The sequence below is a fragment of the Typha latifolia genome, chromosome 15 (assembly GCF_019914945.1).
Source record: "Typha latifolia isolate L0001 chromosome 15, TyphaL0001v2, whole genome shotgun sequence".
Lineage (NCBI taxonomy): Eukaryota > Viridiplantae > Streptophyta > Magnoliopsida > Poales > Typhaceae > Typha > Typha latifolia.
Genome location: NC_133100.1, coordinates 2,801,941 through 2,946,119, shown reverse-complemented (window position 1 = coordinate 2,946,119; position 144,179 = coordinate 2,801,941). Strand labels below are relative to the sequence as shown.

Here is a 144,179-nt window from a genome sequence, read left to right as displayed (position 1 = left end):
TCTCTCTCTCTATTTCTTGCCTCGGGCTTGGGCTCGCCGGAGTCGAGCCGTCGGCGAGAGGCTGGCCGCTGGATGGCCACCAACGGCCAGTGCCCTCCCCGCCGGCCCGGGTCCGCAAACCCCCTCCCTCACCTCCTCTCTTTCTTCTCTTCTTCTCTTCTCTTCTTCTTCTACTTTTCTTTCTTTCTTCTTCTTCTTCTTTCTTCTTCTTCTTCTTTCTTCTTCTTCTCCTTCCTCAGCTGTTCCCCCTTTCTACAATAGTGCTGGGCTCGGCCCAACACTGTAGTAGACAATGCCGAGCCCAGCACTGTGACAAGGGATTGCTCCCTTTTGATTTGTTTATATTAATTATATGATTTAGTTTCTAAAGTTTAGGTAAATCAATTTATCTAGATGGTAGATTATTTTGATAATTTACACTCACCAGTATAAGTATTAGCTAAGTATTTTTAGTATAATAATTTATTAATTATAGTTATAAATACTTGCATATGATTATATATAGTTTAGCCATTGTTGATTAGATTAATACATGTAATCATATTGATAATAATTTTATATTTTATGTAGTTAGTTTTATCAAAAATAATTAAATTATATAAGTTTCTATTAATGTTTATGTATGCTTAAACATGCATATATTTAATATATTTGAATATACAATGTGTTTCTAGCACCGTATTATTATTATATATTATTTTCTATGCAATAAAATGCTAAGCCCAGATAATTGTTTTTATATTTATGGATAATGATTATTATATGTATGATTAGTAACTAGTTAAATAAAAGTAGTAATTGTCAAATAATTGAATTATAGTTAGTTATTTTATGTACATATATTTTAATTATCTGATTCTTTTATGCTTAAAGAGATTAATTTTTTTTTGTTGTTACATTTTCCTTCCCCCCTTATAAAAATTTATCGTTCTAGCCATCACATCATATCATATCACATTACATCACATACGCATGTACTTTTATGATTTCCTATACATGATAAATCATATGCATATATCCAATACGACAACAGATCATGCAACTCAGGAATTTAGATGGTAAAGAAGCCGAGAGAAAAATGATGCAATGCCGACTCTAACTATATATCTAACACATGTATACTTTTGCTAGTCTATCACACGCATACTCATGATAGAGATCATCCCGACATAAAACCATAACAGTATAATCATTTCTATATATCACCAATGTACTCATATCTCAGATCAGCCTAATCAAATGCATGATAAGATATGCTCGACTGTAATCATCAATAGATAAAATTATATAATCATGCTGGAGACCAAAATATGCATGTACATACTGTAGTCCAGCATGGTGAATGATATTCAGAGTTGAAATGGATGATTATAATAGTGGGAGATATGTAGATTATATCTAGCTCTAACATATACGATTATCTAGTGGTTAGCATGCATCATGCATCATCATTGATGTGACTAGTATCATCGGATCGTGATTGTTATACATCATATGTTGTTATATTCGGTAATGTTATATTGTAATTTCATCATGAGATATATTCTTAGTTGAGAATATAATATGCTCATTCATGAGAATTGATTTCATTTATATATGTCATTGATGATACATATATACATGCTCATACATGGCATCATGTTGCTTTTTGATTTATATTATCCAGTACATGATTTACTCTCTATTTGGCATCACTGATTCGGGTTAAGGTATATTCACTAAGCATTTTGCTCATGACTCTCTTTATTTCTTTTCTAACCCCTACAGATATTATGGTACGTAATACCAACTTGAGATATCCTGATGAGATATTTTAGAGCAAAGTTGAGGTGAGCTATAGACGTGAGGTGGTATAGGAGCTAGTTTAACCAGATATTGAGTTCTATCGTTGTTTGTTATATTTGTACATTATTGTATTAGACGATGATTTGTATAGTACATGTCAGAGTATAGTTCACTCATGTATCAATTGTTTAGTTGTACATTGATGGTTTATTGTGGCCTATGTGTGTCCTGCCAGATTAGGTAGTTGTCTAGTGTATATTATTGTGGACTTGGATATTCATATGTTAACAGATTTATTTGGTTGATAATATGATTCATTTGCTATTGGATTATCTGAGCATGACTATGTTAGCGGGTATTATTTGATGATGTCATAATTATATGTGCACGGGAGTATATTTGTGTGTGACGGGCCCCACCCGTCTTGTCTCATGCACTGCGCGTGCCGTGCGGGCGTTAATGTGCCCGTGCTGGGCAGGGGCGTTACAGCTTGCGAAGTCTGTCAAAGGGCTAAGGCAACCACATTGAAACCGGTCGGATTACTATAGCCTTTATCTATACCGAATTGTGTTTGGGAAGATGTTACGATCACACCTCTGGCTATGGAGCTCTAATACCAGCTTGATACGATCTTCTCTTTGGGGCTAAGGCTCTGATACCAGCTTGATACGATCACGCCTTTTTGGTAAAGGGTCGATCTCTTCCAATTCTTGATCTGGACTAGATCTGGCACGGAACTTTGAAATAAGATCCCAAAATATTCCGCCGTTGGATCGATGTGAAATTTTGATATGTTGTCGCCCTAGAAAAGAGCTTTCAACAAATCAAGTTTCAGGCGAATCGGAGATGTGGATCTCGAGATACCGTCCGATTAGTGGACGAACATCAGGATGCTCTGTTTTGGATTCGTGGATGGAGGCACGAGATCCTAGGTAATGATGGTTGGTGGAGGACCGGCGTTAATGTGGTGGCACCGGTGAAAAGTGATGGTGGAAGGGTTGTGGTTGATGGAAGGATTAGGGCAAGTATGGGATAGATTGGACGAAGGGGGAGAAGCCACCCCTAAGGGACTAGGGTGATTAGCCGGACGAGGGAGGTTAGAAGCGGCGTCGCCGCGGATTGAGAGAACGGGAGTGAAGAAGACGAAGGAGGCAAGGCAAAACTCAATCTCAATAATCAATAATAATTTTGGTTGCCATACACATCCTTTTATAGGCTAACCAACAACTCACATTAACCCTAAAACACAATTTTTGCTGACCGCGTTCGAACTCACTCCACCCACGTTCGAACGCGACTTACAGAAAACTTATTTTAATGAAAATTAAACACTAAAACATGAAGCAAAAACACTCCTAAAATGAATCCATGCTCGAGACAACGTCGGTGAAGTCTGAATCGTATTAGAAGATATTTCTATGGATTTCACATAGGGTTTTCCACTGGTACGTGGTTATTCCGTTATTTTTGTGGTGGTTGACAAATTGAGCAAGTATACGTATATTTCGGTATTGTCACATCTATTTTCAGCCAAGTTAGTGACTGAAATTTTTGTGAAAGATGTAGCTCGATTACATGGCATGCCATGTTCGATTGTCTCGGATCGTGATCGTGTATTTATGAGTGATTTTTGGATGGAGTTTTTTAGATTACAGAGGACTCAATTGAACTTCAGTTTGGCCTACCATCCATAGACGGACGGCCAAACCGAGGTGGTCAATCGAGGCATTAAGCAGTACTTGAGGTACTTTGTTGGAGAGATGCTGAGACAATGGTTGGAGTTCTTATTGTGGGCGAAGTGGTCTTACAATACCGCCTACCACAGTAGTATTGGCATGACTCTATTCAAGGTGGTATATGGGCACACGGCTCCGAGATTATGCGCTTATGATCCAGTGGCATCTGCAGATCGGACGGAGGTGGACTTAGTATTGATGGATAGAGACACCACGTTGAAAAGGTTGCATGCCCATCTTAAACTTGCTCAAAACTGTATGAAGCAAGTTTATGATCGTAGCTATCAGGAGCAGGAGTTCGACATCGGCAATTGGGTGTTTGTGATAGAACAATCATATTGACAGGTGATCTTGTGTCCGATGCGTAACCAAAAGTTAGCACATCGCTACTTTGGTTTGTTTCGGGTGTTAAAGGGTATCGGTCTAGTTGCATATCATTTGGAGCTGCCGAAGGGGTCAAGAGTGCATCCTATCTTCCATGTTTTATTGCTGAGGGAGCGGATTGGTGATCATGAGGTCGTTGGATCAGCTATATCAGAGCCATTGGAGGAGAAAGAGATCGTAGAGCTAGTTCACGTACTTGCTAGGTGCCAACGACATTAGAGATGGAGATTCTAGTTGAGTGGGTTGGCAAGCCATCCGATAAGGCTACGTGGGAGTTAGAGACGGACATCTTGGAGCGTTTTCCCGGCTTTACATCTTGAGGGCAATATAGGGGAAGCGTGGTGGGCTATACACTTTGTTAGATTCTTTCCTTATTGCTTTAGTTGTTTATTTTCATTAAAATAAAATTCCTATAGGTCACATTCAAATGTGGAAAGGGTCGCGTTCGAACACCCTTACGAACGCCTGCATCAGGTTCACAAAAATAGAGAACGTGAAATGCGCGTTTGAATGCGATCGGCAGGATTCCACTAGGATTAGGGTTAATTATTATTATTAGAACTTGTTGGCTAGTCTCTATAAATGTGTGGATGGCAGCTAAAATTATTATATGCTATTGGAATATTAGTTTCTTGCCTCTCTATCTTCTCTCTACCCTAACCTCCCTCCTCCCTCTTCACCAACTCGTCACCTCTACTGTTGGCAAGGTCTCTCATAACTTCTAATCTCCCTCGTCTGTCGAGTCCTCCCTCTTCCTTGGGATCTCGACCACTTCTTCCCCTTCGTCTTTATCCCTTAAACAACATCACCCATCCACCCTCATCTCCATTATCATCCATAACCCTAACTTCCACTCCACCCATCACCACCACCTTCATCTACATTATATCATATTTTCGTCCTAATTATAGTTCGAATCTGCGAAGGGCATACATACAAAAAATGTAGATCAGGGAGTTACGGATCGATTCCACTTAGTTTTGTAAGTTTCTGACTATGGAAGAATATTTGTTGAATATTTTTCCTCGGTTGTGCGAACTGCTTCCTACAATAAATTCATATCTTAAAGGAATTGTTTCGTAACCTATCATATTACAGCTTGATTGCCACAATTTAAAATAATTGAAGAGTCAGATATTTCATAAAAATAATTACCACATAGAAAACATCTCAACCAAATCAATTCTCTATTGGCTTGTGACATAATATATATTCAGCTTTCGTAAGAGAAGCAATGCATGATTGTTTTTTAGAAGACCATGTAATTAGGCCTCCACCTAAAGTAAATATAAAATCACTAACCAATCTAGAACTAGTTTTATCGGAAGCCCAACTAGTATCACTATAATATTCAAGAACAAAATTATTACATCTATAATATAAACCATAATGCATTGTATGATTGAGATATCTCATAACTCTAATAAGTTCTATCCAATATTAATTATTAGAATTATTAGTAAATGTATATAACTTACCAATAACATAAGTAATATCCAATCTACAATTCATAACATGCATCAAACTATCAATAATTTTTGCATATTTTCTTATCTAATTGTCTTATCTTTATTAGATTTTAGTTTATTATTACTAATTGGTATGACACTTGGTTTACAATCAAAGAAATCAAAATTTTTCTTAACATTCTCTCAATATAATGTGATTGTGTCAAAATATAAGCATTATATTGTTTAATCATTTTTATGCCCAAAATAACATCTACTTGACCAAGATCTTTCATCTCAAATGATCTAGTAAAAAATACTTTAGTTCCGTTTATACTAATCCTATTTCCAATTCTATGTCTTTTACTTCATCTTTATTCAAGTTCTACATGAATGCTATCATCCTTATCACTAGCATTTTTATTTGAACTATTTTATTCCAATTGTCTTAAATAATTAGCCAAATCCTTCTCTAATTCTAAAGAACTAGCATCTTAATAGTTAAATGCTAAAATATTCTACATGAATAACTTCAAAAACACTATTAAAATCAAGACAAAGAAGTTTACAAGCTTTACTATTGTTAGCATACCCTAAGAATATTTATAGCTTTACTTCTTAGTCTCTTTTATGAACGATCTAAGACATAAACTATGAAACTCCAAATCTTAAAATCAAGACTAAGGAGTATCAGCCCGACTTCCCGCACTAGAAAAGATTGCCTAAGGTGGATAGCTTCTAGAAATGGCTCTTCTCCATAAGATCAACTTTCTCTTCTTTCGTGAAGAAATCTGGGCAACTTCCTCATCGAGTGCATCTTGAGAAACAAAGACTCTATCCCGAGGATCAGAACCTTCATTTGGAGATGCTTGGCAGAAGCCATGCATCCCGGTTAGAGCAGTCTCTTATCCTGCACCTTCTCCCCTACCGTGTAGTTCATCGACAAGCCTGGGCTTGGAACGGAGACTTTGAATATTAATCTCTCATCTTGCGTTTTATCTGCAAGCTCCTATCTCAACAAAAAAAAAAATATCTTCCTCATATTATCTATCCTTGTAAAAAAGCTAGCCTATGCCTTCACCACCTTTTGGATTATTTGGAAATCCCAAAATGTTGCCATATTCAATAATAATTCTATCTCTCCAACTGCGGCCATTCATTCCATCTCAAGCCTTACATCCATAGATTTTGATGTGGGACCTAATGAAATCATTACGTGTTTCCTCTCTTAATTCGTCTTCTTGCACGTATAAAGGCTCCTTTTGCTGGGTGGATTGCTCGGAAAGGCAGTAACATTGGGGGCGCTGGAGATTAGTTATAAAATAATATTGTCAATTACTCCTTATACATGGCTTTCTTCTTAGAATATTGTGATGATGCTCTCTCATGAGAACTGTTAGCTTTACTCCTCGGCCTCAAAGAGCTCTTCTTCAAGGATCCTACTGCTAGCTACTGGATCTTTAATAACAACACCACTCTAACACCATTAATCAGCAAGGGGTGGAAGTCCCCTGGAAGATCTCACCTATTATTCATGACTGCATTTGGTGGACATCTTTGGGTAAACAATGCTACATGGCACAACCTTGCTAAGTCTGTCTCTCCAATACAAACTTTGTAAGGAATAGATTGATCCATAATGGAATCAAACATGTAACACCTTTGATTAATGATCGGTCTAACAAACTTTCTTTAGAAAAAAAAAAGAAAGAGAAAAAGCAATAACGCTCCGCCACATCATGCAATTTTATATTTATCTTGAGAACCAAATCTAAGAGGATTTTATTTGGATAGAATTGAATTGATTTCATTCGAAAACATTGAATTGGAATTGAATTTCTCCGCTCTTATTTGGTAAGAAGTAGGAATTTCTTTAAGTAAGAAATGAAGTCCCAACCAAGACATTACGACCATTTATTAAATCCATCTAAAATCCACTCCACCGGGTTACCAAACAGGGTGTTACGAGTTTAGACAAACAGGAAAGTGCCACGTCACCCCATCACGGCTCTACTTCCACACTATACACGAGCAGATACCCCGCCGTTCCTCGAATCCGCTCCTCGTCTTTATTTCCATTCCTTCCTTCTCCAGATCGGCATCTTTCGTGCCGCTGCAATGGGGAAGGCCGACGCCGCCGTCGATGCTGACGCTTCCATGGATGCCGTCCAGAAGCGCCTCATGTTCGAGGATGAGTGAGTTTTCCCTTTTCCTATCACTCGGATCGTCTCTATGTCGGGTAAAGTAGGTTGACTGTTAGGTGTTCTACTGCTGTATTTTTTGTTGTTTTTTGGGAGGGGAGTAATTTTTAATTATAAAGTGTGGACAACTGATGGGAGATGAGGACTTTTAGTGGAATGTAAAGTTGCAAATTAGTCAATGGTTGGTTGTCTTGAATTATTGTTGCGATTGAGACATTGAGCTTAGGAGGGTTTGGAAACATTGGAAAATATGGGTTGACGGCAGATGCGTTTTTGCACAAAAGAAAGTCACCAATTTTAAGTCTTATTATACACTGGAATGGTTTATGCATATTATTGAATTACTCATTTTTTGTCGAACTTTCAAATTCTCGCCGCCTTTTAATATTTGTTGTTCTATCTAATTTTCGATTCATTTTTGTTATCAAATAGTCTAATATTAACTTTTTTGCTTTTGGAGGAATTGGTGGGTTGCTTAGAACTTATTTGACTTTTTAACTTCTGTAATTATCAGCATTGCTTCTTTGGATGCGCAATTTTAGTTTCTATTACTTGCAGAATAAGTTTTGTGGGCTGTGATTAGAAACAGTTTCATACTTTTTAATATATATGGGTTTATTACACATAGACCCCCTAAAGTATTGCTGATTTTCATGAAAACCTTTAAGCTTTTTCTTGTTACAATGTCACCCCAAAATTATGGGCTTATTATAAATACCCCCTTCCATTAGTATGCCATCTTCTATCTTGGCAAATTTTATGTGAACCTACATAAGATATGTATGTACTGAAAGACCCTCCTCTGGAGGGAATCAGTCTAAGACCATTTTATTCCAACAGTAATGGACTAGAATGCTCTTACTCAATCTCACCTTCTCTCCTAAACTCTTTTTGTCTTTTCCTAGTTTTAATTAATGTAGTCTAGAGCATGATGAGGTGGCATATTTATATCGGTGCATATTATTAATTAGGCCTATTCTGTCAATGCAGTTACAAGTTTCACTTAAACCAATAGTTTAGAGGTGATATTGTAATGGAAAAAAGTTTAGGAGTGTTTGTGAAACCCAGCAATAGTTCGTATATGTGTGTGCACGCACATGCGCTCTATTGATTTCTGTACAAACAAAGGACATGTAGCAAGGTGATTGGGGAGGTCTTTATTGTTTTTACTTTTCGCTGCTGTTATTTCTCTTGGTTCACTTCTTATTTCGTAATATGTTAGCTTTCAGCATCATGACATGATTGTTGACATGCTCTTACAGTTCCTCTCAATAGGGAAATAAAACTATATCATTCTTCTTCAAGACTACGATTTGAATTAGATTAATAATCTATATCTTATGCTCTGGTCTTCTGAAGTTGTAATCTGTACACTCAAATCTATAGTTAGTTTACTTCTTTGTGATTTTTGATGTCAAGATTGTTAAGAAACATAAAAGTTAACTTTTATTTCATATCTTGCAGATGTATTTTGGTGGATGAGCATGACAATGTTGTTGGACATCAATCAAAGTACAACTGTAAGTGTTGGCTCTTTAAACTTTTGATGCGGACATCAATGACATATTACACAGACTCAGTGCAATTCCTCCTTCAAGAAATTAGTTTAAGTCAATTATTTTTATTATACATTTGCTATTTATAATGATTAGGGTTATATTTGCTTTTTCGCAATTGTTTAGGGTGTTATTTGCTTATTGTCATTTGTAAGGTTTATATATAGGCCAACTTTTTACTCAATCGGAGTTAATAAAGAAATGAAATTTTTTTTTGAGATCTCTAATATGAGTTTTGGGTGTAAAACCCTAATTGAGAATGGAAGTGTGAAACCTCTTTCTTTTTCTCTTTCTTTTACCATCATCGTTCCTAGAATCCTAACGATCCATTTGTTTCACATCAACTTTCTTATGTTCAAGCATTTGTACTAATCTTATATCCTTCAAAAAAATCAAACCTTCTTACTTCTTGAGAGTTTCTTTTCAATCCTTTATATGTTTTTATATACCATGGTATGTGCTTTGAGCATCTTCAATTTATTGATGAAAATATGGATGCTTCAAGTTTGGGAAAAAGATATTTAATATGTTGTCTGCAATCTGATAGAACATGAACCTATAGACTAGTCATAAGCTATACGAAGGATTAGCTCTCCCTGAGATAGTGCTCCAATGAAAAATCTACTTAGTATCAACTCCAACATCCACCAAATGAATCGAATCTATTACCTCTGTCATGGGTTGGTTGGACTCAACCACTAAGTTACATTGGTGGCCTATGTTGCGTGAGATTTCCTCTAGGTTTATTGGCATGAGAGAGCTTCAATAAGGGAAGTCTCATTTACTTTTGAGGATAGTCGTCATTGTGTAATCTTCTCCAATCATCAAGTAGTTTGAAGCTTATCTTTCATTGCTTGCGTGTTATTAGTCCTATCACCACTCACCACTCACCACTCACCACTCACCACTCACCACTCACCACTCACCACTCACCACTCACCACTCATCACTTATCATCTACTCATCTTTTGCCACCTACTAGTTTTAACACTTAACTATGAATCATGGTAATTTGCTAAAGATGAAGAGTTTATCTATGGTTGTTAAGAACTATGATACATAAAGTTTACTCACTATTTCATTTTATCGTCAATAAATGGCCCTTGTGGCTGCCAGATTTATCTATGGTTGGAAACATTATTTGCTTAACCTATTAATGTTGGACCGCATCATGACGTCCCATGATGTCATTTTGTTAGTGAAGCTAGATTGTATTAAAACTAGAAGTAGAAAAAGTAATGAGTTAAGCTCTGTTTGACAAAACGAGCAACATGTTTGATTGCTTCCAACAAGGCCACAACTAAGCATGAACCTTAATCTTCAGACAATAAACTAATAAAGCATAATGCACTGGTCTATGTTTGTTTGCTAAACATTAACTCCCATCATAATATCCTTGAACCTGCGATATTCATATAAATATCAGTAAATACCAATATTTATTGGTATGTGCTCGTACCAATCTGAAACTGGAGCCGAAACCAATTTTCCCTTCGTTGCAGCTCAATAACAACTGTATTGGCCGTAAAAACAAAATCCTGATTATTTTTCTTTTATGCAAACTATATGTGGAACACATCATAAGTTGCATCTAACTTGAATGCTATTAGAGACATCAATCTTTTCCTTTTTGTTGCTATTTTTTCTTCCTTCACTCCATCCTCTTTTAGTTTTTCTTTTAACACCCCTATGCTCACATCTATAGTAAAGGTGGTTGTTAACCTCATCTACAAGAGGTTTCGTGGAGGTAATGATGATAAACACATGTATTTACTAAAAATGCATCTAGAATTCTATATTGTTCTTAATATATTTACTCTTTGTGTTGGGTTGGCTTGTTGCTATGTTATGCGAGTAATCTAAATTTCAATATCTTTCTTTTCCTCAATTTCTAATATTTTTCTATATTTTATATCATTTTTAGAATTTAAGTAATTAAAAAGTATTCCAAAGACGAAATGACCGAAATAGTGACCAAAACGACTGATATAACTGAAAATTATCTTTTTCTCCGATGACTGATACTTAAATTTAGAGCATTGTTTCTTAAAGTTTAATTATCATTAAGGGACAGCATTGTGCTTCACAGCAAGTATATTTGAATCAACAAGAACAGCAAAGGAGTAGATCATTACATCAGTGAACTTAACTTTGATCATTTGATTGAATTGAGAGATACATTTCTACAAACATCTCTTCATAGTTTCCCTATCATTTATCAATAAAGAAATTTCCCAATTGTTGCTTACGTTTTGGCATTAACAGCACATACCTCAGTCATGTCATGATCTGGTTTGCCATTTGATTTCCATTTGATGACTTGATGCATATTTCTTGAACAACTCTTTGATATGTAGATGCTTTTCAGTTGGCACTTAGGGAACCTATTGAAAGCTTATACTGAAAATGCAGTTGGTATTATAATTTCCTGATACATATAATTTGAATGTAGTTCGGTCAATTTAAATCATTTTTGGTAGATGTAAAATCTATATCCAAACAGTTCAAGTCTCTCCAAGGCATAACTTATGGCATCAGTGCAAGCACTATGTATAGCAGTTGACAGTGTAATAGGTGAAAGAACAGCATCAGCTGAAAGATGTGGTACAAAATGCGGGGCATATAATGGGTAAGTGGACTTTTTGAGGATAAAGAAAGATGGATTTAAGGCAAACGATCTTCTATATGCATTGCCATAGAAAGAAACTGGAATGCCCTAATTATCTAGAAGCTATTTTAACCTGTATAAGGTTTAAACGTTAATGGTTACTTTAGGTATTAGAAAACGGTTCTCAAGATTTACAAGGCTTTGAGGTCCTTCATCATGTCCCGATAAGTAGCTACCACACAGTTATTATTGCAGTGCCTGCAGAACTCAACAGATTCTTGTAGTTCTTACACAGTACTAAGTGTGCTACTGAGAAAATATGTCAGTTATATTTAGTATTTCATTGCTAGGCATATACACAATGGCTTAATAAAATTCACTTGCATAAAGTAACTTGTGATTAATCACTTATTATTATTCTCATGTTTATCAGTTATTCTAGTGGATGTTCCATAATTATATGATACTTGGACTGATCAATGTCTCTTGTTATAATGTTTAGGCCATCTGATGGAAAAGATTGAAGCTGAGAATCTGCTCCATAGGGCTTTTAGTGTCTTTCTTTTCAACTCAAAATATGAGTTGCTACTTCAGGTATGTACACTGCAAATGTTTTTGCTGACTGTTGAAGAGTTCCATACATTTACTCTAAGATAACAATTTTAAATGTGTGTGTGAGAACATTAGTTATGGTAGCTATCCTTAATCTTGGAGTTCTCTTGCAAGTGCTCTTAGGTAACATATCTCTTTTCTAGTTTTCTTTAGGAACAATATATAATGTTATGTGTCAGATTCTGATTTGAATTCGGAAAAGACTTTTATGTATTATCAGTAGGAAAAGGTCATTGAATGGAAATATGGAACCCTTTATTGAGAAGCAAGATCATGTAATTATTTTCCTCCTTTTTATATGTTTTCAATATTGGTTCCTATCTTTGGGACAACCAGTAAGGGTTAATGATTTTAGCAATAAGAATGTCTCTTAAAAGAAAAGGTTAAAGGGTCTAAACATGCTGAGATCATGGAACAATTGATCCAAATAAAATTCCTATGCTCCCTGTCAATTGTGGATGGTTTTGTCCCTAATTTTTATTTCTTTCCCTAGAAGAGAGATTCTTTGTGGAATTGCAGCACTGGCCAAAGGATCAACGTTGGTCTTGGTAGTGTCTCCCTTAGTTTTACCAGATGTCTATTCTCTTATGAAGTAATAATGCATACTCTAGATAGACCTTTTGAGGTGGTTATATCCTTGTCCTACCTTTTTATTGGAATTGCAGCCTTCTACTCTTCTAAGTTTAGGTTATTGTTTGAAACTCATTTAATTAACACTTTTAAATGCTTACTAATTTTTGTCAATCTTGTGAGTACAAGGATAAACTACTTGAGGGTCACAATGTTTGACCTGATTAGAAAATCCAACATAACCTGATTCCTCTAAATTGGTTTGGGCTTACCATAAGTGGGTTCATGCAAATGAATTGATTTATAATACATGAATATCAGATGGTTAAATCAGTAGAAGTTAAACGCCTATCATTGGGATTAGACCTTGCACATTTGACTGCAAGACAACTATCAGGTTCGATATTCACAGTATTAAATTACTAGCTCCTCCTAAATATAGCTCCCATATATTCCACGGGTTTAATGAATAACCTATTTAACATGCATGTCTCGTTTTCCTTTTATATGCCTAGGGGTGGCAATATGGTCAAGTAAGTTGGGTTTGTGTCAGGTTGATTATATGGTACTAAGTCTGAACTATCTGATATGCAAACCCAAACACATCCCATCTAATAAATGAGTTGGATTTTAAACATGAACATAGCCCATTTATTACACAAGTTGCATAATTAAATTGCTTTACTTGCATAGCTCATAGACATTTATTACCTGTATAACCATGTTGTATTTTAAAATATTGTCTCATATACAACTTGAATATGACTGATCATCACCCAAATATGACACGGGCATGATACAGACTTGACATGAACAAAAACTATTGAACTTATAAGGGTTGAACTGGGTTAAGATGGTTGATAATAGAAACATGAAAACTTGATCATTGATCTAGCATGTCTTGGCCAATAGCTCTGAATTCTGAATATCTTTGACAAACCCCACTTTCATTAAATTAAGATGTGGTAGAGGTACTGACACCAATTCTCCTTTTATACTCTAGAGGAGAAAGTCTTGGATCAGGAAAGAAAGAGATATTTGACTTGAGGTAGAATCTAAACCTCCAAAAGCCTTGTAGTGGAAAAGAAAGTTCTAAAGGGAGGTGAGGGAAGACTAAGTGTGTCACTGACCCTAAAGATCCTAACTCTTGAGGGACTGATAATGGGTCTACTAGAAATGGGAGGACGATTACTTGACTGCCTTTAACTATGGTACACCTCTAACTTACCATGAGGATAGCCTTAGCTCATCAGAAAGGTTCAAATTTTCTCCATGTAAGGTTATTTAAGTGAAACCTGATCATTTTAGGTTTTGTTTCGTTTGAGGCTAAACGAACGTCATAAGTTAGCCTCATTTTTTAGTCTTGATTTAGGTACCTTAAAATAGACTAAGAAATATGGTATTTAATTGTGAACTAGGCTAAAATGTAATTATTACTTTTGATGTGATGTGAGAAAGTAAAAAATGTATTAGTTTGAAAGGATATAAATGATAAATAAATTTAACGGATTAAAATGCTCTTTTAATCTAATGATAAAATTTAAAAATATAATTTTTTTAACTAATTATAATCTTTTAAATATTGATTTGCGGGCTCACATTTAAGGTTACTTTTCTTATTATCAATATTTTCTATATTATTTTTCTATGATTTTCTAATTTTTAATAATTTTGTAATATTTTTTAAGAAGTCATTGCAAATTTTTATTAATAAAAAAGTATGTTATTACGGGATTAAAAGCTTACAAGCCTACAACCACTCTACAATTTATTGTAGACTTAATAAAGTTAAAAAGAAATGTATTTATTTTGGAGGAAAATTATAAATAGATGAGAGAAGATTTGAAATAGGGGTGTAATTATTATTTTAATGTGACATAAAAGTGAAAGATATTTATTCTTTTAGGAAAATTGAGTATGTCATGCAAATAATACTAAAATATTATTATTAAATTTACAAAATATAAATGTAAGCTAGCCATTTTAAACTCATATTTGACCTATTAGTAAATTATTTTAAATAATAATTTTTTAGTTTTTTTTAGTTTTTTTTAGTGTTATTTTTTTGTGAGCCATGGTGAAAGAGAAGCTCTTTTATAATAAGAAAAACTATATATTTTTTGGAAGAGAGAAGAGAGAAAAGAGAAGAAAAAAGATTAACAAGACATGAAATTAATAGATTTAAGTTATGTCAAGAGTAAAATGGGAATCAATTTAAAAGAATATTAAAATTTATAAATTTTAATTATTTTTTATTGAGGACTAAACTTGATTAGGAAAAAAAAGTTAAAAAGGTATTTGATTATTGAACTAAGTTAGGGGTCCCTAACCAAGTTTAGGGACCCCCCCTGAACTCAAAACAAACAAGGCCTTAGGGATAAAAAATAGGTCTAATTATACTAACATCCCTTTTAACCAAGGTTCCAAAAATCGGTATTGGGATCGGGATCGGTCGTCCGAAAAAACGATATGTATCAACCGCCTGTATCGGATCAAACTATTTTAATTAAATAAAATTCTAAATATTATTAAAGATATTGAGAAATTTTTTAAACATTTAGAAAAAATTATAAGAAAATAAGAAATAATAATTACTCACATATAAAGCCTAAAAAGTAAAAATCTCTCTTTCTCTCTCTCTTTTTTCCTATCCCTCTAACTGTTAGTCTGAAGTATCCATTCTTTCTTACACTTTCTTTTTTTTTCTATCTTTCTCTCTCTCTCTCATCATCTTTTTTTTTTATCTTTTCCTCTGCCTCACTCTCTCTTCCTTTTTCCTTTCCTCTCCCTCTCTCTCACCCTCTTTTTTTTAATCTTTCCCTCTCCCCCTCTTCCTTTTTCCCTCTCTCTCTCTCTCTCTCTCTCTCTCTCTCCCTTTCTCTCCCTCACTTTCTCTTCCTCTTTTCCTCTCTCTCCCTCTCTCTCTCTAGCTGACAGCTGCCTGCTGCTGCTGCTGCAGGTGGCTGTACAGGCCGAAACCAGCCAAACTAGCTGGTTTCAGCTTGGAGCCGATCCCAATCCGTTTCGGTCGATCCCAAACTGGAAACTATGCTTTTAACCATGGTATAATATCACACACCCCTAGAAGAAGAAAGAAAAGCAATAACAAGACACTAACTATGCAGCGGTGAGATAGTGTAGGCATCACTAGAATATTAATGCCTATGGCCTTTTTATAGGTGTGTCCTATCATTTAATTTTATTTGACCATGGGCTAATTATAACCCAAAGTAGGCACAAATGCCATATAACATTGATCAGCTATTTGAATATCTTGAAGCTCTATGATTATGGCACTTGACATCATTCAATCCATTTGCATGGGTTTTAAACAATATGACATAGGCCAATATGTCCCATTTTTGAATAAACCTCTTTTATTCTGAAATCAGTGTCAAATAGGGGGATATAAGGTTTTGGAATAGGAAATTGGAATAAGTCTCATGTTTTGGAATATCTCTATTCCATGTTTTAATTGGAATAAAAGCATTAGGATAACTCACCCACTTATTCCAAAACCCAAATGACCCATGTTCCCTCTTGCTAATATTTAGAATATGATGAATTGATGATATATTGTATTAAATTCAGGCTGAATAATGTAATATGACTATAATATTTTTTGGTAATATATTAGATTATATTTGTATTGAAAAATGTTTTAATATGGGATGTCCATTTGTGATGCTATTTATAATGCTTTTTATATTGAGTAAATTATTGTGAATTAAGTTAAATTACTTTTTGGCTAAGAATTATAAAAATAACCATAAGAAGATAATATAGAAGTTGTAAAATAAATTTAAAATTTATATTTAGTTCTAAAACTATTTTTTATCTTCCTCAAATAAAAAAAGAAGAAGAAATAACAAATGTCTATTTAAATTCAACTAGGAAAAGGGCAATAATTTCAATTTGTTCATTTTTCTTTATTCTAACTATCATAACTAAACACCATCTTAACCCGTACTTTTATTTCGACATTTATCCCTCTCTTCACAACCAAAAAACAATTGAAATTGTATTAAAAATTCTTTATTCCAAAATAAGTCCTTATTTTATTCTAAATAATCTTTTCTTATTCTGCAACCAAATGGGCTCACAAGGAAAGCAAGCCACTTGTTGATATTTTATTAGTATAGCATACGAATACAATAAGACACTACATGTCTTTACAAGAAATTTAAAGTTTCAATATTCTTTTTATTGGTAAGAGAACAAGAGATTTTGGATGCTCTCAGTTTAGTCAACAAGTATTGTACTGTCAAATGGAAAATTAAATCTGTGTTATAAACTTATAATACAGAGTGTTATCAACTTTGAAAGAAAGTGAAGCTTAACTCCATTTTTTGCATCAGATCAGAATCACCTATGGCCGATCCTAATCCTGCCCCGATCCCAGTCAAGTGGCTGGTTTTGAGGTGGAATTGGCTGATCCTATCCCATATCAGGATGTTTCGACTGTTTTAGTCGATCTGGCAACAAAGGGCAAAAGTTTCAATGTGGAGGAAGCTATTGTAGTGGCCAAGGGGTGGAAAAGTTGGATCCCTAAATGTGGAGGAAATAGATTGTCATGGTGGAGGGCTTGGGGAGCTCAATCGTTTAAGCAAAAAGATGATCTACTCAAGTGGATCTTTTGAACTTCGACCCATTAATAGGTTATTAAATAGACCATAACCATCTAATGAGTTGGATCCAATAAGAGGATCTAACTTAAAGCTCCAATTCTTCTTCCTCCTCGTCACCTAGGGCACACCAGCAATATATGAGGATCAACGACGATGACTTGAAACCTAGCTCCTATCTCTCTTTCTCTTTCTTATTTTCTCTCCCTTTCTTTTTGTTTTCCCATCTTTGGGATTTTCTTAGTGTTGGCATGGTGTGAGGGTTTTGAACGTTCATGGTGGTGATGGAGATCTAAGATTACGGTTTTGAAGAAGGGATTGGGTTTTAAGTTATTATAGTAGATTTGGGGAAGGAGTAAGAATTTTACCCGGATAGTTGAGAAATTAGGAAATTGATGATTGAGCAATGGACTGTTGACATGAAGGGTATATGATGGGATCTTTTAGCTGGATGTAAAGAGATAGGAGAGTAGAGAGGAAATCTCAAATGAAAACAAGAGAAGAGAGTAACTAATGGGAAATTGCCAAAGGTAATTTGTAAAGAATAATATTTGGGATATCCTTTAAAAATTGTATCATATAGAATTTCAATATTAAAAATAAGATATTGATTTAGTTTTTATGTTTGACATGTCAGTAATTTTTATTTTCTTATATTTCGTTCATTTTCTAAATTTTAATTTTTTTTTGAATTTGTAAATAATTTTTAAATTTTACGTAATTAAAAAATAATTTGATACTATATCAGCCGATATTATCGATACGACCATATAAGTCGTCTTCTTGGACAGTCGATCTTGATCCTAATTTCAATACTAGGAGCCTTGTCAGAAATGCCACCCAACATCTAGACTTGACCTGATCTATAGGGAAAGCAATCGATTGTCAATTGTTGGGCAACATTTCCGAACATGAGATGTTAATAGAACTCTTACATTTTCCAATCAAATAGATTAATTGGAAGAGAAAACATTTCATGGATAATATATGTCCAGCTTTAGCGACTCAGAATAAATGGTAAATTTAAGTTCTTTCATGTAGTTACATATTTAAGGATTGTGTCCTGATGCATAATGGTATTTTGTTTGCATTTGATCTCTCACGCTCATGTACATTGATAATCAATTTCCTGGCCGATATTCGTCAGAACAACCTTGCATGTTTGCCATGAGTGGTCTTGCTCAGTTGGTATCTGGCTTTTCATCATACTGCCAAGAGTTATTTTGTACTTTTAGTACTTCATCACATAACATTATAAAGTTTGTCTGGCTTGTTAATTCTTCTTTCATGGTTCTTTTGACTATCTTCTACTAGGTTTGTGATTGCTTGACATGTTGTATACTTGTATGAGTTTGTTTCCTGATTGATTTACAGGTTTAGTTGTTGAATGTTGTTTATTTGTACTTGATAGTTCTATATGCTTCTTTCAGCAAAGGTCTGCAACAAAAGTAACATTTCCTCTAGTTTGGACAAATACTTGTTGCAGTCACCCTCTGTACCGCGAATCTGAGCTTATTGAGGAGAATTTCCTTGGTATGTCTTGGCAGTAAACCATCATTTCATAGCTTCCTTATTGACACTCAGAAGTATATGTTTGATGTGCAGGAGTTAGGAATGCTGCACAGAGGAAGCTGTTTGATGAATTAGGCATATCTGCTGATGATTTACCTATCGATCAATTTATTCCTCTTAGTCGGATGCTGTACAAGGCCCCATCTGATGGAAAGTGGGGAGAGCATGAGGGTAAGTCCTTCCGCTTCACATATAAGCAGGCACAATAATTTTTGTTTTTATGCTCTAATGATGTTTCCTTTTCTTTTCTTTTTTTTTTCGTTTTAGTTGATTACCTGCTTTTCATTGTCCGTGACGTGAAGTTGCTCCCAAATCCTGAAGAGGTTACTGATGTACAGTATGTTAACCGGGATCAGTTGAAGGAATTACTAAGGAAAGCAGATGCAGGGGAAGATGGTGTGAAGCTCTCTCCTTGGTTCAGGCTGGTTGTTGATAACTTTCTGATGAAATGGTGGAACCATGTGGAGAAAGGGACTCTTCAGGAGGCTGCAGACATGGAGACAATTCATAAACTGTAGTAGAAGCACATGTCATCTATAAGACTTGGTTTTCTAAGAAACAAGATGCTGGAGAGTATTTTGTCAAAAACATAAGATACAAGTACCTTCTTGCAGGATATTGGGAGAGAAACGCATCATGCAAAACTCTTATATTGACAGATTTTTCTTTCGGTTATATTAAATTGGATTGAACTTTATTTTCTTTGCTATGCTATTTAGTGCTGTGATATAATAATTGTAACACCATCAAGGACAGAATATGGTGCTCAATTAATAAGATAGAGAGCAGTGAGAAGGGCCTCAACCTAGTAAGAACAAGTACCAGAAGCCTCAAGGAGGAGAGCATGAGTGGTCTCAAGGAGATGACGAAGCTTTCGTTTGGCAACTCCATTCTAAGCAAGGGTATAGGGACATAACTGCTGAGATAGGGTGCCAACAAAAGCATAGATAGAACGAAACTCAGATGAAAGATACTTACGAGCACTATCAGATCAAAAAATCTTAATAGATCGATCGAACTGAGTACGAACTATAGAAAAGAAATCACGATAAATTTGACATACCTCAGAACGTTGATGCATAAAGTAAACCCAAGTAAAACGAGAGAAATCATCAATAAAACAAACATAATAAAGAAAACAAAGACTCAAAGAGAGTGGAGCAAGACCATAAATATCAGAGTGCACAAGATGAAAAAGGAGAATTAGAGATATTCTCAGTAAGAGCAAAAGGAAGGGCCCGATGTTTTGCCAACTTGCAGCCAATACAAGGAGATAGATGAAAAAAATGACTATTGCCTAAACACCCAAACCAAGACAAGGTCTCTCAATACATTACCTAAATGTCGATGCCATACATCTAAAATAGAGAGAAGAGTGACTGGACAAGCACTATGATGAGGTGATGGAAGGTGAAGTTGATCCAAGTAGTAAAGCCTATGAATCCCACTACCGATCCCAATCCTCTGGCTTGTAGATGGGTCCTACACAACATAAGAAGTAGACGAGAAGAATATAATGTAACCAGAGTTAGAAAGCTGAGTAATAAAAATAAAACTTTTGGTTAGGCCGAAAACAAGCTAGACATCAGATAAGGTAAGATGACCAATAAGATCCGTGGATGGGGTGATGTGGCTAATGTAAGAGATAGGATAATGGGTCCCATCAACTGTGTAAACATAAGGAAAAGTGAGTGGGGGGGCTAGTAAAAATAGAGAAGTCACTACTCATATGGTGTGAAGCACCTGAGTCAAAAATCTAAGGTTTAGTCATACTAGAGATAGTAAAGGCAAAAGTGGAGGTGCTAGTGAAGCTGAAAGCTCCATGAATGAACTACTGAAGCTATGCACTACTAAAGGTGGGATCAATGGAATGAAGAGATGGATCGGTGCTTGGACCAACAGTCGAGGAAAACATGTGACGACTTTTGTACTTACTTGATCTCCCTTGCTAGAACGGGGAACAAGCTCAAGATGAAGTCAATAGCAACAAGGGACAAGATAACCAGGACAACCACAATGAGTGTATATAGTCGCGATGAGTGATGCTCTCGTCCTAACACATGGGTGACACAAGCAATAGTAGAAATGTCAGGCTAAACTAATATAGGGGCAAGTGTAGCACCAAGCACACTTTCTATGGTGACAGAAGGTTGTGTAAGTGTAATCTGCTGAGAGAGCAAGAGATGCTGCTTAAGCTTTTCAAACTGTAGCTCAGTTGTGGCATTGTCTAGGCTGAGGAGAGTGGAGCAGTGCAACAAATGAGTGGTGAGATTCCTAAATTCCAAACGAAGGGCAGAGAGGAGCTCTATCAAGTAATCCTCATCATGATGGCACTGAGTAGCCACTGAGCCATTAGAGTAGAAAGTAGGCTCTATTTGACGTGAGCTCACACCAAATGTCAATCATGCAGCTATACAAATCTTGGATAGTGAGCCTATTTGGCCTTGTGAGCATTGCGATGGAGTTGAACGCGATGCATTAGACTCGATTAAATGAATTAATGACTGAGATGGGTCCAGATGGCCTGAGTAGAAGCCAAGGTCTAGAGCCGAGGGAAACGATTGATCAACCTGTAGAATGAGGTAGGTGTAGACCTCCATGTCACGCAAGGCCCACTCATCATATTTTGGAGACGGAACCTCCGACTGAACAATTTTGATGATAGTGTGAGGGGGAGCACACCCCGTAGAGATGCCGTCAATATGCCCAAGAAGATGTCGCCCGCGAAGGACAATCTCAATGGAAGAGGCCCATGTGATCCAGTCTTGTTGAGTGACAAGAAGAAATTTAATTAGTAATACACTCTCATGACCAACTAGGACATAAGATGCCATTGGAAGGGATGACCTATCAAACACCTTGAGGTGGTGTTTCAAAACTTGCTGACTTAGGTTTTTTGGAAATATTAAACAGTGCTGCAAAAAAAAGGAGGGTTGCAGACACTGTGGACTTTTGTCGAATAGTTGGTGGGCACTCGCTGCTGCTGCTGTGGATCGACGATCACTAATTGAGCTGCAGTGGCAATCAAATACAATGACTGTCGCCTATTGCTGTTGCTACTGTTGAAAAGTGAGAGTCCTCGTCAAAGAGAACTTTCGTCGAGCATTTGATGGGCACTTGATGCTGTTGTTGCTATGCAGTCATGAAGTGAACTGCTGCTGCTGTGGAGTCGATGAACACCAATTGATACAATGAACTTTCGTCGAACAATTGGTAGGCATTCGTTGTTGCTGTTGATGTGGGGTCAACGAGCACCAATTGAGTTGTAGTGGCGATTGAAGACCATGACTACAACATGTTGCTGCGGCTGCTGCTGAAAAATAGAAGTTCTCATCATAGAGAACTTTTGTCGAGCAATTGATGGGCACTCGATGCTGAAGGTGTTATAGAGTCAATGAAGAGGGTCGCTGCTGCTAGAACTTGAGGCTGAAGAAGAAGATGATGAGGATGTGACTAAGGTTGAGCTAAGAAGAAACAATTTGCTCCTTCGGTGAGTGGTGGAGCCGAAGGAGGAGGGATGCTCGAGAATGACAACGAGGAGCTCAGATTGAACTAGAGCTGTCTAACAAAACAATGAAAATAGTGAAGGGGAAGGAAGAGATGGCTTGAGCTAAATCTCTAGAGATCGGAAAGCTCTGGTACCATGTGACAATAGAAGATCCAAACCTAGGATGGGTTTGGAGAGAAGAGAGGAGAGAAGAAGATTTTGATGAATGTGTTTTTCATGTTGTGAAAGAGAGGGCTCAGCCCTATTTATACAAGATCACAATAAAATAAGATAAATTAAATGATATATATTCTAATAACTCTAATAATAACAATTGGTTTTTCTATATGTTATCAAAAAATGTGAAGGTCTAAGTTGTTGAGAAGGAAATTTGATGGTAGGATGAGTAATATAATCACCATGAAAAACTTCAATATTGAGACTAGCTCTGATGTGGGAGCCTTTCTCATAAAAAATTGGTGCTTTCTTTCGCTATGGATTATCTTGCTTTTATAATAAGATTAGTGCTTTCTTTCTCATAACAGGATTGTAATGCCTTTCCAAATATAGTTGTGATTATCTATAGTAAGTTGCGTCAATTTTAGACTGATTAATACTATGTTTTTTGCATTTTGCTTATTTCATGTTTCTCTACTAAGTTTCTTATTTTAATTTCCTACTACTTGTTGTAGCAATTATGTATGTTCAAATCCTTATGTTTAAGAAAGATGGTAAATTTTCAAGCTATATAATTATGTAAGACAGACAATTATTGAAGTCAAATAAATTAATGTTAACAATACACAAAGTTATTAGTCTTTTTAAGATAACGCATTATAGGCTTTGCACTTATCTCAACTTAGTGGGTATACTTAAATTTACTAATAACTCATAAAAGCGACCCTAGCTTTTATACCTACAAAGATAGTCTCATCAAGATTGTCCACAACCATTTTGTATAACTCTACTAATACTTAAGTTGTGAATTAAGGTGGACTAATTTAGATATTAAAACTTTGGATTAAATATTGGAGATTTCATGGCTTTTAAGAGCCAATATATTATATGCGAATCACTTTCAGCCTTTTTGTTGCCTGGTTTGGTCTCTTTGAGTGAAAATATCATATCTTGCAATAATACAGTATGGTGACATCTTCATTATTATAAAGTAATATGCATTCAAAATATGATATGCACATCAATATGTTAATGATTAAGTCCTTTGAACTCTAAAATATAGACTAGAAAGTAACAGCTACTAAAACATAGACTTATAAGCCATGTTGATTACAAACAATTAGTCTTGGTACAAGAAATCCATCTCCAATAATCATTTGTACCTCATTACAAGGTGCTTGTAATAGTAGAGCAAAGGTTGCATTTAATAAAAGAAGCATGACAATCATATAAGCATAAAGTTATTAATTTACATTATTTTAATTTGCATAATGTTTTAAATTTCTCATTATCATTTTTATTTACGCATACACTTGCATACTTGATTTTTATCTTTTTATTTAATTTGTAAACTCAATTCACCCCATCTCTTGAATTGTCTAGTCGGGTCAACAATTGGTATTAGAGCAAACTCTCTCTTTGTAGACTTAACTGTCTTTGAGTAGATCATAACAACTATAATAAGAACCTTTCTTGCCGAAGGTAAATTAATCAATATCACCCTTATTTAGTGGGTCTAATAATAATTATTGGAAGATTAGAATGGTAACATATATTCAAACCATGAATTATGCATTATAGAATGCCATTTTAAATGGTCCTAGAATACTAACTATAGTTGTAGATTGAAATGTAACTACCAAGTCCAAAAATAAAATGGAAGAAATTGATGTAAAAAATATTCAAATGAATGTTAAAGCCATGAACTTATTGCATTGTGCATTAGATCCTAATGAGTTCAATAGAATCTCTACACGTGAATCGACTAAAAGAATATGGAATAGATTACATGTTACTTATGAAGGTACTAGTCAAGTTAAAGAGCAAAAACTCAGTATATTTATTCATAGTCATGAACTAAATATGTATATCGAAGAATCTATTTCTAATATGTTTGCTTGATTTACCAATATTACTAATGTTTTGAAATCTCTTAATAAATAATTTATTAATATTGAAATAGTGTGAAAGATTCTTAGGTTTTTGTCAAAAAGTTGGAAACCAAAAGTTACTGCAATAGAAAAGACAAAAGATCTACCAAAACATAGTTTGGATGAGCTTTTGGGTTCTCTCATGGCCTATAAACTAATCTATGAAGCTAGAAGATGGTGATAGCAAAAAAACAAAAAGAAAGGCCTAGCTCTTCAATCATCCATCAGTAATGAATTAAGTGAAGAAGATAAGGATTTTTCTTTACTTATACGAAATTCAAAATATTTCTAAGTAAAAGAAAGCAAAGTGTATAAAGATCACAAAGCAAGATACAATCAAAAGTAAAATTATTTGCTATCAGTGCAAGAAGCTGGGTCACATTAAATACGATTGTCCTCAACTAAAGAAGTCAAGAAAAGAAGGACAAGAAGAATGTCATGGTAACAGTATGGAGTAGAAATGATTTAAATAGCTTTGCCAATGAAAATAACAGTGAGCTTGCAAATTTTTATTTTATGACAAAAGAAGATAATAAGGTATGCGAATCAATTGGTGAATATTTCTCACATGATAAATTATAAAATGCTTTTGAGGAAATGCATGATGAATTCAAAAAAATTGAAATAAAAAATATTGCTCTTAAAAAGATTATTTCTTTTCTTTCTCATGAAAATAAAATCTTAAAAATTGAAAATGAGGTTTTAAAAAAGAAAGTCAAAAAAATATCTTCAAAAATAGAAATTTCTTCTTCAAATGATTTCAAGCATGATAGTATATTTTTGAAAAGAATAATTTAAGATTTAACTTCTACACTTTCCAAGTTTATGCAAGGAAAATAAAATTTAAATATTTTTTAAAAAATAACCATGCTCCCTTAACAAAATTGGCATTAATTATAATCATTTATAAAATAAAACGTTGCACAAAAAAAAACCTTTTACTAAGGTAATGGCTTCAAGTTACCCTAATAATATTTGTTATTATTATATGAACAATGGTTATATTTTATTCATGTTCTATTAGAATTATAAGTTATGTTGGAAATAAAAATGTTTGAATTCCTAAGAACCTTACTTATGGGGTGATTTGCAGTAGAAAACCCCTCAATTTTCCAATTGCAATTCATCGGAAAAATATGCTTCCGATGAATTGCAATTGGGTACATTTTTTTAGTAATTTAGCCTTAATAAATCTAAAAAAGACTATCGTGTCCTAAACTAAGCATAACTAATACCCGCTAAATTATCTCATTACCTCATTTACTTTTTTAGGCTTAACAAACTAAAAGAAACTTCATTGTCATTCTTCTTGGGGTGATTTCCTAAATACATACTCTCTTCCATCTTCTTTTTCTTTTTTCTTCCATATTTTTTCTCTCATTCTTCTTCTTCCATCTTCTATTTTCATCAATAACAATTTAAATGCTCTTTCTCCTCTAAAATTGTCTCATTTAGTAATCCTAGAAGATAATCATTTTATTCAACATCTTTCTCAGCTTATCCACTGTTCAGTTTATTTATCTTGTTCTTCGGTGATTGAAGTAATTTGAAAAATAATCTAGAGATTACATGCAATGTAAGAACATAAATTTTAAAGGTCTTTGATGTATATTTATAAAAATATGCGTAGATTATAAAGGTAGATGATGCACATATATAATGCATACTATGTTGTGTCTATGTGAGGTATAAATTTAAAAAATACCCTTATTATTAGTAATAGAAAGTTTGGGGTCTTAAAAATAAATGTATTTATTTTATATACTAGATGCATATCATTTTGTAATAAAATACGCATAAATTACTAAAAAATGCGTAGAAGGGCTCGTTATTGATGTTTAAAAAATTAGAGAGTTGTCGTGCAAATAACTCGTCTATTTCCTATAATGGCAGAGGCATATTTTCTTATAATGAAATACATACAATTTATTAGAATTTGTGCGCATCTCTTCTGTAAATAGTGTACATATTGTCATAAAAAGTGTATATCTAGTATAAAAAAAAATAAATGCATTTAGTTTCAAAAACCTAATCTTGATTTTTATATTTTATCGTTGATGCTAGGACATTCTTTTTAAATAAGTAATGATGCATATTATTATTTCGGATCTAACATTTTAAAACAAAATTTAGAAAAAATAAGAGATATTTAATTATCTCTTGCAAATATGTATGTCCTTATAGATGAGGAAATCGATAATTATAGAATAGTAGAAGACATTGTTTGTGAATGTGGACGACCCCTAGAGATGACAAAATTGAAAATTACAACGTGATAGAAGATTGTTTTTGAAGATGGATCACTTATTTCAATACATATTAAGTTGATCATAGACTTTAAAGAACGGGTGCGTACAACTGTACCAAATGCATTTTTCAAAGAAATATTTGAGAAATTTTTTGATGAACTTATTATTGACTTCAACACTCACGAAGTAGAAAGTGATATTTACATATCTATCTCAAAATTATACATTGGACAACACTTTCCTAGGATAACTAATTTGAAGCATGCTCTCGAAGTCTATACAGTCACTCATCAATTTAAATTTCAGCTCATAAAATGTAACCACTTTAAAGTAAAGGCTCGATATAGCTCTTTAAATTGTCCATGGATGATAATAACAAAAAAATTAAACGGAGTTGTGGCTTTAGAGATAAAATAGTTTATTGATAAGCACACATATAATAAACCGATAATTGAATAAGGTCATAGAAAGGTGACAACTAATTTTATTTTTAATAAAATTTAAGAGCAAGTTGTTAGAAATAAAGATTTTAGGCCAAAGTCAATCCAATCAAAGAATAACATGTGTATATCCTTTTGGAAAGTATATCGTTCATGAGTAAAGGCAACCCAGGAATTCCATAAAAACTTTGACGAGTCGTATAGTTTACTAATTCTATATATGAGGGAGTTAACATTGAGGGATCTAATAAACATAGATGACTAAAATATGAGTTAGATGGACACTTTTATAAATTTTTTAATGTTTTTGGAGTATGTTTGAGGACATTCAAGGCTAACATGCATCTATTTATTTGCTATTGATAGCATATTTCTCACGGACAAATATTTTAAGTCAAGACACCTAAGGATATCTCTAGATTATCTTTCTAATCCTTGTAATTAGAACGCGTCAGCGTCGAAATGTTATTGATGTTGGTTGTAAGATCAATACTTTTTGCTAAAAAATATTCACAAAGAATGAATCAAATGACCGAATAAATAAAAATCAAAGTAAGACATGTTCTATCAACTAAGTATCCTCAACTAATAAGTGCTCTTTGGAGTCAATTATTATTCTAAGATAAATAGGTGTAGCAATTGAATGTAATTGTCCATGTGATGTAAATTAGTCAACATTCCTTTGGGCCTATTAATTAATTACACCCAAAACTTAATTACTATTACCCATTCGTTACCACAAGTATATACATACAATACTAAACTACTATATATCTTCTTTGTATAAATTGACAAATGATCAATGCCGGTATGAGAGCTTACTTTGGTAAAATAATACATTTATCAAATATTTTCCAAAATATATCTTAATGTGAAGCATTCATAATGACTTGATATTACGAAGCAAAATTTTATTAGAGTTTGGCTTATCCTTTGGCCTAACCAAAAATCAAATATAGTAAGCAAAAGTTTACTTAAATCGAATAATTAAATTATTGGCCTAATCGGATGATGTCTTTTGGCTTAATAGATTTGTATATGATGGCTTGATCAGATAATCAAATTATGATATCTTCTTGGTGTGGTTCCAAAATAAATCTAGTGGAATGCGAAAATTAGTTGAATAAAAAAATTGCACCATCAACATCCCACATATAATTAAATGCCATGAATCAAAAAATAATTATGGTATTAATTCAAATGAGAAATGGACCGCAACATGAATAACAATCCATTTAGGTAATTAATTATCTTAATCTTATAATACGATTTATAAGATACAAATCAATGACTTTAGACATGCAATGATGCAGATTCCTTATAGGTACTGTTGATTCTTGGGAATATAAATCAAAAGTCATTAATTTCCTATACAATGATACAAATTCTAAAATCTATATTAAGATATGGATATTAAAGCACATATAATTTAAGTAAGTTAATGGCAAATCTAAAAAAATTTCTAAACAGAAATCTAAATTTTCATGTTATTATTACACAAATAGAAATCTAAATTTCCAAACCAAAATCAAGGAAGTTCATACATGACAAAGTTAGAGTTTTAAAAACAAATCAAAAAGATACAAAAGAAAGCAACCTAGTTCAGCCATTATTAGAGAATAAAGGAAGTTCATACATGACAAGTTTTTCTCTCTTTTCTTTCTTTTTTTAGTTAGATTTATTTCTAAATCAAACTCCTTTAAGATTTATTATATACCTTGTGTGTGTTTATAGTTTTGATTTGATATTTTAATTTAATTAGTGAAAAAGATGGAAAAAAAACCTTGGTGGTTTGTGGGTGAGAGATTGGATAGATCTTTTGGAAGCAATCGGTGGGTTTTCTTGACTCAAAACAAATGTTATTTTGTGAAGAGATTTTGGGAGTTAAATCTCTTGCGTAAATATTGCTAGCATCTTGGTAATCTAGTGGTGTATATCTTTTAGTGCATAGTAAATTCTCAAAAAAAAAAAGAATCTTAAAGAGTGAATATAGGCATTGTTTGAATCACTATAAATCTTAGTATTGTATTCCCTCTCACTTTTCTTTACTTATCTCATTTAAATTTTCATGGCATAATCATACAAATAAGTTCTCATTATCATTACAATTCGCATATACCTGTATACTTGGTTTTTTATCTTTTTATCTAGTTTGTAAACTTAATTCACCCCTATTTTGGGTTGCTTTGTCGGGTCAATAATGGACATCTATCTCTACAAATTAGAAGAGTCCATACTTAACAAATTACATTATAGGGGAAGAGGGTCTCTAGCCACCATACAAGATTTTGAGAGACAAACCTATCATAATTAGCTTCATAGTAAGTCACCTGATTTTCTTCCCTAGAAGTGTGACAAATTCAAATATTGTTAACTCTCTGAATACTGACCAAACAATCATTTATCAATTCCTTATATGCCAAGGACATGAGCTTTCCCCTTCTTAGTATTACAGCAAGCTCTAATAAATCTATCTCTACTATAACACTAGTATAACCGTTTTAGCAGTGAGTCCCATCCTCATGGCCTAGGCTTGTGCCAAGATTGTGTACTCACGCGATGTTGGTTCCCATGCCATTGCAGCAGGGACTAGAAACATCACATAGAACTTCACTTGATCTACCTTAATTAGTTTTCAAGATGAAAGTATTATCAATTTGCAATTTAATCCAACCCGATCCATGACTAGTCAATTTTGTCTGCCCTCTTCTATCAAATCTAGACACCGATTTGCTTTTACCAACATACTTCCTAGCTAGCTAAATTCAACTCATATTTTTCCAAAAAAGAAAAAAGACAATATTATTTGCAATCATTAAGGTGATCATCGAGCATGCCAGACTAGGCTTATTAGGGCAATCGGGCTTAAGCATTTGTTTATAACCTAGCCACCAATCATTCAAACCTAGCCTAGTTTGAATTGAGCTAAAATATTAGCCCATTACTACCCCTCCTCTCCGGCTTAGGCATGATGAGGCAGTGAGGATGATGGGGAAGGAGAGAATGAAGGAGATATAGATAATTTAGGTATTTTATAAATCATTAAGTATATTATGATGGGTAGAAGATATTGGGCCTCCATGAAAATATTTTAGTTAATTTTCACATGAACATACATTTATAGTGGTATTCAATTTACTAGATATCCGTTGTGGGACTAAAAAACCAAAGGAATAGTTTGACGTAACGGGCTAGGACGTGGGCGAGCATAGTAGGTCAAGCATTCAGCTCGGGCCAAAGGGTAAAGGCCAACCCATGCCGCTCATTATCATCTTGCTTTTCTATCAATTTCTAATTCCTATCTTCCTCCCCAATATGATATTATAGTGCTTGTATAAACAAAAATTCCATTATGGTCCAATTCTGAACGGTAGTAAATACTGGGACTTTGCAATATTTGATTGATCACAATTCTGTATATTCCATTTACTATAGAGGTTCCCAGGGAATTCATTAGAGGAATGTTTCCAATAAAAATGGTTTGTTCTTGCATATCTCTACCGGTTTTCCAAATTAATCCCGTGGGTACATATAATTCTGAAGAATATATGAGTGATTCATACACAACATCTCTTTCTTTTATCAAATGTTCTACCAATTGATATCTTTTCACAAATAAAGAGCTAATCATCCCTAGATATAGAGGCATTTAAGCCCTATCAAGCTTTTAGCCAATATAATAAGTTGCTTAGCCTAGGTTTCAAGTCATGTGCATTGCTTAACAATTACTCTGAACCAAATACCGCTGAGACCTACTCCAGACCATCACACTGCCTAGCTGTTCTTCCAAGCCAACCACAAGCTACCAAACTACCAAATAATTTCTCTACAATATTACATGGGGTTGAAATTAAACCTATAACCTCTTTGCTGATAAGGAAAGTACCTACTAACTCTACTAGAGTTAGTTGATCCTAGCTAGCTTAGGCTAGTGTAGAACCCTACTCAGATGCTACCTTTGAGGAGTTGGATCATATAAAAGCAACTCCAACCGGGCTCTAAATTTAGAATTTGGGGCTCTAAAACTAGCTCCAAATTTGGAGCTAGGAATAGTGGGGCTCCAAATTTGGAGCCCCACCATGAAAATGGAGCCCGGCTCTATTTATCATTTCAACCTTTTGAAAATAACAAAATTATCTAATAATTATTATATTCAATAATTTTAATTCTATCTGTATCATTTATTAAATAATTTAGTTAAGTAAACTGAGTATATAATTAGTTTTACTAATCGGTTTTTAACAAAAATAATACCATTGGAAATGTCTCATCGAGATCTTTAAAATGAGTCTAATATTAAATTATTTTTGAGTTATTTTAAAATTTAAATTTTTTATTATTTATAAAAATGAGTCTAATAAATTATGTGTCCTAAAATATAATTACGCAAAATTATTCCCAATGTAAATATTAAAAATTAAAATATATTAGCTATGACTACGGAACCGGAACGGGTGGCTACGAAGATGACTTACCAGAATATTAAACATCTATTGCTTTTATTATGTTTGGTTAATTTTTGCTTATTTTATATAATTTAATTTTGATATTTTTAGTTAATGACATGTAATGTTTATTTCGATGTTTATTTCGTATAATGTAATTTCGATGTGTTTAATTAAAAAATTAGTAATTTAAAATTACTTCTGAAACTATTGAATATTAGTTCGATGAGAGTTTTCTAATCATATATTTTTTATTAAAAAATAATAATACTAAGATGACCTATTAAATAATTTAAAATAGTTAATATAATAATATATATTATAATATTATTTTAATATATATGGAGCTCGGTGAGTTGGCTCTTGCTCCATTTTTTGTTCCATATTTGGGAGTTATGGTATGGACGATGTGCATCTGAAACCAAAAGATCGTTATAACTTATAAATAGCGACAATGGTTGTTGATTTAGAAGAGTTAAGAAAATGTTCGACCCCCACAACCGCAACAACTACGCCCATAAAGGGGATAAAATTCAAAGAGAGAGAAAAGGATAGCCCCCTTAATACTCATGCCGGCTTCCTTCCCGTTGATCCACGCCGCTCCATCAGTCCTCTTCTCTTCTGCGATCAAATTTAGATTCACGAATCGAGCAACCACTCGATTACTAATCCCTCGTATCCTCGCCTCCTCCCCTTTATCCCGCTCCTTCCTCCCCTTCTCCAGACCGACATCTTCTTCTGCGACCTTTCACGCCCCTGCGATGGGGAAAGCCGGCGCTGCCGTCGGCGTCGATGCCGATTCCGGCATGGATGCCGTCCAGAAGCGTCTCATGTTCGAGGATGAGTGAGCCTTCCCTCTCCTTATCGTCTATTAGGTGTTGGGCTGTTGGTCTCTGCTTTTTTCTTTTTCTTTTTCTTTTTATTGGAGGGGAGTAGCTTTTCAATTGTAAAGTTTGAGCTTGAACTGATGGGAGATGAAGGCTGTTAGTGAATGGTAAAGTTGCGAACTACTCTAAGGTTGGTTTCTTCGAGATATTGTGTTAAGGAGGGTATTGTTTTGGACGACTGAATTCTTCAAGCTTTAAATTGTATGTGCTCTCTATCGATTTGTAGCTGTAAGGCTGTAACAGGCTACTGGAGAGGACATGATAACCCTTGGATTAGCAAAATACGTGGGCCTAAGTGCTAATTAGAAAGAATGCTTCTTTTATTAACCAAAATTCTTGGGATTTGGTTCTTTAGTGTGTTTGCCTTTTACTGCTATTATTTTTCTTTTATTGGTTCACTTCTTATCTGGTGACGTGTTATGATGTGGTCATTACATGATTGTCGATCTACTCTTATATTTTCCAACGATAAGAAAATTTTAAATATTCTGTTCTTCAGCAAGCCTACAGTTTGAGCTATATTAATAATCCATATGTTATTTTCTGGTCTTCTGGAGTAGCAATCTCTCTCCATCTAAATCTACAAATTGTTAACTTCTTTGTCATTTTCAATATCAAACTTGTTAAGAGATATAAAAGCTTACTTTCACTTCATATCTTGCAGATGTATTTTAGTGGACGAGCATGACAATGTTGTCGGACATGATTCCAAGTACAACTGTAAGTTGTTGGTTCTTTAAACCTTTATACATCCAAGTATTCCCCATTTCAAACTAAATTATTGATATTATATTCTGAAGACCACATAAACCTTCTCACATTTTGGGAGTTTCTTTTCAACCCTCTGTTTGTTTTCTATGCACCATGTTCTATTCTTTTGAGCATCTTCAGTCTTATTGATGAACATTACTTATAGATACTTCAAGATGTTAAAGTTTTCAATAGTTGTTAGAGACTCTAGGTTAACTGGCACGAGAGAGCTCCAATAAAGTCTCTTCTGCTTCCTGGGTTTCATTAATAATTCGTAGTTTTTTTGCATTGATCCAGTTACATTTGAGGCTTGTGCTGCTTATCTTTCACTGCTTGCAACATTATTAGTCTTGTCACCATTAACTCCCACCACATAATTCTTGAACTTGTGATATTCAGAATGTCACCTGGAAGCTTGATCCACTACTAAATTGCCTGTATATCATGAGACATACAAGACTTTTTACCTATAAACAATTAAATATTTATCACTGTTTCTTAAAAATTAGTGATCATTAAGGTATATAAATTCTTCTTCGGAGCATCTCTGAATCAGCAAGACCAGCAGAAGAGTAAATCATTACATCATTGAAGTTAACTTGTTTGATCGAGAGTTGAGATGTTACTTCTACAACTCATTTTTTCTGTCCGTTCATTTATCAACACGAGAGAAATTTTCTAGTTGTTGCTACTTGCATTTTGGTATTAGTTTCACATATATCATGATTGGATTTCCCATTTTGTGATCTTGTTCATAATTCTTGCATTTTGGTATTAGTTTCACATATATGTGGATGCTTTTCAGTTGGCACTTAGAGAACCCATTGGAAGCTTATACTGAAAATGCAGTTGATTGGTACATGTACTTTGAGTCTATCTTCAATCAATTCAAATCCTTCTTGGTAGATGTAATCCGTATCCAAACAGTTCAAGTCTTTCTCAGACATAAAATGTGGCATCAGTACAAGAACTATATAGCAATTGACAAAATAGTAGATAAAAAGATAGCATCAGTTGAAAAATATACAAAACAAGGGTGACTTATAATGGGTAAGTAGAGCCTTCAAGGTTAAGCAAAGTTGGATTTAGGGCGAAAGATCTTCTTTATGTCCTGCTATTAGAAAGAAAAAAATTGAAATGGACTAATAATATAGAAGCAATATAAAGCTGTATAAGGTTTAGGTTGCTTTGGATATTAGAAAATAGATTTCATGGTTTAGAGGGCGTTGCGGGGTTTCATTATCCTAATAAGCAGTTTTCATAGTTATCTTGCCAATTTCTGCAGAAATCAACAAATACCTGCAGTTCTTACAAGTAACACAATGTGCTACTGAGAGTGAATATATGTCAGCTATATTTGATATTTCATTGCTAGGTACCTCGGCATATTGTATTCACAGTCGCTTTATAGAATTTGACTTGCAAACCTTGTGGTTATTATTTTATTTTTGTTAGTCATTCTAATTGATGTTCCATAATTTATTGATACTTCCACCGATCAATGTGTCTTGTGTGATGTTTAGGTCATCTGATGGAAAAGATTGAATCTGAGAATTTGCTCCATAGGGCTTTCAGTGTCTTCCTTTTCAACTCTAAATATGAGTTGCTTCTTCAGGTATGTACTTTTTCAAATACTTTTTCTGCCTATTAGAGAGTTAGTTTGTTTGTGGACATTAGTTGCTGCATCCTTGTTCCTGGAGTTCTCTTGCAAGTGCTTTTGAGTAAAATATTACTCATTTATCTAGGAATGATATATAATTTTATTTGTCTGTCATTTGAGTTCCAAAGGACTTCATCTTTTTATGTATTATAAGTAAGAAAAGGTCATTGGACGGAAATATGGAACCCTTTATTGTGAATTAGAGATGGTTTAACTCTTTTTTTCTTTCTTCCTTTGGTTTCATTATTGATTTGCATTTTGGAATATATAATTGAATAATGTACTTCTTTCTTTTTTTGGGTTTTTTGTAGGACAACAATTAAGGTTAATAGTTTTCTGAAAAGCAAGGAAAAAGAATTCATTGTTTTGGGCATAAGTATCCTAAAAGAAAATATTAAAGGGTCTAAACATGTTTCACACCATTGAACAATTAATCAAAGTAAACATCTTATATTCCCTACCATTCATGGATGGTTCATTACTTCTCAGTTCTTTCCCTACAAGGCTACAAGAGAAAATCTTTGTCGACAATTGTAGCTAACACACAGATTAACCATTGGGTCTTGGTCGTGTCTCCTTTAGTCCCACTGTCTTTTCTCTTAAGAAGTTATAACTGATACTCTGCGTAGTCCCTACGAGCATGAGCCTTATCTAGGCAACTGCTGTTGGTGGTTATGTCCTTGTCCTATCCTTTTATTGGGCTTGGGGCCTTCTATTCTTCAAGCCTAGGCATGAAGTTTATGCAGTCTAGCGGTTTCCCATCCTTATTTTTGTCAATCTTGTAAGTACAAGGATGGACTACTCAAATGTCAGAATTTAACTTTGTATGACAATCCAACATTACCTGAGTCCTTTAAATTGGTTTGCATTTTTTGTATAAGTGGGTGTATGCAAATGAGTTGATCCACTATACATGAATACTAAGTAGGTTGTGCTTGTGTTTGTATTCTCAACCTGCTTAACTTGGCTCAGTCAGCAGTAGTTGAACAGGTCCTATTCAGATAGTGTGTTATACTAAGTAGGTTGATACATTTAAGTGCAAGACGAGTCAGGTCAAACATTCACATTATAGACGTACTAGTGTGAGCTAAAGCCAGGTATACCAGATAAAACAACCTGCATTACCCATGTAATGAACGAGATATGCATGTTAAATAGGTTATTCATGAAACCCATTTAATATATAAGTCGTGTTTAGGGGGGATAATCTGGTCAGCTTAGTTGGGATTGTGTCAGGTTGATGACATAGTATTAAGTCTGGCAAACAAATCTAGGCATGACTCTTTTGATAACAGGATCGATTTTTAAATACAAATACTGCCTGTTTATTACACTAGTTGCATAACTCCATTATTACCTGTATAACCATATTGTCTTTTAAATATACATGAACCAGTTTATACTAAATACAAACCTCTTTAAATGCCTAGGGTTCATGTCAGGTTAACATGTTGGATTGAAAGTTGCTGTCTGTAGTGGGTTAAGAAAAAACAACCTGATTATTAATCATGTCATGTTTGGGGTCATGTTTTAGACCTAATATTCATGTACTCAACCCAAACCACTAACCTTTGTAACCCATTGCCACTCTCACCTATAAGACTACTTTTACCCCTTCTTTAGTTTCCTAGATTTATGAATAAAGTAATATCCTAATATTCAATGTCATAAGGACCTCTTCCGTTATAAGTCTTAGATGGCCTAGAGAGCATCTTCAACCTTCTAAGTACTAGGATTCTTATAAGTTCTAGATAGAGCTTCATGCACCTCCTAAGCATGAGGATTACTGCCTATTCTTTTGGCTTCATGAAATAAAACTGCAAACAACCAGGTTTTCTTGGTCCCTGTCACCCTGTTATCCAAAGCAAGCGGCCAAAGATAAGTAAGCGAGCATAACTAAAGAAAAAAGCGTGAGTGAAGGAGAGGCAAGTGCTGTTTGGTAAGTAGGATTAGCAGCTGAACTTGGTCACCTCCTCAGGGAAATAGCATTTAGTTTCGTTGAATCACCCTGTTTCTTGGCACTTGAGTGCAATAAAGAGGAACTATCACACCTTGCCATGCATTATGTAAAGCGCATAAGCAAAGTATAAATGAGATCACCACATGGATGGCATGCAAGACAATAACATCCCAATCAACAGAAAGGGGAAAGAAGCAAAGTTCAATCATGATAAGTTTTAGTTTAATTTTACTCCCGTACTTGAAAGATAAAAATTTTGTTCACGAGAAATTTTTTGTCCAATCTGATTGCTAGTTAATTCTTTTATACCAAATTTTGATTTAGAATTACTGGATAAAGTTTATCACCCGCACCCATATAGTATAAACTACATGAGAATGGATAAGATAGTTTGGACATGTCTAAAAGAGAACATGTAGTTGATCTGTAGCAACTAGGAAAGAGGACATTGTGCAGTTTCTCTGCCCTTGTCAATTCTGCTTGCTTGGTTTTCTTGACCATAAGCCACTAAGTTTGTGAATGCCTGAGTTGTATGAGTCAGTTTCCAGATTGGTTTCTTCAATTTCATGATATTTCTTTGTATTTGATAGCTCTTTATTCTTCTTTCAGCAAAGGTCTGCAACAAAAGTAACCTTTCCTTTAGTTTGGACAAATACTTGCTGCAGCCACCCTCTCTACCGTGAATCAGAGCTTATACAGGAGAATTATCTTGGTACGTTTGCTTAGCAGCAAACCTCCATTTCATTTCTTCCTTATTGACAGTAGCAAGCATATGTTTCATTTGCAGGAGTTAGGAATGCTGCACAGCGGAAGCTGTTCGATGAATTAGGCATATCTGCTGATGATTTACCTATCGATCAATTTATTCCTCTTGGACGGATGCTTTACAAGGCCCCATCTGATGGAAAATGGGGGGAGCATGAGCGTAAATCCTTCAACCTCACATGTAACTTTTTCCTTTTTCTTCTTGTGCTAATGATGCTGTCTTTTTATTTTCCCCTTCAATTTAGTTGATTATCTTCTTTTCATCGTCCGTGAGGTGAAGTTGCTTCCAAATCCTGAAGAGGTTGCTGACGTCAAGTATGTCAACCGGGATCAGTTGAAGGAGTTGCTAAGGAAAGCAGATGCAGGGGAAGGTGTGAAGCTCTCTCCTTGGTTCAGGCTGGTTGTTGATAACTTTCTGATGAAATGGTGGGACCACGTTGAGAATGGGACTCTTCAGGAGGTTGCAGACATGAAGACAATTCATAAACTGTAGTAGAAGCACATGTATTCTATCTATACCACTTGGTTTTTCCAAGAAACAATATGATTAAATCTATTTTGTGACAATAAGACACTCGTGCCATTTTGTAGGATACGGTGAGCTAAGCACCAGTTCACTTGTGCTTATTCTGAAATAAGACTCCTTTTTATGGTGTAATTAAACATCTTATATTATTTTAGTATATTAATTCAATATTCTCTCACATCTTATTCCGTACCATTTTTTAAAAACTATTTATTAGTTACTCAAGATTATAATTTTACCCATTTGAAATAATAATACATAACCTAGTGTACCCGGTGCGAGGTATTACCTCGCATACCTAAGTGCCAAGTTACCTAGCACCCACACATACCTAATTGCCTGGTTACCTCGAGTACCCGCAGGTGCATGATGCTTTATGTGGGGAAATTTTATTTTTTTTCATTTGGTTTAAAACATCATTGATCCCTATTTTATATTAACTTTATATCACATCAAATGTAATTATTACTCAATACTAGTATTAAACTAAATATTGGAATATTTATACTAATATTAGCTCTATTTTTCTAATATTAAAAATTAGAATAATTATATATATTTCACCCTTATTCCACATAACACAACCTAACAAGTGGGCATGAGCTCTGAAGCTAGTTTTTAATAGAAAAAAAAGAGAGCTAATATCCTATTCTAATATTTAGTAGTTGAATAATATTTCATGTGACATAGATTTAATAATAAAATATTAAAGAATAGTAAATTTGTATTCGGATGATATTTTATGTCGGAGAATATGTAAAATAATGGTAGTAATATATATATTTTTATTTGTATTTTCAATATATATAAAATTATAATATTTTTTAATACAAATGCGGGTTTTGGATATTCTAATTTCTCACTTGCTCTAATAATCCGCACCATTTTCCAACATTTCTGAGTACTTTTTCTCGCTTAATAAAAATAAAAATTTACAAGCACTTATCAATAAGCCCTAGAAAACCGCATTGTTTTATACCGAAAACACTAATATTTACATTTATTTGTAATTATCATGTCTACTATTAAAGTTGTCAAGAAATAACGATCCATAGTATATTACAACCCAGCACTGTGGGGTTAGCAGTGCACTGTAGTGCGGTATTATAGATATACACTTTATCTTGGGCTTATAAATGGTGATCCAGGATATTTTGAAGATCTTTGTATAAGATTTGAGAATGTTATAGGAGCATTTAATAAGGTCAGAGTCACCCGAGTATCAAGAGAAATTTGAAGAGCTAAGTGCTTATTAAGAAAAGTATTTTACAGGAGTATTTTGTGCAAAGTTCAGTGGGCTCAAATATGATATTCGACCTGTAGTCCACATGTTTAGGCTCCCCCAAAAAAATCTCCTTCCGACCTAAAGCCTCTCCTCATTCCAATTGGTCATCAGCAGCTGACATGTACAACCATATTGGTCGGCCTGGAGAAGTAATCAGCTGAATCCTAAGCTAAGGAAAGGAACTGGATAACGAGTTAATGACACCTTTGGAAGGAGAGGAGTAATAGGATTCTTAAAATCAGAACCACAGGCATCTACTGGCGCCCTCGAAGCAGTGTTACTTTTGCTTCTACTGTGTATATTCTAGAGTTTTAATATAACAATCATATTTTCGTTTATTTACAGGTAAGACAATAGGTCACTTCTCTTCCCCTTCTTACATTACTCACTAATGTGTGAACTTAGATAATGCTAGACTTGAACAACATTTATTTAGAATTACATAACAGCTTTACAATGTTAAATATAATCCTCCAAGGAGAGGCGCATAACAAGACTGCAAGGCTTCAGCTGCATCCTTGAAAACAACAGCATGCCTTACAATTGTTGTGTATATGACCAAATACGGTGCTTGGTTCCAATGATAGTCATCGGAAAAGTAAGTATAAGTTGTAATCTCGGACCTGCAGAGTGGAGATAATATCAATTCATCAGTGAAGTACATTTTCAAGACAAGAAAGCAAATTAACAGCAGGACCAAAAGGTCAAAAAAACAACTATGTAATGTCATACCTATGCCATGACAGGAACATGTAGTTAGTATGTGAATATGTTCTTAGTGACCAGGGTAAAAGAGATACCCCCCCTCAAAAATTGAGTTTTCAGGTAATGTTTCATCAAAGCTGCTCCTACTTTTGATCAGGGTTGGCTATCAACTGTGCCAAAGGACGAGTCCAGATGAACCGCCCTTTGTTCATCTTGAACAAAACAAGCACCAAAAACATCTTTTGGGAAAACTTCAGAGAAGCCAACAGTACTACAGGGGCTATATGGTCTTGGTACCTTCCTTTTTTGTAAGTCCTGTAAAAAGAACAGTGGCACAAATATGCATATACTTCATTTTGGTGAAAACTGTACTGGAATAGCAAAGATCAGATAATTACCTTTGAAGAATAAGGTCCATATGTTTTCAACGCTTCCTCAATGGATGAATAAATTTTCGTAACTTCTTCAGATCCAGAATTGCATTTAATCACACGAAAAGCTTCTTTATCAGTGGATCTAACTTGCAAGTGCAAAATAAGCCTTGAAGGTAACAATCCTGGGCGATCTTTCTTCCCGGGTCCCAATTCCATTGTCCAAAGGTCATCCCACAAAACATCCCACAAAACTGAACAAGGATCCCTAGCAGGATTGAACTTCCTTTGACCTAGAATATTTGTTGGTTGCTGAAATCAAGGATGAAATTAGATGGTTGCCTAATGCGCTGAAAGAGAATATCAAGCTAAAAGGCCTATATAAAATCTGAACCAAATTACCTGCAGTAGTATAACTCTTCGATGGGTAACTAAAAGAATCTTTCCTTTTGGAAGTGTAAAATGATCTTCATAGGCATCTGATAATGCGAATTTTCCTCGAACTTTAAAGAGGTCAACTTGCCCAAGAAAGCTGCCAGATTCAGCTAATTGTAGGACAGCCTTCAGAAAATTAAAAGGAAAAAAAACTTTCTTATTAGCTTTTGAAGATGGCCAAAGGATGCAATAAACATATAACAATATAAAAGAGAGATGCAGATGTTTACAAGCTCCACGCAGATAAAGCTTGCATCACTTGTCATTGTACTTGTGTTCATTAGCACAGGTAATGAAAGAGGCCTAGTTATCGGCTTCCTGTTTGACCAAGGGCTCTAGAGAGGGTAAATGAAAAGTGAAGGTTGACTGACACTGAATATTTTGATAGCCATAAATAATTATATAAGTGTGTCTATCCACAAACAGTATTGCTTGCTTTATAAAAGAAAAGCTGAAAGACATAATATTGTTCACAAAATCATGTTAAGGTCCTTAATTCAATACAAATATAAAATGTTACCTTGGCTCTAATGAGCACTATGGATGGCAAACAAATAGAAACACAACTAAGAGTTGCTTAAAAAATGACAAACTTGTAAAATTTAATGGAAATTAAAAGGTATTAAAAAGATCACAATTGCTCAACAAGGTAAGAGCTAATTGTCACCCTCCATCAATGACAACTTAGAAAGTTACTGAGGTTTTTGGATTAATTTTCTAAATTGGATGAAATTATTCATCAGTTACTTTCAAATGTCTAAAGGAGGAATCATAGAACTAAAGGATTTTCATCTTTGAAGAGATATTGGGAAAGAACATGATGGGAGACAAGCTTTAGGAATAGGAACAAAACATCTAAAATTGTTCATTACCTGTCCTTCTGCTTTGTATTCATTGTAAGGACGGAGCAAGTTATCCCCTCCAATTACTCGAGGAAGTCGCTTACGAAGCAACTGCTCTTCAGCCATGATAGCAGATGATATCTTCATTCTTACTGCATTTGCACCTTCAGTAGTTTTGGATAAAAGATCAAGGACCCCACTCATAGGCTGAGCAGCGGCACCAATTAAACCCTTTCCCACACCTTGAACAAAGCCCTCAACACCAGTAGACTTTGCACCCTCAAGGGGCTTCGTCAATATGCCTGTCACTCCTCTAAAAAGACCCTTTGCAAAAGCTCCTCCTCCCTCTCTGATAACATCACCAATGTCTTCCACACCTTTGGTATCCTGGCAAAAACATTATCAAGGATGAATCAATTAATGGAAAGCATACAAAATTAAGTTATTCCAATCTCATGGTTCAGAATCTATATGATGGTCCAGCTTAAAAAAAAATTTCCACAAAACCTGTTTCTGTCGGCTCTGAATAAATTTCTTGTCCATGGATAGAGCAGCAACACCTTTACTCATGTTACTAAGAGCACTACTAGCATTGCCAAGAATGTCAACACCAGAAAGTAGTTGAAGAGGTTGGCTAAGAAGATCCTTTTGAATGTTGGATGCTGCAATATTCATAAGAGCACTTCGACGCATGCATACTTCCTCACAAAATCTTTGAGCAATACGCACCTGAATGTATATGAGAACTTTAGAATCATCAAGCCAATCTATTCAGAGAAGGTTATCAAGGATTATCAGATATAGATTAGTATCTGGAAATGAGGTATTGCAATGAACCAAGTTACTTATGCATTGGAATTATATACTTAAATAGAGATCACTGGAAATAACATCCCTACCGGCATATGCTCCATATTCCCCAGAGCAGTCATTAAAGAGGACCAGAATCCAAGAACACCTCTTGGGCGTTGAGTTGGAGACATTGTCATTGATACTCTGAATCGGATCTCTGAGGTGTTAAGAAGCCTAATGGTGTAAAGGCATCATATAAGTAAATGCAGAAAAGAAGGAACTTAAAAATATCCAATAAAGTTCAGTAAGACAGTAATTCATGCGTACCCAATTTTTATGCTTGGATCCACTGAAACAGCAGCGGATGGAGAGCCAAACACCCTATTAAGTTTTACTTGTTGAAGCATCTCATGAACACGCCATATAATTGGTTCATGGATGTTGACCAAAAATACAGAATTATTTGGAGCCTACAAAGAGAAAAAAAAACTTATTAATCTAAATATATTGATACATAGGAACTTCTTTGAACCCCTTAAAAAGTTCTTAGTTGAAGATCCTCAAAGAGAAAAATGCATATGTACCCCTCCAAAATAATGATGTTACTAAGATGCATACATCTAGAACTTGCAATATACTCCTTTAGAACTTAAAACACATGCACCTATATATCTCTTAATCACAGTAGAAGGGCATAGGACCACCTTCAAACATGTGTAATTCGCATAAAAGTGATCTGAACCATAACAGTTCACACATAGCATGAACAATTTTAATGTATATAATGAAAATTTTCTTCTATATATTGATGTAGGAAAAGAAACAACTAATTATCACTATACACAGGCAAAAGAGAAGAAGATACAACAAGTCCATTGGTACAGAAAAAGTTCGATGAATTCATAGACCAAAAAGAAACAAGGAATAGTCCATATACCTGCAAACCTATATATGGATATACGCAAAAATCTAAAGAATTCTTAGTTTGCATGGTCATGGAGAACTTTATAACGTAGTCAAGCTGATCCCCAACTTTCTGTGGTCTAAACAGAACTGGCATAGGAGTAAACGGCAACTGATTATCTAATTGGATCCAATGCATCCGCAACTTGAATCTGCCAATAACAAACAGTATATAGGTAAGTTGAGAAAAGCATCTAGATGTAGTTAACAACTGCCTAAGGACAACTGTACAAATGATCCACCACTTTACCTACTAAATTCAGATCCCAATCCAGATGAGTAAGAAAGAAAGAAATTTTGTACAGACAAGTATAGGATTTCCTCTGGCATATGATCAATAATAGAGAGACCCACTTCTGCTAGCTCAAAAGTAACATGATTTTCATTATCCACTGCTAAAGATGACTGACTATAGTCAGCCTCTGATGGTTGAAAAATTGGTGATGGAATTTTTTCAAGTATCAACTTTATATTTTCATTTTCCGGCATCCAATCACTAATTCGGCTGATGCGCACCTTCCCCTCTTTAAGAACAGTAAAACGTAAAGCCTTGATGGGTCCACCTGATGCTGTTGAAATAGGTTGATGATCCATGATTTCATCAATGTTAAACTTCTTAGAACTCGAGGGGTCAGTCCCATCAACTATGACCTCCAATAAATGTTGTCTACTAAGATCTTCCCAGAAAAATGAAGAAGCAGAATTAGGGGCAAGAATGTGCCATGAGTCATCATTACCATCCACTTGCCGAAACCGTACAGGCAAGAACATTGAACGATTTTCAATCCTGCTTTTGAAAAGTTAGAGGCTTCCTCCAAGAAAAGGAAGTCAAGGTTTAATTTAAAGATTGAAATAGGATGATTTTTGTAATACCTGTAAGGGCTTGAACATGAAGCAAGTTGAAACAAAACTTCATAACAAGAACTTTTAGTTCCACCACTTACTTCTACTCTGATAAACATGCGACTGTCTCCTGTATCACTATTCAGGCCAACACATATGACACCATCACTTTCAATGCTAAATGGCATACTCCATTCGTATCCATCCAACCGTAACTGAGTATAAGACAACACAGTTAAGCTCGAAATAAATTGACACAAGAATGAACAAAAAAGTAAAAGAAATCTCAATTAGTATGCCCAACCTTCAACAATTCATTTCTGACACTGGATTGCCATTTAAATAGTTTTGGATAATCTGCTGGGTGTAGAGTCTCCTCCGTTTCACTTTTACACTGAGACAAAATAATGCTGCGTGCAATCCTATTGATAAAGAGGGTGTGTGGTAGAAAATGAACAACCTGCATATAGATTGAGAATGGATTAATTCTCACATATGAAGCACAGATGCAGATAAGAATATGGATACAAGAGGATACGGCAAGACAGATACATAGATACGGCGAATTCTTAGAAGCAGGATACAAATACGATATGCGTATGCCAATTAAAATAATATATTGTCAATCTATTGTCAACCAATATAACATATGGTAAAATAATAACACCCCAGAAATAATAACATAAAAGGAAAGAAAGCTACAGATTTCATATCTACATGCCTAAAACTTAACAATAATTTTGTAAAAAAACTGATAAAAAACTCAAAAACACTGAAACCTAAATAATCTACTCATTTACAACTAATTTAAATCTTTAAATGGCTTTCAAATTATATGTTTAATTTATTATCAAATAAACAAAGCTATCATGAAGAATTGTGATGATCATATATACATATAAAGTATATATCTTATATTGTTGCTTGGCAACAACAAAAGAAAAGAATTAGATAATCAAGAAATGTATAGGAGCCATATCCCACTTTATTGGAACTGTATCAGAAAATTAAAATTAATTTTTTAATTCGGATACTCCTCTAGCCATATCCGATACGTATAGAACTGTATCAGAGTCCAAAATGTACCGAATACTGATACAGAGGGGTAAACAAAGTATCCGTGTTTTATAGTTTCTCAGGAACATATATAAAAAGTTAGAAACTAAGATGCAAACAATGAAGATTAGCTGAGTACTTATTTATTTGGTATTAATCCAGTTGCGGAAAAGATGAAAGATTACATAAATACTTGGATAGAAAGACTACTTATCAAACATGTGATGCACAAACTACTCTCTGGAAAAGGAACTATGCAGCAGTAAAAGTAATGATATATAGTCCAGATACAAGCTTCTGTAGAACTAAAAAACTAAACTGCCTTCAGAAAAAACCTATGACATGACTATATTTTAAATTATTTAATATTTACCCATTTCATTCAATACAGCAATAGTTACACTATCTTATGTTTCAAACTATCAAGAAATTTGCCAACTACAAAATGGCTATAGCAAAGGACATCTAGGAAACAAGAAGAAACTTAAAAGAGTACCCACAATATTGGCTGTTGAGTCCTACATTGGAATAAAAGTTATAATTTCAAAATTACCATAATTCTTGTTTTGCGTTCAACTATATATACCAACCGAATAAAAGATTCTCGTGAAGGTACTACATAAGGAAGCACTAATTACTATACTCTAGCTTTTCATCAGACTTCAAATAGAAGTGTGGTAAGTGTGGTTTAAGAGACAACTTGTTTATCTCATAAGGTATATACCTATTGGCATGTCTTGACATTAGTTGCTGCAGTATATAATGGAGACAGATAAAAATGGAGTTGAATTAGAGTAAAAAGAAACTGTTTTGATGCTGACCAATTGTTCGTAGGAACTCATAGAACACTCAGCAACAAAAAAAAAGATGTTATTACAGTGGCAGAAAAGCAGAAATAGGAAAGGAGAAAAAGAAAAATTAGTAAAACAAGAAACTACTTTGTCCAATATTGTAGGATCTGAAGTTCTGTGGTTGTTCCAACAGTTCACAGAAGATGCTGGCACATAGATATCACAACCATCATGTGTCTTGACATAATCATATTATAGGGTTGATTACACTTTGACTGTCTCAACTATAGGCTATTTTCTCTTGCAATGCCTCCTCTTTTTCTCTACTTTTGATCCCTCAAGGCCTCAACTATTCAAAATGATCATAACCACTGATAATGCAGACAAAAGTTACAAAATGACTATTATACCATCTAAGAAAACAAAATCCTCTAGGTAATCAATTGAACACCTTCCACCCACAATAAAAGCACCCATTCCCACAGCAACGTGTTCACCATCGCTGAATATCATGACAGCCAAGAGGATCGGATAATGGTGGTAGTGGGATTTATGTTTAGGGAATTAGGGCTATAGTTTGGGAGAAAGAGAAGGAGAACAACATTGAAGTAAGGGGTTGAAAAAGAGGGAAAGAGTTAAGAATTTTTGTGGAGGAGAACAAGGGGTTAAAGAAGGGGCATTTTGTTCTATAGGGTCATATCTAGGCATTGAACAAGTTTCTGTTAGAAACCCTAATGGTAAACTAACAAAAGGATTTATTTGATGATTTTGAATAGTTAAAGAAGATCAGCCTATAAAAAAAACAAAAGGGGTCATGTGCTGCCAAGCCTCCATCACCAGCCCCTTTCCTAGTCTAATCTCATTGTCATGCCATGCCTGCACCCTAGTATTTCTCTCCCTATGGGAAGAGAAAGATCATAAGATAAAGATCCACTATTAACTCACTTATCAGATCTACATTAAATGAAAGTGTTAATTCTCTAAAAGCTTAAGCTTTTAGAGAACAATCGTTTTTATCTTTTATACTCTAATATTCATCCTCACTTTTGGGCTTGAAACATTTTAAACAGCCCACTTAAATGGGTAGAAATTTTTTTCAAATGACAGATAGGCCTGGCAGGATTCAAATTAGGACCATGTTAATTCACTAACTACTTTAAAAGGTTAAGTTTTTAAGAGTGGTGGCTTTTGTATTTTATATAATAACAAAAAGATCTGATAAAACTGGTCTAAGATTGACACAGTATAAGACAGACTAATATTAGAGAGAGAGAGAGAGAGAGAGAGAGAGAGAGAGAGGACGAAAACCTTAGTCCTATCAGAAGCCATTTTAAGTTGTGCTGAGAGCCTGTAATATGATCCATCAGAAGCAAATGCTTTGACATCAATATGTTCCTGCATAAAATCGCAGCTCTTTGTTATAGCCTCAGGTTTGTACAAGTTTGAAAATTGCAATCCCACCAAATCAACACAGTAACATGACACATCTTTGTTATGCCTGGTTACCTTGCTTTCAAGCTCAAGAAACGAAATTCCTGGGCTATAATATCCAGAATGATGAACAGCTACGGAGATACCAAGACGTGTTGACGTGGAAGTATCATTCCGAGATTGGAATGGCAAAACCCCAGAGCGGTTTATATAGTCTTGTGGTGATAACATGACACAATTTGGACCGAAGTCCTCAATGACATCCAAAATCTGAATATTACTCCTTGAGCTGGTATTTCTTCTGTCAAAAGACTTTGATGAATGTTTCAATGCAAACTTTGCAGATTTAACTGCTCTAGTAAGTAGGACAGAGTCAGTATCAGCATTTTCCAGAGGTTCCACCTCAACAATACGATAGGATAGTGGAAGTGAAGAATCATTTTGAATCCAATATGGGACAAACAGTCTCACGGTCTTGGGTGCTGCATCAGTCCCCCCAAGATCATGCTCAACACTCACACGCAGCCTCCTGAAAGAAGTTAATCCAACATGATATTTTGGTCAAAGTTCAATACAAAAATTACACTGGGAAAATAAGCTAATACTGAATAGACTAGTATGAATTCTACCAGAAGGTAAATTAATTGCAAATTCAATACGCAGCCAGATTTTGAAGAATGATAAGGCTCTCCCAAAAGGAAATTGACATACACAAAATTGTTGCTATTGCATGCTCTCAAAAAGATTAAGGCCTCACTTGAGCAATTACCCTGAAAAGGATATTCTCTCACAACTAATGTACATTGTTTAAAGCAAGGTTTGTCACGCCCCGTGCCAATCTACACTTATCGTCCCAGTGAGATACTGGCACCTAGGACAGGATTTGCAGTTGGCAAAGCACCGTTCCAGCCCATGCCGACCAGCATGGGTATAGTATAGGGACTCCGTGAAACCTGTTTAGGACTTTAGGTAAGTCAAAATGGGTCTCTTTGGCAGCGACTTTTCCAAATAAAAAGTAGAGCTAATGAAAAAATAGAGGAGAAACATAGGAGATCTAGGAGGAATTTAAGATTTCTTTCATTATCTTAAGTATCTCCCTTGTTTTACACTTTAAAAACTAATTTGAAGTGTACAAAATAATAGATTTAGAAGTCTTTCTACACATTTTGGTGTTAGTTCTACGAAAAAACTCTTTATAATATATAAAGCAAGGAAGAAATTTGATTTCCACCCTAATTTGCCGAAATTTCAAAACAAATCAAAATTAATATGTCAAATTCATTCAAATTTGATCAAAATTGGCATAGGAATATATCAGGAATATGTTAAATTAATTCCATGAGTTGATTTCAACAAAGATTTATAAGTTTTAGCTAAAATTTTAACATAATTATGAATTATTCAATAATAATGTTTTTCCCTCAATTTTTTTGCTCCCATTTAGTTCACAAAAAGTTGCTAGATTAGTGCCTCTGAACTTGAGAAGGAGCCTCTTCTTCCACAATCAACAAGAGGCATACCCCACCATGCAAGGATTGTCATGCTAGTGACACGAGGCATGCTGATCTTGGTTCAAGATGGTAAATATTGCTGCAACCATGGATGGTTGTGCCGACCAGCACTTTGTCGTGCTAGTAATGGCACGACACTTGGCACAGGGTGTGCCAATAGCACACCCCTGTGCCATCCGGCATGGTCGCGTGGCAGACATTATGCCATGTAGAGCCACTTTTTTTAAATTTTTTCTATTTTCATCGATCATTATACAAACCAATTGATCAATTAGTCATTTAGAAGGCTTAGATAAAATTGATGATAATGAGACAAATAATAATAATAATAATAATATAATAATAATAATAATAATTGTGATAATAACGAGACTGAGTCTAGTGACGATGATGATGGAGATGAGACATGTGTCCCTGTTATATAACATTCTCAAAAAGTATTATTTTTACAGAGAATTTAACTCTGTAGGTAGCCAGACATCAGGAGAAGTGCACCCATAGGATGATATGAGTTCATCATAATTACCATCATATCATTCACACCCACCAGAGTTAGAATCTGCATATGCTTATGATGTATTTTTGTACATGTTCAATATTCATATCATATTATAGAAGAATTATAAAATTTCTATTTGTATAAAGACTATGTGAGATGTTACAACGAGTAATACTATTAGTGAATGAGTTTCAAAATTTTTTGACAATATTTAATGCAACATTCTCGTGTTATTCTTGTGCCGGTAAATAATTTGATCTTTCTCGTTATTTTACATTCAACTTGATATTAATTTTAATTATTAAACTATTATCAATTAATATTATGTGTTTAATTATATAATAAAGTGCTCAATCGTTAATATTAATTTTAATGAATGTCTTCAATCATAGTATGTGTTACTTTATCTTGAATAAAATAAGTCATTTATAAAAATAATCTAAAGATAAAGCATTATAATGTAGGTCTTAAACTTTTAATACATATATTAGAACCAAAAATCAAAGATTGGCATACCGAAAACTCAAAAACATCTTTTAATAAATTAAAAAGTTTATTAAAAATATTATAAATGCATGCCAGTGGAACACAGTGGTGTGCCAAGGCGTGCCAATGGTAGCACAATAGGGCAGGTGCCATTAGCATGGCCATCATTAGCTACAATGTGTTATACCGAGCCACTATGTTGTTATAATCTTGACATACCGAAAAAGAATCTTTAAACCTTACTAGATCCTTTAAATAGATATTAAGAGACATATTAAAGTCTTTCAACAATATATATTAGTGTAACATATGCAATTGGATTCTAATATCATGCTCTTTCCAAATTTCTTTTATATCCAATGTTAAACCAAATAACTTCAAGGAAACCAAAATTTCCCTTTGATTTTTAAAATTTGAATTATGTTGATCAAGCACCAAAATGCAAAGAGGTGTCAAAATAGATGAAAGAAGGCCGAAACTAGATTTCCTTAAAATAAGACCCGTCAATTTTAATTGAACATATCGATGAGTCACCATTAAGGAGTATCGAGATACTCCCCTTATATTAGTGAACGATACCATCGACCAACGATGGCCATGCCACATGCAAGGACTGTGCCGACCACCCACCGACATGGCACGGCACGTCATGTGCTGCGGCACTTGCTGGCCGTGCCGTAAGAGAAGGAGAAAAAAAAACGTAAGGGATACTCACTTCGCTTTCGCCTTCACCATCGTCGTTGCCGATCGCTGCTCGACTTCGCCGTCGCCCGAGCTCACATCCGGATCCGGATCCGGATCCGCAACTTAAGTTTTTAACCAATAACCCCCCCTCTTTCTCTCTCTCTCTCTCTCTCTCTCTCTCTCTCTCTCTCGATCTTTCTTCTTCCTCCCTCGGGCTAGGGCACCACACGCGACTTGAGCGACGGTGTTCGGCGACGGGTAGCTCAACAACAAGGTCGATGGTGAGCGACAAAGCTATTAAGAGGGGTGCCGTGTGGCAACCCTCGTGCCACATGCCGGTACGTTGCCGGCACGGCCATCCATGCTATCGACCAATGCCAATTGGGTTAAAAATCCATGTCACCATGGCCTTCCATTGTTGTATTACCTTCGTTAGAAGAAAAGAGACTTATAGCTAGAGCCTTATAACATATAAGCATGAACCGCTAACTGAAGCATGTTACTTTGGTAAGTGCACCAAGAATTACATATAAGGTCAACATTTTGCATCAAATTAAATCATTAAACTCCCAGCAAAACATGTGGCATCCACATCGTTATAGATAAACTACTTGAGTAAATAAGTTCAACCTTCAACCTCGACTACAATACATAGCATATATAAATTGATGTGCTGAGTGCAGACCTAGTTTGGTCAAAAAATTGCTTCAACTCACAATAATCCTTGTCAAGGGGTGAGAGGAAGCAGTGCTATTGAGTCAATTATGTCAGAGATGATTAGAGGGCTTGACCTTTAGTTCACAATATCAGGTTAGGTCAACCTCACCCAGTCAAACTAAAAATACTGCCCTGTTCTCACTTGTCTCAGCAAGCGAAACCCTACTTTCGGCAAGGTCACCACTGCCACAGTAGTCGTTGCAAGAGGTCAGTAATCTGTCTTAAACTTTCAATGACAGATGTCCTGAGTCTCCTGACTGAGTAGCCATCAAAACAAGGTGACAGACCTTCAATTGTCACACAGGATGGAACATCGAAGGCAATCAACCAACACGGTGAGTATGAACAACTCCCTTGAATTGTGCTAAGTTGCTAATTACCTATTAGCATAATACGAAGTGGCAAACCTATGCCTATCTGTATACTTAGGATTCTTGTTCTCTTATTTTGTAAAGAAATAAATCTGTAAAGAACGATTTTATCTTTCTTCCTATTTTATCTGTAGAGTTAAGATGCTAATTATACGATTAGGATTGTGTCCATTATCGTCGTCTTAACAATCTCCCACCCCTCACCACCCCCACCCCCCCACCCCCCCTTTCAGGAAAAAGAAGCTATTCCATCAAATAGAAATTTGCAATAAGAAAGTTGAATGTAAAACATGGAAAATTTTGCACTAGAGTATATGTCAATAGATTCAAACCTGTTACTTTGCTTCTGAACAATCCAAAATGACGATGCATGATCCGTACCTACTAAATCCATTATCAAAATTGCATCCTAAGGAAAAAGATATATCAAATTAGATAGGCATAGGTGCACTAAAATTACCTAAAAGGATATGGTGATTCCTACTTTCTACTGTCATAAACAATTTTTGCATAGGAAATAAGTGCTGTGTCAAGAATATGGCCCACTGTGACCTCATCAGATTCTTTGTTGCCTCTACAACAAGAAAGGTTTGAGAGCTCCAAAGTAGGACTACATAAACATTGCTGCAACTATATAGCTATTCGAACTAATGTCTTACCTTCTCTAAAACCCAACCACCTTGAAGAAAAAATGTAAGGTAGATTGATTTTCGAATATCTGCTGAATAAACAAATGCAGTTCCACCAGATGACACAACACCATGCTGCCGTTCGACCATATTACCTTCAGGTGATCTCTGCCAAATAGCATATTCAGCTTCATAGGGAAGCTTGTTTTCCAACCTAAGAGTTGAATTAATTGATATTTTCCAATCATAAACAGGAGCATTTAGTTCAGTGTGAAGAACTGAAGCATCAATTCCAATACTTAGCCAGAAATGCTGTTTAATAATAACAGAAGAACTAGAGTAACAAAGCATATCTTTCTTCTCGAGTTGGTCCAATCTAAGAAAAGAGTTCTGTAACGCAATACTTGAATGTTTTATAGTGCCTTGTCTAGAAAGTTGAGGTTGCTGATTGACAGATTGGTCCTTGCCAGAACCAAAAGTCAGCAGTTGGCCCCAAGAGTAATGCTCCTGCATGTTTTCAGAGTAAGGACGAATTTGCAGGCACATGTCCATATCTTTTCCCATAGCTGGCCATGGCAAAACTGCAGATGAGTTTGGATTTAGTACAGCAATGATGCTTCTCAAGATATCTCTATTTTTCTCTGGGAATTGTTGTCTTGTACGTATCCAACGCCTTCGCCGCACAAAATCTAGAGGTGATTTGGAAGACGACCTTGAAGAACTTGGAGGCCATTTTAAGCTCTGGAAGTCAGTTCCATATGCCCATCCATCACTATCAACATACTGAGCTCTCTCAATTTTCCAGGGTGATGCCCATCGCCAACCAGATGGTAGAGGAGGATCGAAAAACTCCTTCAAAATAGAAGAGCTTCTTTAGCTTAGAAACACAACACTTTCAATATAAAACCGCTTGAAAAGTAAAAAGTGATAATTCTTACGATTGATGAGTACGAAAAGTCCCTGTTACTCCAGCGCCCAGGATCATTCACACGGGAAGCAGCTGACTTGTTACCCCAACCAGAAATTGGCTGGTATCTCTGATTTTCAAAGATCTCTTCTATCACCGTGGTAGAACTATTTGTTTCCAGGTTCACAAGAGGACTACCAAGCACAGTGGCAGGGCAGACAGACACTTGAAGAATGACATCAGAATCATTTGCAATAACAGCAAGAGCCCTAAGGGTTGCATGCTTCTTGTTGTTCCTCATGGTAACTTCGAAGGCCAAGGGGTTCTTGTTTATGGATTTTGGAACAACTGTTAGAGGCAAAACTGAGCTAAAGTTCTCCCAAGGTCCATCAGGGCTAAGTCCAACCCAGAAACCTACATCTCTATCAGTAGTTCTGCTATCTATACTGTTTTGGAAACACGTATCAGGATTCCTTTCAATATAACAAGTAGAAACTACCAGAATACCATAGTCTCTTCGTTCTTCAATTTTTGTAAATTGACCACGAATCTGTATAAACATTTATTCATTAATTCAACAGAAAAATACTTTGGATCAGTCAAAAATGAAAAAAAAGGCAAGAAAAGAACAGAATTAAATTACTTATAAGATAATTAACCTTCTTCCTAAGAGGATATTTTGAATGTAAGCTGTATAAACCTTTCTGACAGGACCAAAATAAATTTACCTTCTTCCTAAGAGGATAAGATGCAAAATGCCTCGCATCAACTTCTCTATGCAGGTTCCTTATTGAAGCAGCCCGTTTCAGTGTAGTAGTGCCACGACCAATAGGAATAGACAATGCACCAATAACTTCACCTTAAATGTTTCAACATTAGTGCAACATAAGTTTACATTGTATATTTCTTAAACAATAAGATCACTTGAATAATTAAAATATCAATATCTTTCATCTCCAACATAAAACAATAAAATGTTCTGGGATCATTAGTATCTGAATCAAGCATGTTAAAGTTGGATTGCTGATAGGCATATAGTTACTTAGTACAACATCCAACATATAAATATAACACATAAGAAACATATGGATTAAAGTTGTATTACAAATCAGTTACAAGATATCCCAATATTTGAATGAGATAACTAACATGAGTACTATATGCATCCAGTACATCCATAATATATATTCAGAAAGAGTCATTTATATCGATCACAGCATTAGATACATAGAATTTCTCATGACAAAGGTGCCAAAGAATTTTAGTTATATTAACGATTTCATCTACAGTTTATATAACCCAAACATACATAGCAAAGAGGAACATTTGTCCTACATGGTTTTGTAATATATCCAGTGAAATTGGAGAAGAAACTGATTACAAAGCTACTATTAAGAATATGCCATTATGCTGTCATATCACTTTATTTAAACAATACTGATACTTCTATTTTGAATAGATAAAAGATTCTTTAGACGTAAATTGCACATCGGGTGATCTAGACAGGCGCAAGCACATAAACTTCAAGAACAGCATATCACAAACTGAAATGAAATCTATGCAGGTACCTTTTTTCTCTCCTTTTCCATCATGTTTTCTTTTCATCATTTTGTTACAGTAAAATGTAATTTAAAGCATCTGACTCACCCACTGCTGATTCTTGTTATATACCAGTACGTGAAATAAATTTAGCTCATAAAAATCAACCTCTTTGGAATTAATAACATAACTATGTTGATCCAGAAAACAGTAAAGGCATGATATCTACAATATATTGCAGTTCATGGTCTCTTTCCTATCTTGTCATCAAAAGGAACCTGAATACCTAATCACATACATTGTGATGCATATCTCTTCCTTAACATACTGCATAGGACTACGGAAATACAAAAAAGTTCACTCTTTCACTTATCACTTGGACAAATAAATATTCTAGAAGTTTTTCTGTCGATTGAGAGGACACAAAGGGCTGAATTAACTAGATAGAAATAGGAAAATTTACTACAAGGAAACTTAATATGCTACACCAGAATATATTACAATTAAAATCTAAAGTCTGACTAGTACCCTTTCCAGCTTTTGCAGAAAGATTTGTGACCTCGACTTCCAGATTAGCTGATCCCTGAAAAGGATGAAAAGAAGACACATGCAGTACTGTTAATATGTCAACAACATATGCCAGGCTAACATGACAAGAGAAACCAAAGAAGATACATTTACATTTCTCAAAACAGTATAAATAATTGAAGAGGACTTAACGTTAAACCTGATTATTAGATTCATGATAATTATGACGAAAGGTAGCTAAATCCACAGAAATAAGATTAATTGATGGATAATAGTAGAATTAATCCAATTCACATAAGATAGGATGGACAAGGAAAATTCATTTCTGGAACTTATTCACAGCTGCAACAAAAATTAATTTAAGAAGAGAACATAGAAGAGGAAAGGAGAAGATAGGTAGTAGGTAACTAGGTATCATGAATTCATGATTCTACTAGCTAATTTCCCCCTAGTTACATCAACATAATAAACCTTGATGTAAATTTTCTACAGCTAGAAGGACTCCAAACTAACAAATAATGCTTAGAAGTTAGAACTTCAATTAACACAATATCACTCTAAATAGAATTAGAAACTCGCCATGATATCAAGTGCATACTGCCTTACCAAAAGGAAGGATTCAAGTAGACATTCAGAAGCTTTTTACAAATATGGATATTAGAACAGGTTCAGTATGGTTGTCTTTCCAGAAATCAAATATAAAAAGATAACTGATGATTTTGTAGTTCAAGTGACAAAATAGATCAGAGGACTTTATGTTAAAAGAAAATGATACATTTTGTGATGAACTATATTATTAGTTTATAACATATCCACAAGGTTTGTAAGTGCAAGGGTATTAGACCAAGTATCAAACAACTACCTTTTCAGGAACTTCAAATATAAAAAGTTCATTCCACTTTGCATAGCCTTCGCTCAAATCACTTATTTTTGATATCAAAGGTTGTACACATCTTGTCCTTGCACTCTGAGGAAAGAGCTTATACTGATCTGAGACGTTACTATCAATAAGCAAACGCAAAGCACAGAAATACTCATGATCATTTCCATCATCTATAATGGGCAGACCCTGCAATAAGCAGCAAAAAAAAGATCATGCCTAGTTTTAGATACTTATACAAGTTCTACTATAGTCTAACTAAAAATTACATGATATAAAAGTATGACCTTGGACTCAAAAATCTGTATGGCAACATAATATCGCGTCTCCCTGAAATTGGGCAGCACGTTTAACTTGTCTAAAAACCTGGGAGGCGGCATCAATAGTGAAACCTGACTCTCATGCTGTAATAACTGAACATCATTTGAAGCTTGCTCCACTTTCCTCAGATAAACATCACACCCAAGTTTATTTTCAATAGTGACTTTCTGAAAATCATCTTCATTCAAAGCAGAACAGGATAGATCATCATTTGGTCTTAAACTTTCAGTAGATTCCTGAAAAATTATATTCATGTTAATGTAACATGCAGAATTATAGAAGTTCCAAACTTTCATTCTAACACCATGAACATGTAAACATTACCTCATTCTTCTTTGATGACTTGTACTCTATATCAGCTTGTCTGTTCCAGGAAACAATGGTTTCTGTCAGGGTTTCAAGATTGGCAGCACTGATATTGAGATTTAGAGGACTTGTTGCAGCAACACGAACTCTCTTGACAACTTTTGAAGATGCATTCTCACTGGTATCATATGTTTCAAGTCTAAGAGAAGAAATAAGAAAAGTTATTGGAACTCCAAACTGGTTCACTTTTGAAATATAATATAACAGATAGTTTATAAATACTACTATGGAGTTACTTGAATATTCCATCGAATGGCTCAATAAGAGGCTCCCACGATTCTAGTTGTCTATTGAATGTGGAAGAAGCAATCGAACAGACCAGTACAGCATTCATCGCATCAAGTCGCCCATGTGATGCAACATTTATACTTGTAATGGTTACATCCAATAGTGGTGTCATCTGAAATATATAAAAAATGTGGTATAATTGCTATTGTATTCTTCTCACCCATAAGAATTATACTTTTGGAAAGTTACTTACTGTTCTGCATAAGCTATCGAGGATACTGAGTGAGAAACAGCCCAACTTAAATTCAGCAGTTACATTCTCTCGTGTTTTAGGTTTTATATAGTCACTTATGCTGTATGCCAGCCGGGGTGATGGTTTTCTGTGATCAGATCGTGCAAGAAAAGTGCTTACCTGCAATACAAGCATTACGTAAGAGAAAAATTATGAATCTTTAACTTTAGCTCCTTAGCAGAGTAAATTGTACAATCCAACTTATGCTTGAAGCAGTATTGCCGAGGACCTGATTTTCAACTTTCCAGATGCTCCAGCAGTTGGAACCTTTTGGATTGGCAGACATCGAAATAGGATCATCAGAAACATTTGCTTGGTTAACCAGATCTATCCTAGGGCAGCAAAACAAGTCCTTTTTGGGGACTTCATTGGTTTTTGTTATTACACATCCCAGGGAGGCATAACCAGGAGGAGGAATTGGATACCAAAAATATGCATCATCAAGACCCTTTCTAACTATATGTGCAACTTTTGTGAACTGCACAGGTCTTGCAGATATCATTGAATTATCACACTTGAACACTAACCCAAGAGAAGGAGGCTCCAACCTAAGGCACAAAAATAGGGAAAGCTTGTGAGTTAACTTCCTCAAGAAATAAAATTTGTGAATATAAAATGCAAGAAAGAAGCATAGCCAACCCTTCCGTTATACAATCACCAAGTATAGCAAAACCAGGACGTGCTAATGGTCGCCATACAGAAAGTGGTCTTCTCGACTCGCAACCTTTATCCAGCCAAATTCTCTCAAAGTGTGGTGTAGACATGTAATAACTGCTTGTTCTCGACAATGATCTTACAACATCCCATCCAGATGTACTATTGAAAGTACCTACCTGGTGACTGCTCTGTACCTTTTCGACAGAGGCATCTGTTGCAAGATCATTGCTGTAAGAGAGATGCCTAGGATTACGAAGAAGAATCTGGTGCAAGTTGAAAACTTCCCCTTCTAGTGGGCACTCTATTGAATTATGAGCATAGAATGACCCAACAACATTATCAACATGCCAAATGCTGAATCCAGTGAAATTTCTACATATGGAATGAAATAAGTAAGTTCACAAATAAGATTACTACTCCATGGACAAAGAACTGAAGCATGAAAGATGAAAGTACCCTAGATTTGATGAAAGATAATATACGCAATCTGAAACCATTGTAGATGTTACAAGATCAGAACGGAGGCAATAAACAATGTGATTTGGAGGTGGTTGGTTTCCAACATGCGCCACACACCCTAAGGCAGAGTAGCCGGGTGGTGGAATTGGCATCCAGATGGAGCAGTCATTGTCATTTGATGATTGTGTTTGTCCACTGAATTCTTGAAACTTAGAGAACAAAGCAATGAGCTTAAAACCAACAGGTTTTCGAACACGACCATAGGCATTACTCACTGCAACCACGACGTGTGAAGGTGGTATCGGTCTGCAAAATACTTTCGATATCAACTTAACTTTAACTAAAGGAAAAGAAAAACAGTGAAAATAGTATGATTTTGTCACTACATAAGGCAAAACCAATAGAAAACAAGAAAATATAATAACTCAGAAATAAAAAAAAGAACATCAACACAGAAAAGCTTAAATTTTAGTTTTTGAAAACATGAGAACAAAATGATGACTAATGATGTTATTATGTTCCTAATCATAAATTCAGATTTTCATGCATCTGAATTCCAGATGCAGTTTACTATATCTTATATCTACTCTTTAGTACTAACTGAAATTAAGTACTTATTGTACATTAGAGTTCAACTCCTAATAATATGTATTGCCTTAAAACTTTTGAGTAGACAGATGTAAACGGCAAACCTGCCTATCAGCAAACAAAATTTGATCATTATCCAGAATATATAGTATAAGTTGAATCTTAGTATATTTAACCTAGAAAATAAAACCAATCCTGCATGTAATATTTTTCGTAAGGACTGATGATGTCAAGGCAGAAGTCAAAAGAACTTTTAGGAATAGACTTAAAATATGCAGCACTTCTTCTATGCTCATGTCACACCTTTCATTACTTCTTTAGGAAAAGCCCTGCAGGAATCACATATAATGAACTCTCACTGTTAAACAAACTATCAAGTGAAAGTTCAAATTATGAACAAGCTTTGATTAGAAACAGGTGGTACATCTTCTTACTCAGCAAAGAAATTTTGAATATACTTTTTTGAAATATCATTTTTGGGGGGAAGGGTTAGAAGAAACTGAAATGTCCTAGAATAATGCAAGGCTTTTCTTAATCATCACATACGGCAAGTAAGGTATTTAGCAAGTTAAATGAAAGAAAAGAATTAAAACAATAAAGTTGGTGGAACTTGATGAACAATAAATTGATTTTGTACTGTGTTGATGGGTATAATTGTGATAAGTAGGACAAGGAAATCTGAGACCATTACAATTCTCAATGGCAATTGAGATGTAACAAGAAAGAGGAAGAAGTAGCAAGCATTTCTGAGTCACTTGGTATATAACTAGTCCGAATTGGAAGCTTAAGTTGGATCAACCAACAAAATGGTAAGGAAAGTATTATGTTGAGGAAAGTAAAATAGACGATAGAGGTAAGCAATCTTGCAGTTACTTTCTACCCTTTCATTTTTCTTTCCTTATCCTCTGTTGTTGCAGTAGTTCTATGTTTAGCTGAGGTTTTTGGTTAAGAAGAAATGCTTATCCTCTAAAAATAATGTAATAAACCTTCTATTGTTCTATCTCTTCAAATCCTCAAGTTCAACCTGTTGTCATACTAATACAGTCATCTTCTTCATACCTCCTCCCTCATCCTACTATCGGACAGGATGCTTAGTTCCACTGATTTCTTCCAATTAACTAATTGGTCATTTTACGGAAAAGGCAGGTCTGATTTTGCACGATTTGTTAATAGTTTAGAATGTAGGGTTTGAACTGCTAATTCACTTTAGAGATTGTTAGCTCCACTAGTACATCCTATTCTTAATTTCCTCCTTATTCACATGTGGAATATGATTGAAATAGGAATAGCAATTCCTATCTGTTATTAATAAAATGAGGGATTTATAAAGAAAAAGATGAGAAGATGTTAGTTTTTATGAGATTATGATAAATACCTTTTGATTTGATATAAAGTAGATTGATGGGATATATATCGAGGATAAATTGATAATTGGGTTAACGTGTAGTATAAAATGTAATTTTTATAAATAGTATTTGCATTCTTGAGTAGGGGTATTATGATATTTAGCTATTATTTTGGACTAAGAAATTATACTCCAAAATCAGAAAAAAAAATTATTCCTAAAATGAACAGAGGCTCAAGGATTTACAAAAATTATCTATATACGTTGGTTGTTACACCAAAATGTCATTCAATTCGTCTACAAAAAAAAAAAAATCACTCTTTTAATATCTACTCTGTCAACAACTAGGACTTTCCAAATTGGGGTTCTCCTGATCCTTCCTCGGCTTTATCTTGTTTCGTATGTGATTAAACATGGTGTGTACAACAGATAAGTGTCAATATACAAAGTTCCTTCATGCAATAGGGATCAACAATCTTTCAATAAATTTCAGTTAGTTTATTCATGCTGTTGTCCAATTTATCAAGGAACTTGAACAGCTAAATTTAGATGCATTAGACTCTTTGACTATAAAGCTATCAGACTAATAAAGTTCCATAACTATGTTACCAATACATCCTAAAACAAAAAACAATTGATAACTTCACATGCAATACTTTTCCCATTGTCACCAACCACTGTCCAAAACCACTTTATATCCACATGCAGAGATCCTGAGAAATTGTAATTATGAAATGATTATCAGTGATCTGGTAGTTAATGCTACTTGCTCAGGATAAATCTTCACAAGTAACAACTAATGAAAACCTTTTGTTAGCCTGTTGGAAACCAAAAAGTTACTGCTAGTCCCAAACTACTTTCAATCAAGATATAGTGGTATTGACTGATACTTGACCATGTCAACCCTATATCGGGGCATTTTCGGGTCAGATCTTGTCGGATCTAATCCAAATACTAACTTGGACATAGTATTTCCCTTTTCCGATTCCCCCTCTTTCTGCACATGAACATCAGAATCCGATCAACCTTAGGAAAATCTGACTTGATCATAGGTTAGTATAACAAATCATAAGGTAGATCCAACAAATCAGAGAGAGATACATCATGTTTGGAGTTTAATTTTTTCTGCCCTCTTCAGTTTTTCCTATGAACCTTTACATAACCACTATTGAGCAAAAGTTGCTGCGGCCGCTGCTGGCAGCACTGGTGCTTATGACCACTAACCAACTTTCTCCACAGATTCACTATTTGAGTGGGAAAACCAAACTCTCTTATATTTCTGCATTTTATATCATTATTGTAACACCCCAATTTAAAAAAAAAAACCTGACACATGCCCCGAGCACGTGCGTTAAGACCCCGGCCACCTTCCCCTGTCCTCTATTCTCCTTTCTTCTTCTTCCTCTTCCCTTGCCGTGCACGCCACCCTCCCCACCTCCATTAATCCTCTTCTTCCCCTCACCGCAGCCATCCCAACCCCCATTTTTCTCCTCCACCTCTACCTCTCTCCCTCTCCTCTCTCGCGGGTTGTTGACGCAAAAGCCAACGAGCCTACCTTACAACCCCTTCGGTAAGCCCTCCTACCCCCCCGCCATTAATTTCAGTAGATAACCTCCCTCCTCCCCTCTTTCTCTTCCTTCCCTTTTACTTGCCCATCGGCCTCGTGCTACGCTGCCGGCCTCGTGGCTGCGCCACCGGCACCGCAACCGCGTGGGCTTTCCCTCTCCCCGTCTGTCTCCCTCCCTCGAAGGAGATGAGGGGGGAGATAGGTGTTGGTGGGCTGCAGGCCACAACCCACCACCTGGATTCGGGGTGGGCTGCAGGCCGCAGCCTACCAACCCAACCCCTTAGTGGGCTGCGGTCAGACCGCAGCCCACTAACCCAAATGTTGGGTAGGCTGCATACTGCAGCCCACTAATCCAACATTGGTGGGCTGTGGTTGGGCCCCCAGCCCACCTTAGCCCACCAAGGCTCCTCTTGCCTCTTGCCTATTGAGCCTAACCCAATACTGGCACCTAGCCTATTTGGGGCCATTTGGACCCTATAACCCCATTTATTTATTTTCACCTGATTTATTAGCCTAACCACTCCCCTATGGACAAATTATTAGCACTTAATTAGTGTGAATTTTAGGATGACATAGAACTCACCCTATGGGACCCTTGACTCATGTATATGCCTAAGCATAAATTCTCTAATAAGATAATTAATTATATTAGTTCGCTAATCTTACGTATGGCTTTACTTGCGTGAATTAATAGGACTGACACTGCGTGAAGAAGATTTTGAGATTCCGAAGGAGCCGGCTAGCTGAGGAGATTTAGTGTACTATGGAGACCCCCAAGGCGAGTAGAGTTGATATAAGTCTAGAATAATTTAGTTACAGTTATTATACCTGTCATGACACTGTAGAAAATGTTGGTATTAATACATGTATCTAATGTACCATGATATATCTTAACATGTGCAGTTATTGATAATTTACTCATCATGATATTATGAGAATGTTAATGTTAGCATAGGCATTCGTGTAATGATGCTCTATATGTATCATGTATGATATACTCTTGCATAAATATATGTTGTGAATATAGAATGTAATGATCATGATGACTACGATATGCCTTATACACTCATAGACACTGCACCACTTCCACCTATCATTAGTAGTCGGGTTCTGACTAGGCAGTGCCCTTACTCACTCAGCCCAGGGTTAAGAGCAGAGTGTATCTTATATGGCAATACTATTAGCGCCTACACCTGAGGTCAGGAGCCTGTGGCATTCAGGTAATTATACTGCATAGTCAAGACAAGATTATGATGATAGAAGAGCATGATTGTGAGGCGGGGATATATCTCTAGTGGTACCCGACGACGTAGGGTTAGGGCGTCTGTTGATGAGCCGAGGGCTCTCGATTCTCCCGCTGAGGACGGTGATGATTTAGAGAGAGTAAGATATGGGCTTACGACCGGGGTCCTTAGTCTGATGGCCACAGATAACCGGCCACATGTAGTGTCGTCATGCATGTGTAGGTGGCATTACCGCTAGATGTGTATATATCCCCTCTTGATGTATAAGATGATGGATGGTTATGTAATAAATGATTTCTTGAGAGTATTTACCCTGTCTGGTGAATAGCTCAGTGAGGTATGATAAATATGATTAATGCCTCGGTGGAAATGAGATGACTAAACTACTCTTTTATTTCTGTGCATAACATGTAAACACTATGATTGTGATTTGTATGAATAAAAGATTGTAGTAAGCTTTATATCTGTTGGACTTATCCTAATACGTTTAGGAATTGGCATAATTCATGATAGTGACGTGTAATCCTTATTGATTGCATTGATTTAGTAACTTATGGTAAGTCATTTAAACAAGCGTATTGTTATTGCTAGCAACTATAGGCATAGATATGCACATGTGATTTTATTGTTATAGATTGTATGGATCCTACTCCCTCGGCTGTGAGCTCACCACCTCTTGGTGGCATTATTTCAGAGCTAGGGGACGCAGGTGCGGGTAGCAAGAAATAGCTGCCTTTTTATTTCAGTTATGTCTATTAGTTGTATTGAGCCCCTGCGAGGGCATTATGATTAATGATTAATGATGTATTTTAGGACTTTACAGTTTTATTTTGGATGTATATTTTAAAGGCTTGTTGTGGCATGTGAAACTTGTATCCGGACTCTTATGGTTGAATTTATTTATGGTATGAACTTGTGATGTTGTGTGCCTTGTGAAATCTTATTACTGATAGGTTATGTGACGCACCGCGTGGGGGGATTTACCCACGCAGTTTACAAGTGTATTTGAAGGTATGGGTGTTTCAATTATTTTAGAATCTTATCTAATTAAAAATAGCTGGATACAGCAGCCGATAAGGCATTATGACCGACACAGCTGATACATTATTTTTGTTTCTAGCATCCAATACCGATACCAATATTTAGAACCTTCCACACAACATCTTTCATGGCCAAGATATCACTCTAACAATATTGGAGGACACATCTTTGATAATTTATTTAGAAGTCTTCAACACTCCTACGCTAAAGATCAAGCTGCAATGATTTAAAGGACACTATAAAATCATATTCACTTCTACTACATCGATATTTAATAATTTTTTGAAAAATTTCCTCAAATGAAACATTAATCATTCATGCAACTTAAATAACCTTCTAGACCGAGTATATATCTACATCATATCATAGAAATTAAATTCAACAATCGTTGGATCTACTAATAGTTCAAAGTACTACCAAAGAGAAAATTAGAAACTAAATCAGTCCAAAATAACTTATAGATCTTTCTGGTGTTTGCTCACCGTGATGTAACACAATCACCCAATATAGCATAATTAGGAGGAGCTTGGGGCCTCCAGAAAGTGAGGTTGTAACCAGTTAGGTCACCTGCAGAATACTAATAAAAACACTAGAAACAGCATATAAAATCATGAGTAAAGAAAGCTACAGTAGAGCCAATAGTGACCTTTTGGTGATACCCAAACTCGCTTGAAGTTGGTACAAGAAGTCAGTGGATCTATATTACCAAATTGTAACGCTGCAAGAGCCTGATTTTGCAATTTAAGTAAGAGAGAAGCAACAGTAAGAGAAAGGTGGATGCATATGTCAGTAGATGCCAATGAAACATTTGTCTTGTCCTTGGCAGATGTATATCCTCCTGAAATATCAACTGGTTCTAGAATAATGAGACCTGAACCAGCCTCAATGGTGAGATCTTTGACAATTGATCGAGCCCATACGTCATTTTGTTTCGAAGCATACCTGTTTATATTTCATAGCGAAATAATTTCAGGAATAAAAATAAATAAATGAATAAAACAGTTATAATCAGGTAAAACCCATACATGAAACTGAAGTCCATCTTCGCACGAAGAAGCTTCTCAATGTCCCAGGTATCATCCATCAATAATTTTGAACTCTCATAGAAGGTAAATTCAGGGGATACAACCTAGACAATGTATACAGAGCATAAATCACCAACTATATTTGACTTTGAAGGTTGAATAAAGTCAATAAAAATTAACTTTTAAAGAACAAAATATCTCATGGTCTGGTTTCCTGCATTGACATGAATATCAAGTTCGCGATCATAGTAAAGTAGACCATACAGGATGTTAGGGCCAATAAGGACTGATTTATTTTCTCTCCTTTAGCATGTATCAGAGTTAAGGAGCCTCCTAATGATCATAGCCATTATGGGCTCAAGAACACTGCAAATTGTCTCAGTTTATATTGAGTCTTAACATTTAAATACACTATCAAAAGATACTACTACTAGCATTTTACTGCAGAGGCCTGTATTTTTCCTGCCGATAATTTGGTAAGGTCATGTGGCCTCAATTTAACATGAAATTTAACATCAAATATAATGGTATGGGGTTAACAGTTAAAATGCAATACAACAATATCTGCCAGTAAATAGTTTTATGTAAAGAAGGCACTACCTTACTCTAGTTGTTGCAATCACGATATTTAGGCCCTAAAGGAGCTTCTTAAGATTTGAAACAATTACAGCCCAAAAACTGGAAGTGGTTGAGATTGTCAACTCTAGTTAGCAAACGGAATCCATTATACAAGTTGGCAAAATCTAACAAGGATAATTTAAAGGTTAGAGTTATCAAAGCTGAAATGAACAGCCCAATCTGAAATCACAGGCTCTTGTAGTCTACGTCATTTAAAGTCTTAAACCATCAATCACAAGCACCAATGCAACATCCTCATAAATCTCTCCATCTTATTGGGCAAAGATCAGAGATAGTAACATTGGAGATGTTTACTGAAAAATTTGCACACACCCAAATTCGAACATGTTTACGTTGCTTAACACATGCTAACTCTGATTCAAAACCTATTTCAATTTATCAATTAAACTACATCATGTACAATGAAAACAATCAATTAACCAGGTAAGCACTCAACAAGAAACCTTACCTATAGGGAAATCATCTCCCTGATCATTCTCACACCAAACATAACCCAATATTTCTTGATCAAATAAATATATTCACAATTACCTGTTATTATAATAAGCATATTTTTTCCTAATAGTATCAAGTGTTGTTGGCACAGGGTGTGTCGTGGAATGTTTGCGTAGAAGGCATGAACCATGCTGCATGGCACATAAATTTCCATCCACCACTTGTAAAGTTTTCAAGTTTTATTATAGAAAAATTTACATATAACACTCTGCATTTTAACGAAATTGTGATTTACACTTTATATATTTACTATTTGCAAACCGAGCCCTATAATTTGGCGAATATATGCAAAAAATATTGTGGATTAGATTTGAACTAACACCATGAGAATATTCCGTTAAGCAGAGATATTTTATTTTTAAAATAACTAAAATGCCCTTATTTCTAAAATGATAAACACCCTTAGTATGACTTGGTAGATAATATTTTTATAATTTTCTTAGTATAGTTAACTTAACCTTAGAGGTTTAGTTAAGTTTAACTAATAAATCTAACAGCAAAGTATTTTCTGCACATATTAACTAAATTATAAGGCTCGATTTGCAAATATGAAAATATAGAGTATAAACTATAATTTCATTACAAGATAGTATTATATACAAATTTCCCTTTATTATATATGGACCATCAATGGAGTTACAAGAAATTTAATTAATTTGCCTCATAAATAAAAAAAATAATTCCACTTAGACCCTCTGAATTATCACTGTTTTTTAAATATCTCCTTAAATCTTTTTTATTACTCATATACAACCCCTGAACTAAGAAAAATATCCACATATACCCCTTTAAACTAAGAAAAAAAGTAACTATGTGAACCTCTAACCAAAATCTTTTTGATTCAAAGGATCCATGTAGTATAAAAAAGTTCAAAGAATGTATGTTAAAAACGGCGATAGTTCAAAAAATCTAAGTGAAATTATCCATAAATAAAGCTATACATTCTAGAAGCCAAAAATGGAAGCTAAAAGAAACCGTGAACTCATGCACTTGAAGTGATAGTATCAAAGAACATATGCCTTGTTGAACATATATCAACCAAGATCGACATAACACAAAATTCTTTGATTAAAAAAATAACAAGATCAGCAAATAATACTAGTTACCACAAATGGTCTACTAAGGGAAAAAGTGAACTGAGATTGAATTTATGTAATGTTGCTTTCTTAAGAGCAAGTGGGCTAGTCACAATTATGTTTTATTAGTCAAAAGGAAACACAACGATGTGAAGGGAAGGGATGATACGAAAGAAAGAGATAACATCAAAGGGAAAATATCGAGGGCAAAGGGCAACATCCATTGTTTCCAAATCTCGGAGAAAGAGATCCAGAAACCAGAGGGGTCCAAGACTCCGTCTTGAAGATCGTCTTGTTACAAGGAATGACTTGAAACTAAGCACTTGGGAGTAGTATGATAAGTTCAAATATTATGCAATATTAGTGACAAGATCTAGTATCTAGCACAGTAGATTTGTGAATAAAGCTAAACTCAAAGGACAATTAAAGTTTTTTCCTATGTGTTGAGGGAAAGATACTAAATGGTCTTCGTAAATGAATAAATTGCATTCTTCCATACCATCGCATTGTTTACGTCTACTTCATTTGTCTTTCCAAGTATCATAGCAAGTTAAAAAGTAGAAGAAATTATTACTGTTTAGATCAAAATCCTGTCATACATAGATACAAAATGATCGAATAACTATAAAATTTTAGCACCAAAGTGGCTGCACTTGGCAGTCAAAATAAGACTCAGAGTCTCGGGGACAGAATATGTAACAGAATAGAAGTGAAATACGATCACCTGTTAGAAACTATGTGTATAAAATAGGATCATCTGATCGAACTACGTATTTGAAATTTTGAACACATTTCTCACCTGAGCTTCAAAGGTAACACTGGATATCTGATTTGAGACAGTGTCGACAATACTGTCGGGAATAGGTGTCTCCTTTTTGCCATCGTCATACTGTGGTGAGCTATCTTCCTCTTTATTTGAAGCAAAACTTTCTAGCAATGAAATTTCAACACCATCTTCAGCAAAGACTGAGTAGCTGCTATCATTACTCAAGTACGTACACTTTCTCAGTAGTGTTCCATTCTGATAATTACATTGCAAAAGTTAACTTTGATGAGAAAGAAATAATAGTACTTTAATGATTTCATATTCATGACAGCATATTCCCAATCCATTCAGGGAACATGGTATGCACAATAACTGAAAGTAGACGACATCTGACTAGCTAAATAAATTAGCTACTTTTGGAAAATATTGACTCTGAAAGCTATATCCTAAGAAATCAGATTAACACTTAATAGCCCTGGAAACAATAATTATGAACAATAAACAACAAAGCTTATTTCCCAGACACTATAAAGCCATAGAAGTACATTACTGGTACACTAGCAAAGTTCTAAATGTGTTTAAACAACATTTAAGTTTACATTGCATCTCTAGTTGAAATGTAGAAGGTGCACATTTTCTTGGCAACATAGAAACTTTTAAAGTTAAATCATATAGGAAATAATAATGAATATACCAACATTTATTAGTTCAGTTAACGATAGAAATTTAAACATACCTTTTAGTTAACCAGGAAATAGATTATAATGTTTACGGTCACATTTTAGCACCCAAATATAATAAGAACAAAACTGAAGTCTTGCATTTTCTGTTCCAATGAATTATGCTGCATATATGAAATCTTTTAATCCACTGACATTAGTTTACCATCTACCACAAAGTCATGTATTTGTTGTTAATTATAGATGCATATCACTAACACAGGCTTACAACTGATAACAGGATTATGTCAAGAAGCAGAATAAGAATCAAATAGTATTTCACTATTTTATCCTATTGATATATCTTCATCAACTGGAGTACTAGAAAAATCTTGTTCATATTTATGAAGATAACGGATCAGATAAAAGATAATAAATGATACACCTGTAAACCATCAGATGCAGAAAGGCTTACAAAGATTCTAAAATTCAATAAGTACTTTTAATGTATAGACTACAGAAATTTGGTTCTTTTACTTCAAAAAGATTCTTAATTGCAGAAGAAAGATAATGACCCAAAATCACCATTTTATAATTTGGTAATTCAGTTCTACAGATTGTAAATGAACGATAGTGACTCTTGAAAATTAAATGAGTAATAGAAGGTACTAGGAGGTATACTTAGACATTCAGTTGCCCAAGAAGATAACCTTCCATGACAGACTTGTTTGTAAGTATGTGCCAAAGGAATGTTCTTAGTTCTTACTTCTTATCCATAAAACTACTTCAACTGGCCAATAAAAATTAAGACTAGAAGACTACTACTATTTTGCAATAGAGAAGAACGGAACATAGTTCAAGCCAAGGATGGCCGTGCCGCCCCTCCTAACGCATCGCCACTCACCATCGACCTCGTCGTCGTCGCCGCCGCTCGCCGCCCGCCCTCTCTCTCTATCTCTCGATCCCTCTATCTTGATCGTCTTCTCTCTCGGGGGCTAGGGCACGAAGCGGGCGGCGAGCGGCGGCGACGGCGACTACAATGGCAAAGGTGAGTATCCCTTACCTCTTTCTCTCATTCTCTTACAGCACGACCAGCAAGTGTCGCGGCACATGCCGTGCCTATGGCACGACCATCGTTGGTTCAAGCTAAATGAATAGAATTATTAGAAATAACATTGAATGGCACTTAAAAGTTAGTTGCCGAAGAGATCGTAATAAAAGTCAACCATCCAATATTGCAGTTGAGATTAAAAAGAAAAAGAAAAATAAAACATAGTTCAAGCTATATGTATAGAAATATTAAGATATAACAATGAATCATGGTCAAATTTCAGTTGCGGTAGAGAAAGTAAACAAAGTTCGCCGTCAGATATTGTTGTTGAGATAGGATAAGTATGTACCTCGATTTTCACATTTTTGAACCGCAGTTTCTTCCCACGCCCAATCATGATAATTGTTCCATAATATAACTGTCCTTTTCTGTCAAACTCCTCACTTAGGGATATTGTACCTCCGCATCCATCATAAGTGAATTCTTCGATGCCACAACCATCAACTATTAATTGTCTTCTAGGAGAGAGGTGAATAACAGAATCTCTCTGCATGTAAACTGATTCAGAGAGTATTATGTCATCACAATTGAATAATGGATCATTCTTTGGGTCTAAGGTTTCCTCCCTTCCTATTACCATGCCTAGTGAAGGCACAAAATATTCAATAACTGCAAGCACAAAATCCAGAACTACAAGAATACGTGGCTGTTGTATTCGAATTACAAACGATTGGAAAGAAGAACGCCATCGATAATCCATTATCAACATTGTCAGGTTAGAAGCATCCATATCACTTTTCTTTTCTAAGTTTTCTGCAGAAACATCATTCTGCGTCGATGGGAGAGAACTGGAAGCAGCAGCAATTCCATAAATACCAGGATTAGAAATATCTGAATATGAACCAAGCATCAACCGCATCTCAGGCTTTGTATCAGGACGTATATCCAGGACTGAGAATTTCAGAATAGTCACATAGAGGTCCAGTTCAAACAGGGAAGTTGTTCTGTATGAAACCCAAAGACCCTCTAGCTGCAGTCAGCCAATATAATGTCAAGCAAATAAAGCTAGCTGGAACCAAATGAAATAATTCAAAAGAATTAAGCCCAATAATAACTGTCTCAACTGTTATCAGCTACTGACAAGAAAATGTAGCATAGTGCAACAATATAGAATTGATGAATGGAGACAACTCATGTAAGGTAATTCAATAACAATAGCTTCTTCCAGAGTTGAGCAGTACTCACAGCAATCTGAGCTAATGGTGACTCTGCATCAGGGCCATTGCAAAGCTCCAGCAGGGCATATTGAACATCAACTGCCAGAACAAAAACTGTTCGGGAAAGCAAGATCTGACTGTTAAGATTGACCTTATCAGCAAGGACACGTATTGATTCATTTGTTCCACCTAAATTTCCACGGAAACTTGGGGGAAGATTTGGAACTTCTGACAAGTTCATGGAAATACAGTTTATTATAACATTGTACTCCTTGTCAGACATGACTCCGTGTAACAAACCAACCTGTAAAAACATCTCAACGGCCAAATAAGAATCTTTGAAGAAAGATATAGCATAAAAAACATATATGAAGGAGCTCTACTTCTACACAAAGAACTAAAGTTAAGATAGTTGAAATTTGAAACCAACCAAAAGAAAGTAGGCAAATTCTCATCAGGAATTGGTAGGCATAAAAGGCCGATGGGAATTAGATTTATTTTTCATTTTCGAATGTATTTTAAATTAAAAGTTAGAGTTGTCTTTTAGTGTCCTATACTTCTATTTGGTTTAAACTCTGAAAATCTAAGTAATTGATTGTAGGTCTGATTTTAGATAAGTTTTATAAAGATTTGAATGATTTTTTAAGTGAAAAGTCTTAATTTGGCTATAGATTAGAGCATTAGATTAGGAAAGATTCTGATAAATTTCGGTTGTGATTTTATGTAACCTCATCTCTATACATAGAGCTGATGAGAATCTCGAAAATTTAAAAAAAAAATATCATGTTAAATTGAAAATTATTATTCTTGTGAAAGCTTGCGCGTTTATCTCTTTCCACCTTCTCTCTCATTTATTTTGTGTAAATGCCACACTTTCTTTATCCCCTACCATCTAAGTGGACACTCATCTTCCCTCACAAAATCAGGTGGGTTAATCTCTTTTTCCTCACAACGAGGTAGATTTGATCTTCTATCCCCGACAACTTGGATGGTTATCTTCTTTCTTATCTATTTACCATGCTAATATGGAACAGACATTAGGAGACAAAAAGAGAGGTTTGCTAATGCCCTATCTTTTCTCCTTAGGCATGGATCTAGGTAAGGTTCGAAAAATCGTAATTGGAATAGGGATCAGGATCGGGATCGGCCTTCCAAAAAAACAATATGTATCGGCCGGATTGGCCGTATCGGTCATCTGGATCAAATCAAACTTTTTAATTACATAAAATTCTAAATATTATTTAAAAATGTAGGAAAACTACTCAAAATTTAGAAAAAAGTTTTATCAAAAATAAGAAAATAAAGAAAGAAAAACTATCGTGCAATAAAAATGAAACGAAGAAGAGATTAGAAAGAGAGTGAGTGGAAGAAAATCAAATAAAAAAAAAGAAAAATCATAATACAGTGACTAAGAAGAAAAGAGAAGAAAAAAGAAGAAAAAAGAAGAGAAAGAAAGTGGAAGAAATAAAAAAATTGAGAGAGAAATAAAAGAAATAAATTAAAAAATTATATATCGGAGTTCATCGAAATTCACCGGAGCTAGATCTCTCCGTAAGAAAAACAATGATTATATGTAAGGAGAGAAAAAAGAAAGAAATAGATAAAGAAAAAAAAAAAGAGTAAGAGAGAGTGAGAGGAAGGAGCGAAAGAGAGAAAGAGAGAGAGAGAGAGAGAGTTTGGATCGAGCTTGGATCGGGATCAGCTAATCCAGCGAACCATGGATCTAGGTACTTCCTTCCCTTTCCACGTATCAGCACAATTTTTTATCTCTAGGCCACATCAATCTGATATTAGAGCAATTTCAACTTTGGTGTACTCAATTGTGAAGAAAATCTAGTGCACCCATATAAAAACTAAGTACAAAATGATCGAGTTATCTTATGAAGAAAAATCTAAAGATGTAGATTATGAAGATAATCTTAAGACAAGATTTGCACGGTGAAATTAAACGATGGGAATTAGATTTTCATTTATTTTTTATTCTCAGATATATTTTTTATCAAAAAATAAATAATTATTATTCTTGTGGAGTTTTCCACATTACTTCCTTTCCCCTTCTCCTCCCTCTTCTTCTCCTCTTCTTTTGTAGTGGATATCATGCTTTCTTTATTTCCCATAATCAAGGTGGGCTTTCTTCTTCCCCCACATACTCTTAGTACTGCTAAAACATCTAGCCAAAGACATCCTTAATGGCATGTTTCCGATAACATCCTTTTTCAGTTTCAAATCATTCCTAATAGTATTTATATCTTATCTGCTAGAAAGCCCCAAATTAGTCCATTTAGCCTAATCCCCTAATAAAGGGTTTCCAGTCATAGGTTTTTTGAGCTTATAAAATTCAAATGACTCTTGCATGATATGGCTGATTGCAAGATCTTATGAAAATGGTTCATACAATGATATAATTTCACATAAAGATGAACTAAATCAAGCTGATGTCAACATTTAGAAGTAACAAATAACAGAGATGGGATATAATTTCCAAGAATTTTAATTTGCCCCTGATGTCTTTCACATAATTTATTTTTGCAACAGCTTAGTATAAAATAAACCACTCATTTTGTTAGCCTTTTATCTTCAAGGTAATATGCTATACACTATACAGTTTAGAATTTTTCTACTGTGCTCTTAAAGTGGCAGCTGATGTATCCAAAATAGACTGATTGAGGTCTAAAATCTGGGAGTGGACCATCACAACAAATAAGTTTCTAAGGAGGCCTATTTTGGTCAAATACTTAGCAGTGAATAAGAAGGATGAACAGTGATTGCTATTTACAACCAACTACAATGAACAAAGCACATGAAACTACTATATATGCACATAGGCTTCATGAGTTGGAAATCATATATATATATAATTATATATGTAATGTCACCTGAACACCAATAGAGAGTGTCGGCACTTTACGGAAGACATCACGCAAACTGCGTCGAACTTCAATATTGATGCCTTGACCTTCTTGTATCATTGGCTTCCCCAGAACACCATTAATTCCAACTGCCATGTTAATACCTTGTATCTGCACATTATTGTAGGACATAATTACAGGAACTTATCATTACAAGGGGACAGAATGTGAATCTTGTCCTATGATCTATACCTCGGCAAGAAGGATATCCAGATGTACAGCAGAAGGATCAGTTTCTTTGCAACCATGCCAGCTAAAGCTGTTATTAACCTTTAGTTGCCCAAGATCAAGTTGCATGTAACTACAGTGGGAATAACCATAGAATTCAAAGGAATTGGTTAATTAGTTACCAAAAGATATGTAATTATTTCAAAAGTATAATCAAGCAAATAAGTTCGAACTTTAAACAACAATTAAACTGAAGTAAATTCACCATTATCACCGAATGTATTGAAAGGCGGCCACGGATTGCGGACAGTCTAGCACCTATGTGAAAGGCAAGCAACAACGTGGTCTAATATTTTAATATAAAATTAAAATAATTATATATGATATATAATATATACGAAAATAATATCTATAAACTTTTTAATAGTGCACTATAGCAGGATTTCATTATTGGGATTTATTGTGGTTTAATTTCTATCCATGAAAAAGAGGAGATTTATTCATGAATATGCTCCAGTATTAATCAATGGAATGGGGCCTAACCCACATTAGCCCATGGACCTAGATCTTAGGCTCTCTCACATAAGTGAACTCAAGAAGGCCCATAACCCATGCATCTATCAAACCCTACTCTTTACCTTTTATAAATCTCTCTCCCCATACTATACTCATTCCCTTCTGATATCATCGACAAACCCTAACCTACTCAATGCTGCCTTACCCATCTCTCTCTTCTCCCCTCTTCATCTCTCCTTTCCCTATCTCTCTTTTATGTATTATGCTGCTATATTGGCTACTATGCAAGCACGTCGTGGACTCACCAGTGTAGACTCTATCTACCTCTCGAGATGGAGGAGGTAAGTTCTCTCACAAATTCCTCTTTATCTCCCTTCGAATTCCCTTCAACTCCTTTTGGTTGTCTCGGATTTGTATCGTTTTATTATCTTTTTTTTTTGTTAATCCATAAGCGGTCACCCCCCTTCTTCTGCCACCTTCACACATAGCAGGGCGGCTGGTGTGTGGCCCCTCCAAGGCGGCCGCCTTTTCTGCCTTTTAGTACACTACTGTCACAAGCTATTTTCATCTTTAGTAATATCTTGATTCCTGACTACCCAATGAACTCCCCTCATACAATGGAAAAATTAGCATATAATGAGATCTACTAAAATAACAAACTAGAATAACCCAACTAATGCACACATGATAGTAAATAAGGAACCTTTTTCATAAAGAGAATATAAACATCCGGTTACAAGAAACAATAACATCTAATTTCCTTTCAGCCAAAAACGCATACCCATAATTATCGTAACAACAAACCACCATGTTATGAGCCATGGGACTATGGAAAAAGGCCTATTTACAATTTAATCATATGAAAAAGAATGACAATTATCAAGCCAGGCTAACACTAGTCGCTACATTATTTTATCGAGATTCAAGAACAACGTCCATGTTAACAAATCTTAGCATTCAATGACTGGTTAACATCCTTTGACCAATTCTTAAAGATGAGATGAAATATCTGAAAAGAGCACCACAATTGAGCATTGCAGAATGTTATGTTTCTTATCACATGAATTTCCAGTTTTGCAAATTTGGGAACTTTCTTCACTTAAAATCTAGTTGCTAATCCCATTTGACATCAATATCATATTTTCATTATATATATATATATATATATATACATGTTTGTATATGTGTGTGTCTGTGTGTACCTATACGTATATGTGTATATATTTTTCGTGATGTCCAAAGTGTAGAGAAATTGCAATATTTTCTCCAAGTCCTATGGAAAATTTAACAACTTTTCTGAAAATTTCTAACACTAGATAGACATCCCAAGATCCAAGTTCCAGTGTTCTAGGCATTAAAATATATGGCTCCAAAAGAATCAGCATGTTTCAAATACTTGTGAGATCAAACAAAGCAATGTAGCACTCTATAGAAGAATGTGCTAAGTAAACAAACAACCTATATGTGCAAGTTTGCAACTCTGACACATCTAAAGCTATCAAATAATCTAAAATGCTTTTCAAGTGCAAGGTAGGAAAGAGCTGAAACTAGATTAAGAGAAAAGAAAAGAAAAAAGTTCAATAAAAGATACTAACTCTTCACTCATTGAATCCTTGGGAATGACAATCATTGGAGTATCCAAGGAAAGGTCCAGCTTCACAGAAGCAGCACCATCTATCTCATACTTCTGAATTAACCATTCAAAACCTCCAACTTTATCAACAAACTTAATTGCTTCTTCAGTGTGTGGTGAGGCAAGCTCCATGAAGTATGAAGTAATCTGGAATGTACATGTTGACAAGGAAATCAAATTCAACCTTAAGTAATGCAACCAATTTACTATGGAGACAACTATTTAAAAAGAAATCCTAACATTAAATTATTATGCATGTCACAGAGAGATTATAGGTGTGCATTTACAAAATAAGAGACAAAAGAGTAATGTAGTAGTGTCCAATACTAAACCTGATATGAATCTTAAAAGTTAAAACTGAAATTTCCAACAGAAGAGTGCTGCTTATGTGAAATAACAGTGACCAACCAATATATTATTAAATTTGGAACAAACCACGAACAGGATTAGGCTTAAAGGATGTAGGATCCACATTTCAACCGGAGAAATAACAGTGCAGCGATAAAGATCTAATTAATCGCACAATAATCCAGAGGGATTTCTCTATTTTAGCCACTCTAATCCCATGGACAATATCCTCATCGATCTCCCCTTGAACTATACACCCTACATGATGGAAAAAAATTCCCATAGTACCAAACTTAATTGCTTATTGTCCAACAAGTATCATTCTTTGCCACCCCGTTCTCCCAATTTACTAAAATTGCATTCCATATACTCAGTTTTAATTCTACTTATTGTAAAACCTTTATATTCTATGCTTCTTCATGTTTTTATTTGAGTGTTCAACTCTAACTGAGTTTCTTTCAATTAGCACGATATGTTCAAAAAATAACATACACAAAGGAAAACTAATTAACTTAGTTAATATGTTCTCAATATAAATACAGGAAACTCCTTTCTTCTCTATATTATAAGCATTATCCAAATCAACAAATACTATATGTAAGTCCTTGCTCTTTTCCATACATTTATACATCAAGCATCTTAACAAGTAACTAGCTTTTGCAGTCTCCGTAGCATAACACAAAATAGATTTCCAGAAACACTGTTTCACATTTCAACCTTTCTTCAATTATTCCCTCCTGGTATTTCATATTATGACTCACAAGCTTGGTTTCACTATATTTCTTGCAACTCTACAGATTTTCTTTTTATAAATTAGTAATGCAGTCAAGGATGGTCATGCCGACCGTCACCTCTCATACTGATGGAGTATCGGCACCCGGCACAATCCGCCAACCCGTAACGACTGGCATGGGTGCATGCCGAACCAGCATAGCCTTGTACTAACCTGTGCTAGCCGTTCATGGATTTGTTTTATTTTTTATTTTTTTTCACTTTAAAAACTAATTTACAATGTATCAATAATAGATCCAATTCAATTTTTATAGATCTACAAAATGAACTCTTTAAAATGTAGGGATCAAAGGAAAATTTTGATTTCCCAAAAATTTCACAAATTTTAAAAATTCAAAAACAATGCCAAATTCATTTAAATTGATCCGAATTTGGTATAGGAACATATTAGATTAACTCCATATGAGTTTGATTTCAACCCACATTTTATAATTTTTAATTAAATTTTCAGCATAACCTTACCCAAAATTTTAAAAGATCAAAAATTAATATGTCAAACTAATTCAAATTGGGTCAAAATTGATATAGGGACATGTCAGATTAACTATATTCAACTAAGTATTGGTTTTAATTATTGAACTATTTTTAATTAATGAATGTATTTTATAATATTATGTGCTGAATAATATTTTTATTCTACTGCTGAAATTTTAATAAAATAGGTAATTTATAAAAATAATCTAAGCATAAAAGATTCTAATGTATGCTTCAGTATATATATTCAAACCAAAAACAAATCATTGTCGTGCCAAAAACCAAAAAAAAGCATTGTCGTGCCAAAACTACCAAAAAGATCTCTAAATATCCTAAAAAATTTATAAGAGGTGTGTCAATGCGTGCTTATATAGGTAATCTCATAGCCATGGATGGCCATGCCGACTGACAATTGGCACGGGATGTGCTAGTGGCACACCCCCATGCCAACCAGTGCTGACCAACATGCGTGCCGTGCCATGCCAGTCCAGCACAGCTGCATGCCCATCATTATGCCATGTACAGCTATTTTTAAAAAGAAAAATTCTATTTTCATCGACCATTATCAAACCGACTGATCAATTAATCATTTAGAAGGCTTAAATAAAATTAATGATAATGAGACTAGAGATGATAATAATAATAATGATAATGATGGTAATGGTGATGGTGATAATAACGAGACTCAATCCGATGACGGTGATGATGGAGATGAGACATGCGTCACTATTACACAACCTTCTCAAAGAAATATTATTTTTACAGAGGACTTAAATCTATAGGTAGCTAGACATCAAGAAAGGTGCACCCATAGGATGATATGAGTATATCATAATTAACATCATATCAATCATACCACCAGAGCTAGAATCTACATATGCTTATGATGTGTATGTGTTTGTGTCTGTACTAGTGCTATTCATTTCCGTACACGTTCAATATCCATATCATATAATAGGAGAATTATAAAATTCTTATTTGTATGAAGACTATTTGACACATTACAATGAACAATACTAGTAGTGAATGAGTTTTAAAGAATATCAATAGTATTTAATGCAACATTCTCATGTTATTCTTGTGCCAGCAAATAAAGTTTTTGATCTTTCTTGTCATTTTACGTTCAACTTGATATTAATTTTAATTATTAAAATATTATCAATTAATATTATGTGTTCAATTATATTATAGAGTATTCACTTATATTATGAAATGTTCAATGATTAATATTAATTTCAATGAATATCTTAAATCATAGTATGTGTTGAATAATATTTATATTTAACTGCCGCTTTATCTTTAATAAAATAAGTCATTTATAAAAATAATCTAAAAATAAAGCACTATAATGTAGGTTTTGAACTTTAAATATATATATTTAAACCAAAAATTGACATATCGAAGACCTAAAAATATCTTAAATATCCTAAAAAATTTATTAAAAATATTATAAATGCGTGCTAGTGGCACGCCCTATGTGCCACTAACACGCAGGGGTCTGCTAAGGAGTGTCGCTCAACATGCCCCGTGCCGACTAGCATGTGTCGTGCCGATGGTGGCACAGCACGGCACGGCACGTGCCACTAGCATGGCCATCCTTGATTTACTAACTTTTCTTCACCTATTAGGCACCTACCTTTCTAGTCCTTATTACATTATTAAATCAACTAGTCAACTAGATAAATCCTACATCTCCTAAGCATTTCTAAACCTCAATAAGGATACCATTTTCTTCCTAAGTTTCATCTTTTTGAAGTCATTGATTATTTTTGGTCTAATTTTTCAAATAGATAATAGCTTAAATAGAATTCTTGACTATTCAGATATAACTTTAAGCCACTTCCTTTTTTGAGAGAAAGTGGGCTTCGCCGAGTAATATTTATTGGGATCCCCCGGTCGTCACAATTTGCTCTTGCGTGCCACTAGCACGTATTGGTACGCATTTGGCACACCTCTAATAATTTTCCTAAGATATTTTGAGATATTTTTGTGTCTTCCGCACTACAACCCATAGTTATTGGTTTGGATATACATATTAAAGCCTGCATTAAAGTCTTTTATCCTTAGATAATGTTATAAATAACATATTTTATTAAAGATATAGAAATAGCTAACTAAAAACATGATTCAACACAATAATATGATTAAATACTTTCATTAATTAATAATAGTTGAATAATTAAAATCAAAACTTAATTGAATGTAGTTAATTTAAGTATGCTAAAATTTTAGATAAAAGTTTATAAAACTTGGATTCATATAAACTTTTATGGAGTTACTCTAACATAATCTTATATTAATTTTGACTCAATTTGAATAAAATATATTAATTTTGGATTTTTTTTTACTTTAGCAAAATTTTTTGGGAAATAAAAGTCTCTTTAATTCCTATAGTTTAAAGAGTAATTTTTATAGATCTAGCAAAATTGAGCGTCATTTGCAAATCCCCAATTAGTTTTTACAAAGAATAAAAAATAAAAAATAAAAAACTCACGCCAAGTGTCGTGCCTTCATCGGCATGGCATGAGGCTAATCATTAGCTTTTTGAAGTTTACCATTCCACCACTAAACCTATTCTCGCTCTTCTAAAACACCAAGAACCACTATTATCATTACAACTTAGGACATACTCGTATCACTTGTAGTGATCATTATTTTCCTAAGAGAACATGCACATTTATTACGTATAGGCCTAATGTTTACATCATAAACAAGGAAAAAAAAGGGTTAATATTATCCACAGTAGTCAATCTCTAGGCTACCTCAAGCAAGTACTTTCCACAAAGGTTCATAGTATGGTCAAGAACAACAACAAGTACTAGACAATTTAGTCCAAAAAAGCTAAAGCTCGACTTTATGCTAGCATGTGCAAGGATAGTTATCTCCGAGGTTCACATTTTCAGTTTCGGTTTCAGTTTTCATCCCTAAAATAAGCGAAATGTTTGGAGTTTCTGAGTTTCAATTTTTCTTGTTTCCGTCTCTTTTAAATAATAAAAAATAAAATAAAATTCTAAAAAATAGCATGGAATTTAAGAAATATATCAAACAATTCTAAAAAGTGCAAATTAAGACAAGTCAAAAAAAAAGAAATCTACTAACATATTATGAAGCAATAAATCAATATTCACTGCTGATATAAAAATTAAATCAAATCTCCGGTAAAATAAGTCCATGTCTAGACATAATTTGTATTTGCAATTCTGCATTATACAAGTAGCCAATAGCAAGGAGGAAAAAAAAACTTAATATGAGGAAACGTAAGGGGTGGTTTGTTACGGACCAGATCTGGAACAATCCGTCCATAGGATGAATATGAAAATTTAGGTAGTAATAGCCTCACGAGATAGGATTTTAATGGCTTTGGTTTTACATCAATCAAATGTCTGGATAGAAAGATATAATTTAAATAGTGGAGTAAGGCCAGAACGGGGCAGAATAGTAAATATCTGACGTCGCGACGATCGTCGAAGAGTGGCGGACGGCTAAAGGTGGTGGTGGACGGCCGTAGGAAAGGGATGGCTGCTGGAGGTGATGATGGCTATAGGTTAGAGGTAGAATTAGGATTTCTAACTTAGATTTACTTGTAGAAAGATAACGATGATCTAACAACTATGGTAAAAGATAAAAACGATAAGTAATGCAAGGTAAATAAACTTAACTCAATATTCCTTCCATTCAATTCCCCTCTATAACAAATAAGCCCATCTCCTTTATATATAGAGGTCGGATACAATGAGTCTTACTCGGACTAGCTTTAAAGGCTTATACGACTCAAACTAAAACTTGCCTTAAAGACTTACATAATTTAATTGAACTTGCTTTTGTAGCTTACATGACTTAACTGGACTTGTCTTAAGTGCTTACATAAGAGGTAAACATGACCTAGAGATAAATATGAGTTAGCTAAATCAGCCTTCCTTATCCTTTTCGAATTGATTCTTCGTTCGCCAACAGATAGAGTTAGAATCTGGAGAAACCTTGAATACGAAAGTTGTAGATCAGGATATCTTCGATCTTCTCTAAATGGTTTCGTAATATTTGGTCATCTGTATCTTCTCTAAATGGTTTCATAATATTTGGTCATTTGTAGAATATCCTTCGAATATTTTTTCGAAACTGCGTAGAGCTAAATTAGTTAATGCTCAGAACTAATTAAAGCAAATAAGTAGATAAGATAACTAGACTCAATTCATTGAGCCCAATCTCCCCTTAATGTGATCCGATCTGACCCGGTTCGCATCATGGTTCCCCAATCCCGACTTCCTTTCCTCTCTCCATACTCTAGGGCAAAAAAAAGGCAAAAAAACATAAATGAAAGGAGGAGAAGAGTGCATGAATCGTGGAGATTGTCGAAGATGAAATATAGAGAGAAAGATAGATTGCCACCGCTAGAGGTTAATAGAGATATTGCCTTAGAGAAAGAGAATAGGGAGAGAGACAATGGTGGGTTTTAATGGGGCTAGGGCACAACTAGAAAGAAGAAAAGAAGAAGGGGTAAAGATGCATACTTCACAAGCCATTTTAATTTTTATGTTAATAGGATCTAGGTTAAAAGGTTCACATAACCGGGTTTTGCCCGTTTCGAGCAAAATCCAATCCATTGCAGCCAAAACTTACAAGTTTTGGCCAATAATTACTGTGCACATGCAGTTTCATTATTTTTCCTGTTTTGGCTTGCCATTCGAATCGCTCCAGGTCAATCCTGATCCATTTCAGCCGAAACAGATCAATTTCGGCCAAGATTTAAAACCATGGTTATCTCAAGTGCACATGAGCACTACCAAAAATATATCACTAGAGTACTCTGCAATAGTGGCAATTTCTAGAAGAATTGCAGATGGGTATTGATCTTCCTATTAAATTTTTTTGTGATAACAAAGCTGCCGTTAACATTTCTCTCAATCCAATTCAATATGATCAGACCAAGCATGTTAAAATGAATAGACACTTCATCAAAGAGATGGTAGAAGAAGCAATTGTTTGCATTACATTCCCACAAAAGAACAAACAGCGTATGTATTCAGTAAAGGACTTCCTCGACAAATTTCAATACTTTCATTGGCAAGTTGGATATGGTCAAATATCTATGATCAAACTTGAGGGGAGTGTGGAAATCCCGAAATTTTAGGGATATTATTCCTAGTGTCATGCAGGAATAAATAGAAATGAAATAACTTGGAACTAATGTAAATTATTTGTTTCCTTTTTTTTCGTTCATTCAAACTTGTATATATACATGTAATGTATCGTTTCATATCATTAATACAGAAAATTCTCTCATCTCTCTTTCTACAAAAAGTCCAAAGATTTTCTGTTTAGGAGGTCCGAAGGTTTAGAACTTAAGGACCTAAGTTAGGAAGTCCAAAAAAAAAAAAAAAATTTAAGGTCTAAAGATTGAGAAATGAAAGAATTATGTTGGGAAGTCCAAAGGCTGAGAAGAAGTCTAAGAGTTTTCTTGAAGAAAAAAGAAACATACATGATAGATTCCAAACAAGAAAGCTGAATGCAGCGGGGGCAATTCTCTATTGATTACTTCAAAAAAAATTACCTCCTGAATAAATCTGTAGAGGAAAACAATACGGACAGCAGAAAGATGCCCACTCAAACTGTAATCATAACCTTGATAATCATCATCCTCAACACTGTAAGACTGAAAGTTAAACTGCAAAACAGACAACAACAATTAGACAAGCAAAATTAGAGGAAAAGGAAAAACAAGGAGAAAAAAAAAAGAGTCCAACGAAGTTATGATTGAAAAAAAAATAATATACATCAAGGTGCTCACCATGGCTGAACATATGAATCAGAGCAAACTGAATTTTGCAAATAAACTTGTGTTATGTAGTTCTTCAGGAAACATATATTACATTTTTGAACCATAGCACAACCATAATAACTTAAAAAATTTATGTTTAATGTAGAGATCGAAGACATCAAGGTGCTCACGATGGCTGAACATATTTGCAAATAAATTTGTCTTGCTCAGTTCTTTAGAAGAAACATACATTCACAATTATTGTAACAGAACCGCGATAATAAGTTTATTCTTAATATAAAAATTTAAGTAAGTAGCAGGTCAGTATCTCAAGAGAGAACAGCAAGAAAGGAAAAAAAACCTCTTGAATTTCATGGATCCTGTTGGATATGGTTTTAGAAAAGATAAACAGACTTCTAGTAAGTGAACATTTGTTCAGATTCCAGAGCTCATCTCACCACCACAACTGAACCACAAATGTACCACACTCACTTAATGAAACCCCTCATTACTTGTTTGAAGCAAATAAATACCATTCAACTATTAGATTTTACTAAATATTAGCTCATGTCTATGTAATAGGAAAACGGTGTCCTAATGAACAAGGCTCTGGCCAAGTGGGATTTTGAGAGGGTAGCCTTTCTCTCATTTCTGAGAAGGCTGTTTCTAATACTTAAACCCATGACCTCTCGATGGGAAGTGCTTACAGTAACACCAGGTGGCACTCTTTCTAAATATATTAATTATAAATGAGGGCATCATTTGGTGTAAGGGTGGGGCTTGCCAGTTATATCCAAGGTGTCATGGTTCAAGTCTTGGAAACTGATTCTTTAGAACTGATGGTAAGGCTATAAGCATTTGGTGGAAACCTCGTGCACTAGGAAGCCTGTTTATTTGATTCTATTACCAAAACAAGTTACAATCGCTACATATTTCATAACTCCACTATTATGAGTAAGTTAGATATAGAAGAACTAAACAATAACATGAGACCTCAACATTCTCACCTGTATTGGTATAAATGTATGATAAGTTGAAATATCTATTATTACTTCAATATAAAATGAGAAATAACAACATCCACCTTGATAAGTGATTCAAGTCCTTGGTTTCTTATATTGCAGAGCCAGCCCCAACGGTGATCTGGTCCAAGATATGAGTCACAAATTCTCATATTTCCCAGCATACCATCAATGGAAATAGAACTTGGGTGAACCTAGAGAAAAATATAATTCAACAAAAAGTTACATAATTGCAGAATGTATAATATAACCCTTTCCGCACAATAAGTACATTATCTAATATTCTGAATTCTAATATCAACAGTATACATGACATACATACCAGAATTAGCTGAATTTCCATAACTTCAGAAACAATCTGAATGATTTTTCCTGAATTCCATATGCCTGAATAGCTAAATTATAAGTGATATGTCCTAACTATTAGATTCAGCTTCATGAGTTTGAGGCTTTCAGCAATTCAGTTAGAATACAGGAATGTCATCTATCAACCTTAATACGAATATGACTTCCACAAAATTGTAAGACCACATAGAAGAGTTTTACAAGAAGAGTTTTACTAGCCATCACCTTTTGTACTCGTCAAGGAAATTACAGAATGATACAAGAATCCACAACCAAGGACAAAAAGCACCACATGTTAATTAATAAGTAGTCCATCAATATTATATTGATATCCTTCAACCACTTGAAAATTAACCAAAAGCAAATAGAAAAGGGATGAAAATTTCACTAGAGAAGAAAAGAAACATATATAGAAATATTCTTAAGTTTTTATTTATTTTAGTCTGTATAGGAACTTTACTGCCTCTTCTCACCTTCAGATCTAAGAGAAAACTTTCTTGCACGAACATTGCAAGTTCAGAGCCATCTTCTTTGTTAAGAAAAATGCAAACACAGTCAATATCCATTCTCAAGTTAAAAACAACACGGCCTTTCCCATAACCAAGCAAGCCTTTCACTAAAGCACGACCATTTTCTTCTTTCTTCTCTGTGCTACTAGCATTAGGTGTTGAGGATACAAGAATGCTTCCTCTGCTATCTCCTGAATTTACCAAGCTCAGATCCAAGCCAAAATCAATCAGCGCCACAATAGTGGGCCTGTTGCAATAAAACTCCAGTGCAGACATGCGGATGCTCATCTGAAAGAAACAAATACGAAAGAGTAGCTTAGCATATGAGCTGAGAAGCTAGGGGACCTAAAAATACATGAACATAAAGAAACTAAATGTCCTGCAGACCCTGGAAACTTACAAGAGGGACAATCACATTTAAGAAACCTATCACTGGAAGTAGCTAGATCAGTACTTCAGTTACCTGTGAATCAACGCCATCATATAAAGGCGAATCTGGACTTCTAGTCAGGAAAGAAACGGCTACAAAATCAGCAATACTATTGTCTCGTGCCTCATAGAATATATCAGCAGGCTTCCCTTTGACCTGATCTCTGTCACTATTTAAAGAATTAGACTGACCAACAAAAGCATAGTCCTCACATGCATCAGGACTACACATCATGTTACATATCATGTCAATGTTTTGTGGATAGAAGCCTTGATCAGAAGTAGACATAAAATCAGGTAATGCGTCCTTAAAACAATCATCTTCTTCCACAGAAAATGTGCTCAGATCCTTCTCTAGATCGAGAGTTGAACCACTAGGTTTCACTGTCTCATTCATCACAGAAAATGCTAGATATTGTGGAGACATCGACTGACGACCTTGAAGTTCATCTTTGATCTTCAAAGAGTGCAGCTTCGTTTTCACAGAAAGACCACCAGCAGATTGAACAAGATGTACCTACAAAACAAGACTATCTCTTAATTCAGCAGGAAGACAAATAAGGAGAATAAGAAGAGAAATTCCAGAATAAACTAAGTAAGAGTGTTTAAATCAGGCTCAGAAACTAAAGTTATGAAAATCCATAAAGCTAATTCAAATGAATGATGACTAATAGAGAAAATAATCATAAGTTGATTCTAATTACACTTGACTAAAATATGACACCAGAGACCTGAAATCTGAATTGATATCTACAATAGTCATGATTCCTGTGCTCTGGGAAGCCTTACTTTTTTGCACTTCCCCTAGTCTATTCACTCGATTCTCCAGCCGCATCATCTTCTAAGCATAGCTGCACCATAATGCATAGCATATATGTAGCAGCTAGGCAAAAGGAAATCAAGTATGGAGAACTTGTCCTGAGACTAACCATATAAACAATTAATGTGATAACTCTTTGTTCCTCATCTTCTTGATAATCATTGTGAGCAATCACACAATGAAGTTCTCCAAGTTCCGTTATTCTTGCAATGGTAAAAGAGGCTTTTAAAGAGGGTCTATCGATAGTCAATAGGTAAGAATCACTCTAAGCTTCACTCAATTCAAAGGGAGTGAAAGTTTCTAGACTTCCTTATGTAATGCAGCAGGCCAATTAGTAAGGACAAATTAACACAGAAAGAAACAGGAAAAAAGAGGAAGGTATATATAAAATTTTCTACAAACTTTGATAGTTACAGTAAGGATTTCTACATTTGTATAAATGAATCAATTGGATACACCAATATAGGAGAAAGGAGAGAAGCATAGTGTCTTGGCACATAATGTGCAGGCATGCTAGCGGCACAAAACAACTTCGACATGTTTTTAGCAGATCCAAGCAGGAAGATTATTAGAAAAAGATAGAAAAGCATAGACGAGACCAGGACAGTCTCTGACTGAGTAAGAAGGGAAGAGAAAATAGAAGGGGATGGTCAACATACACTTTCATAATCCAATCTCATTAAGGTGAGACTTGAGAGAATATGTGAAGATGGGTAAGATGGCCATGGATGGAGGAGGAGGGGGCGGAGAGGGAGAGTTAGGAAAGAAAGAGAAGTCCACAAACCCAAACCTATTCGTAAATACATTGAAAATTTGATGCCGTTACTAGATGTGTAGTTCTTTATTAAAAGAATATTAAATTTAAAAAGGAAAGGTCTATAGAGTATTGTGCAATTATATTTGTTGTCTGTCTTTTTAATGAATTATTTTTTCATTTGACTGCATATCACCCATCTGGAATATCACTAAGTTTAGGCAGTACAATTTGTCCAGAAGGATCAATGCTAGCAAGCTAACCTTCCCTCCACCACCAAGAAGCTCTAAAATTAGCTCCTCTTCAGCATTGCTACTCTTCCTATCCACCTGAAAGTTATCAAGTACATTTTCAATGTTAATAGCCAAACCAGTTGTATAGTAGTACTAACCAACAAATGATGCAATCAACAATAACAAGTGTCATAACCAGGAAAAAAAAACATAGGTTGCGTGCATTCTCATAAACACCCCCCCCCGGCCCAAACTGTTAACGCACGAAAGAGGTGGTCGCGATTTTCTCAACTGAAACTATCAGCTTTCCAAGATCACCATAGAAAACCTATCTGTAAAAACCCTAACCTACCCTACTCCTCTCCCAACATTGTCATCTCTCTCTTTTCTTCTTCTATCGCCGAAGCTTTCGTTATCGGATTCCAACTGTAGGAGCATCGCTGGAGCAATCAGATTCTACCCCACGACTCACTCGTAACAACTTTTCCTCCCACCTAGATTAGAGATTTTAGCTTATCCACTTAGACCTCAAATGAATGGATTCACTCATTATTTTGTTCCACTTTGTGCTTTCACACTATCATGTTATCTTCGTGTAAATATATATGATATTACCTTTGTGCAAATATCTACGATGTTACCTTTGTGCAAATATCTATGATATTATCTCTGTGTAATATTAGCAAGTCATTTATATGCAATATATATCATGTTATCTTAAATTGTTATTCTTCATGCAAATAAATAATATAGCTAGCGAAACATAACTTATGACTAGTATGACTTAGAGAATAGTCTGCGTATAAACCGTTATGTGATTTTTCGTAGTGATTCAAATCTACCTAGAAATCCATGGAACAGACCTATTTTAATCTTACGATGACTCTAATCACTTTCCCCAAGTAATGGAAGAAAGAGGATGTGTTTCTCACATAGTGACACTTCCTAGTAACCCTAACTAGATCAGTTACAAAGAAAAAACTCGAGCGTCATCTCGAGATGACTTTCGATGTGGATCCACGGAACAAACCAAAATGAGAAATATGACATTTATTTGACATTAAGAAGTTCCGCAAAATTTAAAAAAAAAATTCCGCATAATGATTTCTTAAGCATGGTATCAATTTATTATCCGTATTATTACTACTTATGCCTTATTATTCTGGTTATAAGCATGCTTAGTTTTATCTATTTATTATAAATTGTAGAGCCTTAGACTCTTGAAATCATGCTTTCGGTGATAGATTCCACCAACTAAGCTATAATTGTTGGTTCATAAAATCACTCATAACATTTTAGATGATGGTCATCGTGGCGACTAAGAGAAGTACACACCGGGACTCTACCTTCACTTGGTATTTGGTCTTTTAATTTTAGTTGTATTAGTTGTTTATGTTTTCATTTGAACATTACTTGTTTCTTTAGTTTTTTACTTTTATTAGTTATCAAATTTGGAATATGTTCTTGCCCCCTTTGGAGTTTTATTTATTATTGACTTGGAGTCAATAGTTCATATTGAATTCTTTGATATTTTATGGATTTGAAAAATTTATTGTTAAAGCTCCATGTATCTCAAGTCTATTGGCTATATGGCCGGTCATAATTTCAAATTTGGGCCATGACAACAAAAGAACAACTACCCCTCTTCCATTGATCCCATGAATTTCATATTAAACACTATGTGGATATATTCACAAGGTACCGAAAGGAATCAAAATCATCTTACCTTCCCATATATAGACAACTTTGCTTCCACAAGTGTACCATTGATAACAAGGTCTACTGCCGCCAAATTGCTAAGGCGTTGCCCACTATATTCTGATAAACTATTAACTGGTTCTCCAAGTATATTCATTGCAGGAGGAGCCTAAAACAGCACAACTGAATATAGTAAGTGAAATCAGGTAAAATTTTCAGATTTTTATCTTCAGATGTACATCATGAGAAAGAAGAATATAATACAGAAGCTCTATATGTCGCTTGCACGAGCTCTTTCAACCAAATAGTTTTTTCCTCCTCATTAGAGAATTCAACAATCAAAGTATTAGTTGATTCCAGAGCCTGTAAAAGGAATTAAATGATGTGGAATATAAGAAATAACTCAGATAAAGTGGCAACGCTAAATTGGAAATAAAATAGCAGAACTACAATACACTTTAAAAGAAATGGATACCCATACTAATGAATCAAAATTTTCAAAACAAAGTTCAGGTAAGGTACATTATTTTCTTAGAACATTTAGCTATTATTCAGCCAGTCAATCAACATAATATTATCCCTCAGATGAAAGCAGCTTTGGATATAGCTACATGCCGGCCAGGGAAAATAAGTAGGTTTGGTCTTTAGTGAAGCCAATGTTGGATTGCTTTTGAAATCTGGAGATGCACCATTCAAAATTGGAACCGTAGAAAGTTACTAGAATCACAAGTGTCACCCCATTAGATCAAGATAAAATAATTAGGTTAACTCATGTGTTCAAAACAAGCCTTATATCAAGTAAATATGATTGTAACTTCATGATCACGTCCAGTTCTGACCTAAGAGGAACTATCAAGAAAGAAATGTTCAGTACAAATAAAGGACAATTGAAATACATAGAGAAGTTACAATGATACTTTATTTCCATACAAACAGATAGATAGCTATAAAAGTTATGCAAACAATTCCTCATGAAACTGCAGTATTAATTCTTGGAAATAGTATCGAAGAGAAATTAGGGGAAAGTAGAATTAAAGAATATAAAGTATAAACAAGATGAATGAGAATTGCACTTGACCAAGGATGGCTGTGCCAGTAGAGGCATGGCACTTGGCACAGGGTGTGCTAGTGGCATCCCACCGTGCTGAGCCGTGCTGACCGACATGGGGGCGTGCCGACCAGCACGTGTGTCGTGCCGACCAGCACGTGTGTCGTGCCGATCCGTGCCAGTCCGGCGTGCCGATCCGTGCTAGTCCGGCACGGCCACGTGCCATCTGGCACAGCCTCATGCCGATCATGTACCAATATAGAGACATTTTTTCTTAAATTTTATTTTTATCAAATCAACTTTACTTATTTTCTTAACAAACATGATATGACATGTGAAACCTATTTTTTTTAACTTTTTTTATTTTCATCAATTAACTTTTGTCATTTGTCATTTTTGAAATGACAACTTATTTGTCATTTTTAAAATTGGAATGACAATTCATTTGCCAAACCTAGACAACCACAAAACCGAATTTGTTAGAGACAGAAGAAAGAAAAGAGATCTATCTCAAGCTTAATATGATTACAGTCAAATGAGGGAAAGACTTGAGTCTATAGGTAGCAGAACATCAGGAGAAGTGCGCCCACAGGATGATATAAGTTCATCATCATTACCATCATATCAATCACACCCACCAAAGCTACAACACCCTTATTATACTCCATAACCACAATCTGCATATGCTTATGGTGTGCCTGTGCTTGTGCCGGTGCCGGTTGTTCACATGCATATTCAATATTCATATCATATCATCGAAGAATTATAAAATTCTTATTTGTATGAAGACTATGTGAGATGTTATAACGAGCAATATTATCAGTTGATGAGTTTTGAAAAATATCGATAGTATTTAACGCAACATTCCGATGTTATTCTTGTACCAGCAAATAAAGTCTTTAATCCTCCTCACCATTCTACGTTCAACTAGATATTAGTTTTAATTATTGAACTATTATCAATTATATATTGAATGATCAATTATGTTTTGAATGTTATTATGTGTTCAATTATATTATGGAGTATTCAATCATATTATGGAGTGTTTAATCATTAATATTAAGTTTAATGAATGTATTCAATCATATTATGTGTTGAATAATATTTATATTCAACTGTTATTTTATCTTTAATAAAATAGGTTATTTACAAAAATAATCTAAAGATAAAATATTGTAATGTAGATTTTAAATTCTAATACATATATTTAAACAAAAAATCAAAGATTGACATACCAATGTGTGCCATCGGCATGCCCCGTGCCGACTGGCACGTGCCGTGCTGATGGTGGCACAGCACGGCACGTGCCACTGGCACGGCCATCACTGCACTTGACAGACTAGAAGCAGCAATTTCTGAATATTGGCTAATGCATGAATAGTCATGCCAGTCGACATGGTCAGCACCAATTGATATGTAACACGCCAGTGAGTTAGCGACACTGATACAGGGGCAGTATCTCAATACTCCTTCACGGCCACTTGTTGATGTGTGCCACTAGAATTGAGCATATCTTATTTTTACAAAACTTAATTTAAGGTCATTTTCATCCTTTTTGATACCTTTTTGCATTTTTGTACTTGATCTACATAAATTATACTTCAAATCTTGAAAATCAAAGGGAAATTTTGGTTTTCGTTTAGTGATTTTCCCAAAGCCCCTAACAAAGAGTATCTGAAGAAAAATGAGGCAATGCAAGATATTGGAATCTAATTGCATATGTTATACTAATATATAGTGTTGAAGCCTTGAAGGATTATAATTTAGCTCTTAAAACCTATTTTAAGGCCCTAGAAAGTCTTAGAGATTATTTTTTGGCATATCTAGACTATTCAATGTGTCATCAGCATACTAATTCAGCATGGCATGTGTCAGCAATACATACTGTGCTGAGCCAAGGTGCGCATGTCATGTGTACACAGCAATTATTGTTATAGGTATGAAAATAGATTAAATATTCCATATAGGCAGGAATGTCAAAAAATGGCATGCCTTGTTACTAAAACAGAGAAAGGAACTTTATAAGTTAATTATATTATTAAATTGATACCATAGCTAGAGCAGAACAGATAACAAAAGGAAACAAAACACAAGCAGGTTCTTCAAATTAGGTTGAAGTCCTAATATTTCAAGGTGATTGCAGGAGCATTCTTAAAAAGAATAAAATGCAAGAAAATAAAATATGTTTTCTCCAAAAGGAGTTCCGTTTCCTTTTAAAATAAAAGGAACACAAAGAACTCATCTTGAAAATTGTACAGAAAGAAAGCAGTCAAAAAGGAAGCACAATATGTGACCAAAAATAAGTATATCAAAATTTGCTAAATGCAAGACAGTGCAACATGATGTACCTTCTGAATATCAACACCCCTAGAACACACGGCTACAGCATAGAGAGAACCACCAACACTTGTAGATGGAATTTCAATCACTTGTCGACCAGCCATGCTGCAAGACTCACAAAAAGTGTTCAAGACGAAATGGTCAGAGACGAACACCAGCACAGTCACAGAAGACTATGCAGCAGCTGTTCCACTTCTTGCTAGACGATAAGAGACACTGCTATAATTTGAGAACGGAAAATGACAAAAATTTTACACCATACCTGCAAAATCTTTGATAGTTCCGAGAAAATTCAGACTCCAAAACATAAAGATATAACCCAGATAAGACAAGATAACAAGGATGCCACTCAGCCAAAGAATTGCCAAGCCCCTTGAACCAGTAGAAAATTATATAAACAAGTGGCCAAAAAGTAAAAGTAAAATTAAAAGTTCCCATAGTATGGCATAGATACACAAATAACAAAAAAGGAATAGTAACATCTAGAATATACATACTATGGGTTGTATGCATACATACCGTCCAGACCAAAATCCTAGCATCAGTAGCTCGATCAGCAGGATACCAAGGTATATGACCAGCTAGGGGATATTCATTGCAATCCAGATTGCTGCTCTCACTCGAGCCATAGAATATATCTAGCAGTTCCATAATCTTACAATATCTTTCTGGTGAAAAGTGAATAGCAAGATTGGGCACTTGTACAGAAACTCGAGTTGATGGGTAACTTGGATGAGGAACTTTCATCTTCAAAAATAGTACAAAAGGCAAATTATAACATATCAGCGGAATATTTTAAAGATTTTTCAAGCAGAAAAATATAAGTCCTCCACAAGTTAATAACTATTATCAAGTTTGAGCATGGTTACATTTCCATGTCATATAAAGAGCAAGCTCACTTACTGCCATTAGTCAAAATTGACATCAAAGGAAGAAACTGATTTACCTGGTCAACTATAACAGACATTCCACAGCGATCAAGAAGAGAGTAGAAATAATCAACATCTTCTAAAGTGGGAGAAAGTATTGTTTGGCAGTCATAGTTTGCCACTGCACTGCATTTGTCATTGGGAACATCATCAACAAAAATAGCAGCCATGTCTCTCCCTGATATATAAAAGCGAGAATATAGACTCTGTCTGTCCTCATCTCGTGAACCATCCTGCAGTTATATGCTTTGCTTTATAGCAACTACCACAAAATAGTCACCCAAAGTTCAAAAGACACAACTTACTCTGGTGCGTAAAGTAAAATGGCCAAAATCCAGAAGAAAGTGGCTTTTTTTCAATGAAGATATATTGGTACGCAAAGGAATCCTGACTTTTGGAGCATCAAGATCAAAATCAAGTCCAAATCTGAAAATCAAGAAAAAGGAAGAAGAAATAATCAATTAAGTATTGTATCTCTTAGCACTATACTAGTATAACTCTATTGATAATTTTGATAGCATCAAATAATCTTATAGGCCAATATCAGTGCATATGCCACCATACAAGCCTTTTCCCACCAATATGGTAGTGGCTAGAGAACAACTCAAAGATGAAAAGGCTATAGAATTGATTGTGATCAGGTGTCAATCTGACAAAAACCTCTAAAAGCTTGTAATAACATTTTAAAGGCTAGTTGGCAAGTAGAATAGTCTATCTAATTTTGGCAGTTTAGGCTCATGCAAACCTAGAGCACTCCAAAAAGAAGACGTTAAACGGGAATAGTCTAGAGACTCTAGGCAATGGAGAAAGATGAGAGATCTAAATAAATTAGGAAACTGTTTTTGATTCTGTGGTCTAGAAAATAGTAAAAGAAATACAAAATGGCAGCAAAAACATATCTTACATGAACCTTCAACTTTCAAGTATTTAATTGAACCTAAGATCTCCATGAGATAGTCCACGATGTTCCAGGTAATTTTATCTTAAGAACCAACTATTCAGGAGAGAGACAGACATAGACATAAAAAATACACTGACAAAGAAAAGCATACCTACTTATACAAGAAAAATATCCACACCCTCCCCCACCCACCGGTTAACCAAAACAAACAAAAAGAACGAAAATGAAGGGGAAAAAAGAGCACATCACCCACACTTCCATCCCATATAGAGGCAAAAAAAATGAGGGAAAGGGAGAGAACATGTCCAGAAGAGATGTTATAGAAAGGGATATTACTGTATGTATAACAAATATTACTGCTTGTGTAACAACACAATCACCATGGATTTCAACATTGGGTATGACAAGATACATAAATAAACAGACCAACATGTGAAATATTCATCCTTACAAAATGATGCAAAGCCTATAGTTGAAATTTTTCCTGCACTAAAGAATACTCTGATTCTGTTCAGCCACCATTATTGTAACACCTGGAAAAAAAAAAAAAAAAAAAAACCTGCTCGGCGCGTGCGTCACAGAGCCTGCCACCACCATCACCCGCCGTCCTTCTCCTTTCTTCTTCTTCCTCTTCCCTTGCCATGCACGCCACCCTCCCCACCTCCATTAATCCCCTTCTCCCCCTCCCACCGCACCATCCCTCCTCCCCCCCCCTCCCTCCTCCCCCCCGGTAAACATTTTCTTTTGTTATTGTCATTGATTCTCTTTCTTCCCGGTACTCACCCCTCTCAACCGCGTGGCTACGTCGCCGGCGCCGTCAATTGGCGATAGTCACCGCGCCTCTCTCCCTCCCCTCGATTTCCTCCTCTCCTTTTCCTTCCCTTCCCTCCGGTCATGTGCTTTGTGAAATCCTATTACTGACAAGTCATGTGATGCACCGCGTGGGGGGATTTACCCACGCGGTTTACACGTGTATTTAGAGGTTTGGGTGTTTTAATTATGATGCATGCAGGTGTCACAATCTACTGATCACAGTGACAACAACCAAATGCTCAAAAAGATCAACCAAGAGCCATTGAAAAAACTGACAAGTAGCAACCGGCAACTAGGCTACTTTTCAATTACTTCACATATATCATTACACTTGGAAAAACAAAAGAGGACATTAATGAAAAGATGCACTCAGATATATGGGGTGCACCAATCCCAATTACAGAAAGGAATAGTATACTAGTAAATTGGATAAGAAACAAATAATATAAAGGTAACATCACATAAAGATTCCTCTTGTAGAGAAAAAAGCAATTCATGCATCTACTAGTAATTTCAACTAAAAGTTTGTTTTGTCGAACTAATTCTATATCTGAGTTAAAATCATCTTTATACCAAGAAGAAAGCAAGGAAAACACAAATCCTTATACCAAGATTAGAGAGTTAAAATCAGATTAAGTTGCCTGAGAAATATGATAGGCATTTTGAGAATAGTCATCTATGAATACAGAATATTTCTCAAGTCACAAGTTGTAGAAGGAAGTAGAATTTATATATATATATATATATATATATAATTATATATATATATAGATGTAGAGAGGGAGAGAGGGAGAGAGGGATCAAGTCAAGAACCTGCTTTGTTCTTCTAAAACAAACTGAATCTGTTCTTGAGCTCTACGAGTCACCTTCCCTAACTTGATCTGCTCACCAAAGAAAAGATTTAGTCAGCATAATTTGCAATAACCTGTAATTGCTGACATATAAATGTATGTTTCAAAATAAGAACGAACATCCGCAGAATCAGTCAATTGAAAAATAACAAGTTTAACTCAAAGCTAAAGTAATTACCTGTAGAGCTGTTGCAGTTTCTATTGCCACTGTAGGACTAACAGCATTACTCCTTTTCACAAACTCTAGAAATCGCTCATAGCTTTCCAGCAAAACCTACCAGACAAAAACAAATTAATAAAGTTTCTGAAATTCTGCACCATCCAAAGTTAGACGAGGAAAGTAGTAGAACTTTTATGTAGAAATGAAAATTTTCAAAAATGACCAAAATATGAAGTCTTCTATCCCAATATTTGATAAGGAGGAAAGTGGTAATTTTTGTGCATCTATGGGGTTAATGAAACAGTGTGGAGGGTAACATGCATGGGGTCATGTCTAATAGTTTGGAGAACAATTGAGACAATAAAGTTGAAGGACCTAATTGAATCATTGTATGACAATGTTAAAACATCAGTGAGGAAGTCTTTTACCTCTGAACAATTCTAATTTCAATCTTTCTATGGCTATCCACTAGGGCTCACTGACACAATAAATATAAATGCTACAAATATTAGATTTTACCAAGAAAAGGAAATTTTGGATAAGAAACAATTATAATAATTATATGAAGCATCCTAATCCATAAAATAGGAATGTAAAACTTCCCTCCGGGAGACCATATACCCTAGTTCTTACATAAAGTACTACAAAACATCAGGAAAAAGATAATATATCATTCAAAAGATTAAAAAGAAGGGCATAAGTCTTGCAACTTTTATAAATGACATTGGGCAGGAGTAAGGATGGTCATGCCAACAGGCACTTGCTATCCTAATAGGGTACTACACTGTGCCGAGGTGTGCCATCCTGTACAGATATGTGTCACTTCTTGTATCAAGCATATCACTCAATATGGGTAGGGTATCGGACAGCATGGCCTGGGTTCGTACAGTTGGTTCCAACTTCTGAGGAGAATTATGTAATAAACAAGGAAGGATTAGAATACAGAACATTAGTTCAAAGCACAACTGCTTGCTAAATTCTGGAAAAGTTTCTGAAAGGATGAAAGCATGAAAGAACAGGAAAGGCCTAAGTAAGGATATAGTTTATAATTATTGTACATCAAAACAATTCACAATGTACTGACATGTACAAAAGAAATTGTCTGTCAAGTATGTACAATCAGAAAATGAATGGCATGTAAATAAGAAAGTCAAAAGAAGTAAATAGAGGTATACTGAACAAATAAATTAGATTGTTGGTTATCCACATAAATATAAGTGGTAAATAATAATAAAGTGAAAGTAACAATAGTTAAGGAATTTTTGTAGATCATGCATTGTATGAAAATATTAAAGCACGTCTGATATACTTTGCCACTGGAAAACCAAAACAAGTTACAATGTTTTATGAAAAACTGCTGCTTGACTAAGCATGTCGGATCTCCAAGGGGTATAAACCCTAAATAATCTCATAATTGCATATGATGAGAACAGAATGCCAATATAAGAAAAGATTTATGACCTATGCTTTCTATGAACTTGGCCATCAGAAATGCTAACCGAGCTTTAAATGGCTCTAGAAGAAGCATCCTATTATCATGAACATGGCATGCCGATCAATAGAACATGGATCTTCTATGCATAGTTAGATAGATGCTAGAACTAAATAGATGTCCATACAAATTTGCTCGTGCATATTGTATACAACTTGTGAATGGAAATCTTCATTTATTACTAAATAATTTTCTTGCCTCTTTATCGTTAACAAGTGTTCTGTCTGGGAGTTGTGGCCTAAGCTTTACTACTAGCTATAATATTACCATCTAGTGTGGTGTCTGACTAAACCATCTTTCTCCCCATTGAGGAAATGAAAATTAAAAAAACTAGAACTAACTGTTCTTTTATCATTCAGAAGAAAATTCCTACATTTTCGTCATCACTGGCCTTAAAAAATTACCGTAACATGACAAGGAGATATCTTTGCCACAAGCCGCCAATCTATGTCCTCCCCAACAGGTGCATGTACAAAATTAGCATCTAATGCGTTAGTCTTTCTCTCACTGACAACACTCTGCAAGACATATTTGAACAGTTATTACCTATCACAATGAAGATATCAGAATAAGATCTCAAAAGGCAGAAAAGAAGTATGCTAATCTTTTAATCAAACTAACCTTTGCAAGCAAACCTTCAGGAGAGGATAAACCACAGTATCTCAATGACACATTGCAGTGGATGCTTCTATGGTATAGCTTAGTGGCAACATGAAGTTGTTCAAATCTACCACATAAAACCTCCGTTTGACAGATGTCAATGATCCGAGCAGCAGCTTGGCCAATTGATACATCTACAAGGAACTGAATCATGTTTTGAGAGTCCTTTCCAACAGGGGAAGTCACATCCTCATCAGGTTGATAACTCAACAATTTATTGATTGCCTGCCATTCTTCCTTGGTCAGCTTTTCCTCCTCAGCCAACTGAGGATCCCTATTTTGCTTGGGTTCATCCCCCGATGAGCGCCTGCAGAAAGAAAGAAGTATAAAATAGGAAGAGAAATAAAAGGAAGAAAAGTACATCTCATCAAGGACTGCCAGATCGACCAGCAGTATGAGCATGTGCAACATTGCTAACCATTCACTGTCAGGTTTGCTCTGTGCTGATACATGCCCACGCTAAAAGGGGCTCTGTATCCAAGTTTTTTCCAACTATGACAAGTGTTGGCAAAGCATGTCCTATTGGTTACCGGTCTAGCAATCCTTGGTTATCATATTATGATGAATACAAAGAATATCCACGTCACCAAGAAATGTAAAACAAATTAAACAAAAGGACAATGAGAAATGAATTCTTAGTGAGGAGTTCAACAGACCATCCAAAAGACCACCAGCTTCTTTTTAAGGCACTCTTCTGCTGCAATGCATCTTTTGATTTTACCGACTCAACCTTAGCATGTGCAAGTAACCTGCATAAAAAATCACAACTGGTAGTCAAAAGGGATGAAGATGACTAAACTTCAGAGGGAACTGCAGAACAGAAAGTCAAATATTGAACAATGAAAAGTAAGATGACAAGTCTAGAATAAGTAAATCCTACCTCCAAAGGATGATAACCTTTGAATCAAGAAGCCTCTCAATCTGCCTAATCTCAGAAACCTCATTATTTGATGGTTGTTGCAGTAATGTTGCATATAGATGAACATAGCGACGACGGAGCTGACAAAGATCCCTAATTCTTTCCCATGAGAACCAGTAGCTACATTAAATTATATTAAAAAAAACAAGATCAGTAATTTTCCAGGTCAGCAAAATTTATGATTATGTAATTCATATTATTCAACTAAACAATCTGCAATTTGAGAAACTGGCATAATAACAAAAATTCAAAATAAAAGTATTGCAAGAAAAGTAAAACTAAAACTCCTTCACACTTGGATAATCAAGTCAATGCGTAAAGCAGCAAGCATAAATTCAAGCAAACATCGTTTTAACATTTCAATCAGATGTTAGTCAAATGTTGTTCACAGTAGATAAACTCATACCACATCTTTTTTTGCTGCAATCCAGCCAGCATAGCGTAGCGCCACCATGCATTAGGATCTTCCACTACTGGTAGGACAGGCCTTAAGTGAGATACTTCAACATGTGTCTTATATCTCGAAAATGTTTCCAAAAGTTTTATGCCATCGTAGTACTGAGCCTGGTAAATCCAGGAGAGGGGACAAAAAGTACTGTTACTGCAAATATAGTTACAATTTTATAGACAAGGTCAGTCAGAAGAGCAAAAGATGCTTAAAATCCAAAGAACCTCAGTAATAGTTAAAGAAACATCACTAAGGATGAGTGAAGCTTTCTCAAAGGGAATCTCGGGATCCTGTCTTTCTTGCTTTCCAAGGCGATGGTATTTAAGGACTCCATTAATAGGGGAAACCAAGTATTTGCGATTCACTGCCCAAACTAACATTCCATCACCAGAATGTTCGTCAATTCCACCTTGGAATATCTACAAGCAGCAATGGAAAAACAAAATTATGAGGAACCAAAACATACAATGTAAAAGGAAAAGTACCACAGTAAAAAAAAAAATCTCAGAAAACAGAACAAAACCAGCATACCTCAGTCCATTCATTTGGAGTCAAATCTTCCCACTTCTTATCAAGCTTCCAAGGAAGGCTGTCAGAATCATGATAGGCTGCTAATCGCTGTAATTCCAAAGACTAGAACAAAGACGAAAGTTCTCATGAGATAGATATAAAACTAAAAACTACTACATTTCGGATTAATAAAGTTGGAGTAAAAGATATAGCAATCAGCTGATAACGCTTTGGACAGAATAAAACAAAATTAATAATCAAGCAATAAACCTCTAAATTTCTAATAGATATTTTGACTTTTATAAAAAAATTGCAACAGATGTAATCCTAGGAATAAAAACAAATAGGACAAGTTAGCCTAGGCAAGTATTATTCAACACTTCTGAACACTTTTTGTTACAACTGCACCCCTTCACTATGAAAATTGAAGATGCCCTTAAAGTGTTAACAAAAACCAAATGCTATTTTTATCCCTATCAATACTTGACAAGTTGACAGTAAGAGAGGTCACGATGATAAGATTTAGCTCATTTTCTTCAAACAATCTTGCCCGTTTCCTCCCATTTATCATTAGCCAATAGTCATGTCCTCCAAAAGCCCTCCTTCAAAATCTCTTCCTTCTACCATCCTCTTTCTTCCTCTTGGATACTCATTAGAAGCCATCTGCCAATAGTATACTAAGGAATCAATGATGCAGGGTCGATGCACAGAATGGCTCTCGCTAGACTCATGTACACATTGTAGGATAGTAGAAGAAGCTCCTAAAAGTGTTCTCCTTTAGCAGCTGTGATGTGGGCATCATCTTCAATTTGACTAAAATAAAGTTGCTTGAGTCCAATTTTGGTCTAATTGATCTAATTAGGCTCAACTTATTTTCACATTTAATTTGTTGAGTTAATTTTTAATTCAAATAATCAATTGAATTAGTCAATTGATAGATATGATAAGCCTATATGCGGGAGATGTCCGCATTGAGTTATTACCTAAATTGGATTAGTCAATTTAGGTAAGACATAATCAATTAGGATTCTATTAGGAAATGAATTCCTATTAGAATCTCAATCGATAGTTATGGTAAACTTATATGTGGGGGATGTCCACATTAATTTATTACCTAAATTGGGTTAGTCAATTTAAGTAAAATAATCAATTAGAGTCCTATTAGGAAATAAGTTCCTATTAGAATCAGCTAGAATCAAAGTTGTTAACCAATTTAAGGGTTATTGCATGAGAAACAAGGAAAAATTAGAATAAGATTTATTTGAAATCTCTTATTTTCTCTCCTGCAGTCTTCTTCTTCTTCTTCTTCTCTCTCTCTCTTTCTTTCTCTCCTTTTCTCTTACTCAGTCTTAAGATTCTTCTCTAATCTCTTCTACTTTCTCTCTAAACCTCTCTCCTTCTTCAATCTCTACTTTTTTATTGTTACTGCTGCTGTCCAAAAGATTCCAGTAGTGAAAGAGAATCTTTGGATGCCCGAACGTGAAGAGGACTTGGTTTCAAAGTAAAAGCACTATTATTCCATTTATTGGTAAACCTAAACTCTAAAGTCTTTCCGTACACCATATTTTAGGCTTTTTTACTATCAACGTACCTATTTGAGAGTTGAGGAAGCTACTACCTTATCTAAGTAGTTTTCTCTCCTTCTATCTGGTAGTGATCATTTTAATCAATTAACTTCTTATCAGTTATTGCTTACTATATTTACTTTAGTTACTTATTTGGGTCGATTGTTCTCCAAAACATTGCATTCATACTAGATTTGCATCAAGCTGGGAAGCATCAGCCATGCCATCAGTCCAGCTAGGGTCTTAAAAGTGTTCCATGGCATCTTTTAGATTGCACCTCCACAGATATTTCATCTCAGTATTGTGGCTCAAGAAACCAGCCAACAGTTTCTCCTAGACAGAGCTGGTGAAGGTAATTCATTATCTTATTCTATGTCTCTGTTCATCACCACCCCCACATCACCGACATAGTGAGGATAGTTGGCTTCACAACTATTAAATTGACCTTGCTAGTTGATGATGTTAAAAAATAGGGATCAAGAAGGCTCACTTGTAAGGAAGTAGTAGTTTAGAGATACGGGGAGAGAGAAGGGAGGGAATCATTGCTCATCTCCGCAGATGGCTCACCTGCATGGAGGGAAGAAGGAAGAAGGTAGTGCATGACAATTTGGGAGAAAAGGGTACCTTTTAAGTTTTAATTCCTCTTGATTGATTTAAGATGGAACTTTAGGGCTTCCATCCAGACTAGTAGTTTGGTCAGATGGGTCATACACAGGCAAGTCTGTGACACCAATGTTCTAAAAGGTGTTGCAGTTTGCGGGCGGTCAAGGGACTGCATAGTGCATATGCAATATGCAGACACATGCAACATGAGAATCCTTTTTAACAGCAAATGAATCAAAGCATGCATACTGGACAGAGGAACAGCCTTTTAGAATGAAAAAGAAAACACTCATTTTACAAGCTTCAGCACCTCTTCATTTTCCTTTCCAGTGCAAAATATCAACCTGCATCTGGAGTAATCTATCCATGCAGTATATAAATTGATCTACAAGTAAGAGTACAGAATCTCTTACAGAAAAAGGAGTCCTAGATCAAAAACAGAAGCAGAAGAAAATGAACTAAGCACCAGATAAAAAACTTTTTGATGAAAAGCATATAAAAGGCACTTGCTTTCTCCTCCTTATCTTTTATCTTTATTCTACTCTCAGTGAATCAGATTTTCAACTATTAAAAGGAAGACACAGGTAACAGGAAATAAAGAGCAACCACAAAAGGCACTCAATTGAACCCCTTCAAGGTTCAGGTTCAGCAACAGAAAAGTTCAAAAGAAGAAGAAATAGTGCAATACAATTGAGGAATTCAAAGAGTAAATAACATAGTAATTCAGATATTAAAGAACCATCTGCTAAAAACATGGAGACGATACTAACCTTTCGCAACCTATCTAGGGCTCCACTTGTGTCAAACGTTTCATTCCCATTCTCATCCATAGTGACAGCAGCAAGTTTTGATAAAGTGACCCCAGAACAAAATGGATGTCCTGGATTACTAGAAAATACAAAGAATAGTAGAAGAAAGTCATAGTATATGATGGATGATATTAGTAATTTATTGCAAGGCCAAGTTGCTGACGAACCTGATAGAATCCTCATATCTGATATGTACATTGCTAATAGTAACTTTAAGGTTTCCAATTATAGTTGCAATTAGAGAGCCCAACCATGAATTTCCAGAAGGAGCCTGTGTTCGGAATAGTGTCCAATCAAATGTCTGAAGCATTCAATGTCATTCTTATTCTGAAAATCACATTTGGTAAAGAAAATGAAGCATGAGACGGCCAATTCAAAAACTCACAAAGTGGCCCTCCTCTGTGCCACGTAACATGTGCTAATTTAAAAACCCATTTGGCACAAAATAGGCATGAGACGGCTAAGAAGAAGGACAAGAAAAAAAAAACGGAAGGAAAGATGAGAGAAAAACAGAAGAAAGACGGCTAAAAACCCATTTTTTTTTCTTATTTTCATCAATCATCAATAAATCATCTTTAGTTATTTTCTTAACAAACATGATATAACATGTGGAGCCTATTTTTTAACTTTTTTTTAATTTCATAAATTATCATCAATCAACTTTATATTATGTGTCGAATATTATTATATGGCCAATTATATTATGGAGTGTTCAATCATTAATATTAGTTTTAATAAATATATTCAATCATATTATGTGTTGAATAATATTTGTATTTGACTATTGCTTTATTTTTTAAAAATAAGTCATTTACAAAAATAATCTAAAAATAAAATACTATAATATAAGTTTCAATACATATATTTAAATTAAAAAAAATACTAGCATTTTGGTGCTAGATCAATAAAAAAATACTCTTTAAAATGTAGAAATCAAAGGAAAATTTTAATGTCCCCCAAAATTGTCTTGAATTTTAAAAAATCCGAAATTAATGTCAAATTAATTCAAATTCGGTCAAAATCGGTGAAAGTAAAAACATATTAAATCAACTCAATATGAGTTGATTTAACCCAAATGGTACAATTTTTAGCTAAAATTTCAGTGTAATTGGAAATTATTAGATAAAATAGGTCATTTATGCATTGAATCATAAATCTCCTTGACTACTGCTATATTTTTAACAAATTAAGTAACTTGTAATATTCTCAATGGAATAATAGACTCTAATATAGGTTCTAATATATATATATATGTATGTATGTATGTATGTATGTATGTATGTATAAACCCCTAAAATACATTTTAGAAGCATGCGGGTGCACATGCCACTAGATCTTTAAGGCGTGCCTAGACGTGCGAATATTCAGTGATTCAAGCATACCACAAACTCTGCTTAACAGTCAATTTTCATGGCAATCCTTGTGGCAAGCATACCACAAACTTTGCTTAACAGTCAACTTTCACTTAAAAAGGTCTTATAATCCATGGAATGGTGTAAAAGGAAAATGAGTAACTAGTTGCAAGGAAAATAAAATATGTTAACTGGTCATACAGGTCCTGCTTTCGAATTCCTATTTGTTGCTTCAAGGGTTGCTGTCTCGGCCTCCTGCATACACAAATAGTAGCAACATTCAGTGATTCAATATTTGAAGCACATGGAGAATGATTAATTGGCAGCAGTCATGTACACAGTAATTACGATGAACCCTACATTGACTAGAAAACAAACCGTAAGGACCTGAAAAGAAACTAGACAAATTTCTATACCTAAATAGAAAATGCAAATACAAATACTTTTTGAAGAAATAACCAGAGTCCCACCCCTTATCGCTGCTACATCCAGGTGTAGAAATGTAAAGTGTACCATCAGGCCAATGACGTAAATTGTGCCAATTTTGTGAGGATAAGTTCTAACATTTTTCCTGCCTTAAGTGTAACATAGGGTCTCAAGCATGCAAAAACCATCCTATGAAACACATCATGCAACAGTCAGCCAATGAGCACATCATCATGATGCAATAGGAATCCAGATCACAAAGAAAGCAGATCTCTTACACATCTTTGAACTGTGAGGAAATAACAGGCAAGCATTTTCTAGCCTGCCATACAAAAGAAAGTATGATATGCATTCAATCTTAATTAAGCCAGTATAATAATAATACAATCACTGGAAAAAAAAATCCAAATCATGCCCAACCAAAGTTAAAGGCCCCCATCAAGGAATCAGGAAATTACTACCACCAAGGAAACCCTACTGAAGTTCCACACGAAGTGTGACCGTAAGCTTGCATCATCACCCTGTCTCTCTGTTCAGGTCATGAGAACAGCCTCTTTGGTAATAGAGGTAAGGCTGCATGCCTGCATGTATATATTACCCTCCACAAATCCCACAATGGCAAGAATCTCATGCACTGCATGCCCTTTGTTAAACAAGGGAACCTTCTCGAAGTACGAAAACAGAACTCAACTAGTTGATATGATGCTTAAATTTATCTCAAGTTAATTTAAATTACCAAATTCTCTGTCAGTGTTTACGAATTTATATTTGAATGGTTTCTACTAATACCATAGAAGACTTCCAACTTTCCTTGGAAATAATAAAAGTTTAGTTATTGTAGTTAAATGGTGGTATCTGGGATCTACAATCCTGATGTAGGGCTGCCAGGCTTGACGAGCAGCTCGGGCTCAGCTCGGGCTTGGCTCGGGTGAAGCTCGAGTCCGGCTCGGCTCGATCAAAGCTGAGCCGAGCCCGAGCCATCATAATAGGCTCGAAATTAATATCGAGCCGAGCCTGAGCTGGAGCCGGCTCGCTCAGGCTCGGCTCGATAGGCTCGATAGCCTGACTCCATATGACTAAGGACACGTGGCATAAAGAAATATTGCCACGTGTCCCTCACTAACTAATTCTCACCCGTAACACAATATTCATCACCCTCACCTACCCCACCCTCACCTACCCTCACCTACCCCACCCTCATTAATTACTTCACCTTTCCCATCACCATCTTCCCCATCCTCAATTCCCCCACCCCACCCTCATCTTCACTCTCACCCTCATCCACCTGATCACCTTCACTCTTCCCTCTCCGTCGGCCTCCATCGGCAACGACGGCAAGCCACCACCACGGCGCCACGCCTTCCTCTCCGTCGGCCTCCTCCTCCTCCTCCTCCTCCTTCGCCGTCGGCCTCCTCCTCCTCCTCCTCCTCTTCCTCCTCCGTCGTTGGCCTCCTCCATCCATCTCCGACTCCTTCGGCAAGCCGCTGTCCATGTCGCCACCGCCCACGTCGCCACCGCCTCTAATCGAGCTCGAGCTTTGCTCGGGCTTGGCTCGGGCTCAGTTAGGCTCAGCTCGAGCTCGGCTCGGGTTGAGCTGAGCCGAGCCTGAGCAACATTATGAGGCTCGAAACTAATTTCGAGCCGAGCCTGAGCCAGAGCCGGCTCGCTCAGGCTCGGCTTGTTTACACCCCTATCCTGATGCAATTTTGCAGGTTGAGAAAGACAACTTAACCAACATGTTTGGACTTTGGAACTCTTGAATAGGATAAAGACCAATAAGTTTATAACTAATAGAACTTTAATATCTTTCTTAAATCCAAGTCAAATGCCAATATAACCTGACAGGAACTAAAATAATCCAACCTAGGTATGATGTTGACAATAGTAGGAGTAAATTAGAAAAACCAAAATTTGGATAGAACTTTGACTTCAATTAATAACTAGACTACTAAATACTTAGCTTGCAACTGGTAGATTAGGAAGCAAAAAAGAAGAACATTCTAGCATTGGATGTAAACTGGTAAGGACAAATGTGATGGCCATTAGCAGGGAATAGATATCTATTTGATCTCTAGTGGCATTTACGAATTAGCTTTGTATTGTTCTTGTTACTTAGATTTTAAAGAAGAAAATGTCTTCTTTTAACTGTACTAAACCTTGCTATGTAGATCCTAAAGGAGCTCGTTAAGCTTCACAAAATTCGAAGGAGCAGTAATGTTTTTCAATGTGATCCTGCTATAATAACTTAGATTACTTGGGTTAATAGTTAGATTACTTGGATTAATAATTAGATTACTTAAGTTAATAACTAAATTAGCACTAATGAGTGTGTTAATTGTCTTCATGTTCCATAGTTCAGAACAATTACCTAAGTGAGCATCTCATTAATTCAGAACTATATTCTTTTGGGTTATTATGTAATTCAGCAAACTTATGATGCTTAAGAATTAGCATACTCTTACCAACGCCATTCTGTAGTCCACCAGTAGTTGTCTCATTCTGTATACTACCCTATCAAAGGTATACTAGACACATGTAGCTTGTATTTGTATATCAAAAACCAAAACTAATAGTTTACTATTGTATAGACATTCTTTGTGGTATTTATGAGAATGATATTTAATGATATGATTACATCCAAGTTACATCTTCTATAAAGTGTTTACTTGGATATACAGCTACATTAGTTTGATAATTTGGTTGCTGGGCTCTTCTTATTAAGTTATTAATTATTATATCAGAAAAAAAAAAAGGTTACTTTGTAGATAGACTAATTTGGTAGGCATTTGTAGCCCTTGTACAGTTGTACTCTACTGGGCACTTTTTAAGTGGGGCTACGGCAGGTACACCCATCTATTATAGCTCTAGTAGTAAGAGGCTTGATAACTGACAACAAATGCATCTACATTATATTTCATAATGGAAGATAAGAAAATTAGTAACGCCAATACACACTTGAGAATGCCAAAGGCATGATTTGGAAAAATAAAGTTAAAAATTTTAATCTTAAGAAACTAACCTGATAAGGATCAGAAGTTACAATAGGATAAAAGCATACCTCAATCTGTTGAAGCTTGACTTGGAAAAGTTTTTCTCTATCTTCCTCCTAAATAAACATAACAGTACACATCCAAATACAAGACAAACATGGCTGTTATTCGACAAGAACTACAAGTAGCAAATTTTTTTTTTACAGGACTAACAATTTCCAAGAAACTACCTTAAGGATTTGTCCATCGGGAGCAGGATAAGCAAGAATAAATACACGATCGATAAGAACCACAACAGGTTCTTTACCGAGGCTTTTCCAAGGAACCTACAATGCATAATTGGAAGCTGTAAGCTAAAATCATTTGAAGCATTTCAAGGTAAGCAAAGAGCCATGAAAATGATGAATCCCATACCGAATGATAACAAATTTGATATAGAACAAATACGTCATGCTTCAATAATATGTTTGGAATGCACTTCTACCTTTTCATTGAAATATATTATCTAGAGCACAACTAGGGGTGAATTGGTTTAGCTAGCTATTCATACTTGTTATTGGTCCTCACGTTCATGTATGTAAGCTTATAATTTCAAACATAAAAGGTGAACTGCCATACATGTTATTGATTACGTGTCTTAACTTTTATTGATGAAACCATGAAAAGCAATAAGAAAAACTAAATTTCATTGTCAGCAGTATTTTTTTTGTTCTTGTGCACAAAATGTTTGAATGTAACATATAGATATTCAAGATTAGTCATCTTCAGGAACCAGGACAAGGTTTCAAGGGTCGCAGCATAAGAGCATGTTTCAATTCAATAGAAATGAGAATTTTGGCGACACTCCCTGTGAAGCATGGGACAACTGCCGTCCTGAAGACTATACCAGTGGAGGCCTAGAGATTAAAGAAAAGTGAAAAAAGGAAAGGAAGGCCAAGAAAGGGAAGGTGGCACAATGAGGGAGGTGAAAGGAGAGGAAGAGAGAGAGATTAATTGACTCCACATAAGAGGGATGGAAAGAGAGGGTGAGTCAGATAGCGAAAGAATATGACAACAACAAGGTTTCAAGTGAGGTTTGTGCCTAACTTAAACCAACATTTAGTCTCAAGTCTGCTGCTTGCACCCAATACAGGAAAAAGAAAAGAAAGAAACATTGTAACCTATGACCAGCATTTCAATAGAGGATAATGTTAATGTATCATTTGATTAAAAGATAACATTAATGTGAGTATCACTGGATACAACCAGAAACACAGTCTAACATATCACATACATGAGCACATATGAACATTCATGAATATTCAAGTATATTAAACGATGACTGTACCATAGGCACAGACCGTGCCGACCACCGGCCGTACCGTAAGAGGAGAGAAAAAGGTAAATGATACTCACCTGCGCCTTTGCAGCCGTCGTCGCCATTGCTCGCCGCCCGCCGTCGCTTCGTCGGATGTCCTAGCCCGAGAGAGATCGAGAGAGAGGGGGAGTTAAAACTTAAGTTGCGGATTCAGATTTAAATCCAAATACGAATCCAGATCTGCAACTCAAGTTTTAACCCTCTCTCTCTCTCTCTCTCTCTCTCTCTCTCTCTCTCTCTCTCTCTCCTCTCCTCTCCTCTCCTCTCCTCTCCTCTCTCGGGCTAGGGCATCCGATGAAGCGACAACGATCGGCGACAGGTAGCTTGACGACGAGGTCGATGGTGAGCGGCGAAGCTATTAATAGGGGTGCCGTGCGGCACCCGTCATGTCACGTGCCGGTACACCGACGGCACGGCAGTGTCGACCGGCAGGGCCATCCACAATCATAAAGAAGGGATTTTTAGGCCTAAGATGTTGAAATTGTATTGTTTAATATTTGGGAACTAGACAAGTAGACTGATTTAAAAGATATATATGTAAGTGTGTCCCAATCAAGCAAAACGAGAGTGATATATAGGTCAATTCGAAAGCTGGCAGTGGTCATACTAGAAATAATAGTCTATGATATATTATGCCACTACAGTGCAGATAGCATTCAGTCGTACCATTTAATTATCAAAAACAGCCTTCATCATTCCACCACTATGCTGTTATACAAGCTGTAATCATAAGGGACGAATACTGAATCAGCCCTGTGGTATTCAAGTTTATAAAATCAGTCTCAATGGTTTCAATATTATAAAAGAAATCCCTGAAGTTTGGAAGTTTACAGTTTACAGATTAGATCACCATGGTTAATGTCTATAAAAAAGATCCTTGTGTTTAGTATAATATAGAAAAGTTTGTGGTTCACTAGCATTTCAAAAGTTCTCCCTTTAAGCTGTAGAGAGTAACAATTAAAATAAAGTAAAGCACAAGGACTAACTTTAAAACTGTTGGAAACTCAGATCAGTTACTACAAAAATGAAGCAGGAAACCACAAGAAGTTATTATCTATAGCTGTAGCCTGTAAGTCACTCAAATTGTCACTCTTAGCCACAAAAAAGATGTCAAATACCATTAATAATGCAATTAAGTACAATGATAGAAAAAGTAAATCAAAATTACATTTATTCATGAATTAAATTTATAAAACGAATATGATGGAAGTACCTTTAAAGTTATAGTACCAACAAACCCAGCTTTAACTGTGACAGGAAGCCTAAGCGAATTCAATGCTTCAGCTTTCAACTTCAAATCTTTAAGAACAACATCGCCTTTTGCAAGAAAAATGGAACATCAACAAGAAGATTACGAAGTAACCAATCAAAAAATCACAAATTAATCACAAGTTGTAAGCTAAATGATCAGATGAAAGTGAAGGCATAACTGCAAGCAAACAATGTATTTCTACATGTAATTAAGAAATTCACCGATAATGATTTGAACTTAAAACTTCGTATGGAGAAACAAAGTAGATAGAAACAACGATGATCATGCCGAAGGCACAAGTCATGTCGTGCCTACCATCGGCATGGGCCGTGCCAACTGGCACGCCCTCAAGTGGCACACAATGGCATGCCCTCAACATGCCCTTGCGTGCCACTGCACACCCTCTATCATATCTTCTAAAGTTTCTCAAAAGATATTTATGATATGTTCTAAAATTTGATGCATGAGTTCAGCCGATCTTATCAATGTTATGTAATCATAGAAACAAACTTCTATATAAATCGTGAGCACTAACCTCAAGTTACCTAGAATATAAATCATCAAAGCAAAGGAACGAAGAGGAAAGCAGAATACCAAAACATTTGACATGGAAAAATTCCAAATTACACACATAAGAATCTACAAATCATATATCACTGACTGCTTAATATTGTTTTTTAGTTAAAAAGGCCAAGAAATTTTAATTTACTGAATTTGAAATGAACGTCTATGAATTAATGAATGCAAAGTTAAACTTTAAGAGTTTAAGCAGTAATGAAGCAAGCAACAAATGTACATAGATGGTTGCATATCAACATTTTACTATATAAACTAGCCTATGTCAGCATACATCGATCAGTATTGCAGCTTGGAGAATCAAGGAGATGCATATACACAGGTAGAAAGAAAACATATGGAAGATGCTGGTATAAAGCACAAACCTTTCCATACACTAATTCTAAGAGCTTCAATTGACAGACCCTCAACATATTCTCCCAAATATCTGCGGAGCAGATATAAGACCTGTTGCAAGATGTCAATAATCAAATCACAAAATAAAGGATATATAGTTCGGCCACAGGAATTATTAATCTTGAGCCATATTAAAGCAGATGCAAAACAAAACTATAACTGGTTCATATTATCACTAGTCCATGATTCAGGAAGGCACATCATACTTCTACAGTAAAGGTAGCTCCAACCTAGAAATGATTGAAACCAAGCACTAATTTGCTATAAAAGAATTGCAGGGGATATTGCAGAGGATGTTTTACATGAATATGACTCATTCACAGATCATTCTAAAAACCCAGTAAATTTCAATTCAGCATGTATGCCTCATATCCACTTGACCTTAGCTGAGCTCTTCCAACATATACATCCCCAGCATCTTAACGAATTATTCTAGGATACAAGTTATCCTCTAATGTTAGTAGAAAGTAGAAACAGGACTACAATCTTGCTTTAAGTTTTTCGTCTGTGACATGTTGCGACCCCAGTTTTATATCCATTTCCATAGATATGCTTAAATCAATTAAAATTGTTCTTTAGAATAAGATGTCAAGCAACAAGCTACTCCAAAAATTCAAGTTATCCCATTCATCTCCTAGAGGCTTTTCAAAAAAGGAAAAAAAAAAACTATTGTTGCTAATGGCTTAGGCAACTTGTTAAGGGCATCTTTAGCCCAAACATCTCTAATTCCTACCACTTTTGAAATGGAAACAACTTACCAGATTTTCCAAGCCAAGCTACAGCTCAACTTGAATGAGTGGACAGCCTACTGCAGTCCTAGTTTATATATTTCAATCAAACGATTGACCGCTTCTTAGGAAGGTTGGACGCGATAAAACGACTACCAAACCGATTGCAACTCTAAATTGACACGACAATTACTAATTCCCGAATAGGAACACATACACTAGCAAAAGCATTCCATATCAGCAAATAGTTACTTAAATAATACAAAAACAAATCCAGAACAACAGGCAGGCCAGGGATCGTACATGAGCCTCAAACATGGCGAAGAACGAGTAACGATCGGGCAGAACCGACCGTCCACTAAGCCTTGAGGTCGAACTCCCGGATGCCGATGCGAGCCATAAATCAATGATAGATCCAATCGATCGATTGATGAGAGGAGAGGGTGGAAGAGAAGGGAAGAGAGGAGAAGGGAAGAGAATAGAAAAGAAAAGAAGAGGAGAGGGGTTTTATGTATGTTACAACGGAATAGGAGAAGGTATTCCGAATTAATGTGTAAATGATGGGATATTCGATGAGACGGCCAACCCAGACCCAGTCGAGCAAACTTTTTTTTGGTGCAATGGCCGGGAAGTACGCGAATGGCTCTTCCGAGTAACTAGTTGCGTGACACGTGTTACGCACGAATAAATAACGATGACTAGGTTAGTTTCTTCAATGTTAAACTACTATGTTTACTAATTGCAACTTAATTTGTAAGCAAAGCACGGACGATTTGCAGCGCGAAGCACTACAGTTTTTTTTAATCGCCGGAAAAAAAAATAAGGCCCTCTATTATCGAATTACAATTCCTGCTATTTCTTACTAATTAAGAATAATTTATCTTTTCTCTAATTTAACCTAATTATTTAATCTCGATATACATATTATTTTAAATTAGAGCGTATATTTTATATAAACAATGCGTATAATTTATATAGATGAAGTATAAAATTTTTTTTTAAAATCTCAATTCCCACATTGTTGAAAATTGAAGTGTGTTGATTTTAGGATATGATAGTCTTTTGAGAATTTGTTAGGGCTAAATCAATAAAAAAAACTCTGAAATTGTAACTTGATAAAGTTACTATTGTAGAATTATAACAAATGAATGAAGTGGCTCACTTTTAGGATTGGTTCTCATATGGAATAGATGTGAGATAGGAATAGCTATTTTTATTTTTTTATTATTATCAAATAAATGAGAGATTTATTTTTAAGGAATAATTATTCTTATGTTCACTTATATTCTAAATTAAGAGTATAATAACTCTATTTGATGTGATATAAAATGAAGGTAAAAGAATTACTTAAATACTCTTTGATTCGATTTAATGTAAATTAATGGGATAGGCGGTAAAAAGAGTAATATATTCGATGTATACAATGCATGCATACCAAAATGTTTTATCATGTTTTATGTATGCAATATAATATAAGGCGCTGGTAGGTATATTACTATGCTGGTCATCTGCATATGCATTGTACGCTGGTAGATAGGTATGCTTGCTGTTGCCCTACAATATTGCTAACATGGCAATACTATTAAGTTGTCCTATATGTGCAATGCTCGCTACTAGATATGTAATTCTTCATACCAATGATTGTAGTGTCACCATCGGCACGGTACGTATTTATAATATTTTTAATAAAATTTTTAGGATATATAGTAATATTTTTGGGCCTTTGATATGTCAATCTTTGGTTCTTTTGTTTAAATATATGTATTAAAATTTAAAACCTATATTATAGTATTTTATCCTTAGATTATTTTTATAAATAACATATTTTATTAAAGATAAAAAAGTAGTTAAATAAATATTATTCAACACATAATATGATTAAATACATTCATTAAAATTAAAATTAATGATGGAGAACTCCATAATATGATTGAAAACTCCATAATATGATTGAATACTCCATAATATAATTGAACACATAATAACATTTAATACATAATTAATCATTCAATACATAATTGATAATAGTTTAATAATTAAAACTAATATCTAGTTGAACGTAGAATGACAAGGAGGATCAAAGACTTCATTTGCCAACACAAGAATAATACGAAAATATTATGTTAAATACTATCGATATTCTTCAAAACTGTGGTTGTCTAGGTCTAAACTTGTGGTCTTAATCTTGGATGGCATAGTGAGCTTTACTCCTTTGTAAAAATAATATCTCTTTGAGAAAATTGTGTAGTAGGGACGCATGTCTCATCTTTATCATTATCGCTACCAAACAAAGTCTCATTATTATCATCTCTAGTCTCATCATTATTAATTTTATCTAAGTCTTCTAAAGGACCAATGATCGTGAAGATGATCTAACTCGACTAGCAGTCGGTCGTGAAGATCTAGCTTGACTAGTAGCTTGTCGTCCTCATTTAATACCTAAATGACCACCACTAGCTTGGCCTCTAGAGGTTTGACTCCTTGTTTGGCTTTGATGAACTCGACCTAACATGAGACAATTAAACTCCTGATATGAGTTTTCTTGTTGTTCCATATGAGTATCCCTACGTCCATGTTGTACTTCCTTAATAGATTGAGTCCCTCCTACATGCTCTGCAGTCCAATCTTCTACATCTGTCACTCCGGCCTCTTCAGCAATAAATCTATATGGTTGAGGAGGATCTCCCTCTTCATTAAGCAATGGGTCCTCCTGATTCTTAACTGTCTACATCCACTCCATTATAGGATTATCCTCATACTGAGAGAAACCAACGTCTAGGGGGTCAAAATCTCCCTCATCTCTCTCTTGATTATTAGTTATATATTGTAGACGTAATCTTATATTTTAGTGGACGTATACCATTTTAGTATGAATCAGTTGAAGAGTTGACCAATTACACTCACATCCACTAGATGAGGTTGTTTGAGAAAGAATGCAAATAACAACCTTCTTAAGATTAGAGGATCCTCTATACTGCAACCACCACTCAGCTGTGCCATTAAAATTCATCCAAGAGTTAATAGTGAGTAAACTTCAAAGTCCGTACAATAATCTTCTCCAATGACCACTAACGATATGTTTGGACCCAATTCCAACTATCATTCTTGTCCTACAATCATGATGTACATGACATCAAATATTTCTCTAATAAAGAAATAAAGAAATAAAAATGATTATCTAAAGCCTAATAAAGATGCCCAGTGCCAACTTCTTACAGCCCTTCCAACTGGGGTATACTCGGGCCAATGTTTTGAAAGGTAGTGGGTGGTTACCCACAGCCTCGCGCTTAGGCGAAAAACGGATGACAAGGCAATTTATTAATTTTAATATATAAAAAATTAAAAAATAATTATATATAATATAATATATATTATATAAAAAATTTATTAGATTCACATTTATCAAATTAAATTATACTATTAGATTCACACTATTCAGTACTTATACAGCAAATAAGTTTAGGCAGCATCCTATTAGAATGGTAAACTCAGTAATTAAAGAAGAATGTGAGGGCATTTTCTCCAACAGCAAGATAGAAAGGGCCATCAATCACTCATTTCATTCAATATCATCTCTCTCCTCGACCTAGCTGAAGATATTGATCAGACCAAGAGCTCAAGCTTACGAGAGAGAGAGAGAGAATTGCCTAGTATGGCCGCATACTAGGTTAGTGGGGCAACTGGTGTGCCGCCCCGCCTTTCGGGAATGGCCTCTGCATGAAAAGGGGGAAAAAGGAGAAATTATGGATAAAGCTTGACCTACTACAATAATACAACACTGGTCACTATAATTGTCCAATTGATATGATACTAACTATAACAACCAAATAATAATAATTAGTGTGCATTATTCCCCATCCACAGCGCACATGCCAAGTTCTTGTGCTGCCTCCCCCCCACCCACCCCACATCTCGCAATTTGCTACGAGAGGTGGAGGGAATCTCGCCTCGCTGGAGTGGAGTTCGGACTCCATTCCCTCCACGTTGCCTTCTATCCCTATAAAACTCTTAACCAACATATCTATGCTCTTCTTTGCTTCATCCTCGTCTTCTCTTCATCTTCTTCTCTCTTATTCTCTGGTTTTGCCATCAAAGAATCCAATGAGGACCGTGGACCACCAGAGTACTAGTGGACCAAACCAACCCCCAATTTGATCTGCAAATTAGTCCTCCTCTGTCCATCCTTATAATTAATTTGATTTTTTGCTTACTAAATCATAGTTAAATCCTAGCTCTACTATTTTTGTTCTCATCGAAGAAATTTGCATGTCAGTGACTTCAGGTCGATGACCCACCGGTCCGAGAAGCTTCGCCCCTTCGTCCTTTTGTCGTGGGTACTGGATTTGGGTACCCACGCTGCGCATGGGAGGCTACACCATGTCGCCTCCCATCATCGGTTTTTCTAGGATTTAGATCACCGTGGATGACTTTGGTTTCGACTTTCTAGCTAGTTAGATTCCCCTCATCTAGAGGGAGCTACTGGTATCCTCAATTAGGACCCATAGTGACCCTTTGGTCACTGTCGGCCATAGATCACCCTTTTTCTCTCTATCGGCCACTCTAGCCGATGGCTAATCGCCTTAGAACACTCTACTTATTTCATAGTGTTATTATATAGTTCCTATGTAACAACCCAATCCCAAAAAAAAAAAAAATTTATAGGCACGACGCAACCGACCGCACTGTGGCCGGCCTCGTGCCCATGCCAGCGGCTCATGCAGCTTGGTGGGGCGCCACGCGCCTGCGACCACTACCGCAGCCAACCGACTGTGGCCAACTAGCCGCGGTGGGCCCCGACGCCGCCACTACTCCTCCTCCACCGCCTTCTCTCTCCCTCTCTTTAAATCTCTCTCTCTCTCTCTATCTCTCTCTCTCTCGGCCACCCTCTCACTCTACTCTCTCTCTCTATACCGACACCTTCCCTGGAGCCGCCGCCGCCGCCGGTGAGACCTCTCACTCCCCCTTTCTTTCCTTCTCTCTCTCTCTCTCTCTCTCTCTCTCTCTCTCTCTCTCTCTCTCTCTCTCTTTTCCTTGCCCGAGGTTGGGCTCGTCGGAGCCAAGCCGCCGGCGAGAGGTCAGCTGCTGGCTGGCCAGCAGCGGCCGGTGCCCTCCCCGTCGGCCCGGGTCCGCAACCTCCTCCCTCACCTTCTCTCTTTCTTCTCTTCCTCTTCTTCTTCTTCTTCTTCTTCTTCTTCTTCTTCTTCTTCTTCTTCTTCTTCTTCTTCTTCTTCTTCTTCTTCTTCTTCTTCTTTCTTTCTTTCTTTCTTTCTTTCTTTCTTTCTTTTTCTCCTTCTTCCTCAGCTCCTTCTCTTTCTTTCTGCACAGTGTTGGGCTCGGCCCAGCATTGTAGACTGATGGCAGATTTAATTAGTTTATTTATGTTATTTATTTAGGTATTTTTCTTCTTAATATTTTAATAATATGATATATCCTTCAATATAATTTTATTAATGATAATTTTTATAATTAATGATTAATTAGGTATAAATATAGGTAATACTTATATTTATTTATTTATTTACATATCTATTAGATTAATAGATAGATTTGTAAATTATAATTATTAGATTTATATTCTAATACCCTCATCATATATATTTTAAGTATTTCTATTAATTTTATGATTATTCTGCAACAAATAAAATACTAAGTTTATTTAGTTATTTATTTATTACTTTATCGAGTAAAGGCTGTGTTGTCCCTAATTAATCAAGATAGTGTATGAATTATAAAATTAATTAAAATTAGACCTTGTCTATACTAATTTAGCCTTTTATTTTAATTATTTTATTTTATAATTATATATTCAGAAATACTCTCATATAAAATGAAACATGCCTCTTCTCCTTATGTTATAACTAACATTTTATAATAATAAAGAATTATAATATTTGAATCGTATCTATATTATAGACCTAGTTATGTAATCAAAAATAAAGAAAAGTGATTCTAAACCCAATAAACATTTATATTTTAACTGAATTAATTCTAATTAGATAAACGTCTAACATCATACTACTTAAATATTTCAGATTCCGAACCCCCTTATTTGAGACCCCGTGGACCTTGCTAGTGATGAGTGTCACTCGGTTACCTGACGGACGTGAGAGATGCGTGGTTTGTATCTTCTGATCAGACTGTGAGTAGTCTTATCCCTTAGATGCCTTTATCAAATTAGGTTATATTATATATTTATATACATGCATGTTTTGGCCTCCAGCATGATTATATAATTTTATCTAGAGATGATTATAGTCGAGCATATTTTATCATGCATTCAATTATGCTGATTTGGAATATGAGTACATTGGTGATATATATAGAGATGATTAGAGATGATTCTACTGTTATGATTGTTTACCGAGTGGTCAATATACATCATATATGATTGCATTAGATATCATAACGTAGTCATGGTCGGCATGCATCATGTGTCATATTTGAGAGAGAGAGTTATGATGATAGTATGATACGGAGATTTGTTTACTCGTGGTCGAGGATTATATACTTTTATCAGTTATGACATGTTACCTACTTTTCATTTATATATTATTAAGGATACATTCATATACTCATTTATGACATGATACTCTTTCTGATTCATATTATCCAGTACATGATTTACTCTCTGTTTGGCATCACTAATTCGGGGTAAGGTCTATTCACTGAGCCTTTTGCTCATGACTCTCTTTATTTCTTTTCTAACCCTTCAGATTTGTGGTACGTGATAGCGACCTGAGATATCTTGAGAAGATATTTTAGAGTGATGATGAGGTGAGCTATTGATGCGAGACGGTACAGAAGATAGTTTAACCAGACATTGAGTTGTATCGTTGTTTGTTATATTTGTACCTTATTGTATCAGATGATGATTTGCATAGTATATGTCAGATTTTATAGCACTCGTGTATCAGTTGTTTAGTTCTATCTTAATGGTTTGTTGTGGCCTGTGTGGGTCTTGCCATATTATATAGTGGTCTAGTGTATATTATTATGGACGTGGATATTCATATGTTAACAAATTTATTTGGTTGATAGTATGATTTATTTGGCGATGGATTATGTGATCATGGATATCTTAGCAGGTGTTAGTTGATGATGTCATGATTGTATGTGCATAGGAGTGTATCTGTGTGTGACGGGCCCCGCTCGACCTGTCGCGTGCGCCGCGCGTGGTGTTAGTTGATGATGTCATGATTGTATGTGCACAGGAGTGTATCTATGCATAACGAGCCCTGCTCGACCTGTCACGTGCGCCGCGCATGCTGTGTGGGCGCATGTGCGTGCACGTGCTTGTGCCGGGCGGGGGCGTTACATCCTAGCCCCTATTTACTTTGGTTTTACAAGTTTTTTTTCTCTTCTCATCGACGCTCAAACTTCTTCTTTCTATGATGTTCTCTCCTTTTTCGACCAACTACCTGCACAATTAACCCACGACGGCCTTTCAACCTTGTGAGAGGAGGTGTTGCTTGACCGTCGATGACGGTTGTCACTGCCAGCATCACCCTCATTTTTCCCCTTATTTTCTTCCCCAGGAAGAAGACGTTAAGCACTCTGTTCTCTGTTGGACTGTGGGGTGGGCCACAGCCCACACACACAAGCTTGTATCCAACTGTGGACTAGGCCCTTGAGCCTAGTCCACCTCTTCAGCTTAGTGGGCTGCTGGTAGGCCCACAACCCACTTCCTCATCTTGCTTGACTTAGCCTTTAAGCCCAATCCTCTCCCTTTTGGTTAGTGGGCTACAAGTAGGCTGCGCCCACTTTCTGAGCCAAGCAATGCAAGGCTGGGCCTTGAGCCTAGCCCAACCAGTGGACCATAAGCTAACCTATTATTAGTCTTTTATTTTTTTTACTTATATTAGCTATCCTTCTAGAATTTTTCCTAATAATTTTTTTATTATTAATATAAATTTAGGATAATACAAAAGTAAAATTAGGTAGTTTAAATTTATTAATCCTTACATTTAACATTTGTAAAAATTAGGTAGTTTAAATTTAAATTTATTATTAATGCCTTTAACATTTGTAACTAAGGATAATTCTAATTTTACCATCAACAACCAATTTAATTAATACAAAATAATATTATTTATAGGGAAGAATAAATGCAAGATCAAGTCAAACTTATTTGGACCTATAAACTCAAACTTAATTTATCCAACAAGGTAGTTAGTTCTATAAGTTCGTCCTTCATATGCTTTATTTTATTTTATAAATTATTATCGTGCGTGGAGGATCTCGAGACTGAGGAGGAGCCCAATTATTTAGGAGAGTTAGTCAAATTCTAGAGATATTTCAAGCGGATAAGATCCTATGTTAGTCTACAAGTAATATAATTATGGTGATGATAATTATTATGTCATTATTGCTTACTTTTACATGCACGAGCAATTAATACTTAATTATTAATTACTTATTGCTTTATTTCATGATAGGCTCCATGTTTAGTTATGACACATATTATCTTGATGAACATGATATAAATAAGGTAATATAAGACATGACATCACATGCATGTATCATTATTAGTCTAGTCCCCACTAGGTAGTGCCCCTTTCATTCATTTAGCTCGGAGTTAAGGGTAGGATAGATTATATAGTATTATTATATTAGTGGCCTCCACCTGAGATCGATAGCTTGTGAAGCATTTAGGCGATTACACTATCTTATTTAGAGACTAGACTACGATAATAGTAAAAATATGTTTATAAGGTTGGGTTATAGCTCTAGAGGTACTCGATGACGCAAGGTTAGGGTGTTCATTGAGCTGTGAGCTCTTTTTCGTTGCATGCGATGATTCTACTGTCTACGATGATTTAGAGCAATTATGATAATGATGATGTTGGGATATGGGCCTACGATTGGGGTCCGTAATTTGATGGTAATAGACAACTAGTCATATGTAGTGTCACCCAAGCATGTACGGGTGATATTACTACTAGATGACTACTCCTCCTCGTTGTTATGTTTGTTGATATGTTTGCTATGTAGATTATGACACATTGTGAGTTATCTTGATAATATGAGTAGTTGTTCCAAGTTATGATGTTATTATGCAACTATGTGATTTATGACTAAATAAATGTTACTTGTAAATTATATGGTACAAATTTACCTCGATATGTTGATAATTATGGACATGCATTAATATTTTATCACGTATTATATTGTTCATAGATTGTTATTAAATTATACTTGCTAGACCATATGCTTATCGCCTTTTTGGTGAAAATAATTTAGAGTTAGATGCGGAGGATGCGAATATTATAGAGTTTCTTATTCTATTTTTCTTCCTAGTTGGACTTTAGCCCCTACGAGTCAAGCTTGTATATGGACATGTATTCCTAAAGGCTCGTTGAGGCCTATGATACTTATAATTCTGAATTATTTGCTTGAATTGTTATGATATTTTAGACCTATTGTAACACTCGCTAGCAAACACGTGCCCCTCATGTAGGTAGAACCCACATGATTACCACGTGACCTGCTGATCAATGCTTCAACATAATAAACAAATGAAAAAGTCCACATTTCCACAAATAAAATAGACAAAGAAGCCCATAACACCACAAGCCGCAACAAACTTCAAAAATACATATTCATATACATAAACAGATAAAATTGCCCATGTAACACCCACAACCCTAACCACGTGCATGGCACGAGCCCACATGACATGTGCGTGACACCTGACCATTTGATTAGTTACTAACAATCAAATAAACCTGTATCAATATCATAAATTATTCACAACATCTAAACTAAGAATAAAATAAGTTTAACTATCAACAACACACGGATAACCCTACTTAGGCCCCACACAGGCCACAACACATCATCAAGAGCTTTTCACCATAACATACACACAACGGTGGTATATACATTATTATACAAGTACAAAGTCACCTGTTAGAATATAAGACAAGGATAAAGACACTTTAGAGAATGTCTACTAATACATCAAATAAGATAACTCATCTAACATAAAACACTAACCACGCACTACTTTTCACCCACTAGCAAGGTCTCTAAGAGAGTATCCTGCTCCACTTGCTTACCTGGGTTTTTGGAAAGGAAAAAACAAAGAGAGTCATGAGCTAAAGGCTCAGTGATTAGACCTTACCCAAAATCAATGATGTCAAATAGAAAATAAATCATGTACTGGATTAATATGAATCAAAAAGCAGCATAATGCCATGTATGAGCATGTATATATGTATCATCAACAACATATATATAAATGAAATCAAATCTCATGAATGAGCATATTATATCCTCAACTAAAAATATATCACATGATGAAATTACTATATAATATCACCGAATATAATAACATTTCATGTATATCAATTATGATCCAATGATATTGGTCATATCAATGATGATGCATGATGCATGCTAACCACTAGATAATCATATATGTTAGAGATAAATATAATCCACATATCTCTCACTATCACAATCATCTGTCTCAACTCTGAATATCATCCACCATGTTGGACTATGGTACCCGACCCCAAACTCGATACACATCATGTCACAAGCTCAGAGCATACCCTGTCATACGCTAAGAGTATCTCTGTAGATAAATCATCCCCTGCCATACGCTAAGGGTATCTCTATGGATAAATCATACCCTGCCATACGCTAAGGGTATCGCGGAAGAAAGTAATCATACCCTGCCATACGCTTAGGGTATATCAATGATAGTTGTACCCTATCATAAGCTAAGAGTACAACCATCAACCATTACCATACTTTGCCATACGCTAAGAGTATGTCCAGTACCAGTCTGGACTAGATACCATTCCAGCCATCATATCATATCACATCACATCACATAAACATGTATTTTTATGATTTCTTATACATGATAAATCATATGCATATATCCAGTATGACAACAGATCATGCAACTCATGAATTTAAGTGGTAAAGAAGCCAAGAGAAAAATGATGCAATGCTGACTCTAATCATGTATCTAACACATATATACTTTTGCTAGTTTATCATATGCATACTCATGATAGAGATTAACTCGACATAAAACCATAATAGTATCATCATCTCTATATATCACCAATATACTCATATCTCAAATCAGCCTAATCAAATGCATGATAAAATATGTTTGACTAAAATTATCTCTATATAAAGTCATATAATCATGCTAGAGGCCAAAACATGCGTCTATAGAAGATATAATATATCCTAATTTGAGAAAGGTGTCTAGGGGATAAGACTACTCACCACCACCGCAAATACCAAACAACCACTCGCTCACGTTGCTACGACAACAATCAAGCCTCGATAGCTAGGTCCACAGAGTCTTGAACAAGGGGGTCAGCGTCTGAAATTATTTATAACAAATAATGTCAGTCTTTCTATTCATTAAAATTAACCCGGCAAAAAGATAGTCTCTTGTTGTAATTATGTACTCTTCATTTCTATATTTGTTTTGTTATTTATTAACCATAATTATATTATTTAATAGTGTATTTAAAATATAATTTATCTGTCTATTATTCTCCTTGATAATTAAGAAAATAAGAATTAAGTTACTGTAAATAATTACGCAAGAACATACGTACATAACCCTAATAATTACTATTACCTACCTAGGATTAAAATAGTAATTTATATTGTAGGTATTTTGCTAAGCATGATATAATTAGAATTATATACTAACTATGATATAATTATATTTAATTTGTATAAACTAAATACATTAAATTAAATAAGCTAAACTAATTGTGCATATATATATATATATAACTATATATAGTGCTGGGCTCAGCCCAGCCCCTTGCACAGCAGGGCGCTGGGCCGAGCCCAACACTATTTGCAAGGTGCAGTCAAAGAGGAAAGAAGGGAAGAAGGAGGAGGAGGAGAAGAATAAGAAAGAGAAGAAGAAGAAGAAAGAAGAAGGAAGAAGGAAGAAGGAAGAAAGAAGAAGGAAGAAGGAAGAAGGAAGAAGGAAGAAGGAAGAAGGAAGAAGGAAGAAGGAAGAAGGAAGAAGGAAGAAGGAAGAAGAGGGTTGGGCCATGGGGAAGGGATGCGGCCGCTGGTGGCACTCACCGACCGGCCTCTTGCCAACGGCTCAATCCTCCGGCGGCCCCGAGAGGAAGTCGACAAAGAGAGAAAGAGAGATAGAGAGAGAGGGGGGGAGAGAGAGGGGGGGAGAGAGAGGGGGAGAGAGAGAAAGAGAGAGAAAGAGAAGGAGGGAGGCTCACCGGTGCTAGTGGAGGTGATGGCGGTAGCGGCAGGCCGATGGAGTGACGGCGGTAGCGGGTGGAGAGAGAGAGAAAGAGTGTTTGAGAGAGAGAAAGAGAGAAAGGCGAGAAAGAGCGCGAAAGAGAAAAAGAGAGAGAGAGAGGAAGAAAAGGGAGAGAGGTGGTGGGGAGGGAGGCTGCGACGGCGGCGGGGGCCCACTACGCCCGTTGGCTCGACCAGGTTGGCCGGGCTAGCGTTTGGGGCGCGTGGTGCCCATCCCAGCTGCCACTGCATGGCACAAGGCTGTCATGCCATGCAGTGAAGAAATTTATATATATATATATATATATATTTGGTTGTTACAGCCCACATAGGGGCTACAAGTCATTTAGCTTAATTTACAAGAATAAAAAAATAAAGATAATTCTTTGCCAGCTCCGCCATGAACCTCTACTCATCAACTAATCTAAAAATATTTCCACCAGAAGATGGTGACCATAAAGCCCAACAAGTTTCTACTTCTACTGTAACAACCTATCCTTAAAAAAAATAAAGAAAACCAAAATCAATAGTCTTGGCACGACGTGGCCGCCACACTATGGCCAGTCTCGTGCTGAGCTGGGGGTGCGCTGGGGGCGCCACGTGCCCTTAGTCGCGGGCCTAGCCAACTTGGCTGGGCTAGCTGGTGCAGCGGGCCTCGCCGTCGCCGCCAACACCCCCACCGCCTCTCTCTTTTTGTCTCTTCTCACTCTCTCCTTTCTCTCTCTTACTCTCTCTCTCTCTCATGGATGTGCTGCTGCCGAAACCCACCATCGCCACCTCCACTAAGCGTCATGAGCTCCTCTCCCTCTCCCCCTCTCTCTTTCTCTCTCTTGCCCTTGGGATCGAGCTCACCGGAGCTGAGCCGCCGGCAAGAGGCTGGCCGCTGGCTGGCTAGCAGCGATTGGTACCCTCCCCGCCGGCTCGGGTCCGCACTCCCCTCCCTTCTCCTTCTCCTTCTTCTCTTCTCTTCTCTTTCTCCTTCTCCTTTCTTTCTTTCTTCTTCTTCTTTCTTCTTCTTCTTTCCTCCCTTCTCTCTTCGTTCTCCTCTCTCTCTCTCTTTCCTGCTGCTACAGTGCTTAGCCGAGCCTAATACTGTAGTAGTGATAGTGTTGGGCTCGACCCAACATTGTAATAGAGAGACTCTTTTCTCCTTTTCTTTCTTTCAAATTATTTATTTCATCTACATTAAATTTAAATGATCAATTAATTAGTTTAAGGATGCGTATATATATACTAAGTAATATAAAGCAGAAGTAGAAATTAATATTTTGATACTCATTATTTTGATATTTATAGCTTAATTATCATTATTAGATTAATATATTTAGTTTTATTAAAAATAATCAAAGTATATAAGTTTCATTAATGTTCATGTATATATATAATGCATTTCTAGCACCTTATTATTATATATATTATTTTCTATAAAATAAAATGCTAACCTCTGATAATTATTTTTATATTAATGGGTAATGATTATTATATGTATAATTAGTAATTAGTTAAATAAAAGTAGTAATTGTAAACTAATTGAATTGTAATTAAATATAGTATATTTAATTTTATTTTTAATTATATTGTTGTATATTTGATCCTTTTATGTTTTGTATCAAAAGAGAATAATTATTGTATGCCTAATTAATAATTAGGCCCACCAACCGGCTAGCCTAGTTGAACCCACCAACACGCTTCACTCGGCAAGAAGAAGCCAGCTGAGGGGAAGTCGAACCGCCAGATGCGGCCGACGGTGAGAACCCACCTCGCCTTGGCCGCAAGGCGAGGGGCCACCTGACGGGACAGGCTACGAGGGCGCCGAAGGAAGCTCACCTGACCAGCGCGACAAGGCATGTAGTCGTTGGCTGGCCGGATCATGGCGAGATCGAAAGACGAAAATTTTAGAGAAGGAAAACTCAAAATTAATTAATTAATTATAGATTTGACTTACTTGGAGGATGAGGCAGCTCTGGCACCTCGATCCGCGGGGTCGGCTGTTTTGGCGGCGCTCCGGCACAGCGGGAAGGAGATGGGTGGAAAGGACTGCTGGCGAGGAGAAGAAAGAAAGAAAAAAAAGAAGGAAAGAAAGAGAAGAAAGAAAAAAGAAAAGGAGAGGGAAAGAAAAAGGCGCATGTTAAGATCAGCGCACAAATTTTTTTTTTGGATGTTACACCTATCTTAGATATTTTGTGAGAATATTATATGGACAGATCATGTGAGAGTCACATGGATTTTTCCACGTGAAAAATATGTGATTTTTTGAGGTGGGTGGTTCAACTTGGTTACAGAGCATAGATTCACCATAATCCGACAAGTTCTCTAGGGTACAATCTATATATTTGTATAGAAAATTAAGAGACCATGATCGATTGGACATAAGAGATATTAATGATATGTAGGTATAATTTTTTCCTATAATTAAATTACTCTGAACTTAACAGGAATGCCGCCTAGAAGCGATAGATTTTTTTGTACGACTACTTCTAAGGGTGCCTCTGCTCTAGTTAATGAGTCGGCTGTGGATGCTCTAGCCAGTAGTGTAGAAGCCCTTGGGCGTCTGGTTAGACTGCAAGAGAGATTCATCGAGGAGCTAGTTCGTGAACACACAACGCCAATGACTAAGACGAACACATCAGGTGGACCGTCCGAGCACCTTACTCCAGCCGAGAAAGTTGGAGGTAAATCCTCGTGGCTACTAAACCGTTTTATGAAATTTAATTCTCTAGTGTTTAGTGGCACAACCGATCCTATGGAGGCAAACTTGTAACGTCCCCGTCTCGCACGAGCACGTGCCTGCCCAAACGCCCACACGGCATGCACGGTGCATGGGACAGACGGGGCAGAGCCCGTCATGCATAGAGACACACCTGTGCCCATATAATCATGACATCATCAAATAAGACTTACTAACATATCCATGCTCGTATAATAAATCACCAAATAAATCATACTATCAACCAAATAAACCTGTTAACATATGAATGTCCAAGTCTACAATAACTATACTAGACAGCTACATAATTTGGCAAGGCCCACATAGGCTACGACAAACCATCAAGATACAACTAAAATCACTAATACATGAGTACGCTATAATCTGACTTGTATTATACAAATCATCATCTATACAATTGAATACAAATATTAAATAATGGTACAACTCAACTTTTATACAAATTATCATCTATACGGTCTCGCACCTATAGCTCATCTCATCATTCTAAAAATATCTTCTCAGGATACCTCAAGTCGCTATCACGCACTACATATCTGAGCGGGTTAGAAAAGAAATAGAGTTATAAGCAAAAGACTTAGTAAGTAGACCTTACCCCGAATCAGTGATGCTAAATAAAGAGTAAATTATATACTGAATAATATGAATAAAAAAGAGCATCATGTCATGAACAAGTATATGATGAATCCTCAATAATATATATAAATAAAAATAGATATCATGTCATAACTGATCAAAGTATATAATTATCGACAATGTATAAATAAATCTTCATGTCATACCTAACTCTGTCTCTCTTAATATGACACATATGATGCATGCCGATCATGACCGTGCTATGATATCAAATGCAACCACATATGATGCATATTGATCATTCAACATCCTGCCCGTAGGCTTAAATCATACCTTGCCATACGCTAAGGGTATCTCAGTCATAATCATACCCTGCTGTACACTAAGGGTATTTCAGTCATAATCATACCTTACCATACGCTAAGGATATCTCAGTCATAATCATACCCTGTCATACGCTAAGGGTTGGGTACCCCACCAGTTAATAGAAAATCACATGAGGGTAACTTGCCACACACATGCCTTGGCGAATGATAAGTGTTCGATTGTCTATATGCACAGACCTAACTGACATCGAACGTGGGCCATGAGATATCGCATATTAGCGACCATAATCATTAATCCAGGCACCCTTAACCGTGGTGCCTACTTGGGTACCCACATGCTTTTTCTATTAACTTTTCTCTATTAATGAGATTTATGCATTTCTTTTTATATGATAGATCATGTGCATATATCTAGTACTATAACAAATCATGCGTATCAAGAATTTAGGTGGTAAGGAAATCAAGAGGAAAATAATGTAATGCAATCTTGAATCATACCTCTATCAAATGCATACTCATGCTAGTCTATCAGATGCATACTCATGCTAAAGATCATCTCAACCTAATATCATAACAGTATAATCATCTCCAATCATCTCAATATATCATCAATGTACTCATATCCTAGATTAGTCTAATCAAATACATGATAAAACATGCTCAACAAAAATCATCTCTAGATAAGGTCATATAATTATGCTGAAGGCCAAAACATGCATATACATAGTTATATAATATATCTTAAATTTGAGAAAGGCGTCTAAGGGATAAGACTACTCACATCTGATCAAAAGACGCAAACCACGTATCCTCACATCTATCAATTAACCGAGTGATAACTCATCACTAGCAAGGTCCACGGGGTCTCAAATAAGAGGGTTCGGAGTTTGAAAATGTTTAAGTAATATTAGTTAGTCATTTATCCAATTAGAATTAGTTCAAATAAAATATAAAAGTTTACTATATTTAGAATCACTTCTTTTTTTTGTACATAACCAGATCCACATTATAAGTACGATTCAAATATTATAACATACTATTATCATAAAATGCTAGTTATAACATAGGGAGAAAGGTTTGTTTCTTTTTATTTAAAATATTCTAAATATATATTTATAAAATAAAAGCTAAATAATTATAAATAAAAAATAAGTATAGAGAAGATCTATTTTATAATAAATTTTCTAATTCTTAGTCTATCTTGATTTAATCAGAAATTATATAGTATTTACTTAATTATGCAAAATCATAAATTAATAAATTAATAAGACTAGTATCTTATCGTACACATAATATTATATAATAAATTGTAAAATTATTTAAAATGCATATATTATGAATATTAGTACATAAATCTAATAATTATAATTTACAAAACTATATATTAGTCTAATAGAAATATAAATAAATAAATATAAGTATTACCTATATTTATATAATTTATAACCTAATTAATCATTATTATACTAATATAATGAATAATCATTATGTTGAAGAATATATATATTATTATGAAAATAATTAATGTCTAAATAATTTATCTGCATCAATTAAGAAAGCAATACCTAACTAAATAAATAAAGAAAAATAAAATAAATAAATAAAAACAATGCCACCAATGTTGGGCTTGGCCCAGCACTGTTGCAGAAATAGAAGAAGAAGCTAAGAAAGGAGAAGAAGAAAGGAAGAAGAAAGAAGAAGAAGAAGAAGAAGAGAAGAGAAGAGAAGAGAAGAGAAGAGGAGAAGAAGAAGGGAAGGAGGGGCGCCGGGCCAGCGGGGAGGGGCTCGGTTGCTGCTGGCCAGCCAGCAACCGGCCTCTCGCCGGCAGCTCAACTTCGACGAGCTCGATCCCAAGTGAGAGAAATAGAGAAAGAGAGAGAGAGAGAGAGAGAGAGAGAGAGAGAGAGAGAGAGAGAGAGAGAGAGAGAGAGAGAGAGAGAGAGACGAGAGAGAGAGAGAAGAAGGAAGAGGAGGAAGGAGGAGGCTCACCAGCGGTAGCACGACGACAGCGGTGGTAGGACGGTGGTGGTAGCAGTGAGAGAGAGAGAGAGAGTTTGAGGGAAAGGGGAGAGAGAGAGAGACCGAAAGAGAGAGAGAGAGTGTGAAGAGAAGAAAAAGATAGAGAGAGGCGGTGGGGAGGAGGAGGAACGGCGGCGGTTGTGGCGACACCGAGGCCCACCGCGCTAGCTAGCCCGGCCAAGTTGGCCGGGCCAATAGCTCGGGGCGCGTGGCATCGTCAGCCCACTCGCAATTTGCATGGCACAAGCTCGTGCCATGCAACACAATTTTTTTAATTGAATTTATATATTATTATTATTATTATTTTATTTTTAAATTTGGGTTATTATAGAACTGGCGGTTAGTAGATGTGAAGCTCGTGCTTTCAGATGCCCAAAGGATCAACATGTGACTTTTGCCACCTTTCTTCTCCGCATGGAGGCGGAAGAGTGGTGGAAGGCCACCGAGTTGAGCTAGATTAGCCTTTGATTAGAAGTATTTCCCAGCATCCCATCGAGTTGAGCTGACATGGGAGTTTACCTAGTTAAAGTAGGGAAATATTATGGTGGCATAGTATGAGAAAAGGTTTAACACCTTATCTCATTTCTGCTTTAGAGTGGTGCTAGATGACGTTGCCAAAGTTGAGCAATTTAAGATGGGGCTATGGATTGAAATTCGTATGTAGGTGAATATGGTGAGGAACCTGACTTATGCATCGCTAGTGGAGAACGCAGGGATAACCGAAAGAGATTTGTTGGAGGAGCATTCTTAGCGGTAGGAGTGAGTGGCAAAATGTCTAGATCACTTTGATGGGCTCGAGGAGGTGGTTCGAGTTGGTGTGGTCCATCTGGGTCTTATCGACCAAGGTTTCACCCCTATGTTGGTGGTGCTAGTTCTAGTGTAGCACCAAGCAAATTCAGCTCATTGAGTCTGGGAGACCTAGTAAAGCATCATCTTTCATTAGTGGTGGGAGATCGACAACAATTTCAAGCAGCACTAGTAGTGGAGGATCTACACGATAGCTTGCATTGGAGGAGAGAACTTGCTATACTCGTGGTCAGGGAAGACATCTATCTCATGATTGTCCTAGTGCTCAGGATGTGACTTGCCACCATTGTGGATAGGCTGAACATATCCGACCACGTTGTCTTTTGTTAGTTGGTGGGTCAGTCACTTTGACTACTTCAACTATTTTTTAATCCTCAAGAGCCTAATTTTTTGTAATGCCCCCGCCCGATACGGGCATGTGCACGCCCACACGGCACGCGCGGCGCACGCGACAAGTCGGGCGGGGCCCGTCACGCACAGATACTCTCTTGTGCACATATAATCATGACATCATCAAATAAAACCTGCTAACCTATCCATGATCACATAATCCATCACCAGATAAATCATACTATTAACCAAATAAACTTGTTAACATATGAATATCCCAGTCCATAATAATATACATTAAATCAATACATAATCTGGCAGGATCCACACAGGCCACAACAAACCATCAAGATACAACTAAAATAACTAATACAAGAGTATGCTATGATTCGACCTGTATCATACAAATTATCGTCTAATACAAAAGAATACAAATATCAAATACTGGTACAACTCAATTTCTATATAAACTATCATCTATATCGTCTCGCATCTATAGCTTACCTTATATTTGCTCTAAAATATCTCATCAGGATATCTCAAGGCGGTATCACGTACCATAATATCTCTAGGGTTAAAAATAAAGAAATAAAGAGAGTTATGAGAAAAAGGCTCAGTGAATAGACCTTACCTCGATTCAGTGATGCCAAACAGAGAGTAAATCATGTACTGGATAATATAAACCAGAAAGAACATCATATTATGAATGAGTATATGAATGTTCCTCAATAATACATAAATGAAAAATAGATAATATGTCATGACTGATAAATTGCATAATCCTCGATAATGAATAAACAAATCTCCATGTTATACTATCATCATAACTCTCTCTCAAATATGACACATGATGCATGCGGACCATGACGATGTTATGATATCAAATGCAACCATATATGATCTATATTGACTACTCGATAATCAGATAATCAAATTATAATAAAATCATATGCATTTCTCAACATCTCAATCATCAATGTCAGCTCTATATGTCATCATCACACTAGACCATTATGCATAGTCCACACCCAATACCCAGTCTCAACATCATGTCCAATGGTTCAGAGCATACTTTGTCATCCGCAAGAGTATCTCAAATATAACCATACCCCGCCACTCGCTAGGGTATCAACATCCATCCAGACCGGGTACGCACATAGTTGATAGAAACCTTGTGAGGATAACTCACCACATATGCCCTGACGAATGACATGTGTCCGAATGTCTACTGCGCATACAAAGTAATGACCTCAGACGTCAGGCCAATAGGATCGCGACTATGTCGAGCGATCAATCATCTCCAGGCATGCCCTAACCCTCGCGCCCACTCGGGTATCCTCATGCTTTCTATCAACTATCCTATCAATCATATTTCAAGTTTTTCTTCTAAATGACAGATTATATACATATATCTAGTCCGATAATAAGTCAATGCATAACATGAATTTAGGTGGAATAGGAATCAAGAGAAAATAATGCAATGTAGTCTCCAACTATGTATCTAACACATGCATACTCCTACTAGTATATTACATGCACACTCATACTAGAAATTGCTCCGACACAAAGTTATAACAGTATAATCATCTCTAATCATCTCTATTTATCATCTCCATACTCATATCCAAGATCGGCCTAATTGTACGCATGATAAAAATATGCTCGACTGTAATCATTTCTAGATAAAGTCATATAATCATGCTGGAGGCCAAAATATGCATGTACATAATATATATTATAACCTAATTTGAGAAAAGCGTATAGGGGATAAGACTACTCACACTTGATTAGAGGATGCAAACCACGTATCCTTCACATCCGCCAATCAACCGAGTGACACTCATCGCTAGCAAGGTCCACAAGGTTTCAAATAAGGGGGTTCGGGATCTGAAAATATATAAGTAGTATGATGTTAGCCGTTTATCTAATTAGAATTAATTTAATTAGAATATAAAGGTTTTTTAGGTTTAGTATCACTTCTCTTTATTTTTGATTACATAATTAGGTCCATATTTGTAATAACCCAAGGTTAAAAAAAAAATTCTGCACTGCATGGCACGACAGCTCGTGCCATGCAGTGGCAGCGGAGATGGGCGCCACGCGCCCCAAGCGCCAGCCCGGCCAACCTGGCCTAGCCAGCTAGCGCGGTAGGCCCCTGCTGCCGCCGCCGCAGCCCCCCTCCCCACCGCTTCTCTCTCTCTCTTTCTCTCTCTCTCTCTGATTTATTCTCATCTTCCTCTCTTTCTCTCTCTCTCTCTCAAACACCCGTTCTCTCTCTTTACCCACTGCCGCCGCCACCTCCACTAGCGCCGGTGAGCTTCCCTCATTCTCTCTCTCTTTATCTCTTTATCTCTCTCTCTCTCTCTTTCTACCTCTCTCTCTCTATCTCTCTTTCCCTCTTTGTCGGCTTTCTCTCGGACCGCCGGAGGATTGAACCGTCGGTGAGAGGCCAGCCGCTGAGTGGCCACCAGCGGCCGCACCCCTCCCCCATGGCCCAACCTTCTTCTTCTCCTTATTCTTCTTCTTCTTCTTCTTCTTCTTCTTCTTCTTCTTCTTCTTCTTCTTCTTCTTCTTCTTCTTCTTCCTCTCCTCCTCCTTCTTCCCTTCTCTCCCTGGCTGAACGCAGCGCAAGGCACTGGGCTCGGCCCAGCACTATATACAATTATATATATACATATATATATATATATGCACAATCAGTTTAGCTTAGTTAATTTAATGTATTTAGGTTATACAAATTAAATATAATTATATCATAGTTAGTATATAGTTCTAATTATATCATGTTTAGCAAAATACCTACAATATAAATTACTATTTTAATCCTAAGTAGGTAATAGAAATTATTAGGGTTATGTATGTATATTCTTATGTAATTAATTCCTGTAACTTAATTCTTATTTTCTTAATTATCAAAGAGAATAATAGAAAGATAAAATATATTTTAAATACACTATTAAATAATATAATTATGATTAATAAATAACAAAAATAAATATAGAATTGAAGAGTACATAATTACAACTAGAAACTATCCTTTTGTCGGGTTAATTTTAATTAATAGAAAAACTGATGTATTTGTTATAAATAATTTCAGATCCCGACCCCCCTGTTCAAGACCCTATGGACCTATCTATCGAGGCTTGATCGTTATCGTAGCAGTGTGAACGAGTGGTAGTTTGGTATTTGCAGTGTGGTGAGTAGTCTTATCACTTAGACGCCTTTCTCAAATTAGGTTATATTATATATTTATGTACATGCATGTTTTGGCCTCCAGCATGATTATATGATTTTATCTAGAGATGATTATAGTCGAGCATATTTTATCATGCATTCAATTATGCTGATTTGGGATATGAGCACATTGGTGATATATATAGAGATGATTAGAGATGATTCTACTGTTATGATTGTTTACCGAGTTGATCTGTAGCATGAGTATGCATGTAATAGATTAGCATGAGTATGCATGTGTTGACGATACAGTTGGAGACTACATTGCTTATTTTCTCTTGATTCCTATTCCACCTAAATTCCTATTATGCATTGACTTGTTATCGTACTGGATATATGCATTTGATTTGTCATTTAGAAGGAAAGCATGAAATGTGATTGATAGGATAGTTGATAGAAAGCGTGAGGATACCCGAGTGGGAGTGAGGGTTAGGAAGCGCTTGGTGGATGATTGATCGCTCGACATAGTCGCGATCCTGTTGGCCTTACGTCCAAGGTCGTTAGTCTGTGTGCGCAGCAGACATTCGGACACATGCCGTTCGCTAGGGCATATGTGGCGAGTTATCATCACGAGATTTTTATCAGCTAGAAGGGTGCCCGGTCTGGATGGATGTTGATACCCTTAGCGGATGGCAGGGTATGATTATATTTGAGATACTCTTTGCAGATGACAAAGTATGCTCTGAGCCTTCGGGCATGATGTTAAGACCGAGTACCGGGTGTTGACTATGCATAGTGGTCTAGTATGATGATATGATACTGAGATGTCGGTGATGATTGTGATGTTGAGAAATGCATATGATTTTATTATCATTTGGTTATCTGATTATCGAGTGATCAATATGCATCATATATAGTTGTATTTGATATCATAGTATGGTCATGGTCGGCATGCATCATTTGTCATATTAGAGAAAGAGTTATGATGATGGTATGACTTAGAGATTTATTTATATATTGTCGAGGACTATGTATTTTATCAGTTATGACATGACATGTTATCTATTTTTCACTTATGTATTATTGATGGACATTCATATACTAATTCATAGCATGATGCTCTTCCTAATTCATATTATCCAGTACTTGATTTACTCTCTATTTGGCATCACTGATTCGGGGTAAGGTCTATTCACTGAACCTTTAGCTCATGACTCTTTTGTTTCCTTCTTTCCAAAATCCCAAGTGAACTAGAGGAGCAGGATACTCCCTTAGAGGTTTTGCCGGCCAGTGAGGAGTAGAGTGTGGTTAGTGTTATACGCAAGAAGAGTTATCTTATCTGATGTAATAGTTGACATTCTCGAAAGTGTATCTATATTATTGTCTTATATTTTAGCTGGTGACATTGTACTTGTATAATTACGTATATACCACCGTTGTGTATATGTAGTTGTGAAAAGCTCTTGATGATGTGTTGTGGTATGTGTGGGGCCTATGTAGGGTTATTTGTATGCCGTTGACAATTAGACTTGTGTTATTCTTAGTTTAAATATTGTGGATAAAATCATGATGTTACTACAGGTTTATTTGATTCTCAGTACCTAACCGAATGGTTAGGTGCTATGCACGTGCCGTGTGGGCTCGTGCCATGCACGTGTTTAGAGTTTGGGTGTCACAATATTATAGATGCGATTCAAATACTATAATTATATTATTATCATGAAATGTTAGTTATAACATAAGGAGAAAAGGTTTGTTTCCTTTTATATCAGAGTATTTCTAAATATATAATTATAAAATAAAATAAAATAAAATAACTATAAGTATAGACAAGGTCTAATTATAATTAATTTTATAATTCATACACTATCTTGATTAATTAGGGACAATACAATCTTTACTATATAAAATAATAAATAAATAATTAAAAAGCTTAGTATTTTATTTGTTGTAGAATAATCATATATAAAGAAAATTAATAGAAATACTTAAAATATATATGATGAGGGTATTAGAATATAAATCTAATAATTATAATTTACAAATCTATCTATTAATCTAATAGACATATAAATAAATAAATATAAGTATTACCTATATTTATACCTAATTAATCATTAATTATAAAAATTATCATTAACAAAATTATATTGAAGAATATATAATATTATTAAAATAGTTAATGTCTAAATACTCTATTTGCATTAATTAAGAAGAAAAATACCTAAATAAATAACATAAATAAAGTAATTAATTAATTAATTAAATCTGCCATCAGTGTTGGGCTCGGCCCAACGTTGTGCAGAAAGAAGGAGAAGGAGCTGAGGAAGAAGGAGAAAAAGAAAGAAAGAAAGAAAGAAAGAAAGAGGAAGAAGAAGAAGAAGAAGAAGAAGAAGAGAAGAGGAAGAGAAGAAAGAGAGAAGGTGAGGGAGGAGGTTGCGGACCCGGGCTGGCAGGGAGGGCACTGGCCGCCACTGGCTAGCCAGTGGCCGGCCTCTCGCCGGCATCTCGGCTCTGACGAGCCCGAGCTCGGGCGAGAGAGAGAGAGAGAGAGAGAGAGAGAGAGAGAGAGAGAGAGAGAGAGAGAGAGAGAGCGGAAGAAAAGGAAAGAGAGGGGGAATGAGGGATCTCACCGGCGGTGGCAGCTTCGAGAAGGTGGCAGCTTCGGGAAGGTGGCAGCGGGTCGACGTCGGCAACGAGGAGACGAAAGAGTGCGAGAGAGAGTAGAGTGAGAGTAGAGTGAGAGAGTGACCGAGAGAGAGATAGAGATAGAGATAGAGAGAGAGAGGGAAGGTGATGGAGGAGGGGTTGCGGTAGCACCGGGGCCCGTCGTGGCCAGCTGGCCGCAGCCCGTTGGCTGCGACAGCGGCAGTGGGCGCGTGGCGCCCCGACCACGCAAGCTGCATGAGTAGCTTGCATGGGCACGAGGCCGGCCACAGTGTGGTCGGCCACGTCGTGCCCAAATTTGTTTTTTTTAGGTTTGGGTAGTTACATTTTTAATCCTCAGGAGCTAGTACCGTTGTGAGTAGAAGACGTGGTGGTGCACGATCGAGGACTTCTAGCAAAGGAACATCTAATGATGTGGCGATAGGTAAGAATTAAATATGCTTTTTTTAGAATTTAAGAATCTTGCTTAAATAGAATCAATTCGTCTCTTCCTTGTTTATTAGAGAAAAATTAGAAGAATAAAAGAATTTTGTTATAAATCTAATTATACAATTACAAATACTATGAACTTATTCTCTCATACTGCTAGGATTCTTTTTTATCCTAGGGCTATACATTCTTTCATTTCCACCTCATTTCTAAGACATAGTAATATTACCCTAGAGCCTCTTGATGAACCTCTGCTCATAGCTACCCCAATGGGTGATTCTTTAGAAATTTCCTCAGTTTATAGTCCTTATACTCTAACTTTGGGTTAATAGAATTTTAGGGCAGACCTTTTACCTCTTGAGATGCATAATTTTGTGATTTTGGGTATGGATAGGCTTAGCCATTTTTCATGCCAGCATTTACTGCTACAGCAAGGAAGTTGATAAAACAACATTGAGCATATTCTTTTGATCTTCCAACACTGTTGTAATACATTCTTTGCCTTGCACATATAACATTATCTACACTCATGTAACCGTTAAGCATATCCATTACCTATTTCCTTGTGCAATGATGAAAGAGTCATTCCAAATATAATTTGAACTATCAAATAAAAAGATAGTATTAAAAACATCATTAAAAAAACTGAAGATTATAGATCTTTGCATAAAATAACTTAATCAGAATCATAAATGGGATAAAGTACTATTACTCATTAAGGACATCATTAATCTTCTCTAAATATCTTTATTTATACCGGATAATCCTTAAGTCCAGTAGGATAGAACATTTCTATTTTCTTTTTCATAGGTGATGACTATGATGAGTGTATGTCTACTTTTTCCTCCTCGGACCATAAAGATATATTCTTTACAACATCATTTAATTTTCCAACACCTTCTATAAAATACTATGCTCATCCTCATCTATTTTTTTCTTAGTTTGTAAATCTTTCTTCTCGTCCACTTATATTATCACTAAGCATTTATTTTCCACAGGAAATTGCTCTTCAAATAAACTCCCCTAATGGAGAAGTAACACATATACTATGATATCAAATGCAACCACATATGATGTATGATGACCATTCGAAAATCATATATATCAGATGATAATGAAATTATATGCATTTCTCAACATCATGATCATCACCAACATCTCGATATAACATCATCATATTAGACCACTGTGCATAGTCAACATTCGGTACCTGGTCTTATAATCCAGCCCAAAAGCTCAGAGCATACCCTGCCAACCGTTAAGGGTATCTTAATTATATAATTATACCCTGCCAACCATTAAGGGTATCATCATCATCTAGACCCAGGTACCCAACTAGCTAAGAGAAACCACATGAGGATTAACTTGCCACATATGTCCTGGCAAATGGCATATGTCCGAGTGTCTGCTACGCACACAGACTACTGACCTCGGACGTAAGGTCATAGGATCGCGACTATGTCGAGCGATCAATTATCTCTAGGCACACCCTAACTCTCGCGCCCATTCGGGTATCCTATTGCATTATACCTCCTTACTTCTTTTCTCTTCCTCTCTTTCTCTTCTCTCCCTCCCTCTCTCTCTCCCTCTCTCTTTCTTGCCAATTGGCTGGGCCATCTAGCTCCGGTGGGCCTGCTAGCACTACAACCACAGTTGCAGTGCTAACATCCCCACCGCCTCTCTCTCTCTCTCTTTCCCCCTCTTATCGACACTAGCCTTTCGCTGCCATCGCCGTCGTCGCCACCAAGGTGAGGTCTTCTCCTTACTTCTCTTTTCTTCCTCTCTCTTTCTCCTCTCTCCCTCTCTTTGTCCCTCTCTCTTCTCTCCCTCTCTTTGTCCCTCTCTCTTTCTTGCCCGGTCCGCACCCCTCTTCTTTCCCTTCCCTTTCTTTCTTCTATTCTCTTCTTATTCTTTTTCTTTCTTCTTCTTCCTTTCTTCTTCTTCTTCTTCTTCTTCTTCTTCTTCTTCTTCTTCTTCTTCTTTCTCAACTTCTTCTCCTCCTATCTCCGCAACAATGCTGGGCTCGACCTAGCACTGTAGTAGGCAGTGCTAGGCCGAGCCTAGCACTAGTGGCAATGCTCTTTTTATTTATTTTATTTTATTTTTGTTTATTTATTTATTTTGGTATTTCTTTTTTAATTAATGTAAATAGATTATTTAGATATTAATTATTTTAATAGTAATATATATTCTTCAATATGATTATTGTTAATTATAATTACTATAATTAATGATTAATTAGGTATAAACTATTTGTTAATTATAATTACTATAATTAATGATTAATTAGGTATAAACTATTTGTTACGAACTAGCTTGATCTGATTCGTAATGGTTTCGGACGGTTTGAGGTCATGACTTTCAAAGTAAATTTTGGAGGATCTAGCCGTTGGATCTTACTAAAATTTTTATATGTTATCATTCTTGAAGAGAGTTTTCCAATTAATCTAATATCTCAGGGTTTGGATAGCTAGATCTTGATATATCGGTTGAACAATAGTCGAAGGTCGAATGAACACTAACTTGTTAGCCCTTCGATGGCTAGAGAGGTGTTAGGAGAATTATTTTGGAGTGAAGGGAGAGAAGTTAGTGCAGAAGAGGGGGATTAGGAGTTAGAGGAGGCTGACCAAGGACTTGGGCTGTGAAAGAAGGGAGGTGGGAAAGGGCACCAATAGCTAGAGCAAGAAGGGGGAGATAAGGGCAACAATGCCAATCCAATTATCAATTAAACTCCAATTAGGGTTTCCTCCACATATTTATGGAGGCTCACTCTTTTGACCCAAACAACCAAATTAAAACTCAAAAAAACCAAAAGTTCTTGCTATGGTGCGTTTGAATGCACCCAATCTCGTTCGAACGTGCAAATACCATTCTCTATCTTTGCGAACGCGTGCATGTGTTCGAACGAGCGTGTTCGAGCGGGCAATTCCTGTTCTCTATTTTTGTGAATGCGTGTAGGCATTCGCATGGCCCGTTCAAACACAGGCCCCTGGTGTTCCAACACCCCGTGACAAAAGGCCTTATTTTGTCAAGCAAAAATTAAACTAAATAAATGGGCTCATCCCAATGAAGCCAATGTCGCGAGTGGATTCGATCTGACCGAGTCGTACCACTATTATACATAAATATAGGTAATACTTATATTTATTTATTTATTTATATTTCTATTAGATTAATAGATAGATTTGTAAATTATAATTATTAGATTTATTTAAGTAATTATAATAATTTATTATATATTATTATTTTGTAACAAATGAAATATTAAGCTTATTTATTTATTTATTATTTTATGAAATAAAGACTATATAGTCCTTAATTAATCAAGATAGAGTGAGAACCACAACTTAATTATAATTAGGTTTTTATCTATATTTATACTTTTATTTATAATTATAAATCTAAATAGTTATAAAGATAAGTAGAAATTCTAAAACATAATAAATCATCATATTTTACATAAATGGATTTTAATTAGATAAGTGACTAATTTCATATTACCTAAATATTTTCAGATCCTGAACTCCTTATGTGAAACCCCATGGATCTTATTAGGGATAACTGACGGTTGATTGATGGACATGAGAAATACGTGTGTTGGGTCTTCTGATCTAAGGAAAGTAGTCTTATCATCTAGACATTTTTCTCAAATTAGGATATATTATATAATTATGTATATATATGTTTTGGCCTTCAGCATAATTATATGACTTTATCTAGAGATGATTTCAATTGAGCATATTTTATCATGCATATGATTAGGCTGACCTGGGATATGAGTATGCTAGTGATATGTAGAGATGATTAGAGATGACTATACTGTTATAACTATATGTCGAGATGATTTCTAGCATGAATATACATATGATAGACTAGCATGAGTATGTATGTGATACATGTACAATTGGAGTTTTCATTGCATCATATATTTTTTTCGACTTTCCTATCACCTAAATTCCTGATATGCATGACTTGTTATACTACTGGATATAATGCATATGATCTATCATTTAGAAGGAAAGCATAAAATTTGATTGATACGATAGTTGGTAGAAAGCATGAGGATACCCGAGTGAGCGCGAGGGTTAGGGCGTGCCTAGAGATGATTGATCACGATCCTATGGCCTTATGTTCGAGGTCAGTAGTTTGTGTGCACAGTAGATATTTGGAGATATGCCGCTCGCTAGGGCATATGTGACAAGTTTTCCTCATATAGTTTCTATCAACTAGTTATGTACTTAGGTTTGGATGATGATGATACACTAAACGATTGACAGGGTATGGTTATATGATTGAGATATCCTTAATAGTTGGCAGGGTATGCTCTGACCCTTCGGGCTAGATTTTGAGATTGGGTACCGAATGTTGACTATGCATAATGGTCTAGTATGATGATGACATTTAGAGATAACATTGATGATTGAGATATTGAAAAATATATATGATTTTATAATCATCTAATATATCTAATTATCGAGTAGTTAATATGCATCATATGTGGTTGCATTTGATATTATTGCATTGTTATAGCCGGTATATATCATAAGTGTCATATTTGAGAGACAGTTATGATGATGGTATGACATGGAGATTGTTTATACATTATCGAGAATTATATATTTTGATCAGTTATGATATGATGGTATTTGTATTTTATCTTATAGTCATACCCCAAAAGCTGTCACACACCTCTGCTTTGCCGGTATGTGTATCCGATGACTCTTAAATTATGACAAATTCCTCTGGTCAGTGCGGATAATAAAGTGACATTCCACCAAATACGGCCTCCACTTTGTTACGGCGTGAAGAATCCCCTAAATCTCTCTTTCATAAGTTGAGAGCTATTGTGGTCAACCAAACAAAGCTTTACTCAAGAATGTTATAGGTCTTACATTAGGATAGTGCTATCCCCACTCCGGATGTCAACAACAAACTCCCTTTGGAAATCTGGCAACGCCAAAACTAGGGTTGAAATCATAGCAGGTTTTAATTCTCGAAAGGCCGTCGTCGCCTTGTCGCCTTGTCGCTCCACACAAAGAAATCCTTCCTCAAAAGGGCGGTAAGTGGTGCTGTAATTTTAATATATCCAACAACAAATCTGCGATAGTAACCTGTTAACCCAAGGAACCCACGCAGCTCACGGACATTCCTCAGAATCGGCCAATCGGTCATACTCTTCACCTTGCTTAGATTGGCTGCTACACTTTCTGCTGAAATGATATGCCCCAAATATTCCACCTTTCTCTCACACTACAAACATTTAGACATCTTGACTTTCAAAAGAGTTCTCTTCAAGTAGCTTTAGCACTTCATATAAATGTTTCAAATGATCTTCAAATCTTTTGCTATACACCAAGATATCATCAAAGAACACCAACACATATAGGCGCAAGAGTGGCCTGAATATGTCATTCATTAAGCTTTGAAATATTGCCAAAGCATTGGCCAATCCGAAGGGCATGACTCGAAACTCATAATGGCCGTCATGAATTTGAAAAGCTGTCTTGTGCACGCCTTCGGGATGGACTCAGATTTTGTGATATCCAGCTCTACAGTCAAGTTTGCAAAAATAAGAAGCCCATGTCAATTCATCCAATAACTCTTCTATCACCGATATTGGGTACTGGTCCTCGACGGTTATGGCGTTGAGTGCTCGGTAGTCG

General features: G+C 35.6%; 3 protein-coding genes across 4 annotated transcripts; 2 read left to right on the top strand and 1 right to left on the bottom strand.

The window, feature by feature from the left end:
* Positions 1–7,167: 7,167 nt before the first annotated feature.
* Positions 7,168–19,794, top strand: LOC140802228 (isopentenyl-diphosphate Delta-isomerase I). The gene is made up of 6 exons (XM_073157673.1): positions 7,168–7,548; positions 9,019–9,074; positions 12,221–12,312; positions 18,956–19,058; positions 19,131–19,268; positions 19,365–19,794. The coding sequence occupies exons 1-6, from the start codon at positions 7,472–7,474 to the stop codon at positions 19,613–19,615; spliced, it is 717 nt and encodes a 238-aa protein (XP_073013774.1). The 5' UTR covers positions 7,168–7,471; the 3' UTR covers positions 19,616–19,794.
* A 12,397-nt stretch (positions 19,795–32,191) lies between these two features.
* Positions 32,192–38,552, top strand: LOC140802261 (isopentenyl-diphosphate Delta-isomerase I-like). Its single transcript, XM_073157724.1, has 6 exons — positions 32,192–32,670; positions 33,378–33,433; positions 34,987–35,078; positions 37,693–37,795; positions 37,871–38,008; positions 38,094–38,552. The coding sequence occupies exons 1-6, from the start codon at positions 32,396–32,398 to the stop codon at positions 38,339–38,341; spliced, it is 912 nt and encodes a 303-aa protein (XP_073013825.1). The 5' UTR covers positions 32,192–32,395; the 3' UTR covers positions 38,342–38,552.
* Positions 38,553–39,888: 1,336 nt separating this feature from the next.
* On the bottom strand, positions 39,889–113,725 carry LOC140801675 (uncharacterized). 2 transcript variants are annotated; one of them, XM_073156897.1, is made up of 65 exons: positions 113,509–113,725; positions 112,447–112,528; positions 111,467–111,570; positions 109,127–109,222; positions 108,965–109,012; positions 105,682–105,735; positions 104,296–104,399; positions 104,090–104,207; positions 101,173–101,274; positions 100,866–101,060; positions 100,600–100,757; positions 100,155–100,313; positions 99,931–100,023; positions 99,236–99,581; positions 99,019–99,132; positions 97,141–97,236; positions 96,925–96,992; positions 94,703–94,823; positions 94,415–94,630; positions 93,988–94,215; positions 93,731–93,840; positions 93,477–93,573; positions 90,345–90,443; positions 90,109–90,249; positions 88,413–88,478; positions 86,610–87,092; positions 86,111–86,434; positions 85,355–85,486; positions 84,064–84,177; positions 76,864–77,048; positions 74,777–74,885; positions 74,552–74,695; positions 71,704–71,979; positions 70,808–71,488; positions 68,782–69,003; positions 65,773–65,876; positions 65,394–65,689; positions 65,230–65,314; positions 58,960–59,268; positions 58,486–58,875; positions 58,076–58,394; positions 57,808–57,966; positions 57,563–57,726; positions 57,285–57,465; positions 56,927–57,196; positions 56,622–56,828; positions 55,760–55,814; positions 54,421–54,551; positions 53,724–54,242; positions 52,816–53,637; positions 52,489–52,565; positions 47,964–48,417; positions 47,766–47,852; positions 44,915–45,070; positions 44,641–44,825; positions 44,018–44,554; positions 43,742–43,919; positions 43,132–43,274; positions 42,912–43,038; positions 42,520–42,741; positions 42,043–42,399; positions 41,138–41,296; positions 40,763–41,047; positions 40,392–40,679; positions 39,889–40,282 (listed from the first exon to the last, which is right to left on the bottom strand). In XM_073156897.1, exons 1-64 carry the CDS (start codon positions 113,521–113,523, stop codon positions 40,518–40,520), a joined length of 12,840 nt encoding a protein of 4,279 aa, XP_073012998.1. In that variant the 5' UTR covers positions 113,524–113,725; the 3' UTR covers positions 39,889–40,282; positions 40,392–40,517. The 2 variants fall into 2 exon arrangements, with proteins under 2 accessions (XP_073012998.1, XP_073012999.1); XM_073156898.1 differs by lacking the exons at positions 111,467–111,570; positions 112,447–112,528; positions 113,509–113,725 and adding an exon at positions 110,920–110,965.
* Positions 113,726–144,179: the final 30,454 nt, after the last annotated feature.

What these genes read in the sequence shown, in the direction of transcription:
- LOC140802228 (XM_073157673.1), top strand. Translation starts at nt 7,472, where the DNA reads ATGGGGAAGGCCGACGCCGCCGTCGATGCTGACGCTTCCATGGATGCC. An exon ending in CGCCTCATGTTCGAGGATGA is followed by an intron (nt 7,549 to 9,018) that starts GTGAGTTTTCCC and finishes CATATCTTGCAG; the next exon opens with ATGTATTTTGGTGGATGAGC. An exon ending in TATTGAGGAGAATTTCCTTG is followed by an intron (nt 19,059 to 19,130) that starts GTATGTCTTGGC and finishes TTTGATGTGCAG; the next exon opens with GAGTTAGGAATGCTGCACAG.
- LOC140802261 (XM_073157724.1), top strand. Translation starts at nt 32,396, where the DNA reads ATGCCGGCTTCCTTCCCGTTGATCCACGCCGCTCCATCAGTCCTCTTC. An exon ending in TATACAGGAGAATTATCTTG is followed by an intron (nt 37,796 to 37,870) that starts GTACGTTTGCTT and finishes TTTCATTTGCAG; the next exon opens with GAGTTAGGAATGCTGCACAG. An exon ending in AAAATGGGGGGAGCATGAGC is followed by an intron (nt 38,009 to 38,093) that starts GTAAATCCTTCA and finishes CCTTCAATTTAG; the next exon opens with TTGATTATCTTCTTTTCATC.
- LOC140801675 (XM_073156897.1), bottom strand. An exon ending in AAGATGGACTTCAGTTTCAT is followed by an intron (nt 65,690 to 65,772) that starts GTATGGGTTTTA and finishes AAATATAAACAG; the next exon opens with GTATGCTTCGAAACAAAATG. An exon ending in TGGCTTCTGATAGGACTAAG is followed by an intron (nt 45,071 to 47,765) that starts GTTTTCGTCCTC and finishes ATCTATATGCAG; the next exon opens with GTTGTTCATTTTCTACCACA.